Source organism: Cetorhinus maximus, chromosome 6, assembly GCF_964194155.1.
Source record: "Cetorhinus maximus chromosome 6, sCetMax3.hap1.1, whole genome shotgun sequence".
Classification (NCBI taxonomy): domain Eukaryota; kingdom Metazoa; phylum Chordata; class Chondrichthyes; order Lamniformes; family Cetorhinidae; genus Cetorhinus; species Cetorhinus maximus.
In genome coordinates this window covers 139,347,588-139,491,766 of record NC_135884.1, presented here as the reverse complement: position 1 = coordinate 139,491,766, position 144,179 = coordinate 139,347,588, and the positions used below count along the sequence as shown (strand labels likewise).

Sequence of the window (144,179 nt, the reverse complement as noted above, 5' to 3'; positions counted from 1 at the left end):
CTGACAGTATTTATGACACCTCTGTCGTGAATGTTAATTGTTTGCTTAAGACTGAAGAAATAAATGGGGATCGCTAATTAAAAGTGAGCCCATGTTTGGCCATGATTCTCTTTTCATTCTGTCACAGGAAACTCAAGATAATTAAAATGTACTCCCTGCACACATATTTTGGCTTAATCAGTGTTTGCAAAACTAATGCTGATTGATATGATGGCTCATTTGGCCAAAATTCTTAGCACATACACAGTATGCTCATTCACAGGCAGTTTTAAGTTTAGCAACGTGAACTGAAGTGTTTAACTACCATAATGGTGAGCACAGTGCTGGATTCAGCATTTTCAGCCTGTAATCATTGGGTAAAACACACAGATTGTAGCCAGGATACAATTGCGCAAGAGGTCTTGTGGCATGGAACAAGTATGGTGAGACATTATTGCATCGCTGTTAACAACCAGTTGGGTTGTGCTTTTCAGTGGCATTTGCATTCAGTTCTGCATCAAGCACTGTCAGCTCTGCCTGTATCTGGAGCAGACACATTTTTTTTTTGTCTACAAATATATTGCATGCAGCTTCAATGTTATAAAACTCAATTCCTGTAGAAATGTGTGACATTCAGAGAAGGTAATCCTTAACAGGGAATTGTTATAGATTGTTAGAACAAAGAGGGACAATCAGACAGAATTATTATAATAAAAGGGGGCAAGGTGTAGAGTTTTAACAAAGAGCCATTTCAATTATATTTGAATTACATTTAACGCTGGGACCTGCTACCTTCCAGTAGGTGTCCTGCTTGCCTGCTAAAGAAAGAGTAGGTTAATATTGGGCACCCAGAGGGGGGTCAGCGGAGCCATGTGCACACAGGGCATTTTGACTGTCTGAAGCTATGTTATTCCAGATATTGCTGCTAAAGGCATTTTGACAGTATGTTGTCCAGGTTTTGCTGGGTAAGAAGGGAGATTGAAAGCCTCCCTTGCCCTATCTCTCCACATCTGGTCTGAAACCACCCCCTCCAGAGGGGTCTCACTGCAATCACCTTCAGAATCTGAATCCAACCCCGATGTCAAAGTGTAACTTTTATTGTGCTCTGAAATAGAAACCATTTCAGATTGATGCTGAAGATACAGTGTACGCACACCCTGAACAATGTAAAATAAAAGCAGAAAATGAAATTCTCAGCATGTCTGGCAGCAGCTTTGGAGATGGAAACGGAGTTAATATTACAGTTGATGATCTTTCATCAGATAATCTCTTAGCCATGTCGTTTGAATACATTGGTGAAAGATAAGCATTAATGGTTCATGTATTTTTGCAAACGTCGCTGTTAAATCAAAAATGAAGTACTTGACTTATATTATGACTGTGATGTGGTAATCTTTCCCTCCTCTTCATTCTTGAACTTTCTGCAGCCTTTGACATGGTGACCACACCATCCTCTGCCAGTGCCTCTTCTGCGTCATCCTGCTGGGAGCGGCTGCCTTTGCCTGATTCCATCCGTATTTATCTAATCATAGCTAGTGACTCATCTGCACACGTCCCTGGAACATTACCTCTGGATTACCCCAAGGATCTATCCTTGGCCCCTCCTATTTCTCATTTACATGCTATCCTTCAGCAACATCATCCAAAAACGCCACTTGAGGTTCCACTTGTTCACAAAAAGTAGCATTTCCCAAGCCGTATACATGTTGAGGGCCGATTGTAATAAATCGTTGAACTTGAGCAATGTCAAGGAAAATCCTAAGGCGTCTTCATGCGATCTAATAATTGCACCTGTGCTGTCCACGTTTTGTAACATCCAGCAAACATGTCTTAATATCTTCTTACATGGCTCAGTGTCAAATTCTGTTAGTTCATGAAAGCACCTTGGATGTTGCACGATGTTAACGGTGCTATATAAATTCAAGCTGTTGTTTTTGTTGTTTATGTAATGAGTAAATTTGTGGGAAGATGTAAGAGGGATGCATTGCTCATGAAAAGAAACTCTCGAGCCTATCCATTTGATTCATTTTACAAGACATTGAATGCATGCCTGAAAATGCAACACCTCATCGGTTTTAAACAAAGATTTCCCTCAATTTTCCTTCTGCCATTTCAGCAAGAAATTGTACACTCCACAGCAGAACTAACGATTATCGGCCTTTATGGAAAGTAATAAGGCTGTTCAGCCGCATAAGAGGTGATAAGATTAAGATTCTGAGGGGGCTTTACAGGGAAGATACGGAGAGGATGTTTCCTATCGCAGGGGAAGGTAAAACTAAGGGACACAGTTTTCAAATAAGGGAGCTGCCATCCAAGTTGGAGGTGAGGAGGAATTTATTCTCTCAAAGGGTTTGGAATTCTCTTCCTCAGAGAGCAGTGGAGGCTGGGCCATTGAATATATTCAAGGCTGAGTTAGGCAGATTTTCAATTGACAAGGGAATCAAGGGTTATGGAGAGGCAGGCAGGAAAGTTGGGTCAAGGGCACAATCAGACCAGTTATGATCTTATTGAATGGTGGGGCAGGTTCGAGGGGCCGAATGCCCTACTCCTGCTCGTATTTCTTATATTCTTGTATATAAAGAATCAGTACTTTCAGGAAATTTTGAGTTTTATTTGGCATTCATGAAATTGCAATTTCTGAAAGTGTGCATTTGAATAGTAGGTATTCCAGCGATTTTGTTAACAGGAATAAAATTTGGAATAATAAAAAAACTTCGCTGGGGCAGAAAACTTTCTCTTCCGTTGACTTCACTGCCAAAGCTGAATCATCACCAATAGATTGGCAGCAGGCGAACGGAGGATTGTTTACTAAACCAGACTTTCTCGTGACATGTCCAGCAATGCAAGTGAGGTGCTGAAAAAAACACCCTCCAAGGTAGCAGAAATGTGTTCAAGTCTGAACCCACAGTTGTCTTGAAAAAGATCATTGTACTTTATGGCTTTGGGGTAAGGTTGGGAGGGTATATATGGTCATGAACAAGGCACGGCAGTTCTGTGGGATATCTTGGATGGACAAGTGGATCCTTTCCGTTCCGCCATTTGTCAATGTCTTATTAATTACATTGTTAAGATTTAATGGCAATTACATTGTTATAGTGTAATGGCAACAGGTGATGGGTGTTTGTACACCTATAAATGGGGATAGCTGGGACACTGGGGAGTAGTGTTGACTGTGAACTAAGTCAATAAACTCACTCCAGCAAAGAAAGCAGCTATATCCCAGTTTTAACTTTACCAACCGGCGTGGATCCAGTTAACACCACTATCAGTAATCCTGATTTTATACACACCAACCTGTTTAAACAATCTTCACACAATGTCACTTCCAGATTCCTGTTCATCTCCTACTAATGTGGGCGCAATCCACAGGACTTCAACAACATTACCTGGCATAACATTGCTTTGCACACCAGAAAAGTCCAATTTTCATTAAATGACTGTGAGTTATACAACGACAATCTGTCAAATATAATGGCATGCAAGGTGACTTGGAGCACAACAATGTATGACAACACCAGCAAATCCCTGACTGGGCTCTGTCAAATATTATTCCAAGTCTGTCAAAGTGCACAGCCAAATTCTTCCTTCAAACAAAATTGTGGTATTTGCCCACATTTCTGTGGCATAAATAGAAGACCACAGGTTTTTCTGTTTGACACACAGCAGACACCCTGTTTGTGATCGGTTTCACCTGTCTCCGCCTCCCAACAATGTCGCTTGGAGATTTACAGACTGAATTACTTCTACATGGATAAACATGTCATTATTTATGTTATGTGAAAAAAAAACTGGATAGAAACAAATGAAGAATAAAATAAACTGGAGCAACATCCCTCCCAAGTGTGCAAGTGGGCAACTTTTGGGATATTAGCCGAATTTATACCACAGGCAAAGGGGTCCTAAGCTTGCCCTTGCTGGCCGTGGGAGCAGCTAAGCAGGGACTGGCAGACCATTTGTTAAGAGGGGACAACCCTCGCCACCAACTATCTGACGAGTAGCTGAGGAGCAAGAGCGTGAGGGCCATAAGGAGAAAGAGGAAGAGGAAGGGAGAAGGTAACCTAGTTAGTACCTTTCTGGCTGGCCATTCCATAATGGTCTCGTCTAAGTGTGACACCAGTCACTGCAACCCCAATAATTTGACACCTTACCTTCCCCCATCACTGACCATCACAGTGTTCACTTAGCCGCGGTGCAAAAACAAAAACCACCACAATATAAATATTCCAAACCAAATTTATAAACAAAATCATGCTTTATTACAAACAAAGTTATCAAATCATCCTTGTGAATTTCTTTTGTGTCTGTCTTCGTCTATCTTTACTTTCCCAACTGCTCCAACGCAGTGCTACCCCATTTGATGTAATATGGTTGCTGACTTTCAGTAGAGGAGAGTGCAGGTGCCTTGGAGGATGATCTTCAGCGGCTGAGGGCCTTGAAGACTCATTGCAGACTGCACGAACTTAGCATGGGTGGCTGCAGCCTGGTCTGGCTCGCTGGCAGGCAACAGGAAGGGCATTGGTGGAGTGCCAGGGTTGGGAGGGTCAATACTCTCTTCTTGAGAGAGGATAACAGGTGTGTGCTCCATGGATCCACTGCCATAGCCCTTGGATAGCACCTCAGCACTTCTACTTAGCTGTTAGAGGGTAAATTGCTGGACTGCTATGGCACCCCGCAAGGCCCTTTGAATGTTGTAATCCACAGTCAAGATGGCAGAAGCCTGAGCTTGCAATGGCAGCAAATTGACTTTGCACGAAAGTAGTATGAGCTTCCACTGGAGCACTAAGATGGTGGATGGCTGCTGCTTGTGATGCAATGGAAGCTGCAACAGTAGCCATCAGACAGTGCATCATGGATGGATTTACACATGTGTGAAAGGAATTGGCCACACTTCCATGCTGAAAAAGATGGACTCCAAGCTCTGCACACAACCCTATGCCAAGTTGGTGCTGGACTCCACCATGCTCCTTGCCATTGACCGCAGGCTTTCTGGTAGGGCCCCCAGTGCATCACACATTTTATTGTGCATATCCATCATGACCTCCTGCAGGCTGCCCCACTGAAGCTCTTAGATGACTCCTATGCAGCAGAACCCTTGTGTGGCCTCACCATCTGATGAGCTGGCACTTATTCTATCCTGGTCTCCTTCCCTGGCTCCAGCACATTTGTGCCTGGTCTCTCAACATGTGCATATCCCAACTCTATGCAGTCCTCTAAATTACACACAGTGTCCATCTCTGAGCTGGGTGTGTGAAATCGAGTAACAGTGTGTCTTCATCATCACTCTCTTCTCGCTGCCTCCAGCCGGCTGCTGAGGCCCCCGTCGCCTCGACAAGATTCCATCCAAGGAATGGCACTGGCCATTCACAATTTTGGCCCCTTAACGGTGCATCCAACCAACTAACAGCACAGTTAGCACAGGATAGGTGCTGGAATCATAGAAATGAGCAGGCAGCCTGAAATTAGCACACTGCCTGCATTTCAATTAACGGGTGTGGGTTAACTGCACCCCACAAATTCTGCCCTCCTTTCAGTGCAATCCAATTTAGCGCCAACTGTTTCATTGCTGGATATTAGACAGATTTAAATCAAGGGTAATACATAAATACCTCTTTTGATAAGATTTGTTTCCAACCAGGCATTCTGAATTATTGAAGGAATTTACTTTATTACCTCTGGGAAAATTCAATTTGTATCAGATAAAAATTTGTTTTTTAACAGATGACTATAGAATGTGTTCCAAATAATCTTTAATACCCCATATTCAATGTAAAAACAAATGTAAAAGGAATTTAGAAGGTTAGTGATGTTAATATGCTTTACTTTATAAAAATGTTAAACATATCAAGGATTAATTGAACTGTAATTACCTGTTTGTAACAGAGATCAAAAAGAGTTCTTCTATTTGGCTACATTTTAAGTTCTAAAACTGCTGAATTTTGCATAGCACAAACAGGCATTCAGTACCTGGGTTGACACAGTCCTACCCAAGCATATTTATTCAAAGATCAATGACTCCTTAATGACCAAACACCTTTTCTTTCCAGTGATTGCCAAAGGTTTTGAATGGCAGGTTTTGTTATTGTGCTGCTATTGTCCTCGGACTGGCTTCACAATGGAGAGAGGGCAGCTTGCTGGCTACCTGAAATCATGTGTGGCAATGAGCCGTGCACCGCTGACTGACAGCACGAGTCCCATTAGTGTTTGTGGGTCACAGTCGCAGATGGCTTCACGCTTATGGGAGCAATGACCATGGAAGGATGGTCAGGCTCCAGCCAATGGTCACAATGACAGACCAGGCCTAATAAAGAGGCTCAGCATCCGCTGCACTTTCAAACTTCAAAACATTAATCAACAGCAGACGTTTCTACAGACTGGAGTAATCAGCGCCTTTGCAAAGTTTCATGCGTGTCCTGACCATTGCCAGTTTTCAGCCGCAGCACGCTTCTCCGTTTTAGGAATTCTGACAAGAATGCAGATCACAAGCATGTTTTGTTTTGAGGAGGAGGATGGTTTGAATAATTTGAGTGCGAAACCTGGATGCACCTTTCCACCCCCCCCCCACCCCCAATACCTAAAACAAAAATTCATTAAAAAAAAACCAAACTGACAAAGGAAACAGCATTAGGAACCCTATGGATTAATAAAGCAATCAGATTCCTTGATCCGTCCTTCCAATGGGGATCTGCATATGCTTTTCATCAGGCTTGAGGTGCTTCATTTCAAAAATTAAACTTGGCCAAAATCTCCTTCAGGTGCACTCAATGAGCAGCTGGAGAAAGATGAAGAAAAAGATATTAATAGAAAAGCTAACATTTGAATTTTACAATTAAAATCCACCAGTTGTACCTTCAGAGACCTTAAAAATTATCATTTACTTAGAACTATTACATAATTCCAGTGGGTTAGGACAGCCAACTTTTAGTAGATCCTACCATGCTTTTCTTCTTCACAGCTCAGTTTGATAAGGGGTAGAATACATTCACACTGAATGTAAATGCGCTGGATAAACTGTGTAATGATATTGGCCTTAGAGAGGACTTTGCTGCTTCTGGATTTCAGAAGTTCACAGCATGCCGGAGGCACGATTAAAAAAAAACTGCACCTTCGCACACATGTTTATTTTTATTAGCAATGAAGAAGTAATTTATACATTGGTACCCCTCCTATGTATGAATTGCTTCCATATTTTGTGATTGTTACTTTGGTGGAACCCTCTATTAAAACTTGCTCATTCCTTTGAGTATTTTAAAGCCTTATCCGAACTGGTTCAGTTTATCCTACAGATTGAAAGATTCATTGTCTTGGCAACTAGGTCTCGTGGGGAATTAAAAGCACAGATTTATATAACAACAAAGCTGGTTTAGGCACACACCTTAGTGGAGCTTGTACAACATGGTGATAAGGTTTAGCAAAATAGTAATCTTAAAATGTAGGAGCAATGCCTCGTTACTTCTGGAGTCCCGTAGGAAACTACAAAGCTAAACCCTGCAGACACTGGAATTCGGAAATAAAAGCAGGAAACGCTGAAAATGCTCAGCAGGTCAGGTAGCATTGTGGGGAGAGAAACAGAGTTAACGGGCAGAATTTCCAATGGGCTTCAGGACCTCAAATTCGGGAACAAATGGGCATCTGGAGCCTGCACTTGTGGGGATGAAGATCAGCCAAACAATCTTCCTAAGAGATGGCCTCTGAATTGGTGCCTCTGCACTCACTGTCCTATTGAGGACAATTGGTGGGCTCCTGGTGCTGCCGGCCCAATTTAAAGGGCCAGCAGCTCTTAAGACTTGTTATAGACCTCCTGGGAGAGGTGGGTACTGCTGAGGTAGATGAGAGATCACTGGGGCACCAGAAAATGGTGCTCATGGAAGCATGAAATCAAATGAATGAATCAGAGCAGGGAAGTTGGTAGTGATTGTTTCATCTTGAGTTCAGGGTCTAGGTCGAGTTCCTTTAGGGTTTGCTTGCTACCCTAAGAATGCTACCATAGACTGTCATTCGTAAAACCATTATCGTTTGTTACATTTCAAAGCTCTACACAAGACTGTATTTCTGCTTCCTACCAGATCTCAGTTACTTATTCATGTGATGTTGCATTATTGATACATCAGCAGTTGTATCAGTATCAGGTGCTCCTGATGTTAACCCTTTGCTCTACATCTCTCCCTGCCACCACCCCCGCCCCCCCCGAAGTCTTTATCCCAACTATATACATGCTCCTATGTCTTCCTACAAAGTTTCAGGCTTCACAGGATTATTTTCTGTGGTGCCTTGATCAATCTCCCTGATCTGGACTTGATTTTATTTCAAGGTGGAGGACCAACTGCACTCTCTCCTTATTCAATAGGAGTGCCTTCCACCTGGGTGGTTGTAGAGTTTCCACTTTTTTCTGGCTTCTTGTCGCCATCCGGATTTAAATAGTATGTCCAAGGTTCCATTGGTTTCCTTCCCAAAGATATCAATGGTCTGTGGTCTGCTCAATTCTATAAGATCTCAGCTGTGGAGTTCTTTCTATTACAATGATTTCTTTCTGTTGACATTGTATCCACACTTTCTCCCTAGGCTGTAGCGCTTTCAAGTCTCATGCGCTGTGCCTGAAGTTGAAATTACAAGCCTATCTGTCTCTTTGTTTCTTCCTAACTCTCTCATGGTCATACGAGGTAATGTTAGGTTGTAGTGTTTGTTGTAGAACTGGAAGTTTTGTTCGCAGCCATCTTCCCATCAACAGTTCTGCTGGTTAGAAATTGTTTTTTAAGCAGTGAGGTTCTCTATGTAAGAAAGGCTAAGTTAATACCTTTGTTCTTTATCATCAATTCCTTGATTGTTTGAGCTCCTCTTTCTGCTTCTCCATTTGAGTGAGCATATCTAGGCAAACTAGTCACATGCATGATACTACATTCCTGCACAAAGTTCTGGAACAGCTCATTAGCAAACTAAGGACCGTTGTCTGACACCACAATGTCCAGGATGCCACAAAGTGTCACAAAGATTCTTTTTAGTGACATATAATGACTGCCTCCCTCTGTGATGAGGCTATGCCCCTCTAATTTTGAAAATATGATTTTCAAACTTTCAACTGATTGGAAATTTTGCAATTTGCAATTAGACAGAACAAGCTACTTAAAAATGCAAGGCCATCTTTAAGGTGAAGGTGTGAAACAAACAAGTCACCCTCAGGGGAGTGCAAGGATAGAGACATATCCTATAATTCAGAGACCCATCAAAACTCATCACTGTCTAAAATGTAAAGTGCTGATTATTGAAACAATGGCTGCCACAGACAGGGCCACCCAAAATCCCTTGGAAATACACAGTGGGTGAAATACAATGGGCCAGGCTACAGCCACTGCAGAGAGCTTGCTAAAATGTTTGCAGCAGAGGGCACAGGCTGAAAGCTGAGCTCCCTCCTTCTCTTTCTTTTGGAGAAAGTGTATTACCCGGTTCAGAAACCAACTTTACTGGAAATCTATCAATGAACCAAGATCTTGTAATAATCACAACATCTTCTATCTCTGACCACATCCATGAAACCAACGAATCTAAATTGACTGCAACATTTTTTAAAATCCACACCTCTAGGACAACCAAAGGATGCTGAATCATATATTCTTTTAACTTCCCTTACTTCTGATACCTGTGTTAAGTCGTGTGTTTATTTTTTTCTCTCGTGTTTAGTGGTTAATAAATATGCTCTTTCTTTGACTCAAGAAAACCTTGTTTGATTGGTTCCTTATTGCTCACAATTTAAATAGTTAATTACATTTTGATGTGGAAAAGGCATAGCCTCATGAAAAAGAAACTTAAGCCTTTCTTGTGGTCAACTGAGGAGGTTGAATTGAGGGGAACCAGCTCATCCCTTCTTGCCTGGCCATGACACCTCGATGAGCCGTGTACCAGAACATCGTCCATATGGCATATCACCCCTTCTATGACTTCCAGAGTCTGAGATATCATTCTTTGGAATATCTTAGGTGCAGAAGGAATTCTGAATGGTAACCTGTTAAAACAATAGTGACCAATTGGGGTGATAGAAGTAGTTAGCAACCTGGATTCTCTGTGCAGAGGCAATTGCCAAAAGCTGCTTTTAGTATCCAGTTTTGTGAAGAGAATGCAAGGCTTTCATCCACTGATGCCAGCGGGTGGATCTCATGCTCAATTGACTTGTTTAATTGAGTCAAGTCCATACAGGTTCTAATTGAACCATTTGGCTTTGATACTGGGCTGAATTTTGCCGTTGGCGAGCAGGGGGCGGGGCCCGCTCACCGACGTGCAAAATGACGCGGGATGACATCAGGGGGAACCATTGAGGCCATTGACAGGATCATTAAAACAATTAAAGGACCTGCCTGTCCAACCTTAAGGTTGGACGGGCAGGCCAGGAGCCCCAGTGGGGAATAGAAAAAACATGAAACCTCATCCACCCGCGGGATGAGGTTTCAAGTAGGGTTTAAAAAGTGTAATAAAGTTTTTGTGAAATTTATTAACATGTCCCATCTCGTGTGACATTGTCACATGAGGGGGACATGTTAAGGATTTTTTATTTTTATTTTTAATGTTTATACAGCTGTCAGCGATCTCCCTGAGGCTGTACTTTCGTGCGCATGCGTGAAAGAGCGCATTCTCGCATTTGGGGAATTCCCGCTCCACCCGCACAGGAAGAGCATAGCGCTTCCCACCAGGCATCACGCTGGGTGGGCCTTAATTGGCCCGCCCATGTAAAATGGCAGCGGGGCCTGCTTCTCCGGTGGGGATCAGCACCCCGCCCGCCAAAGATTGGGTCGGGCCCGCCCGCCCGGTAGGCAGAAAATTCTGCCCACTGTGACTACTCCAGGACACCATTTCACTGGTATGGTTACTGGAGAGATGACTCCTTGTTGTATCATGTTTTCAATCTCACTCTTGACTTTGTCTAAGTGTGGGCGAGGGGCCTTTCTCATTGAGAACATTTAGACTTAGCATGCACCCTTAGCGTCACATGATATTCTGTCGTTAGCCTTCCTAAGCCTGAAAGTAGGGGTAGAAATTCACTTCTGAATATATTGCTGGACTGCTTATCAGTAATTTCACCAAACTTGTAAATCAGCCTCAACTGCAAGCGCACTTTTCTGCTCAATAATGAAATCTCCTGGTTCTGTATAAAATAGAGAAGTTCAATATTTTTTTATTCTTGTATCTTAATCTCACCAAGTATTGGTCTATTACTTTTAGTGAACTCCCTCCTGGGCCTTGCAACTAGATGGAGGATGGCTGTAACGTGATATTTTAAACCAATTTATTTCATCAGATAATACTGAAACACCTGCCTTAGTATCTAACTGTGGGATGACCATCAACTTCTAATTTGATGCTCCAATAGTTATTTCCTGTTTCATTAACTTCTCCTCAGTAGGTTACTTCTTTTCTCTGTGGCTCCTCACCATCTTGGATTTGACTTGATTTTATTATTTTCTCCTTCTTCCCGTGAGCTATTGATATTTTAGATCGGTAGGCGATTTTGAAATGTCCTAACTTTCCACAGTTTTCCCTCCGCACTGAGAGCATCTCAAGATGGTAGTTGGTATGTTTTATTCCCGATCCTGCAGGCTTTTGCTTCACTGAGCTTTCTCTTTTCTGTCTGACGTATTGAATGGCCTCACTCATTTTTTTCCCAAGGGGCATCAGTTTTCCTATGAACAAACGCTCTGCTTTGCTTCCTAAGATTGGTCGTCATGCTATTTGCACTGCCTTTGTAAGAGTTAAATTTTCCCTCATTTGCAAGAGATCTGATAGGGTTTCAAGGCCCCAACTACTGCATAATTGCATATTAATTCATCTCTGAGGATCCTGAGGTTGCAATTCTCAGCGAGTCTGTAGAGGTCATTTATAAATGAATCCATGCATTCACCCATTTTTTGTTTCCTCTTATTAAATTTCCCTTACTCAATGAGCAATTTTTTTCGAACACTTAAGTCTACCTCGAATGCCTGGAAGACTTCGTCACATGAGCTTTCAGCCTTATCGACTCTGCCTCACTATTACATTGTCTGCAATAGCTCCAGCTGCATAGGGAAAACCCGATCCCTTTGTTCCTTCTTATGCAAACCTGAAGCTATTCATATCTGGAGAATCTCTTCCACCAATTATCCCAGTGTTAAGCCTGTTGCAAGCATTCAGCACTTTGGAAAGATTCTGGGAGTGACAATGTAGACTCCATGTTTTTCTCCTAAGCTCTAGGTCTTTTACTGCTTCAGTAGTTTGGTTTGTAGATTGTGATCTGCACTCACTGCTGTCTGTGAGGACTCCAGTCTGTGTTTTAGCTTGCATCAGCAACACCCAAGATGCTCTGTTCTCAGGTGAGTCTTCAATCTTTTTTCCTCTTGTCCTTTTTCCAAGGGCTTGTAGGTCTTTCAGGTCTGCAATCTTCACTTGGAGTTTTTCTGAGTCTTTTATGCTCTGTCCACTGCACCATGTTATGGGCCCCAGCTATGCCTGTCTCTTTATGGGGTATGTGGAACATTCCTTGTTCCAGTCCTACTCCGGCCCCCTCCCACAACTCTTTCTCCGGTACATCGATGATTACTTCGGTGCTGCTTCATGCTCTTGTCGGGACCTGGAAAAATTTATTAATTTTGCTTCCAATCTCCACCCCTCCATTATCTTCACATGGTCCATCTCTGACACTTCTCTTCCCTTCCTTGACCTCTCTGTCTCAATTTCTGATGATAGACTGTCCACCAATATCCATTACAAGCCTACCGACTCCCACAGCTACCTCGACTACAGCTCCTCACACCCCGCTTCTTGTAAAGACTCCATCCCATTCTCTCAGTTCCTTCGCCTCCGTTGCATCTGTTCTGATGCCGCTGCCTTCAAAAACAGCTCCTCTGACATGTCCTCCTTCTTCCTTAACCGAGGTTTTCCATCCACGGTCGTTGACAGGGCCCTCAACCGTGTCCGGCCCATATCCCGCGCATCCTCCCTCACGCCTTCTCCTCCTTCCCAGAAACATGATAGGGTCCCCCTTGTCCTCACTTATCACCCCACCAGCCTCCGCATTCAAAGGATCATCCTCCGCCAACTCCAGCATGATGCCACCACCAAACACGTCTTCCCTTCACCCCCCCTGACGGCATTCCGTAGGGATCGTTCCCTCCGGGACACCCTGGTCCACTCCTCCATCACCCCCTACTCCTCAACCCCCACTTATGGCACCTCCCCATGCCCACGCAGAAGATGCAACACCTGCCCCTTCACTTCCTCTCTCCTCACCGTCCAAGGGCCCAAACACTCCTTTCAAGTGAAGCAGCATTTCACTTGCATTTCCTCTAACTTAGTCTACTGCATTCGTTGCTCCCAATGCGGTCTCCTCTACATTGGAGAGACCAAACGCAAACTGGGCGACCGTTTTGCGGAACACCTGCGGTCTGTCCGCAAGAAAGACCCAAACCTCCCTGTCGCTTGCCATTTTAACACTCCACCCTGTTCTCTTGCCCACATGTCTGTCCTTGGCTTGCTGCATTGTTCCAGTGAAGCCCAACGCAAACTGGAGGAACAGCACCTCATCTTCCGACTAGGCACTTTACAGCCTTCCGGGCTGAATATTGAATTCAACAACTTTAGATCTTAAACTCCCCCTCCCCCCATCCCCACCCTGTTTCTTCCCCCCCACCACCCCCCCCCCCCCGCTTTTTTTTCAATAATTTATATAGATTCTTCTTTCCCCACCTATTTCCATTATTTTTAAATCTAAAACTAAAACCTTGTTAGCCTTTCCACCCCACCCCCACTAGAGCTGTACTTTGAATATCCTGTCCTCCATTCTTAATTAGCACTTTTCTCAGACAAAACACCTCTTTGACCCTTTTGTCTGTGACATCTTTTGATTATCTGCTCATCTCCACAATCACCACACCCTCAATGTCTCTCTCTCCCCCACCACACACCCCCCCCCCCACCTCCACCTTAAACCAATTTATATTTCTCCCTTCTTCTAACTATGCTTCAGTTCTGCCGAAGGGCCATGAAGGCTCGAAACGTTAACTGAGTTCTTCTCCGCCAATGCTGCCAGACCTGCTGAGTTTTTCCAGGTAATTCTGTTTTTGTTTTGGATTTCCAGCATCTGCAGTAGCTTTTAGCTTTTTGTTTTTAGCACCATGTTATGTATTGTGTTTGGGTTCTAGATGGGGTTTCTTTAGGGTTTGCTTGTTACCCTAAGAATGCTACAATAGACTGTTGTTCATAAAAACCGTTCTTGTTTATTTACAGATCAAAGATCTTCGCTGTACTCTACACGAGGTTGTACTGCTGCTTCCCACCACATCTCAATAATTTAACCCTGTGATGTTGCATTGCAGGTACATTGGTAACAGGTGCTCCTAATTTTACATTCTATAGCAATTTGATGGAAAACACTTCTGATTTTTTAAAAATTCATTCATGGGATGTGGGCGGTGCTGGCCAGGCCAGCATTTATTGCCCATCCCTAATTGTCCTTGAGAAGTTTGACACCATCCAGGATGAGGCAGCCCAATTGATTGGCACCCCATCCACAAACATTCACTCCCTCCACCACTGACTCACAGTGGCAGCAGTGTGTACCATCTACAAGATGCACTGCATAAACTCTCCAAGCCTCCTTAAACAGCACCTTCCAAACTCACGGCCGCTACTGTCTTTTTAACCGTTGAAGTCCATGTGCTGTAGGTACACCCAAATGCTGTTAGGAAGGGAGTTCCAGGATTTCGACCCAGCGATAGTAAAGGAACTGCGATATATTTCCAAGTCAGGATGGTGAGTGGCTTGGAGGGGAACTTCCAGTTGGTGGTGTTCCCATCTATCTGCTGCCCCTGTCCCTCTAGATAGTAGCTGTCATGAGTTTGGAAGGTGCTGTTTAAGGAGGCTTGGAGAGTTTCTGCAGTGCATCTTGTAGATGGTACACACTGCTGCTACTGTGAGTCAGTGGTGGAGGGAGTGAGTGTTTGTGGATGGGGTGCCAATCAATTGGGCTGCTTCATCCTGGATGGTGTCAAGCTTCTTGAGTGTTGTTGTATGCAACAGGCAGCCGATCTGTTCCCAAGCCCGCCACTAGGAAAGTTGGCATCCTGACATGGCTCCCCACTGTTTTCACAGCACACCCCTCCCACCCAACCAGACTACACCCTGCCTCCAAGCCTGCCACCACAGGGCCGGAAAAATGCTGTCCAATGTTTCAGGTTAGTAACATTGGCTTAAACTGGAAAATACTACAGATGTAATAGGTTGTCAGCAAAAGGCAGGAAAAGGGGTTAGGGAGAGATCAAAAGGAAAGATCTGTGATAGGTGGGTGGTAGGAGGGATTAATTGACAAAAGGGATAACAATGCAAGCAAAGGAAACTGGGAATGGCAAGTAAAGAAACAAAATATGGCCTAGAGGATGTGTAAATATTGAAAGTAGAATCATTGCCAACAGCTAACTTCCAAAAAAATGGAGACAGAGGTTATCATCTGAAATAGTTGAACTCATTTTGGGGTCTGGAAAGATGGAAAGTGCTTAATCAAAAGGTGAGGTGCTGTTCCCTGAAATTATATTGAGCTTCATTGGAATAGTGTAGGAGGCTGAGGACAGAACACAACACAAGAATTAGAAGTGACAGTGAGCTATTCAGCTGCTTGAGCCTGCTCTGTTATTCAATAAGATCATGTTTGATCTGATTGTGGCCTCAACTCCACTTTCCTGTCTGCAACTGCCCCCCTAGTAACATTGATTCACTTGTGAATCAAAAATCTATCTAACTCAGCCTTGAATATATTCAATGAGCCAGCCTTCACTTCTCTGTGGGGAATAGAATTCCACAGGCGAACGACCCTCTGAGAGAAAAAATAATCTCCTCATCTCAGTCTTCATGAGCGACCCCTAATTTTTAAATTGTGTTCCCTAGTTCTGGACTCCCCCACAATGGGAAACATCCTCTCAGCATCCACCCTGTCAAGTCCCCTCAGGATGTTCAATGTTTCAATAAGACTGTGGTGGGGCGGAGAACTGAAGTGGCAGGTGACTGGAAGTTTGGGGTCACACTTGCGATCTGATTGGAAGTGGTCACCCATTCTGCGCGTTGTCTCCAATAGCTGGAGGTGGTGACATCATGAGCAGTGACTACATTATATGCAATTAACAGAAGCAAAAGTAAATCATTGTTTAAGCTGAGAGGAGCCTTCGGGGCCTTTGTGGGAAAGGCGGATATAAAAGGGCATGTATGGCAAATCCTGTGCTTGCTTGAGAAGGTGCCCTGGAAAGGTCCCCTGCCCAGTGGGGATGTTGGGGGTGATTTAGGACCAGAGGATGTCATGGAAGGAACAGTTATTTTGGAATGCTGAAAGACGAGGTGATGGGGAAGATGCATTTAATGGTGGCATCACATTGGTGGTGGCAAAAATTCAGAGGACTGTCCATTGAATGCAGAGTCTGGAGGCTGGACAATTGGAAGGTGAGATCAAGGGATACTCTATTATGGTTCTTGGAGTGAGGGGGAGGGGTGTGAGCAAAAGTGCAGGAAATGGAATGGACACAGTCGAGGGTTCTGCAGCCGCAGTAGAGTGGAAACCTTATTGAGGAGAAAGGAAGACATCAGAAGCTAGTATGGAAGGTGGTGTTGTCAGCAGATGCAACAGAGTTGGAGAAACTAGGAGAATGGAATAGAATCTTTACAGGAAATGGGATGGAAGGAATTGTGTTCAAGCTATCTGTGGGAATCAGTGGGCTTACGGTGAATATTGGTTGATAACCTGTCCCCAGAAATGGACACAGAGAAGTCAGGGAGGGGAAGGGAGATTCAGAGATGGGCCACTTGAATGCGAAGGATGGGTGGAAATTTAAAGGAAAGTTGATGAAATTTTCCAATTCAGGACAAGAGCAGGAAACAGCACTGATAGAGTTATCAATGTTCCGGAAAACAAGAGGAAGGAGGGTACATAAGTAGGACTGAAACAAAGAATGTTCCATGCATCCCATGAATAAACAGGCGTAACTAACACCCACACCTATTCACATCACAATGTTAGTCGGAGGGTTCTTAGTTCTGACATCCGAAATGCTAGAAGGCAAACCAATCTAAATGTGAACAAAACACACATAGGTTGTGTGATGATGCTGCTTATATGTATCATATAAGCTTCACTAAAGTCCATGCCTAATGCTGCTTTGTTTTTACACAAACATTTCCTTTTAACACCTCAAAGGACTAAATTGACAATCCTGCAAAAGTTTCTTCAGACTAGGGGAGGCTTAGCAATACTGAAAGGGAGTGAGTAGGCTTCTCCTTGTTTTTCATGAATCTGTCCATGATTACTATCAATGCAGGCCAATGGTAAGGTGAAAGAAAGTACTTTTACTGCAAGTAAAAGAACAGTGTCCCAGTGTGGAATGTACATCTGCTACAGTGCCAGGCAAAACAACTTAGTAGCATTGATAACACGGTAACCTTCAGAAACCAAATCAATACAGAGTTCTTAGTCCTGACAGATCCAAATTTTATCTGTTTAGAAGATCTAGGTCAGAACTGAACAATTCAGCCAAAATATCATTTCAACGAGACGGTCGTGATTCTTGTGGAGGGTTTCTGCTCGACAATTACTCCTTGCTAAACTTTATTAACCCATGGGCTGCTTTTTCCTTTCATTTTCTTTCAGATGAGTTGGACCTTTCAGTCTTAAACTTTTGAACCTTGATAAAGGAAATATCATGCTCCCTGCTCTCCCCACAGAATTTAGCTAATGAGATTTTAAAGGTTCATTCTACCAAGAGCCACAAAACTAAAACCTAGTGCCAATCCAAGATAGCTGTTAGGGTCAGATATGAGTGTCCAGGTATGAGTGTGTACATTGCTATCCCCTTACAAATTCTCCTCTTGTAAAAATGCTACTTTATGAAGCCTTTCATAACAAATCCATGCAGGAAAGTGTATAACTATTTAACAATTTACCGTCAAGGCACAAATATATTTGTCAGACCGAAAAAAATAAGAACATACCGGCAGCACCCGCTCCCAGCTTCATGAGGAAAGTGACCAACCAAACAATGCCCCAAAGATAGCCAAGGTAACCAACTATTTCCCTATGGCTGCTCTGACCCTGATGTGTGCACAGCTATTGTGTTACTATCTACAGTTTGTGCACAAAAACTTGAAGGTGGCAGGACAAGTTAACAAATCAGTAATAAGACATTTGCGATCCTGGGCTAAAGACATAGGCCTGAATTTTTAGGACACATACCCACCAACTCCAGCAGCCCCAATGCCATTTTATGCTCTAACGTGCATTGATTGGCATAAGGCCCTCACTCAGGAGTAAGTCCCGGCTTGGAGAGCTACTGACCAATCAGATTGGCCGGCAGATCTCTAGTCACTCCAGGCACAGCGCAGAGGTGGCCAGAAGAGGCACTGCAGGGAGCTGCCTGGGACTAAGTCCTGGGACCCGGATAACAGGTAAGTGGGAGGGGTCCCAGGGCAGTGAGGGTAGACAATGTCTGGGGAGTTGCAAAGGGAGCAATCAGGGTCTCGAGGGATAGGCTGGGGTGGGATGGAGGACTGGAAGTCACTGGGGCCCAAGGGGAGGGCACCCCCCAGTCAGGAGGGGCCTTCTGATGGAGGCACCCCACCCACTTCTCACCCGAGATCAAACTCAGTTTAATTCCGGCCTTATCCCCTGAGCTGTCATCTGCCCGCTAGCCTAAAAATTGAGGCTGAATGGGAAAATGCCTTTAAGTGGCCATTTACGGGCTTTAGGAAACCTCATCCCACTCATGGATGAGGTTTCCTAAAAAGCGCAAAAGGCTGCTTGGGCTTTTTGCTTGCCCGCCAACCTTAAGGTTAGACGGGCAGTGCTAACAAGGACAATAATTACTTTAATAGGCTGTTTACATTTTGGCGGGCACGCAGCCAACTCCAGGGCACGTCCGGCAAATGAAGTATCGCGGGACTGCACGTTAACATCAGAACGCACGCCCGACGTCATCGCACGTCATTTTATGCGTCAGCATGTCGGGCCCGCCCCCACACGCCGAGAGAAAAATCCTGCCCAAGGTTTTTTGTTAAAAAAATTACGCTTGCAAGTTTCATAAGTGTTTAACTGTTTACATGCTCTAACCATAAAATACACAATCAGACAGGTTTTCTTGAGTTTTAAAAAAGAAAAAAGGATAGTTTTTATTGTACTTAACCAACACAAACAAACACACACACACACACACATGTACACACACACACATTACAGAGTTGGGAGGATAGATTAAGTACTTTAGAATCCAGTAAAATTAAAGGGGTGTACGGCTCTTGAAGGTGGGTCTCTTGGCTGGCTTCAGGCTGAATTCGGTGGTCCTATTGTTTTCACTCGGTAATCCTGGTGATTTTGATGTTGAGGCAGTTTAAAACTAGATGGATGATTTATCTGTTCTTCTAGAGACAGCAATGCTGGATGCAGTTACTTTTAAAAACTCTGCCTGTGACAGTCAAAATCAGCAGACAGGGTTCAAAACTTGCAAGCTGGATAGAAAGAGAGAGAGAGGAAGAGAGAGGGAAGAAACCTAATCAGGATCTTGTTCCTTCAGCGTCTCAGTTGCCTGTCCAGTTCTGCAGAGAAAAGCAGGTGCTTAAAGTGCAAAGAGTTGGCTTTTCGCATGACCTTTTCTCGCCAACTGCCAAGTGGTCCAAATATGGTCATGGTTATTGTATTCCAGTTACCTTGATTAGATCATGGCTGGGAATTTATCTCACAGCCAGGGGTCCCATTGTCCAAGTGATTATGTCTAATTTTTTATCTTCATCCAGTCCTTCTTCTTCTGTATGGCTAGGTTTGGAGCAACAACTATAATTTTGCACCAAGGTGGTCAAGCCAGGATATTATGTAAGGAGTGGTGGTGTGTATCGGTGTAATACCTCCATTGTATTCATGAGTCACGCATTGAGTCGGTGTGTTCCATGATCTGTTCTGGGTGAGCACAGTCACACACAGGAGAGTTTTTAATTTCCCATTTGTGCAGAAGGTATCCGTATCTGCCATGCTTTACATGGATGCAGTTTAGGGATTCCCATGAGCTTCATGGGAGGTCGAAACCAGGGACTTACTGTGTCGGGTCATGTGAAAAACTTTTTCACACAGCGAGCGGTTAGGGTTTGGAACGCATTAACTGGAAATGTGGTGGAGGCAGGTTCAGTTGAGGCATTCAAGAGGGCATTGGATGATTATTTAAATAGAAGCAATGTGCAGGGTTACGGGAAAAAAGCAGGAGATTGGTACTAAGTTAAAATGCTCAGAGAGCCAGTGCAGACACAATGGGCTGAATGGCCTCCTTCTACACCACAACAATTCTGTGATTCTGGGTCTTTCACGAGATGTTTGTTCATGACTTCTTGTGAGGACCATTCTTTTTCCCCAGGCTTCTTCAGGGTTGAAATTGCATTGCCTGAGGGTGTGTGCATGAGTCCAAAAGGGTTTACGTGACTTCAAGTAGAAGGGATATTTTTGAGATCTGGATGGAAGGGGAAGCATTTGTCTTCAGCAATTCACTGAGCTTCACACAGGGTCACTGCATTGTGGAGGATCGGTAGGAGGGTAGGGGGCTATGTGTGCCAGCACGGGTAGCCAGGGTGTTAGGGTTGACTTGAGGGTTCCAGTGATGCATCTCATTGCTGTACTCAGTTGAACATCAACCAGTTGAGTGTGGCTACTTCTGGTCCAACCCAGTCCATCACCCAGTTGAGCACCAAGGTGATTGTCTGAACTCTTTGCTAATGGGATAGAAGATGGCCCCTATTTATCTCCTTCAAGGCAATTGCTCCTGTTGTGGGTTTGCAGACAGGTTGTCTCCATTTCAATAGTTTTGGAATGTAGAAGGTACAGTGATACAAATGTGCAACCATCTTTGACTGTGATTCCAAGACACTGGAATGTGACTTTAGTCTTAAAAAGAACATCAGTTAGGGATTTCCAGACAGTAAATTCAAAAATTATATTTTGATATAAAGCATTTTTTTATGACAGGGTACAGAAGAGATTCACTAAAATGGTTCCAGGGATGAAGGATTAAGCTACGTGGATTGACTGGAGAAGCTGGTGTTGTTCTCCTTGGAGCAAAAAAAGAGATTTAAGAGAGAAAATCCTGAATGGTTTAGCTAGAATAAATAAAGACAAACTGTTTCCAATGAATGAAAGGTTGATGACCACAAGGTGTAAATTTAAAGGGCTATAACTTCCTCAGGGTGGCAATCAGCATTGGATTGCCACTCTGTGCCCAATTACTTATGTCATTTTTTTTCAAAGCCTGTCTCGCCTGACCTTCCAACTCAGGCCAGGCGAGATCCAGGCAGTGCAGCTCGCACCCCCCCCACCAGCATCGAAGTGCAGCTCCATCGAATTTAAGGAGGACATGCCCCCTTTTTTACTGCACTAGCTGCCGTAAACCAGGTAGGTTTAAAGGTCCAATGAAATTTAAAGGTCCTTGGGAGCCAAGGGAGAAGGTAAGTGTCTAAGGTAACTGGAAAGGATTTGGGGATGGGTGGGGGGCAGAGGTCAGCGGGGGATCGGAGGTCGCGTGGGGGGTCGGGGATGTGGGAGTAGTCCCGTGGTGGGGTCAGTCTAGGTTTTGACAATAGTTACCCAGAAGTTAGAAGAGGTTTTAATTCTTCTAACTTTCCCTGAGTAGCTATTGGTGTAACCCCATCCAAAGTTTGCTATTTAAATCGCATTTTCTGATGGGGGTTCCCAGCACAGGGCAATTAAATTGCCCAAAGGAAGTTTGAGCTTCTGGGCAATTGCTCAAACTCTTACCTGCGAAGTTCCAAGTGGGGATCCCCATCTCTGGGGTACCCCCTCCCCAATCTAACACTGGGGAGCTCAGAAATTATGGCCCAAAGTGATTGGTAACAGAACCAGAGGCAGCATGAGGAAAAAATTCTTTCAGTAATGGATGTTTAGGATTTGTTGTGCACTGTCCAATATAGTGATGGACACAAATCCAAAAGTAGTTTTCAAAAAGAAATTGGATAAATACTTGAAGAAGAAAAGAAATGTAATACAAAAACAAAAATACCTGGAAAACTCAGCAGGTCTGGCAGCATCTGTGGAGAGGAGCACAGTTAATGTTTCGAGTCCGTATGACTCTTCAACAGAACTAAGGAAAAATAGAAAAGGGTGAAATATAAGCTGGTTTAAGGGGGAGGGGGACGAGTAGAGCTGGATAGAGGGCCAGTGATAGGTGGAGATAACCAAAAGATGTCACAGACAAAAGGACAAAAAGGTGTTGAAGGTGGTGATATTATCTAAAGGAATGTGCTAATTAAGGGTAGAAAGCAGGACGAGCAAGGTACAGATAGACCTAGTGGGGGTGGGGTGGGGTGAAGGAATCAATAAAGGCTAAAAAGTAGAGATAAAACAATGGATGGAAATACATTTAAAAATAATGGAAATAGGTGGGAAAAGAAAAATCTATATAAATTATTGGAAAAAACAAAAAGGAGGGGGAAAATCGGAAAGGGGGTGGGGATGGAGGAGAGAGTTCATGATCTAAAATTGTTGAACTCAATATTCAGTCCGGAAGGCTGTAAAGTGCCTAGGCGGAAGATGAGGTGCTGTTCCTCCAGTTTGCGTTGAACTTCACTGGAACAATGCAACAGGCCAAGGATGGACATGTGGGTATGAGTGCAGGGTGGAGTGTTGAAATGGCAAGTGACAGGGAGGTCTGGGTAATGCTTGCGGACAGACTGAAGGTGTTCTGCAAAGCGGTCACCCAGTCTGCGTTTGGTCTCTCCAATGTAGAGGAAACCGCATTGGGAGCAACAAATGCAGTAGACTAAGTTGAGGGAAGTGCAAGTGAAATGCTGCTTCACTTGAAAGGAGTATTTGGGCCCTTGGACGGTGAGGAGAGGGGAAGTAAAGGGGCAGGTGTTGCACCTTCTGCGGTTGCATGGGAAGGTGCTGTGGGAGGGGGTTGAGGTGTAGGGGGTGATGGAGGAGTGGACCAGGGTCTCCCGGAGGGAACGATCCCTGCGGAATGCCGCCAGGGGGTTGAAGGGAAGATGTGTTTGGTGGTGGCATCATGCTGGAGTTGGCGGAAATGGTGGAGGATGATCCTTTGAATGCGGAGGCTGGTGGGGTGATAAGTGAAGACAAGGGGAATCCTATCATGTTTCTGGGAGGGAGAAGAAGGTGTGAGGGCGGATAAGAAATGTAATGATCTGGGAAGAGTTGGAGAGTTGGACTAACTGGATTGCTCTTTGAAAGGGCCTATGTCGACTCGATGGGTTGAATGGGCTCCTTCTAAGCCATGTTAATACATGATTCTATGATTATATGTTGTCAATATACCCTCTAGTAGTTGCTGTTTGAAGAAAATGTATTTCATTTATATATTAAAGAGGATTCTCCTTACGCTTTCCATATTCTCCCTGCACTCTCAAAGACATTTAGCTTTGCTGTAAGCACTGTTCTAAAACTTCCAGAACCATTCCATGCCCTCAACTCAACAACAAAAACAGAAAATGCTGGAAAAACTCAGCAGGTCTAACAGCATCTGTGGAGAGAAAAACAGAGTTAACGTTTCGAGTCCATATGACTCTTCTTCAGAGCTAAAGAGAAGTAAAAATGTGATGAAATTTACACTGTTTAAGGGGGGGTAGAGCAGGTGAAGCTGGATAGAAGGCCAGCGATAGGTGGGGGGCAAAGGAGATATTGACAAGGATGTCATGAACAAAAGGACAAAGGGTGTGTTAATAATAGTGGTAAGGGCTAAATGAGGTGCTGATAGTGGCAGTGAGATAAGAAAGCAGATTGTGATAATAGCAGGACAAGGGGAAGCACTCTAAAAAGAACAACATGAACAAGTAACAGATTGCCCTTGTGTGCCCTTCCTCAACTCAGGAAGTTACTCTTCACAAATAACCATAGATAGTCAAGTCTGACAAGTGCTCAGCAATAGACAACATCATAACTATACTCACTCAACATCTGCAGACACCCACTTTCCAGTGGAAATACTGCATAACAATTAGGAGCAGGAGTTATGGCTGATTCCTCTTCTGCCATCCCTAATCTGCGACAGTAAAGAAAATTATAACATCCCAAATCCTGTCCTAGCTGGGATCAGCTGATTTAACACTAATCATGAGCATAAGGAAGCCTTGCTTTGGTAAGATCACACCTGGAGTACCATGGACAATTTTGGCTTCCTTATCTAAGGAAGGATATACTTGCCTTGAAGACAGTGCAGCAAAGGTTCATTATATTGATTCCTGGGATGAGATTGTCATATAATGGGAGGCTGAGTAGATTGTTTCTATATTCTCTGGAATTTAGAAGAATGAGAAGTGATCTCATTGAAGCTTGTGAGATTATGAGGGGTTTGACTGGGTAGATACTGAGAAGCTGATTTCCCTAGTTGGATAATTTAGGTTAAGGAGGCACAGCCTCAAGACAAGAGGGCAATCATTTAAGACCAAGATAAGCAGGAATTTCTTCCCTCAGAGGGTTGTGAATCTTTGGAATTCTCTATCCATGAGGGCTGTGGATGCTCAGTTGTTGAGGCTGTGATAGGCGGATTTTTGGATTCTTGGAAAATCATGGGATATGGGGTTTGAGTGGGAAAGTGGGATTATGGCCAAAGATCAACCATGATCTTATTGGATGGCAGAGCAGGCTTCAGGGACATCTGGGTGACTTTTGCTTTTATTTCTATTCTTAGTATGAAAGCTCTGAATCGCAGCCACATGGGAAGCCACTGATCGTAAGGACAAATAATAAACCTTCCTAGGCCTTTTAATATGGGGGCTTAATTTCGAAAATAGTCTGTTCAATTTTTTAAGAGAAACAATATTAACACTTGTGGAAAAAACTTGCACAGAGAAAAGGAATAGAGAAATCAAAACAGCGATTTGTGCTCCAAGGTGCACCAAAATAGAAAGGCCCCAGGATCATCTTAAATTGGCCGTCATCACCGCATAATTGTCAGCTGAGGCCCACGGGTGGCTCCAGAGGGTAGGGGCAGCGACTAGAGTGAAGGTGAGTTGTGAGTGCAGGATAGCAGCTGTTGCAGTCTTAATGAGAAAGCACTCCTGCTCACCCTGACTCCACCTTATAGTAAGTTAAAAATAACCTACTTGCATCTTCCAGGACAACACTATTTTCAACCTTAAGCCCCCATGTTAAAAGGCCAAGGAAGGATTATTATTTGACCTTACGATCAGTGGCTCCCCATGTGGCTGCGATTCTGAGCTTTCATACTAGGAATAGAAATAAAAGCAAAAGTCACCCAGATGTGCCTGAAGCCTGCTTTGCTGACCCTTTTAGGAGCACTAGTTAATGTCTGCAAAGCCTAAATAAGTGGCCGGAGTTTGCACATTGAACTTTCCAACTAGTGTCAAAACAATTAGCAAGTCAGTCCAAAGATGGGCAGAGGACACTTATTTCAATATTTCAGTTGGGCCCTAATGCCATTCTAAAGAAGACACAGGCAAACGATTTGTGGTCCTTCCCACTGCTAACTTTGTAATTAGAGCATTTGTGTTATGCTTATACAATGGCAGAACTATGTTGAATTTAGGCACCAAAATACTATTTAATTTGGCCTAAAATAATCCCAAACCATTGAACTCAAAAGCTAGATCCAAACCAGTGAAGTCAGTGAGTCAGTGGTACAAGTGGAAACTTACTTTGGTAATGAGGTGTTGTGTTTGACATATGGAACAGAACATTCTACTTCCAAGGTATCACAAACTGACCACATTCATTATGTTCTCTTCGCTATTTATAACTGTGATTATGAGTTCAAACTCCATGCAAGTATTTAGCATATAACTGCATTGCTATCCAGTGCAGTACTAAGAGAGCACTGCAGTCCTATTGGATGAGATATTAAGCTGGTAAGTCTCCCTTTTCAACATTATAAGTCCCTCATAACTTTCCTGAAGAAGAGCAGCATGTTTTTCAGGGGTCCTGGCCAACATTGCTCCACCCAACCCAATTTAACTGGTCAGTCATTGCATTTCTGTTTGTGGGATATTAATACCTCCAATTACTGTTAAGCTAACCTCTATTTCAATCACTGCACTCCTAAAGCAATTCATTCTGTGAAATGCTCTGAGACACTTCAGTAACTGATTGAGTGTTTAATTTTTTCTTGATTCATTTTTGGGATGTGAGTGTCCCTCAAGAAGATGGTGGTGGGCTACCTTCATGAACCCCTGAAGCCCATGTGATGTAGTCTAGCCACAGTGCTTTCTGTAGTGGTTTGATACAACTGAGTGGTTTCCTAGGCCATTTCAGAGGGCAGTTAAGCAACAACCAACTTGCTGTGGATTTGGAGTCACATGCAGATCAGACCAGGTAAGGATTTCTCCCAAGAAGACCATTAGTTTACCACAGGAGTTTTTTTAAAAATATAATAATCTAGTCATTTTACAATCATTAATGAGATTGGCATTTTATTCCAGATTTATTAATTAAGTTAATTGTAATTCCCCAGCTGCCTAGGCAGGATTTGAACTCATGTCATAGGAAGCATTAAACCAGACCCCTAGATTACTAGTTTAGTACCATGACCACTACGATACCATCCCCATGTGGGTATTTCTTTCTCTGAAGCAAGTAAATATAAGTAGATTTCTTTCACTTGTAGTTTCATAAATAGCAAAATTATTGCCCCGGAGGAGAGTGTCGAAACTGATTGGTATAACATTTGACTTATAACAAGCATGGGGGTGGTGGGGTGGGAGGAATCTCATACATTTCGAGCGTCAGTACACAGTTTCAAGTCTTGCAGAGTACAAACAAAGGCACCAACACATATGGATATTGTGCGCAATGAACATGCACTTCTATTATTATTTGGCTTAAATCCTATGCGGCTTATTGTTGAAGGCTGGTTCACAATAAGGATTTTATTACGAATCCACCACAGATTTTGAAATGTGGCAGCACCAGTGGGTATGACCTGGAATGTCATGGGAGTGTGGATGGAAAACATGATTGACAAATCTCCCAGTGCTACATCTGCTGGAATACCCAAAACAGAATAATGGGAATATCTCCAAGGTGCATGGAGCCAGTCCCATGTTGAGTTCAGAATTCTGGTGGTCCGTCTGTGTTTGTTTGAAATTCAGCTCAATAACTCAAATAAGAGCAAAGATTCCCTGGAATGTAAGCCAATGGTGTCCAGACAGTTCTGTCAACGAGTTCAGGAAGCTGGCTGAAAAATATTGGGAAGGGGCCCAGCTGTAAAACAACCTGCAGGGAGCTAATAAGAACAAAGTGTTCCTACTCTTTTTAAGAGAACGAAAATGAATGTTCATGCACATTTTAATAACTTTGTTGTCTTCAACAACAATGGATATTTGTTGCAGATAAGTATGGCATTTACATTATGATGGGATTTGTTTTTCCAAATCCTAAATTCGTAATGTTGGTGCTCATGTTCACTGGGTCAGGGTAAAATGTTTGGGAGTGGTGTTAGCAATGTCAAAGGCACTCATTTTTTTTCCACCCAGTCTTTTTGACAACATTGTAAAACATTACAATCACACAATGCTGGTTAAAACCTAAGCTGTCTGCACTTAAAATCACTTGTATGTAACAATATTGCTGCTGACACACTGACTGACTGACAATCCCTTGATCTTGCTTGTGGTCAAAGTATAGCTCTTTAAAACAATATCAAGAAAATAAAGTGAAGGCATGTGATAGGAGAACACTATTACAGAAACTCACTGCAGGCCAAGTTCAAACTGCAGTCATATGTAATGAATTTTTCAGTTCTCACTAAAGCACACATTTTGTGGGGAAAAATGAATAACATGAATTGACAGCCCTTTCCAGGGAGCCTGGGACTAGGTGTTAGCCTTGGCTCTGTGGTAGAGCTCTTGCTTCTAAGCCAGAAGGTTCTGGGATCAAGCCCCACTTCCTGATAATCTATGCTGACATCTCAGTGGAGCACTGTATTATAGAAGCTGTGGTCTTCTGAATGAAATTTTAAAGCAGGTTCTTCAGGTGGACGTAAAAGGTTCGAAGACACGATTCAAAAAAGTCCTGCTCTGGCCAATATTTATCCTTCAAGCAACACTAATAAAAAACAGGATAACTTCTCCTTTGTTTTATTACTGTTGGTGAGACTAGTTGCATGCAAATTGACCGCTGGATTTGTAACCAAAATGCCGACACTTCAAGAGTGATTCACTGGCTGTAAAGCACTTTGGGAACTCCTAAAGTTCAATTTTTAAATATATATTTGTTCTTGGGATGTGGTCATTACTAGCAAAGCCAGGATTTATTGCCCATCTTTAATTGCCCTTGAGATACAGGGAAGTGTTCTGTCCTATGTTCGGGGTCTAGATGGGGTTCTTAGGTGCTTGTCTATTCTCTCAAAGTAAGCCGTTCAAAGATGGATCTTCTCCTCCCTCTAGATATCTGATCCTCAATCATGAAGTTACTTCATCATTATATCATGTGCTTCTGATGTTAACCCTTTACTCTACATTTGTCGCCAAGTCTTTATCCCACATCATATTTACATCCTCCTGCCTCTCCTCCCAAAGGACTTCTCAGGTTTAGTCTCCTGGGTGACTGTAGAGACCTGTCTTGCTGTTTCTTCTTTATCTGCATCAGGATCTGAGTAGTAAGCCCAAGTGTCCATTGGCTTTCTTTCCAAGGATATTAAGGAACTGCAGCTTCCCCTTATGGGGCCCTGATCTGTCTCAATCCTGTATGATCTTGGTTGTGGAGTTTGCTCGATGATTGTGCCTTCTCTCTGTTGGTTTCAGACCCATAATCTCTCCCTGTTGTAATATGCCTTTAACAGGTATCAGCATGATATCACTAGAAAGGAAATGTGTCATGTGACCCAGCCTTAGTTTCACTTTTGCTTTGAGCAGAACACACACATAGCTCTGATGTCTTCAAGATATATGCCCATGTATAACTGTTCTCAAGTGCCTAGCCTTAACAAATGATCCCACAATATGTTTACCAAACCCTTTATAAGCGATTGGTGCCTTGTGTCTTGTACAGTAAATAAGCCCAAAGTATTATATCATTATAATAATATAACATGGTGATCAGTGATGGTAAAACAGATGGCAGCAACATGTGCTGTGGATAAAGGGGAATCTGTAGACGTACTGTACTTAGATTTCCAGAAGACATTGATAAGGTGCCGCATCAAACGTTATTGCAGAAAACAAAAGCTCACGGTGTAGGGGGTAACATATTAGCATGGATAGAAGATTGGCTGGCTGGCAGAAAACAGAGAGTATGCATTAATGGCTCTTTTCTCGGATTGGCTGGATGTGATGAGTGGAGTCCTGCAGGGGTCTGTGCTGGGGCTCAATTTTTTACAAGTTATACCAATGACTTAGATGAGGGAAGCGAAGCATGGTTAAATTTGCAGATGACACAAAGATAGGTAGGAAAGTATGTTGTGAAGAGGATATAAGGACGTTGCAGATGGATATAAATAGGTTGAGTGAGTGGTCAAAAATCTGGCAGATGGAGTATAATACGGGAAAATGTAAGTTGTTCACTGGCAGGAAGAATCACAAAGCAGAGTATTACTTAAATGGAAAATGACTGCAGAATTCTGAGGTGCAGAGGGATCTAGGCGTTCTAGTGGAAGAGCCACAAAAGTTTAGTACGCTCATACAGCAGGTAATTAAGAAGGCTAATGGAATGCTATCCTTTATTATGAGAGGAATTGAACATAAAAAGTATGGAGGTTATGCTTCAGTTATACAGGGCATTGGTGAGACCACACCTCGAATACTGTGTGCAGTTTCGGTCTCCTTATTTAATGAAGGATGTTAATGCATTGGAGGTGGTTCAGAGGAGGTTGACTAGATTGGTACCTGGAATGAGAGAGTTGTCTTATGAGAAAATGTTGAAAAGACTGGGCTTGTTGCCACTGGAGTTTAGAAGAGTGAGGGGTAACTTGATGAAAGTATATAATATCCTGATGGTATTGACAAGGTGGACACGGAAAGAAGGTTTCCTCTTATGGGTGAGTTCAGAAACCAGGGGGCACTGTTTTAAAATTAGGGGTTGCCCATTTAGGACAGAGATGAGGAGATTTTTTTTCTCTCAGAGGGTTGTGCGGTTTTGGAACTCTCTGCCTCAGAAGGTGGTGGAAATGGGGTCATTGACTACTTTTAAGGCAGAGATAGATAAATTCTTGTTAGGCAAGGGAATCATAGGTTATTGGGGGTAGATGGGAATTTGAAATTCAAAACACAAATAGATCATCCATGACCCTATTGAATGGGGGAGCAGGCTCGAGGGGCCGAATGGCCTACTTCTGCTCCTATTTTGTATGTTCATTTGTAACATTAGGTACAGGTATGACCTGGTGAACAGCCTTAGATGGTGCTACATGGCATGAGAAGACCCTCAGTGTTTTGGTCAGACCTCAACGAAGTGCAGCATTGTAGAGTGTTGAAAACGCAGTGTAGTGACTGTGAAGAAAATCTTTGAAGGCACAATGCTGAGCTAGTGCTCAAGTAAAGAGCTGGTAAGCAGGTGATCCCTCATGGTGAGATTACAGTTCCATGAGTGGGACAGCTCATCAAGAGGACCAGCACCGGGTTAGCTCAGTCGGGAAAGGCGAGTGACCAAGGTGTGAGCCAGATCAATAGCCAGCAAGGGAGAGTCAAACCAGCAAGAAACAAAACAAAAAGACATTCAAATTGGGCAAGGAACCTCCTTCTGATTATCACGATAGCACCTCCTCAGCTGATGAATAAGTACTCCATCTTGGAAAGCACTGGGGTTGGCAAGGGTGCAGAATGTACTCTGGGTGGGGGGACTTCAATGTCCATCACCAAGAATGGCTCGTAAGCACCACCACGGGCTGAGCTGGCCGAGCCTTAAAAGACATAGCTGCTCAACTGTGTCTGCGGCAGGTGGCGAGGGAATCAACAATAGGGAGAAATATACTTGACCTCACTAACCTGCATGCCGCAGATGCATCCATCCATGACAGCATTGGTAGGAGTGACCACCGCACAGTCCTTGTGGAGGCGAAGTCCTGTCTTCACATTGAAGATACCCTCCATCGTATTGTGTGGCATTGCCAGTGTACTAAATAGGATAGATTTTGAATAGATCTAGCAACTCAAGACTGAGTAATCATGAGGCGCTGTGGGCCATTAGCAGCAGCAAAATTGTACCCAACCGCAATCTGTAACCTCATGACCCGGCATATCCCCCACTCTACCATTACCACCAAGCCAGGGGATCAATCCTGGTTCAATGAAGAGTGCAGGAGGACATGCCAGGAGCAGCACCAGGCATACCTAAAAATGAGGTGTCAACCTGGTGAAGCTACAACACAGGACTACTTGTGTGCCAAACAGCATAAGCAGCAAATGATAGACAGAGCTAAATGATTACACAGCTGACGGATCAGATCTAAGCTCTGCAATCCTGCCACATTCAGTCGTGAATGGAGGTGGACAATTAAACAACTCACTGGAGAAGGAGGTTTCACAAATATCCCCATCCTCAATGAGGGAGGAACCCAGCACATCAGTGCAAAAGATAAGGCTGAAACATTCGCAACAAACTTCAGGCAGAAGTGCCGAGTGGATAATCCATCTCAGCCTCCTCTGGAGGTCCCCTGCATCACAGATGCCAGTCTTCAGCCAATTCGATTCACTCCAAGATATCAAGAAACAGTCAAAGGAACTGGATACTGCAAAGGCAATGGGCCCTGACAATATTCTGGCAATAGTACTGAAGATTTGTGCTCCAGAACTTGCCATACCTCTAGCCAAGCTGTTTCAGTACAGCCACAATAATGGCATCCATCCAGCAATGTGAAAAATTGCCCAGGTATGTCCTGTACGCAAAAAAGCAGGACAAATCCAACCAGGCCAAATACAGCCCCAGAAGCCTATTCTCCATCATCAGTAAAGTGATGGAAGGGGTCATCAAAAGTGCTATCAAGCAGCACCTGCTTAGCAGAGTGAGGATCCCTAGCAAGAATCTATGAGAATGGGGGAAAAACACTCCGCTGGTTTGAGTCATACCTAGTACAAAGGAAGATGGTTGTGGTTGTTGGAGGTCAATCATCTTAGTTCCAGGACATCAATGTAGGAGTTTCTCAGGGTAGTGTCCTAGGCCCAAGCATCTTCAGCTGCTTCATCAATGACCTTCCCTCCATCTTAATGTCAGAAGTGGGGATATTTGCTGATGATTGCACAATGTTCAGCACCATATGTGACTCCTCAGATACTGAAGCAGTCCATGTCCAAATTCAGCAAGACCTGGATAATATTCAGGGTTGGTCTGACAAGAGGTAAGTAACATTCGTGCCACACAAGTACCAGGCAGTGACCATCTCCAACAAGGGAGAATCTAACCCATGCCCCTTGACATTTAATGGCATTACCATCACTAAATCGCCCACTATCACATCCTGGGGACTTCAATTGACCAGAAATGGAACTAGACTCATCATATAAATACAGTGGATACAAGAGCAGGTCAGAGGCTAGGAATCCTGCGACAAGTAACTCACCTCCTGACTCCCCAAAGCCTGTACACCATTACAAGGCACAAGCCAGGAGTGTGATGGAATATTCTCCATTTTCCCGAATGAGTACAGGTCCAACAACACTCAGGAAGCTTAACACCATCCAGGACAAAGCAGCCCACTTGACTGACACCTCTTCCACAAATGTTCATTCCCTCCACCACCGACGGCAATGGCAGCAGTGTGTCCCATCTACAAGATGGACTGCAGTAACTCACCAAGGCTCCTTCGAAAGCACTTTCCAAACCCACAACCGCTACCATCTAGAAGGACAAGGGCAGCAGATACATGGGAACACCACCACCTGGAAGTTCCCCTCCAAGCCAGTCAACAGCCTGTCTTGGAAATATATCGCTGTCCCTTCACTGTCGCTGGATCAAAATCCTGGAACTCCCTTCCGAACAGCACTGAAGAGGTGCCTACACCACGTGGACTGCAGCGGTTCAAGAAGGCAGCTCACCACCACCTTCTCAAGGGCAATTAGAGATGGGCAAAAATGCTAGCCTAGCCAGCGATGCCCACATCATGTAAATAATTTTTTAAAAAGACCACTTCGCCAGCAGGTACAGAGAAAAGGGTACATACTGTGATTTCTCAAATGCAGATCTAGCAGACAGAATTGTTGATTTGCTGATCGCATCCACTCCCATGGAAGCATTCCAGAAAGCTCTTTTAGAAAAGCCCAAAATGTGTAGCATCGAAGAGCTACTCAATGATGGACGTATATACGAAGCAATCCTTGCAGGTTGACAAAGCTTACAGGTCCTGAGTAAAACCACAATTGTTGATACACACACTAGAGCCCCCAAACATAGCAAGACATGCAGAAGGTGTGGACTTCCGCATGCACCAAGGAAATGTCCAGTATTTCATCAATTCTGCAAGGCATGTGGCAGAAAAGGGCTATTGGCAGCGGCAGTGCATGAGAGCAAAGGCTAAAAACAGCTACAAAGAGCTGTGCACTGATCCAAACAGGCCATAAACAATGGGTGCCTTCAAGCAATAGAAATGACCATCTAGTATCCTACCAGAAACATATACATGAGATGATTGACAAACCAGAAAATGATGATGATGTGCACAATGAGACAAAAAGCAGTGAACACACGTTTTAAACCACCTATCTTGTGGAAAACATAGATGTTGTCACACCGTTCAAAGTATTTGCCAAGATTCAAATTATCTGTCCTAAGAAAGTTGGTAACTATTGGTTATTGACCAAGATTGACACAGGGGCAAGTGCCAGCATACTACCTCTGTAAATTCCAGAAGACATGTATCCACAGATGTGGATACATATGGCTAAGGCAAAAACTACTGGTTTGAAAATTCCAGCAAACAGCGGTTCACTAATTCCACATACAGGTTCCATATTCCTGGAGTACAAGTACAATCAAACTGCCTGGGTGTCACAGATGTTCTACATTGTGGAAACTAAAAGCCCAGCAATAGCAGGTCTACCAGCATGTCGGGACCTCATGCTAGTAATCCATGGAATCAGTCAGACATCACAAGGCAGGTCAACCTCAGAAACTACTCCTATCACCTCAGTTCACAAGCAAACATTGAAATATCCAGAATATTTCCACAAAATTGACAGTTTCAAGGGAGCTGCCACATTACACTTGCAGGACAATGCAAGTCTGTCAATTGATCCACCACGTATGTGCAGCATCCACATACAAGACAAACTGAAGGTCCAACTAGACAAAATGGAAAAAGACAGAACCATTAGAAGAGTACAAGAGCACAAAGATTGGTACAGTTCAATCACATATGCCATAAAGAAGGACAGATCACTGAGAGTATGCCTCAATCCCACAACATTTAAATGCAGCTTTGAAATGTCGTCCTTACAAAATACCCGCATTGGAAGATTTAAATCCGAGGTTTGCAGGTGCAAAATTCTTCTCGAAGCTTGATGCCCAGGTTCTTCTCAAAGCTTGGTTACTGGTCAATACACTTCTCCCTCAGGGAGAAATCCCAAGAGTTTACTACATTTTGTACCCCATTCGGATGATACTGTTTTAAACAACTTCCTTTCGGGCTATCTGTTAGCCAGGATCTCTTTCAAACTCACATGGACCGCATTGCATGCACTGTATTAGGATGTATCTGCACCACAAAAGATATAGCTGTTGCTGGAAGAACAAAGCAAGAATATGACCATAATCTGCATTTATTGATGTAATGAAGGATTGGTGTTCAACAGTCTGAAATGTAACATCAACGTGCAGCAATCAATTTCTTCAGTTCTATTTATTCCAGTGCTGGCATATGTCCTGATCAAGTAAAATATAGGATACTAAGGCCATCAACTCCTCAAGATAAGGACGATCTTCGAAGGTATCAAGGTTTCTTTAATTTCTTATCCCCATACATTCCCAATTTCTCTCAAAAATCTTCATTGCTAAGGGAATTGTTGAAAAAGGATGTGCATTTCCTGTGACACAAAGACTACCAATACCATTTCAAAGCACTGAAACCATCATTATTAGAAGCATCGGCAATGCAATTTTATCATCCTAGGGAGACAACTATCCTGGAGATGATTCACAGAAAGGGTTGGGAGCATGCATACTACAAAAAGGCAAACTGATTATCCTTGCTTCAAAATCTCTGTTCATAAAACAATCCAACTACTCCAACACCAAGCAGGAAACATTAGCTTTATTGTTTGGAATTATACTTTTTCATATCTATCTATTTGGCAGAAGATTTGTGGTAGAGACCTACCACAAGCCACTGGAGATGATTTGGCGAAAATTATTGACTAGCGCATCGCCAAGGTCATAATGTCTCTTGATAAAAAGATTGTGATGTCTCTTGTTAAAGATTCAAGGTTACGACTGAGATTAAGCACAAGCCAGGTAACTTGATGGTCACACCAGATACACTTAGGAGATTGCCTAACCCAGTGAAAACAGAAGATATATCCTTGTATCTACAAGTTGACTTCATTGATATTGAATTTGAAGGTGTTCTCCAAGTTGGCACAATTTGTGCAATACAAGAAGAAACAAAGAAAGATTCTACATTACAGAGACTCTGGAAAAACACAATCAAAGGATGGCCTGATTCAATTCAGCATGTCCTCGAACATGTGAGATTATTTTGGCCTTACCAGGATGAGCTAGGCATCCCCTAGGGAGTCATTTTTAAAGGCATGCAGGTCATCATACCGGAATCTGTGTGACCTGATATTCTTCAACAACTTCATCATTCACACATGGGCATAGATCAGATGAGAAGACTCGCAAGAGAATGTGTCTATTGACTGGGTGTGAACAATGACATTGAAGTCGTCGTCAAGACGTATGAGGCATGTTAAGAGTATATCCCAAGTCAGCACAAAGTACCATTGATTCCACATGAAGTTCCTACCCATCCTAAGTCCAAAATTACATACAATTTCTTTCACGTCCATGCACTGACTTCATCATCATCGTCCACTACTTTACCAAGTACCCCATTATTTGATAATTGCACAATACATCAAGCATAATTGTTAGGCACACTCTAAGTGCTATTTTCAGTTTATTTGGTGTACCTAGAGAGATGTTTATGGATAACATTCTGCAATTTATTAGTAAGGCATTTCAGGATATGTGTGAGAAGTGGAATATTAATAATTACTTCTTCTCCTCATTACCTTAGATCTAATGGCCTAGCTGAATGAATGATTTGCACTGTAGACAGACCAAGCAAGATCTACACATTGCAATGTTACATATGAGAATAATACCTTTAAGTGCAACTATTCCATCACTGACGAAGCTCATGTTTGGCAGACTAGTGCATATCAATCTACCTACTCTTCCCCATTCTACTCTATCAAAAACTAGAGAACAACATTTAAAACTGCAAGTAAAGATGACCAACATGCACAATAAAAATGCAGGTACAGAATTGTCAAGTTGATAGTTGGGACAAGTTCACATCCAGATCCTACAGAAGGTATGTAGTAGCCAGTAGAGGTGACAAGGGTTTTTTCAGAACCAAGGTCCTATGAAGTCATTATACACAAAGGCACAATGGTGAGGCATAACTGAGGGCAGATCAGATCCATTCCAGCTCAACCATCATACAGCCCTATTGCATCTAGAACAAGATCTCAAATGCAACCAGGAACAACACCCAAGAACAGCAATCTCACAGATCACTGATCAATTAAAGATACCTCCAGGCAAGGTTACCATTACAAGATCTGGGAGCACCAGCAGATTACCTTTGCGCTTTAGAGAATCATAGATTCATCAGTTCTATGCACCAATGTAATGGTAACGAAACATGAACATGTATCATAAATAGTTATACTTGTTTGGAAGAGGGGGAAAGTATCTTTTTTAAAAAAAGGGGATGTTGTAATATGCCTTTATGGGATATCAGCATGACATCATTAGAAGGGAAATGTGTCATATGATTCAGTCTTATTTTCACTTTTGTCTTGAGCAGAGCACACACACAACTCTGATGCCTTCAAGCTGTATAATTGTTCTCATGTGCCTAGCCTTAATAAATGAACCCACAAAGTGTTTACCAAATCCCTTATGAGCAATTGGTGCCTTGTGGCCTGAACACTAAATAAGCCCAAGGTATTATGTCATTATAATAACACGACAATCCCCAAGCTTCAGCATTGGTAACTCATGTGTTCTGTGCCTGTGGTTAAAGTTATGAGCCTGTTTCTTTCTCATTTCTTGCTCACGTTGTTTTACCTCCTCATGGTCGGTCGTTCATGGTGATATTGGATTTAAGTTCCCATGTCAGAGATGAAAGTTTTGTTCTCAATCTCCTTCCCATCAATAACTCTGATAGTGAGGAGCCATTTTGCAGTGATGAGGTTCAGTAACTCAGAAGACTAAGGTCTTCATTCTTCAGCAAATCTTTAATAGTTTGTGAACCTTTCTCAGCTTCTCCATTTGATTGAGGATAATAAAGTGACCTGGTTATGTGAATGAATCTGTAATGCTTTGCAAAATTTTGGAATAACTCATTAGCAAATTGTGACCCATTGACACTACAATGTCTGAAATGCCATGTGTTGTTATAAATTCTCTTCAGCGATTGAATGACTCCTTCCACTGTGATTCTGTGAAATCTGTTTACTTCAATCCTCCTTGAGTAGTAATCAGTGACAGTAAGGAATGTTTTGCCCTTAAAATCAAATAAGTCACTTCCCAGGCACTCCCACAGCATTGATGGAAAAATAGAAGATGATAGTGGTTCTTTATGCTCTTGGCTGTTTATTTCACATGTAAGACACTTAGAAATCATTTCTACTACCTGGCCACCAGGCTGATGGCTGGGCTCTCACACAACATTTAATCTTTAAGTGACCTTGGTAATGCCTTTGAAGAATATCAAAATGAAGAGCTGTCAGTGTGACTATTCATTTATTGAAGCCTAGTAAATCATCAATTACTGTGAGGTGCTTACGCTGTTCAAAATTTTGGTATCATACTGAATTACTGAGATTATAGCCTGGCCATCCTTCCAGACAATGTTCTCTTATCTGGAGACATTCATCCTTTTCCTGGTGTCCTTGTTTTACTTCCTACAACTTTTTTTTGTGGTAACTGCTATGTGTTGATTAATTAGGGATGTATATGCTTCCATCTCCATGATGAAGTATAAATTCTTATATTTGGTTCCTTCTGATGGTATCAGTGATAGTGTGCCTGCTGTCTTTTGATTCTTCCATTGCACATACTCTGTTGTGGAGTCATATCTCATTAATATTAATTTGAATTGCTGGATTCTGGGCAGCATCTTTGCAATTTCTTTCATCATCAGGAGGCAATGGCATAGTGGAATTGTCGCTGGACTAGTAATCCAGAGAACTAGGGTAATGCTTTGGGGACCTGGGTTTGAATACTACCACAGCAGATGGTGGAATTTGAATTCAGTAAAAACCTGGAATTAAAACTCTAATGATGACTATGAAACCATTGCTGATTGTTGTATAAACCCATCTGGTTCACTAATGTCCTTTAGGGAAGGAAATCTGCTGTCTGGCCTACATGTGACTCCAGACCCACAGCAATATGGTTGACTCTTAAATGCCTCTGAACAGGGGCAATTAGGGATGGGCAATAAATGCTGGTCTAGCCAGTGATGCCCACATCCTGTAAATGAATAAAAGAAAAGTGACTAGCGGTTTATGGTCTGTTTCAATTTTGAACTGCAATCCGATGGTGTAGTCTGAGAATTTATTGCATTGTTGCCAATGCATCTTTTTCAATTGTGGCATACCTTTGTTCGGTTTCTGATAATGACCTTGAGGCATAATAAACTGGCCTATGTTTACTCGCTCACTGCGCTGGAAATAAAACTGCCCCAGATCATTTCACCTTGCATCTGCTTCTACTATGGTCAGTAATACTGTGTAGTGATGTGCCAAAATTTCAGAGGAGATTGAAAGTTGTTTAATCGTTTCAAAAGCACTTTGCTGTCCCACATTCTAGCACCACTGTTGACCCTGCCTGCACAGCTGTCTCAAGGGCTCATTGGTAAGAACTTGCCTACTTGGTCACCATCCCAAGGAATCTTTGAAGCTCAGTTATGTTCCTGGGTTGTGGAAATTCACTGATTACTTTTGCTTTTTGTGGATCAACTGTGATTCCAGTAATTTGTACTATATGACCTAGAAACTTGATCATAGGTTTGGCGAATTCACATTTTTCATTTAATGTTAGACCTGCATCCTGTAAGAATCTCAGGGCTGCTCTGAAAGTGCAATCATGCTATTCTCTTGTGGAGCCATGTACAGGTATGTTGTCCATATGGCATATTACTCCTTCCATGCCCTCTAGAGTGTGAGACATTGTTCTCTGGAAAATTTCAGGAGCAGAAACAATGCCAAATGGTAATCTAATAAAACAACAATGACTGGATGGCAATATAAGTATGCTCAGCAATCTAAATTCTTTGACCAGAAGCAGCTGCCAAAATCCAATTTAGTGAATAGAGTATTCTTGGTTTGTTTGGCAAGAATCTCATCTACTGAGGTCATTGGGTGAATCTCACATTCTACTGATTTGTTTAGTTGAGTTAAATCCACAAAGGTTCTTATAGGGCCATTTGGCTTTGGGATTGTGACCATTCCTGAACACCATTTTGTTGGCATGGTGACCAGTGAGGTAACCCCTTATCGTTGCATCTTCTCAATTTCACCCTTGTCTTTATCCAAGAGCGGGTGAGGGTCTTTCCTCAATGCATAGAGGCAAATTAGTTTAGCATCAGCTCATAGGTTGATATAATACCCCTGGCCTGTAAATAATTTTGGAAATTCATTCCTGCATGTACTGCTGTAATGATCATCAGCAACTTCATCCAATTGCTAGATTAGCTTGAATTTTAAGCATGCCGTTCAGCTTACTAGAGAGCGTTTTTTATTTTGAATGACACAGAGAGGTTCGAAGATTTCTCTATCTTTATACTTTATCTTTGCCATGAGTTCGTCTTTGACTTTCAATGTAGTCCTAACAGGACACTGTAATTTGATAAAATGAGGGTTTCAATATAATCTGCTTGAACCATTTTATTTTGTCTGATAAAACAGAAACTCCTGCTCCTGTGTCTAATTTCAACTCTGTGGGGTGTCCATCCACTTCGTGTTTAATACGTTAGTATTTCTTTTTGGCATCATTTAGCTCTCCTAAAAATGTTAATTCCTTTTTCTGTGGTTCTTCCACTTCTTGTACGTGGTTCTGCTTTAATATTTTCTCCCGCTTTTTACAGGTTGTCAGCGTTTCTGAGCGGCAGACAGTTTTACGTGGCCTACTTTTCCACAGATGTGGCACTCTGCTCCTCATGCTTGACAATCTTCTCGCTTGTGTGGTTTATTCCTGACACACCTAAAACATTTCAAGAAGGCGGTTGGTGTGCTTTTGCCTGTTTTGGAGGGCTTAGACTTTGACGCATTTTCCCTCTTATGGCCTACAAACTGAATGGTCTCACTCAATCTCCTCCACAAGATCTCGCCTTCTCTGTGAACAAACACCCAATTTTGTTTTCTAAGCTCAGTTTACCTCACAATTTGTACTGACTTGACTAGTGTTTAATCCCCTTTTGTTTGTAAGAGATCTGATAGTGTTTCATCCAGGACACCTACTATGATGCTGGTGTGAATCAATTCATCCCTTAAGGTTCCATAATCGCAGTTCCCTACCAGCCTGTATAGATTGTTGATGGACAATTTTTTTTAAAAATTCATCCACGGGATGTGGGCTTCGCTGGCTGGGCCAGCATTTATTTCCCATCCCCAGTTGCCCTTGAGAAGGTGGTGGTGAGCTGCCTTCTTAAACCGCTGCAGTCCATGTGGTGTAGGTACACCCACAGTGCAGTTAGGAAGAGAGTTCCAGGAGTTTGACCCAGTGACAGTGAAGGAACAGCGATATATTCCCAAGTCAGGATGGTGAGTGACTTGGAGGGGAACTTCCAAGTGCCACACAACACGATGGAGGGTATCCTCAATGTGAAGACAGACTTCGTCTCCACATGGACTGTGTGGTGGTCACTCCTACCGATACTGTCATGGACAGATGCATCTGCGGCAGGCAGGTTGGTGAGGTCAAGTATGTTTTTCCCTCTTGTTGGTTCCCTCACCACCCGCCGCAGACCCAGTCTAGCAGCTATGTCATTTAGGACTCGGACAGCTCGGTCATTACTGGTGCTACCGAACCACTCTTGGTGATGGACATTTAAATCCCCCACCAAGACTACATTCTGCGCCCTTGCCACCCTAATAGCTCCCTTCAAGTGATGTTCAAAAAGGAGGAGTACTGATTCATCTGAGGGAGGGTGGTACATGGTAATCAACAGGAGGTTTCCTTGCCCATGATTGACCTGATGCCATGAGACCTCATGGGGTCCAGAGTTGATGTTAAGGACTCCCAAGGCAACTCCCTCCTGACTGTATACAACTGTGCTGCCACCTCTGCTAGGCCTGTCCTGCCGGTGGGACAGGACATACCCAGGGATGGTGATGTTTGGGGCATTTTCTGTAAGGTATAATTCTGTGACGATGACTATGTCAGCTGTTGCTTGACTAGTCAGTGAGACAACTCCCAATTTCAGCACTAGTCTCTAGGGGACTTTGCAGTGTCAACAGGGCTGAGACTGCCTATGTCTTTTCCAGTGCCTAGGTCAATGCTGGGTCGTCCATCCGGTTTCATACCTTTTTTGTGACTTTGTAGTGTTGAGTGACTTGCTAGGCCATTTCAGAGTCAACCACGTTGCTGTGGGTCTGGAATCACATGTAGGCCAGACCAGACCAGGTAAGGATGACAGGTTTCCTGTCTGGAAAATTTGTCCTTCCCTAAAGGGCATCAGTGAACCAGATGGGTTTTTAAAGCAATTGACAATGGTTTCATGGTCATCATTAGGCTTTTAATTCCAGATTCTTATTAAATTCAAATTCCACCATCTGCCGTAATTGGATTTGAACCCCGGTCCCCAGAGCATTACCCTTGGTTTCTGGATTATTAATCCAGCAACAATACCACTATGCCATCACCTCCCCCATCCATTCTTTTGCCTGGTCTTTGCTTTCCCTTGTTAAATTTTGTTCTTTCTATCATTAATTTTCTGCAGATGCTGAAATATGAATCAAATGCTTGTAGGACTTCGTCGTAAAAAGTTGAAGTTTCATCCACTCTCTGCCTGCTATTATGTCATCAGAAATAGATCCAACTGCATAAAGTAGTGTACTGACCTGATCTTTTTGATCTTTTTTGTGCCAGCCAGAAGCAGTTCTATATCTCATGTAACTTTTTCTCCAGTTGTCTTAGTGCTGATTCTTTTGTGAGCCTTCAGAATTCCAGAATGGAACGGAGAGTGGTTGTGTGGATTCCATTCTTCTGTCAAGCCCTGGAATAGTTGTTGCTTCACTGGCTCTAATGTTGATTCCGGTCTGTGCTCACTGCTGTCCAGGCTCCAGGTCTTTGTCGCAGTTTGCATCTTCTGCACCTGTGCTGTTCTGACTTCTTGATGGGTGTTGAATCTGATCCTTTCATCCTGTTATCAAGGGTCTCTTGACTTGGCCGGTCTATAGCTGCTTCTTAAAGTTTTCCTGTGTCTTTTACTTGCATCTGCTATCACCATGTTTTGTCACCTGCTCGGGGCCCAGACAGGTTTTTTTGGGGCTTGTCTATTCTTCCAAAGTAAGCTGCTCGAGACTGTTGTTTTGTTTAAAACCATTACTCTTTATTTACAGCTACGGTACACATATTGGGAGTGCTGCACAAAGTTGGAACTTCTCCTCCCTCCAGATCTCTGTTACTCAATTATGTGATGTTATATCATCATTACATCAGCATCATGTACTTCTTTTAACATTTTACTCTACAGGAAGAAATTCCAGGATTTTGAGCCAGAGCCAGTAAATGAATGGCAATATAGTTCCAAGTCAGGATGGTGTGTGACTTGGAGGGGAACTTGCAGTTGGCTGCGTTCCCATACACCTGCAGCCCTCGTTCTTCTTCGTAGTAGAGTTCTCAGGTTTGGAAGGTGCTGTTAAAGGAACCTTGGCAAGTTAGTCCAATTCATCTTGTAAATGGTACACACTGCTGCCACTGCATGCCAGTGGTGGAGGGAGTGTATATTGAAGGTGGTGGATGGGGTGCCAAACAAGTGAGATGCTTTGTTTTGGATGGTGTCAAGCTTATTTAGTGTTGTTGGAGCTGCACTCATTCAGACAAGTAGAAAGTATTCCATCAAATTCCTGATTTGTGCCTTGGAGACAGTGACAGGATTTAGTGAGACAGGAGGTGAGTTACTTGTCACAGAACTTCCAGCTTCTGACCTGCTCTTGTAGCCACAGTATTTATGCAACTGGTCCTGTTAAATTTCTGGTCAAGTTGTTAATAATGGGGAATTCAGCGATGGTAATGCCAATAAATCTCAAGGGTGGGGGGTGGTGGGGGGAGGGTGTTTTAATTTTCTCTTGTTGGAGATCCTGGTGAGTATCTCACCTACTGACCCTTGTGTGGCACAAATGTCACTTGCCACCTATCAGCCCAAATCTGAACATTGTCCAGGTCTTGCTTTATATGGGCATGGACTGCTTCAGTATCATGGAGTCTGAAATAGTGCTGAACATTGTGCAATCATCAGCGAACATCTCCATTTCTGATCGTATGATGATCAGTGAAGCAGCTGAAGATGATTGGACCTAGGACACTACCCTGAGAAGCACCTGCAGTGATGTCCTGTGGCTGGAATAATTGGCTTCCAACAGCCACAACCATCTTGCTTTTTGTTAGAATTTACTCCAGGCAGTGGAAGGTTTTCACCCTGTTTCGCATTGACTTCTGGGGATTTTGCCAGGAATTCTTGATGCCATACTCAGTCAAATGCTGCCTTGGTGTCAAGGGCAGTCACTCTCACCTCACCTCTGGAATTAAGCTTTTTTGTCAATGTTTGGACCATGGTTATAATGAGGTCAAGAGCTTAGTGGCCCAGGCGGAAATCAAACTGAACATTGGTGAGCAGCTGGTCACTGAGTAAATGCCATTTGATGCCACTGACAAGACTACTTTCCATCACCTTGCTGAATATCAAGGGTTGACTGATGGGGTGGTAATTAGCTGGATTTAACTTGTCCTGATTTTTGTGGACAGGATATACCTGGACAATTTTCCGCATTGTCAGGTAAATGCGAACGTTGTAACTGTACTGGAGCAGCTTGACTAAAGGTGTGGCTAGTTCTGGAGCATGAACCTTCAGTGCTACAGCTGGGATGTTGTGAGGGCCCATAGCCTTTGCAGTATTCCATGCCTTCAGCCATTTATTGATGTCACATTGCTGGCTTTATATTCCAGAGGAATTCAATTACCATGTCTGCTGTAGTAATTATCTTGTAAAACAGATAATTAAATATTTTGATGTCTCACTTCAGAAAATTTTTAAGAATAATAGTGTAAAAGTCAACAGGAGATGGGGTCTTGCATGCTCCCCTGGGGTGGAGGGGGCATTTGAGAGTCTGTCCCTTTTCATCCCACTTGGGGGTGGAATGCAAGTTGTACATCTGGCTGGCTGGCAGTCTTCCCATGGTCTTAATGGGATTATAATTTATTAAAAATTCAGCCAGATAAAGAGGCATTAGAAATTGTATCCTTTTCTTAAAAAAAACACATCCTCCTAATGAAGTGGATACTTTATTTTATTTATCCTCCACATGTGGGCATTGCACAAGGTCAACATTAGTTGATCTGAATGAATGGTTTTCTAGGTCTCTTCAGGCGGGAGTTAGAAGTCAACATATTGATGTGGAACTCATTGAGCCATGGAAACTTATAGCTCAGAAGGAGACCATTTGGCCCATTGTGTCTATGCTGGCTCTTTGAAAGAGCAATCGTGCTTAGGACTACATTCTGTTTTTTGTCTGTAACTCTGTAAGTTTCTCATTCTCAACAACCTGTCCAGCTCCCTTTTAATCATGTTTATGGAATCTGCTTCCACCACCTTTTCAGGTTGTGTTCCATATCCTGACAACCCTCTTCATAAAATAATTTCTTCTCATCTCCACTTTAGATCTTTTGCTAACTATTTTGAATCAATGGCATCCAGTGATTGATAAACTTGCCAAAGGGAATAATTTTTCTCTATCTGAAGTCACATGTAGATCAGACAGGGTACGGACAGTAAGTTTCCCTTGCTAAAGTACAGCCATGAACTAGTTGAGTTTTTATGACAATCTGACAGCTTCGTGGTTACTTTTACAGATATCAGTTCTTTTATTTCCAGATTTTTCTTCACAGTATGCTAAACCACAGAATGGTCGTAATAGCTGACTGAAGATGAATAGTGCCAATGCAATTATGGATGACCTGCGGAATGAATTATAATTCAGCCCTTTCAGTGAATGTGCAAGGCATTCCTTCTGCCCACGAAAGTTGGGAATTTCAGCTGAACCGATGTTTCTTTGAGGAATAAATAGCTGGGTTTTTTGAGTTTAAGATTCCATTGCTTAGATAATGCAGAAAGGATTGTATTAAGAATGCCCCTTCACATTCAACGATTTGTCAATTTGAACACCTAAGTCTCTTTGTCTTTCTACACTTTAAAAAAAACCCCAGAACCTTGAGCACAAAGACCTAAACTAACACTGTAACGAGGGAGTGCTGTTCTGTCGAAGGTGCTGTCTTTTGGATCAGACATTAAACTAAAGCCTACCCTTTCAGGTGGATGTAAGAAAACTCATGTCATTATTCAAAGAAGGGGAGCGAAATTCTCCCAGGTGTCCAATATTTATCCTTCAATCAACACCAGGTTCAACAAATGACCTGGTCATTATCACATCACTGCTTGTGGGAACTTACTGTCTGCAAATTGGGAACTGTGTTTTCTGCATTAGAACAGTAACTACATATCAAAAGTACTTCATTAGCTAGGTCTTCAGGTTCTGAAAAGGCCTATATAATTGCAAGTTCTTTTTTAACTCCTCCATAGACAGCCAACAGCATTTCCTATTCCATAGTCTTTCTATCTATTCCCTTGTAGGTTATAATGTCCTTTGTAATGAGATATTCTGTTTGCGCTATACTGGCACAAGAAATTTAACACTCATGACAATTCTATTAGTTCATCACTAGAAACATATTTTTATCAAAGTATTTTTTTATAAGAAGAGCCCTAAATATTGACACATCTACTTTCCTCAGTCATGCAATATGTAATAATGAGGATTACAAAATTCTCTACATCAGCTAATTGCTACCTCTCATTGACCAGAAGGCTTTGTTTTCTGAAATAATATTAAATTACTGCAGTTACATAGACATTGGAGGACATTTGGAGCTAGGAGATTTCCATTATCTTAAGTAAAATTAATCTGGACATTTTCAACCAGTTCCCAGAGAAGGTGAAATCACAGTGTAAACCTGGCCATAATTCTACACTAGTTTGCTCTAAGTAGAGAATCTCAGAGGTCATAAAGAGAATAGATGCGGGAAATGGAAATGTTACAATTGTACAGTATACTGGAGAAAACTCAGAAGTAATGTAGCAAAAGCTTTGTTCTGCATCCAATAGTTGCTATACAAGATTAAAGGGTTATTGCTGCAGACATATGAACACATGAAAATTACAGCAAAAGACTAGCTGGTCCATCAAGTTTGCTCAACATTAATTATGACTGGAATATCATGGTCAGGCACCTCCTACTGTTCCTGCTACTCCTCCCCCCCCCCCCACCCACCACTCCCAACAACACACAACCCTCCCATTCAGCCATATAGTCTCCTAGGAGAAGCAAAAAAAAATTAGCAAACCCCAAAGCCAAGACAGGAAAAAAGACTATGGAAAATTCTTCTCCAACCCTATTGGGTTCTGGGTCCCTTTTCAATAGAAATGGGTCCTCAGGCTAGCTGCACTTTCACAGGCAGCTCAATGAAGCGAAGAGTTCAATCTCAGGCTGCCTGCCTTACCAACCAGTTGCCCTCTGCTTTCTCCCGGGAGAAGGTTGAGCACTCCTACTCTTCAGCTCTACAAAAACATTTTCTTTTTAAGAAAACAGAAAATTAACTCACTTAGTGTTGGCAGTCACTGGGGCCACTGAACAATCTTGAGCAGAGGAGGTCTGGTGCTTGCCCCATACATCGCAACTACTTTCTCAATGGAGTCCGTCACAGATGTTAGGCCCCTACTCTCCATATTTAAAAGGCCTAATTCCCCAAAAATAGGTGCTCATATTTATCTCTCATCCTACATCACCAAATAGAAATGATCTGGTTATTATCAAATTGCTACTTGTGGGACCTTGCTGTGAACACATTCACTTCTGCATTTCCTACATTATCAACAGCTCAAAAATACTTAATCGGCTGTAAAATTATTTGGGATGTCCTGGCACTATGAAAGGTGCTATAGAAACGCAAGTGCATTCTGTTTCTGAAAAATAGAAATATGTTTTGGGACAGTGTGAAAACAATGGAATGAACATTAGGTTAGTTATTATTATGTATATGGCCTTTGAGAATAAACTTAAATTCAGAAAGAAATCTCTGATATTTCAGTGAAAAACATCATTTGCTTGCAAGCATCCTGCTTTGTAGTAATACACTCTGTCAGTCGGTTAAAAAATATGGATGAATGTAAATTTAAAGGGCTGTAGTACAAAGGATTGAGAGAATGGATATGTTCATCCATGAGGTATATGATGATGTAGCACTGACGTCAGATAGTCATGTGCTAGGCACTCTAGTCAGCAAGCAGGCAGCCCTGAGGAGAGATGTGCCTCCCCTGTAACCCACTATGTACACACTGTAAATAGTGTAAATAAGCTAGTTTTTAAGTAAATACCCTGATATGCCTACGGATCTTTCTTGTTAGAATCTAGGCTTAGTACATTCCACAACAACAGACGTTTTTGAAAAGGAGCACTCACAAAAGAAATTGGATAATGTTCACGATATTTGATGTGATAGATATTGCGGATCACAAAACATTATCTTGTTCTTTGTATATAATCTCTGGAATGTTTTCTTTCTACTATTTGTGGTACAAAATTGGTTGGTGAAATAAAGATTTATAGAGTGCCTTTCATGGCTCCAGGATGTTCCAAAATACTTCACCATCAATGAATTGTAGTCACTGTTATGCAGGCAAACACCACAGTAATTTTGCACTGAGCCAAGTCACAAACAGCAAATGAGATAATGGACTGGTAAATCTGTTTTGGTGGTGGCTGAGAGGTAAATGTTGTACAATACACCTGAAGAACTCCCATGCGCTCCTTTGAAAACGCAATGGGATTTTTATTACAAGCAGACAATGGCCTCCATTTAACATCCCATCTCAAAGATGCAGTATCTCCTCAGTGTTCCACTTATCAGTCATGATCATGTGCTCAAGGGGTGAAGTGAGGTTTGACATCATGGTCTTCTAACTTGGGAGGGGAGAGCGCTACTACTGCAATAAAACTGATGCCTAACGTGATTAGCCCAGTAATTTCCAGCACATAAAGAAGAGGCTTAAGGGCAGGTCTTCCTTCAAATAAAATAGTAAGATAGGAGCTTTTGTGAGTCAGGGGTTTGAGATTCAAAACTAGCTTCTCCAGATATAAAAAACTCATCCCTCTAGCAACCGCCTACCACCCACCCACCCCTCTGCCTCCCCTGGTCCCCTCCTCCCTCCACACTGCCATTCTTCTGACTCTGGCTTCTTCTGTTTCCTTTCCTCCCTTCACCAACACCAATGGACGTGCCTTCAAATTCCTAGGCCCTAGCTTCCAGAATTCCCTCCACCTCTTTCTACCCCTTTAGACCCTGTTCAAAATCCATCCCTTCAAACAAGCTTTTGGTCACCACTGTTAATATCTTCTGCTTTACATCAGCATTTTTTTTTTCCCAATATACTTCTGTGAAATATTCTTTTTACTTTAGAGGCCCTATGTAAATGGAAGGTGCCACAAAGCACCAGGGGGCTACAGTAGCTCAGCTTGTGGGCCATGAGTGAGGCGCCTCCACCATCCACAAGATGCACGGGAACACCGACTGCAAGTTCTCTTGCAAGCCACGCGCCATCCCGACTTGGAATCATATCGCCATTCCTTTGGTGTCGCTAGATCAAAATTCTGGAACTCCCTTTCTAACAGCACTCTGTATGTGCCTGCGCCAGATGGACTGCAGCGATTCAAGTAGGCTGCTCACCCCCACCTTCTCAAGGGCTATTAGGGAAGGGCAATAAATCCTGGCCTTGCTAGAGACACTCACATGCTATGAAAGAATAAAAAAAATTGAAGTCTTGGAATGTAACCCTCCATTCATCATAAAGTGGTGTACATAGTACATAACATTTATTGGCTAAGATGTATTATAATTGATAATCTAACTAAAACATTTTTCACAATACTCATTGGTGCATTCTGATTTTTTTTGCTGAAAATTAAACAGAGGATGTGATAAGTATCTCCACTATGAAGACAAGCAGATGAGGGAGTAATGATCAGCACTGTGAGTGAAGAGATCCATCATCTCTTTGCTGACTAGGACACATTCTATTTATAACACATGTTAAAATATATTTTTGGAAGTTTTTTTTTTGTTTTTATGACCCCACAAGCATGGTGATATGAAGAAATATTTCCACAGTCCTCAGACCACACATGTGGTTTTAAGTACCTTCCCCACCTTCCCAATTAGGTTTTATCATTTCAGCTCCACAAAAAGGAATCATGTTCGCCATCGTGCCCTTTAAAGTGCTAGAGGCTTTCTACTGAGATGCAGTAAGCTCAAAATGAAGCAAAATGTAAAATAAAGCAACTTATTGGGCCGAGTCTTTACTTAGATCAGCTGTGACTCACACTCTTCCACTATTTGCTGCCTGCATGTTTTCTTTTCGCAGAGAAAGAGAAATATTCACAGAGAGCGTCAATTTTATAAATCCATGACCTCAGTGACCCCATGTCAAAAAACCAAAACAAACATTGTCTACCTTGTTTCACATAACTAGTCACTAGGGCATGTTTCCCCCTCCCTCCTCCTCCCCCCTCATAGCTGCTCTATGCAGAGTCAAACAAATGCAAAAACAAAGCAACCAGCATTTTCTTTCAGTAATGTTTCCATTCACCTGCCCTGTTTCATTAAGCTGAAAATATGAGTTTGATCTGGGAATTTATTTAAATGTGTTTTGATGTGGATATTCCTAGTAAATGAATAAAGAATGTCTAACAAATGAGCATGTGTTTTTGAGGGAACTGACCCTAATCATATTGAAGTTATATATTAAAAGTGGGAAACTGTACTCATTCAGAGACTGCCAACTATTGGATTTGAAACTAACAGGGCGTAAACACCCCTGATTTAGGAAAGAGTTAAATGCATTATTGAACACTCCATTGAAGATAAATCATCCACAATAAAATACAACACTCAGAGAGACTGCCTATGGGACCAACCCCACAGATTGGGAGGGAGGCGAGGTCATTTTGCAAGGCCATATGCTTTGAATTAGATAATGGACTCCTGAGTGACCCAGAGGGTATGTCTCCTGGATTCACATTTTGCACTGTCACATTACACTTTCCTTCCCTCACAGCTCCAGAAAATAAAGTGCAACCATTTCACAAGCAAAAATACACACAGTTCAAATGATCGGTGAATGTACGGTAGGGTTTCTAGAAATTGCATTACTGGCACATTTTGGTAAAGCACATTATTTTTTTGAAAAAAAAGAAATTAAATGAATACAACAACAAAAACAAAGGGATGAGGAAAGGGTTAACTTGCTCGGGGGAGGGGGGGGGCTGCTGGTTAAACAATGTTGGCTTGTGGAGTGTGCTCAGCTGCCACATGAAAATGATGGTTTAGGCTGTTCTCCCATGTTAATGGCGCTATACAAATGCAAGTTCATTAGCAACAGCATTGTTGTTGTCGATGTCATTATTCTTAACATCTGTTAAGTAAAATATTTCCGAATTTCGCTACGAACCGAAGATACACAACCCAATTGTTTTAAAGAAGGAAACGAAAATGACGCCCGCATGGCACTTGCTGTACATCCTGGTCCAATGACACCTTTTGCTGATGCATTCTATCTTACCTCAGCTATTATAATGCACACATCGAGACAAACAGGACGTTGGGGAGCAATCGATGATCCCCTTTGGGATTCATCGAAAATCGCCAGTCAGACCAAATATTGACCATTGAGGTGTTGGCGAGCAATGAATGCCAACCAGAAACTATGAGATCACGTACTTTCATGGGAGAATTCAACATAAGCATGCAGCAGTAATTAGTTTCAGAAAAGAAAACAACTCCTTCTTCCAACAAAAAAAAAGCTCACTCCTCGTTACATCAAAGTCCTACCCTTACGCGTTGACCATATGGCCCGATTTTACTTTATCAGCGACACAACCTAACAGTAAATCTTCCCACCCCCCTACTTCACCATTTCTACACACAGTGGGGAAAGAATAGCTCCGGCCACTACATGTAGCGACACCATTAACGCATTCACCGTTAGTAACGGTGAGAAGAGGGTATAAGTATACATTTGGAGAGCATTTATGATTTCGCTCAAAATTCTTATTAACCCAGTTTCACACAATTCGTGGCAAAAGCAATAATTCTCTAGTGGTTTGTGGGGTTTATATTTGCCACACTTTGTAACAAAATCAGATATGCACATTGAAGGGAAAGGATATTTCAGACATGAGGGAAGAACTCGAAAGAAAGAATGTGCATCTATATAGCACCATTCACATCTGCGGGATGCCCCGAAATACTTCATTGCCAGTAAACAGCAATGCACTCGCTGCCATCTTGTAAGAAAACATAGCAACTGATTTGCACACAGCAAGTTTTTAAAACGACAAATAACAAGGGATGGTGTTTTAGATGGTGTTGGCTGGCACTTAAATGTGGTTCAGAACACCGAGAGAACTCTCTGATCTTTGAACAGTGCCACAGAGCCTTTCACGTCAAACTGATGGGACCTCAATTCATATCAGATCTAAAAAAGAACCTACAGACAGGATCAAGTTGATGAGTTTCCAGCTGTGGTGAGGGATTGCTGCTTTGCGATTTACACTACAGGCTTGGAATTGGAAAATATACCTTAAATAGTCCTGTGCAGTTTCAAAAAGAATAGAAAATCCTGTCGCAGTATGTGAAAAAAAGAGTTTAAGATGGTATATGGTCAGAAATTGCTGTCTTGCAAGCCAACTTTTCCAATATTGACATAAATGTCTCTGAATTACCGATGCCGTGTGAACAAAAGCTTACTGCTATTTTTCTTAACAGCATTATATAAGCCCTGTTTCAAAAGTAGTCCAAAATTATAATCTTCATATAAACTCTTTTCGCAGTAATGGAGGATTGCACTTAACCCAGGTTCCAAAGAAATTATTATTATAGTACAGCCTTCCTTCCCGAGATCTAACCAAATACTTAGATTGACATCACGCAGAGGCAGTTACTATGGCACATTTTCTAGTCATAGTCATTACATTCTATCTTTCAACACAAATGTTCCTGCCCTGCTCTTCTAGAAGGTATCAATGTCCATGCAAAGAGAAAATTAATAATCCGCGCATTAACGTTTTGTTTCAGCATCCTCTGATAATCCTCCAGCAGATGTGCAAACTAGGTAAACTCGCCAGTGAAAGAAGCTTAGCTGAGCGAGTTCCAAAAATCACAGGAGAAATGAGGAGTGAAAAAAGAAACAATTTATAATCGTGTAGCTGTAGCTAGAGAAAATATCCCCTCCCCTGAAATGGTGGAATCTTCAAATAAACCCAAAACATTTTCTCTGGCATCAGGCGCAGGACCAAAAGAATGATGTCTGATGTGCTTTTTTTTTTACATTTCTGTCTCCTAAAGATGTTGGGGGACTTGCATGAAGTGCACTATGGACATCTTTATGTGAATAGCTATTTTTTTTTTTTAAAAACTATTTTTAAAACAGTGTTCACTGTGCAATTAATCGACAGAAACCAAACACAATTCAGAATGGATATGTAGCCCATGTGAACGCTCTTCGTAAAGTTTAACCACCTGAATCCCTCGATCGTCCCGTTTGTTGCTGCTTCATGTAAGGCGGTTGGGAACTTTCTGACAGACTAAGAGCCCCCAAACACAAGTCAAGGATATTTATGTCAGTTTTGATTTTCGTCTGAGCTTCAGCGACCCGCTCCACTGCCCCTCAGCCCGCGCATCCTTCACTGTTTCCTGAAAAACATTCAATGTGGCATTTGGCTGCTGTGAAGTTATCTTTGAAATTGTCATTCACTTACTGTACAGATTGAATATTTCAAATAATTTGAGCCAAAATATTTTTGAACGGGAATGGTGTATACTTGTTCTTCTGTCCCAAAATGCTGAGCAGCTGGTTTGTTTTCTCCCTCCCTCTCTCTCTCTCTGTTAGGGCTTCAAGTGCACCAGCTCAAACTCATGAGCCGATTTATCAAAAATGAGATTCGATGTGCATTGTGAAAGCGCCTAAGGTGCATTGCTCGGAATGATGTGAAAGTGATGCTGAAAATTCATCGAGGTTTACTAGGTAGGATTTATTTTGCATCATTAAACATATTTTTTTTCAGCCATGGGGGTAAGTTGTCAGCTTTCAATATTCCCTGTCATGTCAACTACTCCTTTGCTGATATTGGTTCATAATTATATTTAGCGTGAACCTATTAGGAAAGTGCCTCTAGTTTGGAATAATGATTGGGATCACAGAGCCAAATGTCCTGACAAGTGATAGGAGACAATGGCCAAAAGAAATTCTAATATAGGAATTCTTCATTGGGTTACCTAAGATTGTGGTTAAATGTTTTCTGTGTAAACATAATAAGTATTTTTTTACTTATACCGCACAATACATTTTTGAGACTTTAAATAGGTCACACGGATGACGGAAATCCCTGTGTTTGCCATTGCTGTCATTCATATACATACATACTGAGAATGTCATACCAGTTAGCCAACTCTCCCCACTGTTAAGTGGGTTGATTGTTTGAGAAATGGTTTGCTGCCATTCTTGATCATTTTTGGGGAAACGTTTTTTTTAAAATGTGGTTTAGTAATTACAGTAATCCAAAAAAGTTGCACCTATAGTCTGAGTCATTTTGTAACTAAACCTGACCAGTCGCTCATTAGAATTCACTTCAGCATATATAAAAGGCAGTGTGTAGAAATCAAGGTGATGAAATTTGTTTTTACAAATTCTGTATTCCGTTTCAATATCATCAGCTATTTTAAACCACCTCTCCCATTGCTTTAAGTTGGAGAATAGTTGGCAGAAAAACACTGCAAAAGATTATCTTGTAATTTTAATAAATCTGTTTCTCTGTTCTTCAAGGCATACGCTTATGTGAAGCAGTGGAGTTTTGTTTAGGGTTTGTGTCCATACATTACAAACCTAGAATGAATGTAGTGGATGTGACAAAAATAAATTGATAAAATGAACGTGAAATTCATTTTATAAGTGTAATTATAGTTGTAGTTTTCCTGGATCTTTGTGCCCATATAAAACGCACTGGTTGTAAATATTTTGTTACAGTTTGATAGTCTGTCTGCATATCCTTTAATTTAGGTTTGTTTCTGATCTTAAAATTTCAGGAAAGGATCACCAAACTTTTATTAGAAAAAGTACTTAGTAAAGAAATATATGCCAATTGGAAAATTGACCATATTATTTTTCTTACTTGTGATAATTGGTATAATTCAAGCTTCATTTCAGAACCTTAACACACAATCTCGGTTGACATTTCAGTGCAATACTAAGCATTATTGGAATTGTCTGAATTCAAATGAAATATTGGGATGATTTTATGCAGCCCATCAAAATGGGAAACATGGCAGCCGGGTCCACTCAATCGTGGGAAAAGCCCCGCATCATTCTCTGGTGGTGGCAAAACCTCCAGATTAAGTTGGAGGGCGGAAGGGACTGACCCAGGATTCTCAGCTGCAGGATGTCAATTAGGCTCATTAGTGAGTCAATTGACACTCATTATCCCGAGCCTTTCACAATTTAGTGCTGACTCAGGGATTAAATGGAGGCCACATGTTTCCCACACCCATGGAAGACCGGCAGCAAACCCCTTCAGGTTTGCTAGTGGCCTCCCAAGGGGTTGGGGGGTGGGGGGTGTGAGGGGGATGATCCCTTACTATCAGGCAAATTCTATGCCCAATTAAAGAACCTGTCATCAGGCAGGGAGATGGCCACTGAAAACTACTGCACTGCCCTTGCCTCCGATCCTCCTCCCCTCCCACTCCCACAATCCTCAAACCCACGACCCCATCCCACCTTCACTTACCTGTGGCCTGCAATCCCTCCATGAGCCTGGGCCTTAGGTGGGTGCAATTCTGCCAGCAGCCACTGGTAGCAATGACGGGCTGCAGCCTCTGATTGGCCAACAGTTGGGTCTTGTGTCACTGGAGTCCTCAGCTTTGGAGTAGGCCCGACAGCAGCCAAAGACATTAGATTCGTACAGGCCTCCCCCACAGAAGTACAGGGGCAAGATCCCCCATTCCTTGATAAAATCGCGGCCATTAAGTATCTGTCATTTATGATTTAAGGGAGCATTGAAAGATCAAAAAAGGGAAATTTTACAGAACCTTGGCCATCATTCTTCCCTCTTCTAACACCACCAAAGAATAGATTAACAAGTCACTGAGCTCATTGCTCTTTGTCCATTCATTTCAATGTCCAAAATGACTGCCACATTTGTCCTCATAACAAGTCATTGAATTTCAAAGTAATTAGTTGCCTATGAATTAGATATGTGCAGTCCATGTTCTAAAAGAAATAGATTTTATTTGGCTATTGAGGCAGAGAATACAACATAATTCAAGGGACACTGAGATAAAAGCAAAACACTGTGGATGCTGGAAATCTGAAACAAAAACAAAAATTGCTGGAAAAACTCAGCAATTCTAACAGCATCTGTGGAGACTCTGTCTTTCTCTTCACAGATGCTGTCAGACCTGCTGAGTTTTTCCAGCAATTTTTGTTTTTGTTTCGTAATTCACAGGACAATTACTTAAATATTTGAAAAAAGGTTAATATAAACTTATATTGGAAAAGGGTTGAGAAACAGGTAGGGGAGACAGCTTCAGCTGAAGAACTAGGACTAACACAGGGAAGTAAATCACCACGTTTTGTACTGTGACTTTTTAAGCACATTTCTGGAGGGACATGATAAGGCAACACATAAATGTAAGAGTTTGGGGATCATTTGTACTTTGGCCAAAGGTGTAAAATGAGTATATCAAACCAGCTGTCTGCTACACATCTCTCCCAATTTTCAGCTGGCTGTTCCAAATCCATCTTTTTAATAAAGCCAGTGATTAATGCTTATTATATATATTACCATTTCCTAACTTATGTTAACTGGACATAGTAAAATTAAATTGAATCACAAAAACACATACAAGTTATGAGCCCAGTTTTAGCTCTTGTGCAAGCGGATGAGTTTTGAGTGAATTAAAATCTTGCCCATTACCAAAAGCAATAGGTACCAGATATTATGTGAATAATGTAAAACATGTTTTAATCAGTTCGGACTAATTGCCGGAATAGGGACTTCAATTTTCAGACACATTATAATTCCATTTCACACTAAAGCCATCTCCCTTACATTGGCAGCTATTTAATTTTTTTTTCAAATCATTCTTTAATTCCAGGTTTGTACTCCCTTTGAAAATGTTTTACACTATTTATTGTAGAGCTGCAGTTCATTAACAGGGGATCCTGCTTTCAAATTTAGCCAAGTATACAGAAATCACAGATAGTTAAACTTGAAAAATCTGACATTGACCTGCAAAAGAAAAATATACTGCAGCTTAAAGACGCAGTTGTTTGAACTAATGAGAAGCGATTATATTTTATTATTTTTTAACATTCCAAAAATAAGCGAATTTACTTCAACCAATTAATCCAATCAGCCAAATAAAACAAGATGTTGATGCAAAGTGAATTTAGGTTGAAATAATACTTTGAATAACAAAGTCACCTCGACTTTCTGTACACAAAGTGCTCACAGAACAAGGGCATCCAAAAATTGTGTGACTGTGGCTAAACATCAATCTATTTGTTTCCTCTTGCTAATGTACTGAAATCATTTTTTCAAAAGATAAAGGGGAAACTGATGGTAATCCTTTACAAAAATATTCTTTTCACATCGTTTTTTTTTGTGATCTCATCATACTGCTGATGAATCATTTCCTTCAGACTGAAATCCATCAGGGATTCTGACAGGGATGAAAGACAGACATCTAGTCAACAGTCAACAGCCTCATCACATGTTGCCTCAAACACTCTGGAGCCACCACATCATTTTCTTCAAACCCCAACAACAACACTGATTGCCATGCAACCTTTTCAGCGTGTTTGTGATCTGTGTGCACTGAACAATGAGGGGAAAGGTCCTGATTATGCCTCAGAAGCAGTTCATTGACATGCACTGGTGTGTGCTAAGAAAGAAAGATGCAGCCATCAGTTTAACAGGAACAGTTTTACTTCACCTACCATGGAAAGAATGCTCAGGAAATGCCAAGGAATCTGAAGGGGAAAAAAATGTGTCTGGCCAAAGAAAGAGCTGCTACAATGGACTTGACAGCCACCTGTGAGGGACAGTGTCAGCTTGCCATAGTTTGCAGTCAATTCCTGGATTCAACACATGTAGCAACAGACATATGTACTTCAAAAAAATAGATTAATTTGAACCCATTTAGCAAAAGCCCATTTAAACAGACATTTATATGGCGATTATGGGCTAATGTGACTATGTACAAGGGCACCACCTAGTGTCAAAGCTAAATGGAACAGTTCATTGATTATAATCATTTAGTTCTTTACAGAACACGAGCACATTTAAAATTTATTGGGCACTCCAGTTAAAAATAGAAAATCATATATTTAATCAGGAATGCTCATCCCAATAGCTGGTAATGGACACATCATTCAAGTACATTAGGTTTAGTTTGAAGTAATGTATGTTAAGTTGGGTTGCCCAGTGATGGAGATAGATATTTTAAAGCACAAATTCTGAACCTGTGCAGAAGTTGAATGACTCTAATACCATCTGAATTTCTCTCATTCAAGGTTTTGATTGTCTGAAAAGACAGTATTAGCTTTTGTTGCCTTTGCTGTATATTCCCATGAAGGAAAAAAAAATCTACACAGCTTCACGTGGCCTGGCAATGATTACGTTAAATAGGAATTAAAATTTCAAAGGCAATTTTAACTTGATTTGCTGGGTGAGAAACGCATAGGATGTTGATTTTACAGCCACTCAATAGTACTCTTCACTAGAGATAAAATCATTTGGAGGGAGCAACCTGTGTTGCACCTGATCTCATCTGTTTGACGTGAGGGCAAAATTGCTGCCTAAATTTCAGTTGTCTCAATCACATGGTGTGTACCTTTATCAAAAAAGAGAGAATTCTGTGAATTTGCAGGAATATTTTCCATACATTTTTCCGTTATTGCCCTGTGCTGTGGCAGCAGCAAATCCAGACATGAACTCTAACCTCAAAGCAGCAAATGGCGTCAGGATCCTCAAATAGCAAATCAATAGTCCTGGTGAGTTCCCTTGGTGGGATGCAGTACTGAATGGAAAAGGGAAGAGAGACGGGGAGAGGAAAATCATCATTAGTTGCAATGTGTGGTGCACTCAGTACTCTGCTCCCTACTGGCTGACCATGCAGGAAGATTAGTTCCAGTGCCTTAATACCTCAAATTTGAAGTTAGCTTTCTTGTGTTTAGATCTCCCCATAGCCTTGTCACACACTAATTTTGTAACATCCCCAGCTTTAAATGCAGCCCAAGAATCTTCATTCCTTTTGTGCATCTCTCCTTCCCTTTGCCCCATCATTAGTGGCCATGGTTGGGTTCCATTTTCTGGAATTGCCACCCCTCTACTTCTATCTCCTGTTTTAAGAACCTCTTTTAAACCAGCTCTTTAACTAAATAGGTGATCATTCCTCCTAAACTCAGCTTCTTTGACCTGAAATCAATTTTTTCCCATTGCTCTATGAAATGCCTTCATATGTTTTTTCACATTAAAGATGCTATATGAATGCATTTTTTTGCTGTGGTAGAGACCATGTGGTTCACTGCTTATCCCCATATTTGTAGAGTGGAGGATGCATTGCCCAAGACTGAGAAGGTCTAAGGAAAGTATCTTGAAGATATTGAACTACACTAAGGTAGAGTTCCACAGGCACTGGGCAGCCTTCATGGTCTACCCAAATTACTATTCTGCACATGTGAGATGACAGTGTGAGAGAAAACAGGCTATTAGACCAAGTGATCACGGCTAAATCAATTCTTTTTCTCACATATTAAAGCTATCAGGAAAGATTAAACGGGCTGGTGCTCTTTCCTTAGAAAAGAGAAGATGAGGGGTGACCTGATTCATTTTCCTTTTATTCTTTCACTGGACACGGGCAGGACTGGCTGGGCCAGCATTTATTGCCCATCTCTAATTGCCCTTGAGAAGGTGGTGGTGAGCTGTCTTCTTGAACCGCTGCAGTCCATATTGGTGTAGGTACACCCGCAGTGCTGTTAGGAAGGGAGTTCCAGAATTTTGACCCAGCATTGAAGGGACGGCGATATATTCCCAAGTCAGGACGGTGATTTACTTGGAGGGGAACCTCCAGGTAGTGGTGTTCCCATGCATCCGTTGCCCTTGTCCTTCAAGGTGGTAGACATCGGGGGCTTGGGAGTTGCTGTCGAAGGAGCCTTGGTGATTATGAGGTAGATAGAGATCTTCAAGATTATGAAAGGGTTTGACAGGAATGACATAGAGAATTTGTTTCCACTTGTAGGTGGGACCAGAACTGGGAGGTATAACTATAAGATAAATAATAACTAATAAATCTAATAGGGAGTTCAGGAGAAACTCTTTTACTCTAATCCTTTGATATCTTTAGACTTGACTATGTCAATGCATTCCAAGCCAGCCTTCCAAGTTCTGCTTTCCGCAAATTTGAAGTCATCCAAATCACTGTTGTCCATACCTTAACTTGCTACAAGTCCCATTCAATTACCCTCTCTCTGCTTGCTGGCCTATGTATATTCCCGGTTAAAATTCTCATCCTCATTTTCAAATCCTTCTATGGTCTCCCCTGATCCCTGGCTGGGATTTTCTGGTCCAGCCCACAGCTGGACATGCCACGGATGGGACTGAAAATTTGGCAAACCAGCAAAAGGTCTGTTCACTTTCTGTGGGCAGTGGGACCTTATCTCTGTAATCTCTTCCAACCCTACAAACCTGCCAGATATTTCCGCTCCTCCAATTCTGGCTTCTCGAGCAGCTCCACTCTAAATTGTTCTTGGTAGTTGTGCCATCAGCTGCCAAGAGCCTAAGCTCTGGCATTTCCTCCCTAATCACCACTCATATTTTTCCTCTCTTTCCTCCTTTAAGATGCTCCTTTTGGACCAAGCTTTTGGTCATCCACCCTTTTGTCTCCTTACATGGCTCACATGCCAAATTTTGTGTAATGCATTCCTGAGCAGTGCCTTTACTACTTTAAAGGCACTATTTAAATACCAGTTGTTAAGAATGTGGAACTCGCTACCACTGGCAATAGTTGAGATGAATGGCATAAATGCAAAGCAAAGCTAAATAAGCACATGAAGGAGAGCGGAATAGAAGGTTAGATTGATGGGGTTAAATGAAGGGTAGGAGGAGGTCTGAATGAAACATAAACACTGGCGTGGGCTTGTTGGGCCAAATGGCCTGTTTCTATACTAAAATATTTTGTAACTTTGTAACTCACACGGAGGCCACACACAGGCTGTTTCCAGCACAGGCATTCTAGCTTTTAAAATGGGGATCAAGGCAAATGTTTTCCACTCACTATCCTGAATGTGCTAGGCCAAATGCAACACCTCCACTGCTACCTTGGCTGAGATCAGCTGGTTTAGCAAGTCATTGTGTCAAAGGATTAAACCTGGAGCCTTCTGCATGACTCAATCCCACTTTAAGTGGGACATTTAGCAACGGAGTTGATGAGGAAGGAGTATTCACTTATAAGCCTGCTTCCTGTCTACTGGACAGAACCAGACAGCTGAGTAATAATGAAGGTGTGGTTTAAGAATACAAGAGTATAACATAAAAAAGCATTGAATTAGCAAAGCTAGTTGAACACATCCTGCTTATTCCTTGAAAAGGCCATGCATAATCTCTTCTGTTAATAAATTGTGCCCGATCTCTTTAATTTCCTGAAGAATGGGGCACAATGGGTTAAATTTTCACCTTGCTGTCCTAGTGTAAACTAGCATTGTGGATTGACTGTCCATTAGAGTAACCATTTGACACTCACTTGAATTGATTTCATCGCAACTGAAAATCAGGTGCTTGCCCTGATGGGTGGTTTGCCTTTAAAGCCAGTTTTACGTTCGGGCAGCAAGTTCAAAATCTACCTCTAATAGTTCTTGAGCCATTGGGACCATGTTGTGAATGCTATGGACAGTAACCGGTTAAGAAGGAAGACAGGTAAATCTTCACCCTAAGTTCTCCTAGCTTCATAACGAAGAATGCATTTCAACGAACCTAATTCATACATCCACAAATTCTCCACCCAGAATGGAAAAACAGTAAAAGCTGGGAAATAAGAATACTGGTCTGAACTGGTCTTGTATACCTTGAAATGGAATACCAGTAAAAACTGGGAAATAAGAATACTGGTTGTAACTGTTTTTTTCCCTTTTGGGTTAATAAAAATAAGGAACTTGCATTTATGTAGCACATTCTCACAGTTCGAAGACATCCCAGGACACTTCACATACAACAAGCCTCTTTGAAATACGGCCTCTGTTATATAGGTAAACATGGCAGCCATTTTGAACACAACCATAAGGGAATGAGATGAATGGACAATTAATCTATTTTTGGTGAAGGGTGAGGAAAGAATGCTGACTATAACAATAGAAAAACTCCCTGTTCTTCTTTCAATTATACAATGGGAACTTGAAGATACATCTAAACCATCAAATGTTATTTCCTTTGGTAGCCTTCCATCTTGTGAGATGATGGTTTGTGTCTTTGTGGTCTACTCTGTGTTAAACATGGCCTGGTGTGGCTCAGGAGCACCTATGTGGCAGTTGCTGCTGCATTTGCTGCAGAATGAAGGCAGTGGGCTGAGAAGTTGCAATACTCGCAAGCTTGTTTTCTCTGGGCCCTCATATCAGCAGCTGAGCTTTTCATTTCTCCTTGCCTCTTCTAATGCCCCTTTAAACAGCCAGTCTCTAGAGATCATGGCTGTCAGTGACATTATCTCCCCGTTGTCTGTGTCAATGTCCACCATCTTCATGTCTTTGTTGTGCAGATATGAACATCCAGCAGGTGATGACCAAATGGCTAGTTCATCATACAAAAGGTCTTTGGGTATATGTCCATCATCCATCCAATGGATGTGGTCAAGTCAGCGCAGACATCATTGACTTACTAATGAGTGTACACCGATGGAATCAATATGTTCCATGAGTTGGTGCCTTGTCCTGAGATACCATGGATATGTCTGAGAGAGTGAAGGTGGAAACTGTTCTGCAGACTTGGTAGACTCGCAGTTTGGCTTTCGTGGTCAGGCTGTTTTTCTACATACTCTTACTCAGCTTGGACGTAACAGCTGCAGCTTTTGCATTGCGCATGTTGATTTCAGCATTAAGTGACAGATTGCTGGTGATTGCGGAGTCTAGATATGTGAAGCTATCAACAACCACCAGCGCTACATTTTAATGCTGTTTGATGGCAATATGACAACATCCTGGGCCATGACCTTTGTCTTCCTGATGCTGATGGTCAAACCAAGCCCTTTACAGGTGTGAGCGAGTCTGTCCATTTGTTGCTGAAGGTGTTCCTCATTATAGAATGCTGATGCGGCATCATCAGTGTAGAGAAACTCTCTGATGAGGACTTGGCACATTTTTGTCTTGGATCTCAGGCGAACAAGGTTGAATAGCTTTCCATCAGTTCTGGTATGGAAGTAGACACACAATGTAGATGAACTGAAGGCATATGACAGCAGCAAAGAGAAGAATAGGTCAAAGAATGTTGGTGCCGAGGCACGATCCTTTTTGAGCCCACTGCAGATCTCGAAAGATTCCAATGTTGCCCCACTTTAGCTGACCTTACCCAACACGTTGTCATGGAAACAGGAGATCTCACTGAGCAACTTTGCCTCTTTTCTTCAGTAACCCATTTTCTCCAGCAGCTTAAATAGACCGCCTCTGCTCACATGGTCAAATTCCTTGGTGAGTGAGATCAATAATCACAATATATGTTGGTCTCCTTTGTTCACAATATTTCTCTTGCAGCTACCAGACTGAAAAGATCATGTTGATGGTGGATCGTCCAATTCTGAGACCACACTGGGATTCGAGATAGATGCGTTCAGCCAAGGTCTGCAGTTTGACAAGGACAATATGGGCAAATACATTTCCGCAATGTTCAGCAAGGATATGATTTGATATTTGTTGCAATCACTGCTGTCACCCTCGTTCTTGTACAGGGTCACAATCTTTGCAGCACATATATGCTGAGGTACTTCCTCCAGCAGTGACACAAAAGTTCATGCAGATGCTGCAGGAGTGCTGGCTTCCCATGCTTGATAAATTCAGGCAATAGAACATCATTACCTGGAACTTTGCCTGTTGCAAGTGAGTCAATTGCTTTGATAAACCCCTCCACTGTGAGTTCAATTTCCAGCTCTTCCATAACAGGCAGTCTTTTCAAGGCATCCCGAGCTTCTTCTTCCTAAAGTACAACTCAAGGGCGCATTTCCACCCATCTCTCCAACTGTTTATTGCAGTCGATGGTGAATCCTCAGTCTTTATTCTCAATTGTAAAGAATCAATATATCATAACTCTATAAAATCCTAAGAAATGTATTGACTATTATAGGAATAGATTTCTCCTTTATAAAGAAAGCTCCAATAGCAGCTTCCTGGGCTGACAACCACAAAACAATGGAGATTGTTGTCTTGGCCAAGGACATGTCTCTAGCACAAGCACTGAAACAAAACAATGCTAATCTTGACAAGGGGATGGGAGGTGACCACATGGCCCATATGTAAACCAACTGCCTGAAGGTTAAACAAGATGCCCTAGCAAGTGATGAGCCACGAGATGACCATGGGCTTCTGACAGAAATAGGAGGGATTACCTTGAATATCTATCCCTTGCCAATGGACAATGGAATAAATGATTGGCAGAAGCCTCCCAGAATTAAGGTATATAAACAGATTCTCGAGAGAAAAAAATCACTTTTGGATGGAAGACAGCTTCTCGAGGTAGATCAATGCTGGCTCCAGCCTTGCTTAGCTCAAGAAGACTTTGGACAGAGGAAAGTCTTTCAAAGTGATCGATGCTGGCTTTGGCCTAACACTTTGGCGAGCTTGAAGACTGAAGAAAACAGAAGAAACTGAAACTTCCAGCTATGGAGATCAGCTTCATCTGTCTGTTTGTCTAACTGGGAACTAGTTAACCATTCTGAGGAGACTGTCACTGTCAGCCATGGAGGTCAACAGCCCCCTGCTTCCCCCATCCATTTGTCCCATCTGGGACCAGTAAACTGTTCTCACCTGTTACTGGCCATATGTCTTTACTGCCTATTTAGATTATGTAGCATATCTAAACTGTTGCTCCTCAAGAAACTTAATAAGCTACCTTAAAATCACCTATGAATTCCCAACTGCCCATTTTGGGTCAATCTGTGACTCCTGAACACTAAAACTTACAAAATTGAGCTGTTTCCAATGCTGATGGACATGTTGCCTTTTTGATCCCAACATACGTGCCTCTAGCTTTCCCTGTGTGGAAAGGTATCTGGATATTCTGGCAAAGTTCTGGCAGGAACTTGACTTGGCTGCGCCATGCAGTCTGCTGGACTTTGAGTAGTTCTTAGTGCATTCAGAATCTGGTCACACAGATCCCACGTGTAATTAATGACAGCAAATCACTTGGTTTCAATGACAGGTTCCATTACAGTGACATCGTGTTTTATATTTTATTCTACTGAATGGTGCTGTTCTTGTAAATCTCTTTTTTTTGCTATTGCTTTCATTCTTGTGAATGGCAGCTCCAATATATATACAGCATGTGTCAGAAACAGGGCAGTTTTCTAAATTGGTCAATATATGTCTTGTTCATTAGAAAATTAACCCCACAAAGCAGATCACAATTCATGTATTTAGTACTTTTCCTGATAATATACTGTTTAACCGCTACTGTTGTATACACTACTTGCTGTGCGTGTTGGTTGTAGAATTGGTTGTGGAAAGACCGGCTCGCCAGTCTCGAACAACCCCCAGCGATGGATATTCTACCGGATGAAAGCCTTCCCCCAGGAGCTAATTGCAACTGGGCAATCTGGAAGTGCCTTAACAGACTTAGGGCCGGTGTAGGTCATTCAAAGGTGTCACTAAGCAAATGGGGATATACAACCAGCCCGACAACTTGTGAATGTGGAACTGAGCCACAGACTATGCAACATCTCCTGCAATGCCTATCGCTAGAGGAACCCTGCACTGTTGCAGATCTTGCTGAATTCAACAACAAGGCGCAAAAATGTGTCCAGTTCTGGCTGGGCCATGTATAGACTGTCCATGGACACGATAAGAAGACCACTACTGTTAATTTATCATTCTAATTGCACATACATCCCACCAGCTGCAGTGCTGCAATGTTGGCTAAACGCAAGTTAATGTTCCAAACAAGCGATCCATAACAAATAATGATTAGGGTATGATATTGTGACTAAAAAAATTGTTTTATGGACGTATTTTTAAAAAATGCATGCCAATGATTGAATAGTAGAGGCTAGTTCTACGAATTAGAAATACCATTAAATGGTTTCCAAACCTCCGTAGAACACTAAAATCTAACTGGAAGAATGATGGGGCATACATTCAACTTCTGCCCCAACATTGCAGATCAGCCACCCTTCATATAAACTACCTGATTTTCCATTTTGTTGCCTTCATTGGACAGTTATAAAAGGCAGCTGATTACGATGTCAGTTTTATACCCAGGAGGCTGGATCTACTCAATGGTCACCTCCAATACCACTGGTTTATCCTGATAGTGAACAATCCCATTACTCACTATATTTAAATAGCTCTTTTAAAAGTTTTAAATGATACAACATAAGGGAGAGGAGAAATTTGTCTTGCTTCCTATTCCTTAAAATTATTGTGTGCTGGAAAATGCAAATGGCCAAGTGTCTGTGCATGTGTGTGTATCCATTTTGTGTGTGTGTGTGTGTGTGTGTGTATGTGTGTTGTGTGTGTGTGACCTTTTGATGGTGAGAGGATTATGCTCAACTGCTTTACTAAGCCATATAATGGTGTTCAATCAAATGGCAGTTTAATTGATGTCTGATAATTAAATCAATTAAGTTGAAAAGCAGGAATTTTCAAAACCATAATCTGAACTATTTTCTAAGGTATTGCTGAAAAAAGTGACGTGTCTAAGCTTTTCATCTTGCACCCATCAGCATTTGCAAGAATACCAATATGAGGGGAAAACAATAATTTATACTGTATGTGAAGAGAGTGCTGATTGGCTGGTAAGTAGCATTGCCATGGAGAATGCACCACTGATGATGACTGACAATTAACTGCCAAGCATTGTTTGAAATTTAAACCAGACAGCTTGACCTGATTGGTCAAGGCATTGCCCAGAGGAATGAGTCAGCAAATGACTATCACTTTATTTTGTTTAGCTGAAATATGGGCAATGTATGTACATGTTCTTTCTGCCTTTGAGGAACAGGGCCCTGTGTATTAATATATGTAGCTTCCAGTACACACAAATGTGCCACACTGTGACCCCAACTGACAATCTTAAATTGGCTGTCAGCGTAATTCTTAGTGCATTGAGGATTATTTAGCAAATATTGTCCAATTGCGGAATCACATCTAATGTTGGACACTGTGTTTTGAGTTCTGCAAGCACAGGCTGGTTGGGTATGGTCTGTACTCTGCCCGTTGTGAACAGTAGCTGGGACATGCTGTTTGATATGATCCACCAGTCTTTGGGACATACGGCCTACATACCCAGCATCACACTGGCACTGAAATTCATATACCACATTTCTCATTTGCGTGATAGGCAGAACATATTTTTGTCTTGACGGCAGCATCCTGTTAGTGGCGAATACCACTCGTGTTGCTATTGCATAGTAGCAGCGTGAAACAGCTAGCTTCACCTGTTGCTCAAATTTTTGAGCAACCTTGCCTATGGTAATCTGAGGTAGACTGGGCACTTTTCAGGGCCAAAAGTGACGGTCTTAGGCCCGTTCATGAGTTTGCGTGATACACAGCACAAGATGATCTGTTCAGGGTAGCCATTATCCTGCAGGATGCCTTTGATGTGCCTTATTTCAGCATCAAGCTTGCATGGTGAGCAAATGGCTCGGGTTCTATTTACAAGGTTGCCGATAAGACCAATCTTATTGCGTGTGGAGCTGTAAGAATCGCAACGGATATATTGAAAAGTGAAGGTAGACTTGCAGTAGATCATGGTAGAGAATCCCTGGCAGGTTTCTCAACTGGCAGGGCTTCTCTACCATGGTCTACTGCAAGCCACTTGCCAACCAATCACTGTTCACAAGAAATATAAATTATTGTTCTCCCCTTATGTTGGTATTTTTGCAAGAGTCCTGATGAGTGCAAGATGAAAAGCTTTGACTTGCATCTCTTTTCAGCAAACTCAAGTTCTGTACTGCCAAATGATTATTTTCTAAGGGCTGATCTGCCTGTACGGGGAAGAGTTTCACCAGATTGTTTCTGGAAGAGCTTGTCCTGATTTTTTTTTTAAACAGTTCAGTCCAGCTGATTGTGCTGACAGACATAATAGCAGGCATGATTGCTGTTTCTGGGAGCTTGCTGTGCATTAATAAAGTAATTATACTTCAAAAGTACTAAACATCAGTCATTGTACAATTTTTAACGTGGTTTTCACACTTCGAACTACAGCTAATAAATGCAGTCCATGTCCAAACGCAGCAAGACCTGGACAATATCCAAGCTTGGGCTGACAAGTGGCAAGTAACATTCGTGTCACACAAATGCCAGGCAATGACCATCTCCTACAAGAGAGGGAGAATCTAACCATCACCCCTTGACATTCAATGGCATTACCATTGCTGAATCCTCCACTATCAACATCCTTGGGATTACCATTAACCAGAAACTGAACTGGACTAGACACATAAATACTGTGGCTACAAGAGCAGGTCAGACGCCAGGAATCCTGTGGCAAGTAACTCCGCAAAGCCCGTCCACCATCTACAAGGCAAAAGTCAGGAATGTGATGGAATACTCTCCACTTGCCTGGATGAGTGCAGCCCCAACAACACTGAAGAAGCTGGACACAATCCAAGGCAAAGCAGCCCACTTGATTGGCACCCCATTCACGTACATTCACTCCCTCCACCACAACGCACAGTAGCAACAGTGTGTATCATCTACAAGGTGCACTGCAGGAACTCACCAAGGCTCCTTAGAAAGCATCTTCCAAACCCATGACTGCTACCATCTAGTAGGACAAGGGCAGCAGACATATTTGGGAACACCACCACTTGGAAGTTCCCTTCCAAGCCACTTACCATCCTGACTTGGAAATATATCGCCGTTCCTTCATAGTCACTGGGTCAAAATCCTGGAACTCCCTCCCTAACAGCCCTGTGGGTGTATCTACGCCACAGGGACTGCAGTGGTTCAAAAAGGCAACTCACCACCACCTTCTCAAGGGCAATTAGGGATGGGCAATAAATGCTGGCCCAGGCAGTGATGCCCACATCCCGTGAATGAATAAAAAAAAGTTTGCCATTTGTCTCAAGAGCTGTTTTGATTTGGTCAGCTCCATTTAACCATTGCAACATTATCCTTTTAAATATCATGGTCAGTGGTAGTACTCTTACCTCTGAGACAAAATATCATGGGTCCAAGTGCCAGCCCAGAGATTTGACACGCAATGTAGACTGGCCTTTTATTGCAATACAGGGGGATGCAGCACTGTCACAGATGCCATCTTTCAAATCAGATGTGAAACCGAGGCCCCATAAACTGTCTTATGAAGGCGTAAAAGATCTTGTGACACTTCTCAAAGAAAAGCAAGGAAGTTTTCCCTGGTGTCCTGGCCAGAATTTCTCCATCTACTGACATCATTAAAAACAGATTATCTGGTCATTATCACATTGCTGCCTGTGGGAGTTGCCCTACCCAGCCTGGCTGCTGCAGCTCCCACATTACAACAATGACAGATTTTAAAAGTATTTAATTAGCTGTAAAGCACATTGAGATTTTCTGAGGTCATGAAAGGTGCCAGATAAATGCTAGCCTTCCTTTTGTGAAAATCATGAAGAAACAAAATCGTACATTGCAGTGGCAATATGCCAAACATGTAGTACTAAATGAGGAGTTAAACTCTGGATGTTAGCATCTTGGAGAGCTAAACCCAGAGGAATACGGAGACAGTGAGGAAAGTGTTTTGTAATAAACGTGTTGAGCCTCTCAATGTTATGAAGAAAGATATTCTGGGTGTACCTGTTGCTTATGATATTAGTGCTGGTGAGATTCTGTTTGATGTCCAAAAATTGCACCAAAGATTGACCTGGCATTATACGACCTTGTTCATCTTCAAGGTCTTTTTCATTCTTTAACAGAACGCGGGTGTCGCTGGGTAGACCAGCATTTTTAATGTCCATCCTTAACTGCCCTTGAAAAGGTGGTGGTGAGCCGCCTTCTTGAACCGCTGCAGTCTGTGTGGTGTAGGTACACCCACAGTGCTGTTAGGGTGGCAGTTCCAGGATTTAAACCCAGCAACAGTGCAGGAATGGCGATATGGTTCCAAGTCAGTATGGTGTGTGGAGATCACGGGTTTGGAAGGTGCTGTTGAAGGAACCTTGGTAAGTTACTGCAGTGCACCTTGTAGATGCTACACACTGCTGCCACTGTGTGTCAATGGTGAATGGAGTGGATATTGAAGGAGGTAGATGGGGTGCCAGTCAAGCGGGCTGCTTTGTCCTGGATGGTGTTGAGCTTTTTGAGTGTTGGAGTTGCACTCATCCAGGCAAGTGGATAGTATTCCATCACAGTCCTGACTTGTGCCTTGTAAATGACCGACAGGCTTTGGGGAGTCAGGAGTGAGTTATTTTCCACAGGATTCACAGTCTTTGACTTGCTCTTGTAGCCACAGTGTTTAGATGGATGGTTCCAGTTCAGTTTCTGGTCAATGGTAACCCCCAGGGTGTTCATAGTGGGGCATTCAATGCCCCACTATCAACATGCCATTGAATGTCAAGAGGCAATAGTTATATTCTCCCTTGTAAGAGATGGTCATTGCCTAGCACTTGTGTGGTGCAAATGTTACTCGTCACTTATCAGCCCAAGCCTAAAAGTTGTCCTGTATATGGGCACAGGCTCTTCAATGTCTGAGGAGTCGTGGATGGTGCTGAACATTGTGCAATAATCAGTGAACATCCCCACTTCTTACTTTACAATGAGGGGGTGGGGGGAGGGGTGGGTGTGTGGAGGTATTCGATATTCCTTCCACATTTAAAATGGATAGTTGGACCCAAGAGGCTCAGAAAGCAAGGAAATGAAGGCATTTTTAACTTCAAGGAATAATCTGTTAGAACAGGTTAAATTGGATAAGTGCAAGGTGCAATGCATCCACACTTATTTGGAACAAGAAAAATAAAGTAAATGATAAAATAATAATAAAAAATGAAAGAGAAAGAGAAAACAGTTAGAGGAAAGAACAGAAATTCGGATTATTTTAATCACATTTTACGTGTTTAATTTTAGCTGTGAAGGGATAGACATAAGATATAATATTTTCTTTCTTTATTCTCTCAAAGGATGTGGGCATCACTGGCAAGGCCAGCATTTGTTGCCAACCCCTACTCACCCTTGAACTGAATGGCTGCTAGGCCAATTCAGGGGACAGTTAAGAGTCAACCACATTGCTCTGGTTCTGGAATCACATGTAGGCCAGACTGGGTAACAATAGCAGATTTCCTTCCTCAAAGGACATTAATGAACCAGCTTCATGATAGCTTCATGGTCACCAATATTGAGACTAGCTTTCAATTCCAGATATTATATTGACTGAATTTAAATTCCACCAGCTGCCATGTGAGATTTGAATCCTGGCCCTTAGACATTAGTCTGCATCTCTAGATTGTTAATCCAGTGACATTACCACAACACCGCCATGTCCCCAAGCAACTGAATAGATTACTCACTGTAATATCAATATCTGTTTCAGCATCACTGCGTGTGGTTAGAAAACTTAAAACATAGGCTAACCCACTGAGAATGGTATTTTGACATTGCACTATATCTCCTTTTCTGGAATAGAACTGCAAATTTTATTTTAAATTTAGATTTTTCATATTACCATTGTCTTTACTTTACGGAATTAGAAACCTTCAAACATTGTGAAAGAAAGATGAGCATTTACATGTTGGTTTTCATGGCCTCATGAGATCCCAAAGCATGTAACAATCAATTAATTACTTTGCAGTGTAATCACTGTTGAGAGTTTGTACACAGAATACTTGCAAAAACATCAATATGATAATTACCATATAATCTATTCATTAGTGATGTTGGTTGAGGGATAAATACTGGTCAGGACAATGGGAGATCTCCCCTTTACTTCTTCAAAATAATGTAAGTTATGCAAAATATTCCATTATAAGTGTGGGTCATAAAAATTTGCATGTATACAGGGCGTTCTGCATTTGTAACATAGCCCAAAGCACATCACATCCAATGAATTTTGAAGGGTAATAACTGTTGTTAAAAAGGAAGGCATAACAATTTCAGCACAGCAACATTCCACAAAGAGCAAATGAGCTGAGTGACCAGTGATTCTGTTTTGGTGGTGCTTGGGGGTCGGGGGGGGAAGCGAATGTTAGCCAAGACACCAAATGAACTCCTTGTTCTTCTTTGAGTAATGCAAGGGACCTTTTATATCCACCTGAACTATAACTGGGTTTCAGTTTAGCATCTCATCCGTAAGATGGCACTTCTGACAATGCCATATCCCTTATATTCTGTAGCAGATTTTGTTCTTTCTCCTTTGTTTCTTCTTCTAATAATGTACCATATGGTTCTTTGCTGTACTTCCTCTCACACTCAGGGGTACATTGGCTCACATCTGAACTATAAAGAACAAAAGCATATAGGTTTCATGGATATCAATGTTAATAGAGTAGAATTTTTTTGATTCAACCTGGGAAAACTTTGGAAAATTGTTTTAACGTTAAGCGTATCTTTTTCCCTGGCAATGCAACATCTAATAGACCCACTTTTACTTTAAGTGGGTTAATGGCTGCAACCTAATAATGCACAAAGAAATTATATATAAATGTGTTAAACAATGCATTGCCAGGGGAAATTAAAGTCTTAAAGATGATAGATAATAGCCTTGTGGTTAGAGTGTATATGGTTACCATCTATGTAGAAAATTGTCAGTAATTACAGGGTTGAATTAATGCAAGTTGTGGGTGTGATCTCTTCCCTGTCTCTTCCTGGTCTTTTCCTTCTCCTCCTCCTCCTGTTGCTCCTCCTCCTAGACCATAAGATGTAGGAGCAGAAGTAAGGCATTTGGCAAATCGAGTCTGCTCCTCTATTCAATGAGATCATGGCTGATCTGATAATCCTCAATTCCACTCTCCTGCCTTTTCCCCATAACCCTTGATTCCCTTACTGATTAAAAAATCTGTCTGTCTATCTCAGCCTTGAATATACATAACGGCCCAGCCTCTAGAGCCCTCTGCGGTAAAGAATTCCACAGATTCACTATCCTCTAAGAGAAGAAATTCCTCCTCATCTGTCTTAAATGGGTGACCCCTTACTCTGAGATCATGCCCCCTGGTCCTAGCCTCTCTCAGAAGGGGAAACAGCCTCTTAGTATCTACCCTGTCAAGCCCCTTAAGAATCTTATATTTCAATAAGGTTGCCTCTCATTCTTATAAACTCCAATGAGTACAGGCCCAACCTACTCAACCTCTCCTCATAAGAAAACCCCTCCATACCCGGAATCAACCTAGTGAACCTTCCCTGGACTGCTTCCAATGCCAGTATATCTTTCCTTAGATAAGGGGACCAAAACTGTTCATTGTATTCTAGGTGTGGTCTAACTAGTGCCTTGTATAGTTTTAGTAAGATTTCCCTACTTTTACACTCCATTCCCTTTGAAATAAAGGCCAACATTTCATTTGTCTTCCCTATTACCTGCTGAACTTGTATGCTAGCTTATTGGGATTCATACACAAGGACCCCCAAATCCCTCTGTGCTGTAGTTTTCTGCTGTGTTTCTCCATTTAAATAATATTCAGCTCCTCTATTCTTCCTGCCAAAGTGCATAACCTCACATTTTCCCACATTATATTCCATCTGCCAAGTTTTTGCCCACTTACTTAACTACTATATCCCTCTGTAGACTCTGTCATCCTCACCATTTGCCTTCCCACCTATTTTTGTGTCATCCACAAACTTGGTGATAGTACAATCACTTCCCTCATCCAAGTCATTAATATATATATTACATAATTGTGGCCCCAGCACTGATCTCTGTTACCAGGTTGCCATCCTGAAAATGCCCCCCTTATCCCAACTCGTCTTCTATTAGTTAGCCAATTGTCTATCCATGCTAATATACTACCCCCAACACCATGGGCTCTTATCTTGTTAAGTAGCCTTATGTGCGGTACCTTATCGAACGCCTTTTGGAAATACAAATATATTACATCTACTTGTTCCCCTTTATCCATCCTCCTCATCCTCTTTTTCCTCCCAAGTAGTCCTTAGAATCTCAGTACCCTCGGAATCACAAGGTTATGGAGGATGCCCCACAATAACACAAACATTGATACTCTCTTGAGTGTATATTGCAGAGATCTCCCTGACTGATCTAAGCAGTGAAACCATTGCTTGTGCAGGCCAATGGCTTGCTCCATGGTGTTGCAAATGGCTCCATGGCTTTCACTAAAAGCTGTCTGGCCTCACATAGTGGGTTGGCGTAACGGGGTCATAAGCAGTGCATGGGGAGGGATAGCCCTTGTCACTGATCAGCCAAACTCTGGTGTGCCTTGGAGCCCCAAAGATGTGCAATTTTGTGGACTGGATGCTGCCAGGATAGTGGTGTTCACCAGGATGAACTCCTTGTTGCGGTCGCACCAACTGCAAACTCAGAGTGGTAGTCCTTGCAATTCCTGCATTGCTCCCCATTAACGTCATAGGCCAGAGAGCCACATCTGTCCAGTTGATAGCATTCTGCATCATCGGGAAGCCAGGTATCCTGGCAAGTCCACGTGCCATTTTATCCTGCTGTTCCCTCCTCAGAGAGGAAAGGATGAAGTCCCCTCTCCTTGTGTGCAATGCCTCTGTGACCTCTCTGATACATCTATGAATGTAAACAAGAGCACCCCCAAAATCCTGGAACTCCCTCCCTAACAGCGCTGTGGGTGTATCTACAGCACATGGACTGTAGCCGTTCAAGAAGGCAGCTCACCACCACCTCCTCAAGGGCAACTAGAGATGGGCAATAAATGCTGACCTAGCCGGCGACTCCCACATCCCATGAACGAATAAAAAAATATTTGCTTGGTAATATATTGAAACCTGTTTAAGACTGATGGGGATGAGGAAAATCTAAGGACGAGGCAATAATTTCAATGACGTTTTCTCCATGCTCGGATCATTTTTTTAATTGAAAGCTTATTTTTGTTAGGAGTTAGGTAGGTCTTTGCAGCAAATGCAGCCAGGATCAGAAATTAAGGATAAGAAGCATAGCTCAGAGGTGCACTTAAAATAGAAAACACATTGAAATTTGAAAAGGAATAATAATGTTTTCACGGACATCAAGATTTTTGATGTCTTTTTCCGCCCAAATCAAAGTTCCACTTGTCAAACTTTCCCTTTCTTAGTTTGAAATGCAGACTTTTCTAAGCTTTTCTTCACTTTCCACTGTTGGGAGATTATCAGCTTTCTTTACTGGATCAAAATTACAGCAGCAAATTCTATTAGATTGCTGTGAGTATAGAAGCCAATCTTTGAAATGTAAACACAATCTGATTCTAATTCCTGTGGTTATCACTTGGTAAAAATATTTAAGTGAAAACAGATTCCCCTATTCTGAACGCACAAAAAATCTAGCCCAAAGCAGAATTTCCAAAAGGCAAGTTACTTAGGCGGCGTTGATAGGTTCATTTGAAGCACTTTTAAAGATAAGTTAAACTGAAGTGAATGGGTGGGGAAATAAAATAAGGACTTGTGAGCAGCATCCTAATACAGCTGAGTGTACATGTGCAGGGTGTGGGTGTGGAATGATGGAAGTAAAAATTATTTATTTCATATTGGAGTCTTCATCGGACACATTACCCAGACAATTGGCGGGCACATTCCACTGAAAACCACTTGACAGCTTTTTTCTGCTAAACCGGCTGAGTTCGATTATTTTGATCAACGACTCACAACAAAAGCTTACAAGTGTAGAGTGCTTTTGACAGGACAAAAGATCACAACAGGACGCTAGGGGAAAGGTGACCAAATATAGAGTTAGTGAGACAGTGAGGCAAATTTTGAACGTCGAGAGAGAAGGATTTTGGAAAATAATTCTAGAGTGAGTGTGAGGTGATTGGACATGGCCAATCGGCATTTCATTGATGGTGTAACAACAACAGTTTGCATTTATATAGCAACTTTAACAGAGAAAGGATCCCAAGGGGCAGAAAGAAATGTTATGATAGGTGACCAAATGATCAAAGAGGTAGGTTATAAGGAGTGTCAAGGAAGAGTGAAAGATAGAGAGATGGAATGATTTAAAGAGGGCATTCCACAGCTTAGGGACAAGGCAACTGAAGGAGTGGCACTAATAGTGAGGCAAAAAAAAGGGATGCACAAGAGGCTAGAATTAGAGGAGCGCTGAATGTTGTTGGGCTAGGACGTTACAGAGATAAGGAGGGCCGAGGCCAGGGAAGGATTTAAAAAAAGGGTGTGAATTTTAAAATTGAGGTATTATTGGACCAAAAGCCAATGTCAGCTAGCGATCCCAGGTAATGGATGAATGGGACCTGAAGCAAGTTAGGAAATGGGCAGCAGAGTTTACGAGTGTATAAAACCAATGTTTACAAAGTTGCTGTTGTACATATCAGAAAAAAAATAATCGGGGTAAGAATTATAACCTCTTGCGTTCATGTAGAATCGCGTAACATGTTTGTACCAAATTCCTCTCTGCATTATTTTAACACAGCTGTAATGCTGCTGAACAGGATAACACATGTCTAAAAGAGCATACAAATGAAAACAGTGCCAATTGTAATTTCTACTGTAAATTCTATTGGCAAAAGAATGAATGGCCCTGAATTTATTTCTGCAATATACTATAGGAGAGTGTAGGATTTGATAGAACACTTACCCTGAAGTAAGTGTAGTATGCCTAAGACTGGCTTTTTAAATTCAGCCACCTCGTTATCATTTTACTTCAATGTTTCCTTCCAACTAGCAAAACCAGTTGTGATGCAAACCTGCGTGATGCAATCTCAACTCTGGTTTCCAGTTAAGCAATGCTTTGCTTTAATAATTCTCATCCTTGTTTTCAAAATCTCCATGGCCTCTCCCCTCCCTATCTCTGTAAGCTCCTCCAGTCCTACAACTGAGATATCTGCACTCCTCGGATTCTGGCTTCTTATGCACCCCCGATTTTAACTGCTGCACCATTGGCAATCCTGCAAAGGCCCTAAGCCTAGAATTCCCTCTCTAAACCTCTCCACCTCCCCACCTCTCTTTCCTCCATTAACATGCCCCTTAAAATCCACCTCCTTAAAGCATCTACTTTAACATCTCCTTATGTGGCTCAGTGTCAAATTATATTCCTGAGAGGTGTTTTGGGGCATTTTAATACATTAAAGGCACTATATAAATGCAGGTTGTAGTTGGTATTCTTAAAGGGACAATCCAAATATGTAGATTGAAGAAGTTAGAAATGGCTGTTAGACTCATGTCAGAATGGAGTCTAGATTGGCAAAGGCTATGTCCCGTTCAGTGAAACAAACATAAGGAGCAGAAGTAGGCCTTTCAGCCCATCGAGTCTGCTCCACCATTCAATGAGATCATGGCTGATCTGATAATCCTCAATTCCACTTTCCTGCCTTTTCCAAATAACCCTTGATTCCTTACTGATTAAAAATCTGTCTACCTAAGCCTTGAATATACTTAGCGACCCAGCCTCTACAGCCCTCTGCGGTAAAGAATTCCACAGATTCACTACACTCTGAGGGAAGAAATTCCTCCTCATCTGTCTTAAATGGGTAACCCCTTACTCTGAGATTATGCCCTCTGGTCCTAGACTCTTCCAGAAGGGGAAACAACCTCTCAACATCTACCCTGTCAAGCCCCCTGGGAATCTTACATGTTTCAATAAGGTCACCTCTCATTCTTCTAAACTCCAATGAGCACAGGCCCAGCCTACACAACCACTCTTCGTAAGGAAATCTCTTCATTCCCAGGAGCAACCTAGTGAACCTTCTCTGGACTGCCTCCAATGCCACTATATCTTTCCTTAGATAAGGGGACCAAAACTGTTCATTGTATTCTAGGTGTGGTCTAACTAGTGCCTTGTATAGTTTTAGTGAGACTTCCCTACTTTTATGCTCCATTCCCATTGAAATAAAGGCCAACATTCCATTTGCTTGCCCTATTACCTGCTGAACTTGTATGCTAGCTTTTTGTGATTCATGCATGAGGACCCCCAATCCCTCTGTGCTGCAGTTTTCTGCAGTCATTCTTCATTTAAATAATATTCAACTCTTTTATTCTTCCTGCCAAAGTGCATAACTTCACATTTTCCCACATTATATTCCATCTGCCAAGCTTTTGCCCACTCACTTAACTTGTCTATATCCCTCTGTCAACCCCTTATGTCATCCTCACCACTTGCCTTCCCACCTATTTTTGTGTCATCCGCAATATTGGCTAAAGTGCATTCACTTCCCTCATCCAAATCATTAATATATATCGCAAATAATAGTGGCCCCAGCACTGATCCCTGGTGGTACTCCACTAGTTACAGGTTGCCATCCTGAAAATGCCCCCCTTATCCCAACTCTGTCTTCTATTAGTTAGCCAATCCTCTATCCATGCTAAGATACTAACCCCAACACCAGTATTATAAGTAGCCTCATAGGCAGAATTTCGCCCCCCCCCATTGTGGGGGGGGATGTTCAAGAGCGGGTGCGTGGAGGCACGCCTCTGATCGGGGGTGCGCCGCCATTTTACATGGGCGGGCCAATTAAGGCCTGCCCAACGTGACATCTGCAAGGAAGCGCTATGCCCTCCCTGTGCGGGCGGGGGTTGGGGGTGGGGGGATTCCCTAAGCCGAGAGTGCACTCTTTCATGCATGCACACAAATGGGAGCACTCATCTCCCTGAGGCTAAGTGCTGCCTCAGGGAGATTGGCACCACATTGAAAGATATTAAAAATAGAAAAAAATATTTCCCTGACATGTCCCCTCATGTGACACTGTCACATGAGTTGGGACATGTCCATCACTTTCAAAGGCACTTTTATTACATTTTTAAAAACCTACATTAAACCTCATCCTGCCCTTAAGGTTGGACGGGCAGATCCACTAATTACTTTAATGATTTTGTATTGGCCATTGACACGTCAGCGGGCGCATAGATGATTCTGCTGAGCCCCTGCCTACCTGAAAATTTAAATGGAGCGGGGTGACATCAGGAGTTCCACCTGATGTCATCCCGTCATTTTACGCGTTGGCAAGCGGGCCCCGACCCCGCTCGCCAACTGGGAGAGCCTGGCCTATGTGCAGTATCTTATCAAATGCCTTTTGGAAATCCAAATATGTTACATCTACTAGTTCCCCTTTATCTACCCTGCTTCTTACCTCCTCAAAGAATTCGAATGAATTGGTCAACCATGATTTCCCCTTCATGAAGCCATGCTGACTCTGCTTGATTATATTTTGTATTTCTAAATGCTCTGCTTTTACATCCTCTATAACAGACCGTAACATCTTCCCAATGACAGATGTTAAGCTAAATGGCCTATGTTACCTGTTTTTGTCTCCCTCCCTTTTTAAATAAGGGTGTTACATTGGCAGTTTTCCAATCCCCTGGACCTTTCCAGAATCTAAGGATTCTTGGAAGATTACTATCACTATCTTTGTAGCTACTTCCTTTAATGTCCTAGGATGCAAACCATCAGGTCCAGGGGACTTATCGGCCTTTGGCTCCTTAGTTTCTCTAGTACTTTTTGCTCTAGTGATAGTTATATTTATTTACTCCCCCCTTCTGTCCCTTGATTATTTAGTATTTTTGGAATGTTATCAGTGTCTTTTACCGTGAAGACTGATGCAAACTATTTATTCACCTCCTCTGCCATTTCCTGGTTCCCCATTATTATTTCCCCAGCCACATTCTCTAAGGGGCCTATGTTCACTTTGGCCTCACTCTTCCTTTTTATATATTTACAGAATCCCTTACTGTCCATTTTTATATTAGTTGCTAGTTTACCCTCAAAGTTTATTTTCTCCCTCTATTTTTTGGTCATCTTTTGTTGGTTTTCAAAACTTACCCAATCCTCTGGCTTACCAATAACCATTGCCGCATTGTATGGTTTTCTTTCCATTTGATATTATCCTTCACTTCCTTGGTTAATCATGTTTGGTTTATCTCCTGCCTAGAATCCTTCTTCCTCACTGGGATATATATTTGTTGTGAGTCATGAGCTATTTTCTTAAATGTCTGCCATTGATCATCAACCATCTTTTCTGCTAAACTCCTTTCTCAGTCCATTCCAGCCAACGCTGCCCTTATTCCTTTGAAATTACCCTTATTTAAGTTTAGCACAGTTGTTTCCGACCCAAGTTTCTCACTCTCAAACTGAATGCTAAATTCTACTATGTTATGGTCAGTGTTTCCTAGGGGACCTTTTACTCTGAGATCATTTATTAAACCTGCCTCATTACACATTACCAGATCCAAAATAGCCGACAGGAAAATTCTGGCCCATGTCTCCATATGGGTCATACCCATTAACCTCTACTTTTGCTGTTAATTCATTTATTTTGTTCTGAATACAACGTGCATTTAAGTAAAGAGCCATTAATTTTGCCTTTTTACCAGTTTTTCCCCCTCTGCTGCAGTTTTTTTGTTTGTACATTCTATCCCGTCCTGTCACACTCTGTATCATTACTTAAATAGCTGCCCTGCAATGCTGCCATATCCTTTTGCTTTGTTAGCCTATGTATCCCCTCTCCAGAACCCTCCATTCCTCTATTTAGTTAAAGCCCACTCTCCAGCCCTATTTATTCGATTCGCTAGAACACTGGTCGCAGCACAGTTCAAGTGAAGCCCGTCTCACCGGAACAGGTCGCTTCTACCACAGCACTGGTGCCAGTGCCCCATGTACTGAAACCCATTCCTTTCATTCCTTTGAGCTATGCACTTAACTCCTTGACTTTATTTACCCTAATCTATGTTTACCCGTGGCTCAGATAGTAATCCCGAGATTATTACCTTGGAGGTTCTGCTTTTTAATTTAGCTCCTAAGTGAGTGTTCAAATTCTTTCAGCAGGATCTCCTTTCTAGTTCTATCAATGTTGTTGGTACCAATGTGGATGACAACAACTGAATCCCTCCCCTCCCACTCCAAGTTCCTCTCCTGCCATGAGGAGGTGTCCTTACCCCTGCACTGGGCAGGCAACACAGACTTCAGGACTCATGGTCGCAGAGAACAGTATCTATTCTCCTAATTATACTGTCCCCTACCACTACTTTCTTCCTATTTCCTCCCCCAACTTGAATGGCTCCCAGTACCACTGTGCCACGGTCAGTTCCCTCAACCTCCCTGCAGTCCCCGCCCTTGTCCACACAGCTTGCTAAAACCTCGTAACTGTTGGACAGTTGCAGGGGCTGAGGCTCCTTGAACGCTACCCCCTGGGTCCTCATACCTGCTTCACCTGCAGTCACACCCTCCTGTCCCTGATCAGAGACCAAATTTGAATTACCTGACCTGAGGGGTGTGACCGCCTCCTGGAGCAATGTGTCCAGGTAGCTTTCCCCCTCCCTGATGGGGCGCAATGTCTACAGCTCAGACTGTTCAACTCAGATTCAAAGTTCCTCGAGCTGCAAACACTTACTACAGATGTGTTCGCTCTGGATCTCTTTGGCGTCCAGCAGCTCCCACATGCTGCAGCAGCAACACATCACCCATCCTGCCATCACTATCGTGTTTTATTTAATTAATTAATTACTCTAGTATCCCTGCTCTTTATACTTGAAGACATCCTGCTCTTTACACTGTATTGTAATTATTTTTTTACTCTAGTATCAATCTTACATTTAAGAAGCTTTTTTTTTAAAGAGAAAAAAAAAATAGAAATCTAAACACAAACTAAAGACCTTACTTTTACTTTAAAGACTAGAAATACTCACCAATCCTACTCACCAATCAGCTGCTTTCCCTGCACTCACATCACGTTGTGGTTCACGATGTCACTCCACTGCTGGTCTCGCTGCAGGTTGGCCTTTCAATCTGTGCCTTTTATCCTCTCCCACTCAAAATATACTTAGGAATAGAATAAACCTTAATCACTTACCAGATACTCACCAATTAACCAGCTTCATCTCCTGCGGCAGAGCAAGAATCAATTTCTGGAGGCTGAAAATGTTCAGGCAAAAAGAAAGCAAGTTGGCTACTTATATAAGCTTCTAACACAAAAGGCCTACCTGAGTCACTTAATGAGGATCCAGTTTCAGCTGGTTCTTAATTAAGTTGCTCTTTCACTGGAACCCTTGAAAAAAAACCTTGCTTCTGAAAAAAAAACCCTGCTTAAGGCTGGCAACTACAGAACTTAAACTGCATTTCAGTTTAATGCCAACTACAAGCTAAATTAGATTTGTACAAAATAAAAATTTATAGACTTTCTTACCCAACAACTGCACGCACTCAGTCCTAGACTAAACTGAGTTTGCTAGCTGAATTTATATGCTATTTAAATCCGTATTATGATGCCTCCTGGGGGTGCTGCAGGGGCTGTAAAGAGGAGAGAGATTCTCTTGCTAGTAATGGGAGGAAGAAGCCTACTGCTGAGACAAAGAGGGTGAGGTTAGAGGTTGAAGAGGATGTCAGCAGCAGGTGCCATACTCCTGGATCCAATGAAGAAAGTGGCTTAATGACCTAAGCAGTTCAGGAAAGATAAGTACAGTTGTACATTCACCTACATCCTGCTGCGCACATCACCTCCGGTCCCTCACTCTGCTTTCTCAAGCCTCTACTATCACATCACTGCTCACACCCACCCACCTTTCAGGTGCATCCAATCTTCTCTGTCTATGCACTTCTTCATATTCCCATCTATCCGAGGTGTCAGCTGTGGCTCAGTTCATAGCACCCTCGCCTTTGAATTAGAGGGTTGTGGGTTCATGTCCCACTCCCGGAAACCAAGAACTGTGATTGTACTCGAATGAGTTGCAATCTGTGACTGTTGATAACTCGAAAGAGTTTCCCATCTATCCATCCACCACTTATTCACCCTCACTCTTGTGCAATGTCATGCCTCCCCTTCATAGTTACCCTCACTAAATGGACTCCATCCATTGGATGAATATATACCATTCATGCTTTGGTCACTTCTTTCCCTCCTTGTATGAGAAGAAAGCACAGATCACCGAGGAGAGCGAGTAAACCAGAGCAGATCATCTGCAAATCACACACCGCGCAACTGCAGTGGAGGAGACACTGGAATTAAATGGCATTTCTGTGTCCCTGCTTTTCAGAAATGGGGAGACAGGAAGATCCCAGCTACCTGGTGACACAGTTAAGTAAAAACTGCCCGTATATCATACAGTGTTGTTGACATTTTTCCAGCAAGTCAAATATGATATTGTTCAGAATGATTACTTGCAACATTTTTACATTTCCAGGGTTAATTGATTCTTTTAGCTTAAACATAGACTTCACAAATACAGCAGCAGTGTGTGGGAGGGGGATCACCAGCAATGATTCCTCAGAGGAGCTGAGTCCTTCAATGTCATCATCTCAGGACTCATTCAGACCAGGCACTAGCTTAGGTACTCACACTTCAGGGGGACTAATAAGACAGATAGTGGATTTTCACTTTGTGATTTACACTTCACACGTGAGTAAGAGCAGACGGTGGAGACTTGGTCTGCAGTGGGCAGTTTGCATCAAAGAGCACAGCCATCTCCGAGTTCTGCTAAGTTGGTCACATGTGCTGTACCTCAGAGGCTATCAGTGAAGAGGACCATTGAGCAGCAGCAGCCAATGTGTGATAGTCTGACAGGCATTCAAACTGATATTGACAGAGAGACTGGAGGAGTTCACCTCAAACATGAGGCGAGGTGATCTTGCTGGCCACTGAAGAACATAGAAATGGCCGTTCAGCACATTGAGCCTGCTCCACCATTCAATACGATCATGGCTGATCATTCACTTCAATGACTTTTTCCCACACTATCCCCATATGCCTTTATGTCATTGGTATTTCAAAATCTGTCAGACTCTGCTATAAACATACTCAATGATTGGGATTCCACAGCCCTCTGGAGTAGAGAATTCCAAAGATTCACAACCTTCTGAGTAAAAAAAATTCTCCTCATCTCGGTCCTAAATAACTTCCCTCTTATTTTGAAAATGTGTCATCTGGTTCTAGGCTCCCCAACTGGGGGAAACATCTCACCTGCATCTACCCTGTCTATCCCTTTAAGCATTTTGTAGGTTTCAATGAGATCACCTCTCATTCTTCGAAACTCTAAAGAATGCAGGCCCAGTTTCCTCAATCTCTCTTCATAAGACAGTTCTGCCATCCCAGGAACAAGTCTGGTGAACCTTCGTTACACTCCCTCTATGGTAATAATATCCTTCTGTTATGGACCAGAGGGGAATTAATTTAAACAGCCCTGGCTTCTCCTCTCACTACCCATCCATAAACAGAAAGGTATTTTTGATTTTTGATTTCCCCCTTTATAAGTGGTGGCTTATTTTCCTCAACCCTTCAGTTTTGGAGTCATCCAACCTTCTATTAGTAACTCCACAGCAAACTCAAAATAAGGTAAAATAAGAGGGTTCATTTATTCTACACACACAAAACGCGGGAAAGGGGTTTCGCAATGTCCACACCTTTTTGCACTCATACAATAAAAGAGGGATAAGGAAAAGAAAGGGGCACAGGGCAACACCACGACAGAAAAATAAGAGCTATTGTTTCATGTGTGTCCAGAGTACAGAATCAAAAGTCCAGTGGCGTATTCCTTCAGAGGTTAGCAGGCTGATCTATTGCAGGGCGATCCAACTTTCCAGAAGTGAGAACTTCCATGGTGGGAGATGGCACGTAGAGGTGAATTAGTCTTGATGGCATAGATACAGATGTTCCAAGGTTCTAGTAGTTCACAGTGTAGATGAGGGCCAGGCCTTTGATCTGGACAAAGCACTTTCTGCAGCTAACTGTTGAATGGTAGAATGGTAGACAGGGGCAGGCTGCTTGCCTGGAGTCCTGCTTCTCTTCTGAGGTCAAACCAGGAGCGATGATAACATTCAAGAGCTGTTTAATTAATCAATTCAAACAGCTCAAGTCTCAGTCATGTGACAGGGTTGTTTTGGGTTGAGCTATTCAGCTAATGAGGTGCCTGGTTGAAACCCATTGTGTTATGGAGCAGGTAATGGTGGGGCCATTAGCACAGCATAGGAGTCACAAATAGCTCTACCTTTTTCCACAGCTGGCTGGTGCAGACCTATTGTCTACAAATCCTTTGTGTTGGCTTGGCTGGAATGTTTATGCAATACAAGTCACATTCCAGGATGATGAGGTGTCCCTTGTCCATTGGAACAGCTTAGAATCTTCCAGAAACCAGCATGTGATCAGCTGCAGCCATTTTTATCAGCCCATCAATTATCCATTTTGAAAAATAGAGAAAAAAATATAAAGTAGCCCAGCTGACTTAGATATATATAAATATTTTCCTTCCTGGCTTTTGGCCAGGACACTTCCTAAGTTAACGGGACCAAAATTGCACACAGTACTCCAGGTACGGTCTAACCAAGGTTCTGTACAATTGAAGCAAGACTTTGCTACTCCTGTACTCAAATCTTTTTGCAATAAAGGCTAATATACCATTAGCCTTCCTAATTGCCTGCTGCACCTGCATGTTAGCTTTCAGTGACTTATTGATGAGGATACCCACTTCCCTTTGTACATCTACACTTTCTAATCTCTTACCATTTAAGAAATACTCTACACATCTGTTCCACCTACTAAAGTGGATGACCTCACAGTTTTCCACATTATATTCCATCTGCCATGTTCTTGCCCACTCACTAAGAATGTCTAAATGCCCTCTAAGCCACTTTGCATCTTCCTCACCACACACTTTCCCACCTAACTTTGTGTCTTTCTTGAACTTGGAAATATTAAGTTTAGTCCCCACATCCAAATCATTGAAATATATATTGTGAACAGCTGGAGCCCAAGTACTGATCCTTGCGGTGCTCCATTAGACACAGGCTTCCAATGTGAAAATAACCCGTTTATTCCTACTCTCTGTTTTCTGTCTGTTAATCAATACTTAATCCGTGCCAGTATATTACCACCTATCCCATGTGCTTTAATCTTGCTAACCAACCTCCTGCGGGGACTTCATCAAAAGTCTTCTGAAAATCCCAGTATACCATGTCCACCGACTCCCCTTTATCAATTCTGTTGGTAACACCCTCAAAAAACTGCAACAAGTTCATGAAACATGCTCTCCCATTCATAAAAGCAGGTTGACTATGTCCAAGTGTCCATTTATCACATCCTATACACTGTGTTCTTCCATGGATAGAGTGGCAGTGCCATGGGCCATCACACACGCCAATCAAATGAGCCCACACATGCCTTCAACACCCACTGTGTAGACTCTGGATTGCAATATGTCTGCCATCTTAAATAGCTTGACAGATACCTTAGCCTTAGTGCTGCAGCACCCCACTGATCTACACCAAAGTGTTCTCAAACTCATGGACAGCAGTGAAATGCAGCTGGGCCATGATAGGGGTATTGGCGTAAGGGGTCATAGAAGTGGGGACTCCACTCAAAACGCTTCAAATTTTCACCCATAGCTCACCCCTCAGCCAGCCCCTGACAAGTTACCTCATTGCTCAACGGTCAAGTCCACCCCTCCGCATCTTGAGCAGTCTTTGGCAGGGCCCTAGTCGGTTCCAAAATCCTGAGGCCATTGGTAATGAGCATCTCAGCAGTCAGAACAGTGACCCGAACAGCTTGTCTCCAGCTTTGTTCTATAGAAACTGGAGTAAAAGGAAGAATAAAGCTTTGGGGTTGCACAAGGGTATGTGCATGAGTGTCTGAGAAAATATTCTTTTGATAAGCTTCTGTTCTTTATTTAGCTCATGGGAATGTTATTATTTTTCACCGCTTTCCCGTCTTGTACATTCTTGAGTATCGAGTGGTAAATGATAACTTGTGTGATGATGAATGGAAGACATGAATTGATGGGCGGATTTTAAAGAAGTACTTGATTGATTGTAGGACTGCTTTCTGTCAGTATGTTAGTGGGTGGAGAGAAGGGAGAAGGATGGCCATTGCATTTTCTGGTGACATGCGTCTACTGTTGTAACCTAAGTGAACCTTGTTTCATGTGGGTGTCCTGGGCATCCTTGGCAGCAATGTCATCAACCTCCTCTTCATCATTCTCCACACCATCTGAATAATCAAAAGAGGATCTGAACTCTTCACTTTGTTCCTCTTGCAGGTCCAAACCTTACTGTTGCAAACCATGACCACCCTGGACATCCTGGCTGGTGCATACTGAAGGGCACCTACAGATCTGTCCAGGCACCTGAATCATATCTACAGCATGCTGATGGCCTGTCCAATCACACATCTGCTGGTGATATGGCATTCATTGTTCATAGTTTCCTCTCTACTGGATCCTTCTCTGGTGATGTTATGACCGGTCCTCGAGTGAGAACCTCCAATTTGTTAACTTCCCAAATGGGACCCCAATCTTGTTATGCCCCCAGGTAAGGAGGAATGAGCTGGCTCCAATTCTTCATTCAACCCCTTTGGTTGGTCACAATGAGGTTAATTTAAAAGGGTTCCCCTACCCCCATGGATACCTTTTCCCAGTCCAAATGTATTTATGTTTTAGAAGGAGACAACTTAACCAGGCTTTCTTGAGTCAAAGAAAGAGTGAGTTTATTAGTTACTAAAAACCCAAGAAAAAATAATAATAATGCAACACACAGATCACAAATGAAAAATTGAGTCCAAATAAAAGTTTTTAAAAATATACAAATCAGTCTTTGGCTTGTCCATGAGGAGTAGTTGGCAAAGCGTGCAGCTTTTAAGTTGGGTGATTCTGGTAGAACTGACTTTGTCAGTTTAGCAGTTAGTTTAGAGACACTTGGTTCTGCAGGTTGGCTGAAGAAGCTGTCCTATTTCCTTTTTGACTGTAGCTTTGCTGACTTGCCTCCAGCAACAGAGAGGGAGAGAGATAGAGACTTTTACCTGCAAGCTGCAGGGATGCCTAGTTGATCTTCTTCTGCTCTAACTCTCACAGCACACACTAGCACACACAGATCAGGTTGGCAGCTAGCTTTTTAACCCATTTCCTTGTTGTTACCTGGAAGGGAAAGAAGAATATATCTTTCAACTAGAGTCCATTTTCTTTCAACTCAGATCATTCCTATATTCTGAGACATAATTTACAGAATGTTTGCTGAGATTTGGCAAGCACTCTCAATTGTCTCCGCAACCACAAGAGATTAAAGTTCAGTCTTTTGCATTTCATCTCTTCCTTTCAAGTGTCTCTGCCTGAAGGAGGCCTTGACGTTTAGGTGCGATATTCCATGTTCTCTTGGGGCTAGCCAGTCCAGTTTAATCCAGATAGGAATTTTCCAGTAAGTGGTTACTTTACATTCTCAGCCATTTTTTGCTCAATGTCTTTGCTTGTATGTCTTAAAAAAGACGTGTGTTCTTTAAAAAGTTCAACATGCCTGTCAGTAACTTGGGGCTGTAATCCACTATCGTGACACTGGTATTCTCTCTGCTGGCTGCCTCTCTGTTGCTCCCCTCTCTGATGTGCAGCTATAAGTCTGTGACCAGGAGACTGTGGGTGCTCCTGCTGCTCATCTTGGTCAACTGAAGTCCAATCTAAGGCAGCACATAATGTGTTCGAGCAAAGCTCTAAGGTTCAGGATGTAACATCTCAGCACAAATGTTGTGAACAAACCCTTTCCCACTACCAGGTAGACTTTTTGGACACAGGTCAATTTGAAATACAAGCCTGTAATTTTTTTCTCACACATATCTATGAACAAATGAAAAATGGAACTCAATCAAAGCTAGAAAGCTAGGAAAGAAGGGCAGACAGATGGATTAACTCACATTCGGGCCTGAATTTTCCTGTTGGCGATTTGGGGGCGGGGCCCGCTCGCCGACGGGAAAATGACGCGGGATGACGTCAGAAGGAACCCCCGATGTCATCCCGGTCCCTTTAAGTTTTCAGGAAGGCGGGTGGACAGCGAAATCAGCTGTCCGCCCGCTGACCTGTCAATGGCCAATTGAGGCCATTGACAGGGTACTTAAAGTAATTAAAGGACCTGCCCGTCCAAGCTTAAGGCTGGCGGGCAGGCCAGGATGCCCAGCGGGCTTCTGATAATACATGAAACCTCATCCACTGGCGGGATGAGGTTTCATGTTCGTGTTTAAAAACTTTAATAATTGTAATGTTATATTTATTAACATATCCCATCTCATGTGACAAATGAGACAGCACTTAGTCTCAGGGAGCAGTGCGCACTTTGACAGCTGGGGAATCCCTCCCCCCGGCACAGGAAGTGCATAGCGCTTCCTATCGGGCAGCCCGCGGGGCAGGCCTTAATTGGCCCGCCCACTCAAAATGGCGGCGGGCCCCGTTTCGGCAGTGGGGGTCGGCTGTCTGCCCGCCGCCGAGCCAGTGGGGCCCGCTCGCCCACCAAGGGCAAAATTCTGCCCTCAGTTACAATGGGCCGAATTATCTGAGGCGTGGCAGTCACTATCAGATTGCCACTCAGCTCCTTTCTTTCACCCTAAGATAGGGTGCCACATTTCTGGGCAGGACTTCCAATCTAGGCTTTTTCAGAGTTGCGGAGCAAACCGGTCTGGCAGTCATCCTTCATAGTGCAGGATCATCGGGGGAAGCTGAGTCCTGCCCTCTTTTTATTGCACTAGTTGTTGCATTCCAGTAAGTAGAGAGTGTAAAGGTCCCAAAGCCACTTTGAGAAGTTTTGGAGAGAAGGTAAGTGTGTAAGGTAAGTGGATGAAGGGGTAGGGTGGCAATTGGGTGGGCGAAGGGGTAGAGTGGCAAGTGGGTGGGTGGGAGGTAGGGTAGCAGATAGGTGGGGTTTCTGGGTGGGGAGTTGGGTGGTGGGGTGATGGGAGACTATGTTAGGGGGTCCAGTGGGAAGTCAGGGAGTCAGTAGTCTTGTTACCCAGGAGTTAGAACTGGTTTCAATCCTTCTAACTTTTGCTGGGTAACTATTCTGCTAAGCGAGTCAAAACCATCCAAAGTCTCCGACTGTAACTCAGAATTTCAGAGAATTCGAGACACAGGGGAGTTGCCCATCGGAATACCTACTTTACGGGCAATTCCAACGTAGTCAGTGCACTGGTGTTTCTGAGGGGTGCTCCTCTCTGGGGTACAACTATCTGGAGATGGGAAGTTCTATGCCCTTGAATCTAGAGTACAAAAAAAGGCCCTCTGATCGAACTGGTCTCTACTGGCATTTATGCACCACATGAGCCTGTTTCAAACTGTCTTCATCTAAGTCCATCAGTGTACCCCTTTATTTATTTCTCTCTCATGTGTTTACCCCTTACATGTATCAGTGCTATTTGCCTCAATTACTCCTTGTGGTAGCAAGCCCCACATCCTCACCGCTCTTTGGGTGAAGTCAGCATTTCCTGAATTCCCTATTGATTTTATTAGTGAAAATCTTATATTGCTGGCCCCTTGTATTCTTCCCAGAATTGGAAACATTTCTCCATGCCTCTCCTATCAAGTACTTCCATAATCTTAAAAACTTCTTTTAGGTCACTCTTCAGCTTTCTCTTTTCTAGAGGAAGGAGCCCCAGTCTGTTCAGTCTTTTCTGATATTTATAACATTTCAGTTCTGGTATCATCCTTGTGAATATTTTTTGCACCTTCTTCAATGCTTCCATATATTTTTATGATAGGGACCAAAACTATGCACAGTACTCCAAGTGTGGTCTAACCAAGGTTCGATACTTCCTTTGTCTTCCAATTCTGTAGTAGCCAAAGGCTGGTCCTCTGCTCATTTCCACAATCTTTGTGGCTTGTCCTTCCCTCTTGAGTTGCTCATAAATGCCTCCCATTTTCATTATCAAGTTGTCTAACATCATGATTCTCTTTCTCCCCCTTGATCTACATCCTTCTAGTTGTCCCTTAATTACCTCCTTCAATAAGTTCTCATGCCTTACAATATGGCCAATTCAACCTTGTTGCCTTTCCTTGATGATATTTCCCCTTCCAATATCCTGAGAATGCCTTAATTGCTCTTATGTTCTCTCCAACTGACCCGCTCCATCCTTCTCCAGAGCCACATTTCACAACTTTCTAGTCTTAGGATATCCACTTTTCTCAAGGTCCACATTTCAGGCCCATACAACAAGGCACTCCAAATCCTCTAGAAATGAACCCTAGTTTTGCTTTGTTTTTCTTTTAAGGTCTTAGTAACCTATGTTGCTACTTCTAGTGATTCGTGCACCTGACATGCATTTGTATATATGGCCATGGCCTCACGATATTCTAAAGTGCTTACAGCTAAGGAAATGCTTTTGAAGTGTAGTCACTGTTATAATGTAGGAAATGTCGATCAGAACTTCTAAAGCTGCAGGCTTCGCCTGGTTTATTAATAATGATCAACATGTGACACAAGCCACTACAATTTGAACACACCCTAACCAGTCTGTCTGTCTGCAGGCAGAGTTAAGGACCACAGCTGGAAGTTCTGTTTGAAAGCCTCGTCAAACTCAGTAAGCCATGAATGGTATTGAGAATGTTGCTTTAATGAATGAAAAGAGCTGTTAATTGAAACTTCAGTCAGCTTCTGCGATGAAATCAATTGTAATTAATAGCATCAACTCAATGAAGTGTTGTTCATTGCATTAAGTCTATTTCATACCCAGTGTGGTTTGTTAGGCATCCGTCAACAAAACAATATCATATGTTGTCATTAGTCCTCGTAGAATAAAACAGGACACCACAATGCATACCTGTCTACATCTATGTATTCACTAAGCAAGATGGAATAAGTAACAAAATATTACATTTTCCTCAGTGTGGCAGAAAAACTACAACAATGAGGACAGAGATTGCCATCCCTGCCCACAGCCCTTGTATTGCGGAGAACTGCTGAGTAAGAATGTACTCAGAAGGATAAACTCTCTTATTTCGCATGAAGAGCTACATAAGTTTAAGGTTTCTTTCAGCTTATCATGTTCCGTGCATCTCTTCTGATGTCTATCATTTCTGAAAAGAAGAAAAGCCAAAGCCCGTTGTAAAGTAGAAGTGGAAGGGATAAAAAGATTACTGAAACAATTCAAGATATTCTTGCAGAAAATGGAAAATTTAATGTTGTCATGTCCCTGGGGTGACTCACAAAGTAGCAGTTTTTGTTTTGCTCTCCTAAAGGGTGATGGATTTGTTTCTACATGGCTGTCCATCATGTAGGAAACCAAACACTTGGCAAAGCCAAAGCAAGCATATTTGAATAAAATAAAGCCTCGGGGCTCAGAACTCCCAATTTGGAGCCAAACCCTTAACTGCTTGATTGTCCAGGCCACCAGAAATGGCTAGGGTTTAACACCTAAGCAAGAAAAAGCTTGTTTAAATCCAATCAAATGTGAACATGCTGCAACAAGGAGGGTGAAACAGGCAGCGTTAATTTGACCAATGGACCATGTTCATTTATGCAGCAAAACTGTGGTTAATTTGAAGAAGAAATGGCAGGTCTGTGGCAAAAGTTAAAAATTCATTAACTAGGCTGCAATGTTTGTGAGAGCATTTATTTTATGGTATTGTTTGAGCTTGAGCAAGAGCCAAGCAAAACATGAGACAAGACAAATGATGATTAATGTTAATGTTACAGAAGATGTTGGAATGAAGGTGGAGTCATTGTGTAATTCATGTATGGAAACACTGTTTAACTGGGTGGGTATCAATAAAAATGTTGAAATACAAAGCAGAGTTGGCACAAAGTACCCTTCAATCTCTGAAACAAACCAATGCAAATGCCCTTTGGGGCATTAGCTTTCAGGCTATTTCTTCTGCCTCCTTTTGCCCCTCAATTGCTGGCCATGTCATCAGTAAAGTAGGCACAAAGCTCTGGAATTCCCTACCCAAATCCTCCCATTATTCCCTCCTTTAAGACCTTTCTTAAAACTTACTCCTTCAACTAAACCTGTAATCACCTCTCCTAACATTTCCTTCTTTGGCTTGGTTTCAATTTTTATTCGAAATGACTTGGAATGTTTCCATAGATTCAGAGTGATCCATAGAATAAGACAGCACAGAAGGAAGCCAATCATTCTTTTTCCCCTCAATTGTTTGAAAGTTACTTCTAAAGCTGCTTCCACCACCCTCTCAGGCAGTGCACTTCAGATCACGATAGTACCTACATTGCGTAAAAATATTTTTCCTCATGTTGCCTCGTGTTCCTTACCTATTCTATCAAAAACTGGTTATGAATTTGAATATCTCTACCAAATCTCCTATTAAACCGCTCTGCTCTAAGGAGACCAACCCCAGATTCTCCAGTCTCTTCACATAACAGAAGTCCTCATCCCTGGTAGGTTCCAGAACTTCCCTTCTGCACCCTCTCTAAGGCCTGGACATTTTTTAAAATGTGTGCCCAGAATTAAACACAAGGCTCCAGCTAAGGTCTAGCCAGTGTTTCATAATGGGTTAGCACAACTTCTTTGTTTCTGTATCTATGTCCCTATTTATCAAACCAAAGGTTCTTAATGTATTTTCAACAGCACATGGAACTTGTCCTGCCATCTTCAAAGATGAGTGTATATACATCCTCAAATCTCTTTGGGCTGAATATTTCAGATGGTGGAGTGTCCCTTCCCGCCATCGAAAGAGCCAGTGGGAACACATCCCCACCGACACTGCCTGCCATGCAGCCATTTCACGATCCAATAAATGTTAATTGGCTGCAGGCAGGACCTCTGCCCCTCACTTGAGAGGAAGTCCCGCCGAAGAGCACTGCCCAGCCATTCTCTAGTCCCTGCAGTGACAGGAGCTGCAGTGGACAGAAGAGGAAATGCTTCAACATGCCAGAGCCTAAGTCCCGGGACCGAAAAGCAATGTAGGTTTTGGGGGGGTCCAGGGTGGGGAGGGCAGGGAAGGCCTGGTTTGGAGAGTAGGTGTTTGAGGTTCCAGCTGAGAGGCTGGGGTTGGGGGGTGGGGGTTGGTGGGAGGAGGTCCAGCAGCCACCAGACTTTGTGTGTTGGGGGGGGTGGTGGGCACCCAATGTCAGAAGGGGGCTTCTGATGAAGGCAAACCCACACCCCCCACAACCCCCCCCTCCCCATTCCTGTCTGAGATCTAAGCCCATTGATTTTTGGGCTTCCCCCATACCCAGTAGATCCTCCCACCAGCCTAAAAGTTGAGGCTAGGTGGGAAGTGGCCCTTAAGTGACCATTCAAGGGCCTCATTTGGGACAAGGGTGGGTGCCTGTCCAAGGACTTTCCTGCCCCAGCATAAAATCACTGCAAAGTCAGGGCGGGCGGGAACCCAGAGGTAATCCCATTCCTTCAATTTCACACTGCCTCGCACCTAAAAACCCACCGGAAGATGAACGTAAAATTCAACCTTTGTTCCTGCACCCACTTTAAAATTGTACTATCTAGTTTTTAATGCCTTTCCTCATCCTTCCTACCAAAGTGTCTTCCTTCACACTCTCTGAATTAAATTTCATCTGTTATGTGACTGCCCTTTCAGCAATCTGCATATGCCCTCCTTAAGTCTGTTGCTATTCTCCTCATTGTTCAGTACATTCTGAGTTCTGTGTCTTCTGCAAACATTGAAATTATGCCCTGTACACGCAAACGCAGGTCATTAGCATACATCAAAGAGAGCAGCATCCTCCCCGCCATTCCTGGGGATCACCACTGCATCGTTCCCTCCTGTCTGAAAAGCAATGGCTCACTAGTACTCCCAGCTTTCATACCACTGTCCCTTTAATCCCATAAGTTTTAATTTTACTAATGAACATACGAACAAGGAGCAAGGTAGGCCATTCAGCCCCTCAAGCCTGTTCCACCATTTAATAAGATCATGGCTGATCTGATAGTAACCTCAACTCTGCATCACACCTATCCCCAATAACCAACACCCGCTTGCTTGTCAAGGATCTATCCATCCCTGCCTTACAAATATTCAAAGACTCTGCTTCCACTGCCTTTTCAGAGTGTTCCAAAGGCTCACGACCCTCTGAGAGAAAAAAATTCACCTCATCTCTGTTTTAAATGGGCGACCCCTTATTTTTAAACAATGACCCCAAGTTCTAGATTCTCCCACAAGAGGAAACATCCTTTCCACATCCACCCTGTCAAGACCCTTCAGGATCTTATATGTTTCAATCAAGATGCCTCTTACTCTTCTAAACTTCAGCAGATACAAGCCTAGCCTGTCTAATCTTTCCTCATAAGACATTCTGCCCATTCCAGGTATTAGTTTGGTAAACCTTCTCTGAACTGTTTCCAACACATTTATATCCTTCCTTAAATAAGGTGACCAATACTGTACACAGTACTCCAGATGTTGTCTCACTAGTGCTCTGTATAACTGAGGTATAGCCTCCCTACTTTTGTATTCAGTTTCTCACGCAATAAATGATAACATTCTATTAGCTTTCCTAATTACTTGCTGTACCTGCATGCTAGCCTTTTACGATTTGTGCACTAAGACACCCAGATCCCTCTGCATCTCAGAGCTCTGCAATCTCTCACCATTTAGATAATATGCTTCTAAGAACATAAGAACATAAGAAATAGGAACAAGAGTAGACCATTTGGCCCCTCGAGCCTGCTCTGTCATTCAATAAGATCATGGCTGATCTTCTAGTGTTTCAATTTCCACATTCCCATCTACCCCGGATAACCTTTGATTCCCTTGCCTCACAAGAAACTATCCACCCCTGCCTTAAAAATATTCAATGACCCCGCCTCCACCACCTTCTGAGGCAGAGAATTCCAAAGTCGCACAGCCCTCAGAGAGAAAAAAATTCTCCTCATCTCTGTCCTAAAAGGACGACCCCTAATTTTAAAACAGGGCCCCCTAGTCCTGGACTCACCCACAAGAGGAAACATCCTTTCAACGTCCACCTTTTCAAGGCCATTCAGGATCTTGCATATTTCAATCAAATCACTCCGCACTCTTCTAAACTCCAGTGGAAACAAGTCTGTCTAACCTTCCTCTTTTGTTCTTCCTGCCAAAATGGACAATTTCTCATTTTCCCACATTATACTCCATTTTCCAGATCTTTGCCCACTCACTTATTCTATCTATATCTTTTTGTAGCCTCCTTATGACTTCTTCACAACTTACTTTCCTACCTATCTTTGTGCCATCTGCAAATTTGGCAACCATCTCATCCATCCCTTCATCCAAGTCATTTATATAAATTGTAAACAGTTGAGATCCCAGCACTGATCCCTGTGGCACACCACTTGTCAAATCCTGCCAACCAGAAAAAGACCCATTTATGCTAACTCTCTGCTGCCTGTTAGCCAGTCAATCTTCTATCCATGCCAATATGTTAATCCCTAGACCATGAGCTTTTATTTTCCACATTAACTTCTGATGTGGCACTTTATCAAATGCCTTCTGGAAATCTAAGTACAGATATCCCCAGCACCTGTTACTTTCTCAAATAACTCCAATAAATTGGTTAAACATGATTTCGCTTTCACAAAAACATGTTGACTCTGCCTGATTACCTTGGCCTGCTTCTAACATTTTCCCTATGATAGATGTTAAGCTCACTGGCTTGTAGTTTCCTGCTTCCTGTCTCCCTCCCTTTTTGAATAATGGAGTTATACATGCTATCTTCCAATCTAATGGGACCTTTCCCGAATCTAGGGAATTTTAGATAATTAAAACTACCTCACTAGCCACTTCTTTTAAGACCCTAGGATTAAGTCCATCAGGACCTGGGCACTTGTCACCTGATAGCTCCAACAATTTGCTCAGTACCACTTCTCTGGTGATTGTAATTTTCCTAAGTTCCTCCGTCCCTTCCATTTCCTGATTTAAAGCTACTTCTGGGATATTACTTGCATCCTCTATGGTGAAGGCTGATGCAAAATACCTGTTCAATTCATCTACCATTTCCTTGTTTTCCATTATCAATTCTCCATACTCACTTTCTATAGGAGCAATGCTCACTTTCTTATTTCGTTGCTTTTCAAAATATTTATAGAAACTCTTACTATCTGTTTTTATATTTCTGGCTAGCTTTCTCTAGTACTTTAATTTTTCCTTCCTTATTAATCTTTTAGTTATCCTTTGCTTTTCCTTATATTCTGTCCAATTTTCTGACCTTCCACCTATCTTTACACAATGATATGCTTTTGTTTTAGGGTTGATACTACCTTTAACCTTTCTAGCTACCACGTCTGGTATGTCTGTCCCTTGGACTTTTTCTTACTCGTTGGAATGTATCTATTCTGTGTATTCTGAAATATCCCCTTAAATGTTTGCCACTGTATCTCTCTTGACCTATCCCTTAACCTAATTTTTCAATGCGCTTTAGCCAGCTCTGCTTTCATGCCTTCATAATTGCCCTTATTTAAGTTTAAAAACATGTCTCTCTCCCTTAAACTGAATGTAAAATTCAATCATGTTATGGTCGATGCTACCTGGGGTGCCTTCACTATGAGATCATTAATTAATCCCAAGATAAAAGCAAAAAACTGCGGATGCTGGAAATCCAAAAGAAAAATTAATTAATCCCATCTCGTTGCACAATACAATAGCTTGTTCTGTAGTTGGCTCCAGAACATGCTGTTCCAAGCAACTATCCTGGAAACATTTTATTATGTGATACTTTATCACATGCCTTTTGAAAATGCATTTACATATCAACCTTCTCATCAACCCTCCCCGTTGTTTTATCAAAGAACTCAATCAAATGTGAAAACCTGCTGACTTTAGTTTATTAGCCTATATTTTACCAAGTGCCCATTAACTTTTTCTTGGATTTTTGTGTCTAAGAAATTAATTTTTCATCACTGATGCTTGGCTGACTGGCTTGTAATTGCCAAGGTTATCCCTTTCCCTCTTTTTTGAGCAGGAGGGTAAGATTTGAAATCATCCAGTCCTCTGCTCTGGCACCTCTCACATACTCAAGGAGGATTAGGAGGATTGCGGCCAGAAAAATTCCACCTTTACCTCCCTCAGTAACCTGAAATACATCCCATCCAGCCCGTGTGACTTTTCTACTTTGAGCAGTGCCTACCTGTTAAGTATATGCACTTAATCTATTTTTATATCCTGAACTTCAAACTCATTTTTATATTTGAAAAACTGACCACAAAAGTCTACCAAAAAAAATGGCCACCTGAGGATCACCTGGCTTTTTTGTGGATTGAAACCAGTTCCCTGTCTCAAAAGGGTACAAAAGGAACCTTCCAGAACGATGTTGAAGCGGGACGAGACGATGGGTGGGGCCGGAAAATCCCACCCAATGTCTTTTCCTGAAACTAATTCACAAGGGGAATTTCTAATTGAACTTAGCTGCAAAGATAACGGCTGTTTCAAACTCTCAAGGTCTGAAAACCGCAGCACTTATAATCAACCTAACCACCCACCTTATTAGGAAAATGACTTTGAACTTGAAAAAAGTCACATGATGATACAGCCATGCTTTCTGTTTGCTTTTAAAAACAGCAGAAGCAGTTCTGAGACAAAGTTTCTTCGGAAAGCTATCGAACAGCTACTAGTCATTCAAGCAGCCAAGGTGACCAAACAGTAATACTTGAAAGTGGGAGAAGGACTCTCCCCAACTTGTTGCAACTTTAAATTTACTTGAGAACCCACCTCCTAGAAATTCGACTACAATAAGCCTCTCACTTATTGAGAGTCCTTTGCTTTACAAGGCTTTCACTTTAGCTAAAGCGTCAACTCACCTGAGAAACAACAGGCCTGCCACAAAAGAGACTGAGACAATCATAAATTATAATTGTATTGTGTTACCTTCATCTGTATCTAATTTTTGTGCGTGTGATAGAGTGTGTGGGTCGACTGAGTAAGACATTGTGCTTTAAACCTCCAGGGCAAATAAGTGATGGTAAATAACCTTCTTTATTTGTTACACTTACAAAAAGCTTGCTGCTGGGATTACTTAAATTGGGACAATCACTCTGAGAGTAAGAAGACATATACCTTTTACATAAAAACATATTGATCATGGGCAATAGGGAGCAACACAAATCTGTCTGTAACAAAATCCTATCCAATTTCACCTACGAGTTCCTTCTTTATTGTTATGTTGGCTGCACCCTCTTCTCTACTGGAGACAGATGCAACATATTCATTTAGTAGCTCAACTATCCCCTCTGCCTCTACAAAATGATCTCCTAGGTTACTAATTAGCCCCATTCTTCTTTTGACTATGACTGGCATTTTCCAGCTCCATTGGCATTGGGCATCATGGTGGGGGGGGGCGGGGGGGTGGGGACAATATAGCAATAAGGCTAAAAATTGATTTCATGCTATTATTAAACCACTTTGCGATTGTCCACTCCACCTGTCAAAGGCAAGCCAAGTTTCCTGCCACCACAAGTCGGGAACCTAATTTCAATACTTCAGCATCTCATTATAAGCCCCACTCGCTGAAATCATCTCCCCACACTGGATCATCTGGGCACTTTGGCGTGATTGTACGCCAATGTGTTTCACAATTCTACATAAGCAACATGCACTTCGCTCGGGACTTTGAGGTTTGTTTGCCTACCTTGCTTCGGCAGCACTCGCAGTCATCAGCGCCAGACTTCACAGGCAGCACCTCATCACTTTTAGGGGGCTCATGGGCAGGTCTCTACCCACCAGACCAGCGCAAGATGGGGGTGGCTTTTCAATGGCTGCAAGGCTCGGGGCTTGCTTGGGGAAGGGGGAGAAGTGGCCTCAGGCAAGTGATGAGGCTGCAGGGTGAGGGCTGTACTGGCGAAGTGAGGTACCCTAGGGTGTGTGTGGGGGCACATGTTGATCAGTGCAAGCTACCTCAAGATTGAGGGCTGAGCAGGCAGTCTCCAGAGGAGAGGAGGCCAGATGGAAATATGATGGTGCGTGTGAGCGAGTGAGTGGTGATGTTCCTTGAGTTGGCAGTGAGTGAGATGGCAGTGAATGTGTGATAGCCTTGTCAGTGTGTCAGTTTAGAGTGATCAGATAGTTGCCTTACCCTGGTGGCAAGGATGAGATTATTCATCCGTTTTCTGCACTGGATGGCCGACCTCTTATGTGTAGCGTTGGCACTGACCACCTCTGCCGCCACCTCCCAAGCCGGAGTGATGAGACTGATGGGCCTCCTACGGCCAGAGCGGGGGTGGAGGACATTGCAGTGGACCTCCACAGCATCCAAAGGCATCCCAGGGATGCATTACTGAATCAGAGGGGGCTGCATTCTTCTTGCCTTTTGGGGCCAGGTCTTCATCGGAGCAGTCCTAGGCTACAAGCATTGGGAAGTGTCCATGTGGCTGCATTTTAAATATGGTGCCCTGTGTGAGGAAGCGGCAAGGTAACGATGTGGCAGGCAAATCAGAGGCCGCGCGCCAGCGAGACTTGCTGCGTAATTAATGAGGGGTGAATGGGATGATACAGCATGAAATTCCGCCATTGCAGCTGGCGGGTAAAACAACATTTTTTCCACTCAGTGCAAATCTGTGACAATTCCGCCCTATCCTTTTTCTGTTTATATGTTTATTAAAGACTTTTGGGTTCCCTTATAACTTAGCTACAAATCTAATCTTATACTTCTCATTTGCCCCTCTAATTCTATATTTTAAGATCTCATCCACACTTCCGGTATTCTGTTGGTTCTCTCCTGTATTATGAAACTCACATTTATCATAAGCCTCCCTTTTCTGCTTCATTATTCATTTTAACCTTTGAGTCATCCAGTGAATTCTAGCTTCGGATGCCCTTCCTTTCCCTCTTGGAGGACGGGCTTTGGGGAGTCAAGAAGTGAGATACTCGCAGCAGGATCCTAGCCTCTGACCTGCTCTTGTAGCTACAGTATTTTTATGGCTGGTCCAGTTCAGTTTCGGTCAATGGTAACCGCCAAGATGTTGATAATGGTGGATTCAGTGATGGTAATACCATTGAATGTCAAGGGGCGATGGTTAGATTCTCTCTCGTTGAAGATGGCCACTGCCTGGCACTTGTGTGGCACGAATGTTACTTGCCACTTGTCAGCCCAAGCCTGGATATTGTCCAGGTCTTGCTGCATTTGGACATGGACTGCTTCAGTACCTGAGGAGTCGCAAATGGTGCTGAACATTGTGCAATCATCAGCGAACATCCCCACTTCTGACCTTATGATGGAAGGAAGGTCATTGATGGAGCAGCTGAAGATAGTTGGGCCTAGGACACCACCCTGAGGAACTCCTGCAGTGATGTCCTGGAACTGAGCTGATTGATCTCCAACAACCACAACCATCTTCCTTTCTTATAGTTATAACTCCAACCAGTTTTTCCCCTGATTCCCACTGACTCCAGTTTTGCTAAGGATCCATGATGCCACACTCGGTCAAATGCTGCCTTGGCATCAAGGGCAGTTTCTTGCACCTCACCTCGGGGGTTCAGCTCTTTTGTCCATGTTTGAAGCAAGGCCGTAATGAGGTCAGGAGCTGAGTGGCTCTGACAGAATCCAAGCTGAGGGTCAATGAGCAGGTTATTGCTAAGTGAGTGCTGCTTGACAGCATTATTGATGACCCCTTCCATCACTTTACTGATGATCGAGAGTGGACTGATGGGATGGTAATTGGTTGGGTTGGATTTGTCCTGCTTTTTGTGTACAGGACATAACTGGGCAATTTTCCACATAGCCGGGTAGATGCCAGTTTTGTAGCTGCACTGGAACAGCTTGGCTAGGGGGCACGGCAATTTATGGAGCACAAGTCTTCAGTACTATTGCCGGGATATTGTCAGGGCCCGTAGCCTTTGCACTATCCAGTGCCCTCAGCTGTTTCTTGATATCACGTTGAGTGAACTGAATTTGCTGAAGACTGGCATCTGTGATGCTGGGGACCATTGGAGGAGGCTGAGATGGATCATCCAGTCAGTACTTCTGGCTGAAGATGGTTGGAAATGCTTCAGCCTTATCTTTTGCACTGATGTGCTGGGCTCCCCCATCATTGAGGATGGGGATATTTGTGGACCCTCCTCCTTCAGTGAGTTGTTCAATTGTCCATCACCATTCACGACTGGATGTGGCAGAACTGTCGAACTTAGATCTAATCCGTTGGTTGTGGAATTGCTTAGCTCTGCCTATCTCTTGCTGCTTATGCTGTTTGGCACGCAAGTAGTCCTGTGTTGTAGCCTCACCAGAATGACACCTCATTTTTAGATATGCATGGTGCTGCTCCTGGCATGACCTTTTGTACTATTCATAGGACCAGGGTTGATCCCCTGGCTTGGTGGTAATGGTAGAGTGGGGGATATGACAGGCCATAATGTTACAGATTGTGGTTGAGTACAGTTCTGCTGTTGGCCCACATGGTTGTCCAGTCTTGAGTTGCTAGGTCTGGTTGAAATCTATCCCATTTAGCATGGTGGTAATGCCACACAACACGATGAAGGGTATCCTCAATGTGAAGACAGGCCTTTATCTCCACAAGGACTGTATGGTGGTCACTCTTACCAATACTGTCATGGACAGATGCATCTGTGGCAGGCAGGTTGGTGAGGAGGAGATCAAGTATGTTTTTCCCTCTAAGATAAAAGCAAAATACTGTGTATGCTGGAAATCTGAAACAAAAACAGTAAATGCTGGAGAGAGAAAAAAACAAAGTTAATGTTTCGAGTCCGTATGACCCTTCTTCAGATCCTTTTTCCGTCTTGTTGGTTCCCTCATCACCTGCCACAGACCCAGTCTAGCAGTTATGTCCTTTAGCACTTGGCCAGCTCGGTCAGTAGTGGTGCTACTGAGCCACTCTTTGTGATGGACATTGAAGTCCCCCATCCAGAATACATTCTTCACCCTTGCCACCTTCAGTGCTTCCTCCAAGTGGTGTTCAATATGGAGGAGCACTGATTCATCAGCTGAGGGTGAGCAGTACATGGTAATCATCAGGAGGTTTTTTTGCCCATGTTTGACCTGATGCCATGAGAATTCATGGGGTCTGGAGTCAAGGTTGAGGACTCCAAAGGCTTATCCCTCACGACTGTATAGACCTTTGCTGCCACCTTTGCTGGGTCTTTCCTGCCGGTGGGACAGGGGGTACCCAGGGGTGGTGATGGTGTTATCTGGGACATGATCTGTAAGGTATGATTCCATGAGTATGACCTATGTCAGGCTGTTGCTTGACTAGTCTGTGAGACGTTCTCCCGATTTTGGCCCCGGCTCCCAGATGTTTTTAAGGAGGGTTTTGGAGGGACAACAGAGCTGAATTTGCTGTTGTAAATTCCGGTACCGAGGTTGATGCCGGATGGTCCGTTCAGTTTCATTCCTTTTTGACGGCTTGATACAACGGAGAGGCATGCTAGACCATTTCAACCACATTGCTGTGGGTCTGGAGTCACATGTAGACCAGACCAGGTAAGGGCAGCAGATTTCCTTCTCAATCAACAATGGTTTCATGGCCATCAACAGAATTTTACTTCCAGATTTTTTATTGAATTTAAGTTTCATCATCTGCCATGGTCGGATTCAAATCCAGGTCCCGAAAGCATTACGCTGGGTCTTTGGCTTACCAGTTCAGTAACCACAACACCGCCTCCTCCGCCTCCGCCTCCCCTTGTGGCTTCTTAACAGGAACCAGGAGGAGCAACAGTGCTCGTCTTGGTCCCACAAGGAAAGTTTAAGTCTCCAATATTAACTCGAATTGGGTGCTGAGTGTGACAGCAGGGTACGGGGATGTTGGGATAGGAATTATGTGCATGAGACCAGGATGAAAATTTGGCAAGTTGGAACATCAGATTTCAACTATATTGCTAATTAAATTTTTCCTTCGGGATTTCCCCTCTGCAAGCTGCGACAGTGGGAATGAAACAGACCCAAATGGCACTGTGTCTAGTCATTTATTTACAAGGCCAATACCAAAATAGAATTTGGATGAGCTAGGAGGTTTTGGAAGGAGACAGAAGGAGAGTTTAGTGAACAAGGATTCAGGATGAACATAGCCAACATGCTCTGGTACAAATATTAACAGCCTGGTGGGTCTAGTTAGATAGTTGGGTTTTTAACCTGGTGTTTCACAATTTGCAAGTACACATGAGCAGACACTGATGAGGGATATAATCCTCTCCAAGAACTACTCAACTGGACACAAATGCTGAATCCAGGGGCAATCATTGAGAAAAAGAATGATAGAGGTACAATAGCAACTTTGCAAGGTTTTGGCAGGCGGGTCATGCGCACTCTCCACAATGCAAAGATAATGGGGCAGACGAGCTCCTACTGTAGTGGCTAGGCATCACAGGTAATTGCGAGAACGTCTTCAATGGAGAGAGTGGCTTCCAGCATGGAGCTTCAAGCACTGCTCTCAACTGAGTCTATGGGGGAGGTGACTAGAGCCATGCAGGAGATGCCTGTCATCTTAACTGGGATGACAGGTGCCTTTTCTGTGAACTTGCAATACATTACTGAGCTTCACCAATCAGCTCTCCAGTTCGGCCATCCAGAAAGAGCCTAAAGCACCTTCCCATCCTTCAACTCACGCTGTCTGCATCCTAGTCAGAGCTCCATTCCATGTGTTGATCGCTGTTTGTGTGATGAATGGCTTCCTGCTATCATTGTTAAATTTGCCTTTCACTGGATTAGCCATCTGCTCCATTACCCTACTGTAATAGATTAATTTGAAGTAGCATTATGGATATATTTTATCCATTGTGTTGATTGTTTTATGTGTCTGTAAAGCCATCTCTCAGTCACTGCCTTTCAAAGGTGAAAAGCACAAGTTGCCCATTTGTCCCCATTCTACTTCTGGCTGGAGAAGTATATGAGGGAATCAATTAGCCTTAAGAACTGGAAATCAATTAATAAAAAATACATATAAAATAATTTTAAAATAACAATGCTAACTTAAAATACTTATCAGCATTTAGTGTACATGAAGTTAGAGAAATTTGCAATGATTTGAAATAACTTTCCGTTTGTGTTCCTGTTTTGTAAATGCACCATGCACATTCCTATGTAATGTATAGTGTAACTTTACATTCTAACTCACCACAAAAGGCTGCTGTTTATTGGATTTCCTGTTCTGGCAGCTACAATGCCTGAAAACAATTAGCTTTCCAAAAATACATTTTTTTTTGCATCCCCCAACAATCCCAGGTTTCATTCTGTTATATGTAAAGTTGAATTTGAACGGCAAGAAAAATCCAGTCAGACAAACCTAACCTGCATTTCTCCTAACTGTTAAAGTTGTGCTTTGATGTTACTATACAGCATTCATATTGTATCTTTCATTCCCAGGCTGTTATACAGCTATGGAGTTGAGTTAATGATTGCACAGCAGCAAGTTGAGCAGTGCAAATATAAGTATGGCTGGAAGAGAAGTTGTCTACGTACAAGTTAACATACAGTGAAAGATTGGTAGTGCGCGGATGGAACTAACACAATTTTATACTATAGCCATGCAACTTACCAATCAATAACCAAGCAGTCTTGCGCATTTTCGTGTCCTTAAATGACTGAATATCTGTGCCTGACCTTCTGTAACCAACTTGCTGCCACAAAAGTTCAAAGTTTAAAACAATGTCTGTCATTAATTTGCAAGGGACCAAAACTATACAAGCGCTATCGATAGCATTCTATCCACCAAAGCCCTGTCCAAATCTCTGGGCTCACAAAATTCAAACGAGATAGACCAGCCAATACAAATATGTGGCCAAATAGGAACTGGGTTGCATGGACTTTGTGAGCCAAATTGCCTTGGTTTGGAGAATGTAGCAGTTGCAGAAATATATGATGGCCCAGATTTTGCGATCAGCAGCAATGGAATAATACTCACTGTTCAATAGGTTTACAGCTGCTCACAAACTTTTCATAGGCTTTCGAGTGGCAATTTACTGTGGTCAGGCCTCTGATACAGTGCAGCACCCCTTCAGGGGATCTGTGGCATGTGCGAGCAGTGTACATAATAGCATAACTGTTCAACCAATCAGACTGAAAAATCCTCTCAGAGCAAAACAATGTATAATTAGGATATTTAACTAATTGCAAAATCGTGTACAGAAATCAAACTGAAGAGAGAGAAATAAAGATGTAATTAAGATAAAGTATACAGCAGAAAGAAAAAGTCAAAAATTGTTATTTTTTAAAATCTCCAAATATAATTAAATTATGAAGGAATGAGACTCCACATCTGTAAAGTTATTTTTAGTGCCATATTGTTTGGCAGTAATTAAGGCTATCATACTGCTAAAAAATCATTTACACCTGAATTCACCAGCCCTAAATTTTTGTGGCATATTTAGTGGGCATCTAGTGGGTAATTATCACAACTTTATACCCTTTGTGCAAAACTTGTGGAAGTTCAGGGCAAATAGGACAGCACTTCCACATTTCCATATTTAAAAGTGCATGTCCAGACTCCCACAATAACAATGAGGTCTTTTAGCCTCACCATATTATAAGTGAAAAATCCACAAGATCTATATATTGATATAAAGGGATTACCAAGTGCTTTAATGTAAAGAGGCTGCACAACGTACGGTCTAATCAACTCACCAAGGCTCCTTTGACAGTAACTTTCAAACCAGTGAGTTCTATCACCTAGAAGGACAAGAGCAGCAGATGCCAGGAAACATCACCACCTGCAAGTTCCCCTCCAAGCCACATACCATCCTTACTTGGAACTATATTGCTGTTCCTTCACAGTCACTGGTCAAAATCCTCGAACTCCCTCCCTAACAGCACTGTAGGTGTACCTACACCACATGGACTGCAGCGGTTCAAGAAGGTGATTCACCACCACCTTCTCAAGGACAGTCAGGAATGGGCAATAAATGCTGGTCTAGAATTTTAAAAATCACGGAGTATGTATTTATCTTTTAGAACAGTTTAGTCAAGGGAGAGATTTGATTCCTACTGATGTAGTCATGCAGCAGGCACTTAATTCCCTTGGGCTAATGTGCTCTAGCTTGTAGTGCCTGATAATGGAGGAATTAGCATATATCAATTTCTACTGCATTTTGAAAATTGATTGGCTCATTTTCTGGGTGATTTATATTTTAATCAGGCATTTTTTTCTGGCAGTTGTTAAAACTGGAAGTGGAAAAAAAACAGAATTGTGGACTTTTTTCTGCTTTTTTTTCTGCCAATTTTCTCTCTTTACCTCCCCACCTGAAGACTTTGATTTTTTGTTCCATGGGCACCTTTCAGCTCTCTCTATGGTTCCCTGTCACAAGGGCCATTAGTCGCATATGAATCTTAACATTACATTTCAACAGGCTATTCAACCCTAGATGCATCGCCTGCAGTCTCAATTACAGATGAAGTTCATGCACTCGCTTCCAGCGTTTGAATTCTGGACTGCTGAAACTGAACTCAAAGCACATTCCTGAAATAAATCTTCGCTCTTATTTGTAACATTCAGTGTTTCCAACCCTCTGGGATTGGCCTGGAGTCTTCAGGAATGGAAGATCAATCTCCAGGACACTGCCGTATACAGCTCTGGATGAGAAAAAAAAAACATCCGAACATTAAAAAATATGTTTCTTCTGATCATTTTCTTTGAACATTTTTCTTTCCCAGGTATAGAAAATATTGAAAATGGGGGTGGGGAGGGGGTGGGGAAGTGCTGTTTGGCTGACAGTCAAACATCATCCAATTGAGTGATGAGTATTTTTGCTTTCCAAATAGCGTCAGGAGGCAATATGTCACAAGGATGGATGTTTTGGCCGACTCATGGCTGAAGCGTGGGGGTAAGTCATGTGATGAAATCTGCAGCAATACATTTAATCACAGTTGGCAACCCTACTAACATTCGCGACCTGTGACCTTTCCATCCCGCGACTTTATTTCTTCCAGTCTTTCTGCCATTTTTTTGCCATTCGGGTTTGAAGCTTCTGCACCTGCCACTCAGGTGGGGACGGGACAGGAAGGAAAGTGAAAGGTGAAGACTTTTCATCAAGGACCAGAAATATGCAGGGCCATGTACACCGTCTAATACAATCCTAATGCCATAATTAGACATTTTAACAGCAGGAAATTGCTAACCACTGTAACACTAAACTACAAAACCCACATGGCCCGGGTGGAACAAAACTACAATTCCCAAAGTGCATTTCAGCTCAAAGGTAAATTAATTGCAAAGCAGTGCCAGACTAAACAGGAAAAGTGCCTTGTGCTAAATTAAAGCAACAATACATTACTGTGTCCACCCCAGTGACTCCAGAGTAACACTTAACCCCTTGAGTACTGAATTTACTGTGTAAACTTGCAAATAGCTTGCATTCCACTTCTCTGTCGCAGCTGGCACACAGTATTGAAATAGAAAACAAAAGCTGTGCAGAATCTCCAGCTAACAAAATAATAAGAACAGAAAACGCTAAAATTTGGCGGCAGGTTCATCAGCAACTGAGTGAGAAAGAAAAGCTCATGTTTCTGAAGTGGCCCTTCTGAAACTAGCAATTCAGCTAACGTTGAGGAGGCAAGTGTTGGTATAAGTCACAACTTTCACGTAGTTCATCGAAATATCAGGGCCGGTAAAGAATGACAATGTAAGCAAGCAATTTAATGCACGCTTCATGGTGAAGGCTGAGAGGTTGAAAATGCTTTCATTTTATCTCCACTTACAAAATTGACCAAGCCCAGGTCAGGGATGACAGACAAGTCAACGATTCCTTCACATTGCCCTGACAGTATGATTTAGCCCCAAGGTTCAGAAATCACCACCCATCCCATTGGACTCTGAGACATTTGCTTATCCTATACTTTCAATCCTGGTGGCCTCATCGAGCGAAATTGTTGAATTTGCACCAATTAGTGTCAAATTTATGAGCAGTTTAGTGCTGTGCACTCGTACCCTTTGGGAATAGTATTGCGACTGCTGGAACTCATTTAATATCGTGCAAGGCAACTAGCAGATTCGCTAAAGCCAATTGTTTGAAAGTAAAACATGGAGTTTTTACATGATTGATTTCGCCAATAACTGGACCTAACACAAACAAAATAAATTCCGCTGCTGGTTCTCAAATTACCAAAGTGCTCACTTAGTAAACTAAAGTTGGAATCTATTGTGTACCCTCACCAGAAGCCATTCACACTGGCCTTCTGGGATTAGGCTGCAGCTTCTCAATGAAATACAAAGACCTTAAAATTACACTGTGGTATTAGTGAATGAGTTTAATGCATTTCAATGCACCATTTAACCTCCTTTTTAATGGAGATAACAATTGCTCTTAACTTGATTACCGCACCCAGTAAGATAGTGGAGAATAAAATTTTGTGCAAACATGATATCATGCTGCAATAGGTTCACACTTGCAAACCAAAATATGTAAAACATCATTCTTCACACCAGGTGTAGAAGTTTAAATGAATAGGATGGCACTTTTGAAGCAAGCTTTATGACATTACTGGAAATCTTTTGCTCACATATGCTAAAATGAAAATTGGTCGTGAGAAAGCCTGAATCATAACGCAAGACCATGTTCTGCTTATATCCCATCCCTGGTTTTGAGCAGGAATAAGGTGATATTAGTCCAATGTTCATGGTGCTAAACCTACAGCTCACTTATGCTTTCATCTAGCCCATCGCAATTTTGGAATAGGTCAATAAATAGGTGAGCAACACACTGAATCAAACAGGAACAAATCATGATTCTATGCTGCCTGTGGGATATGCTGCCTAATTGGCGTTCCACTGGTCAGAGTGTGCACTCCACCCAGTGAAAAGGACCATTCAGTGGCTGAAGCAACAATCCTTAAAGCGGCCGCTGCAAGCCACTCAAAAAAAAGCAGTAGAAACTGCGATGAGACTTTCGCTGGCCAGGAGAAGCATTTATGCCAAAAATCAGTGCTGTCATTCCCAATCTTTCCCCACTCAAGTTTCTATTTCCCCCTAGTCCTTGTCCTTGCAGCAGGCAGCTCGCCACAGTTATTCAAATAAGGACCAAAATAAAAGCAAAGTATGCTAGAAATCGGAAATAAAAACAGAAAATGCTGGAAAAACTCAGGAGGTCTGGCAGCATGTGTGGAGAGGGAAACAAAGTTAACATTTCGAGTTCATATGACTTCTTCGGAGCTAAATAGAGGTAGAAATGTGATGTATTTTATACTGTTTAAGAGGGGGTGGAGCAGGTGGAGCAAAATAGAAGGACAGGGATAGGTGGGAGCTCAGGAGAGATTTGACAAAGATGTCATGGACACAAGACAAAGGAAATGTTAATGGTAGTGTTAGAGATTAAAGCGGGTGCTGATGATGGCATGAAGGTAAAATAGCAGAACGTTTTAATAGCAGAACAAGGGTCAGCGCTCTATGAAACACTACCATTGACACTCCCTTTGTTTTGTATCCATGACATCTTTGTCAAATCTCTCCTGAGCTCCCACCTAACCCCGACCTTCTATTTTGCTCCACCTGCTCCAACCTCTCGTAAACAGTATAAAATCCATCATCTCTCTTTAGCTCTGACGACGAGTCATACAGACTCGAAATGTTAAATCTGTTTCTCTCTCCACAGATGCTGCCAGACCTGTTGAGTTTTTTCAACATTTTCTGTTTTTATTCAAATAAATGCCTGGTTCCACTTCCATCACCCACCATCTGCACAATGTGATGGGATAAGTAAGAGTTGAACATGGGGACAGGTGTAGCCCTTTGAGCTGTTCTGCCATTCAATTAAATCATGGCCAATCCTCAACTCATCCTACCTGCCATTTTATAATGCAGTCAAAACCCATCCATTCAGTTTCTCAAGTAACAGCTTGCTTTTATCATGGATTTCTGGTGCAGAACCCATCTTTCTCCTGTTCCTGATAAAAAGAAAACACCCAAACATGAAGGAGGACTGAGTGGGTGCAGTTGTTGGGTAAGAAAGTCTAAATTTTATTTTGTACAAACCTAATTTAGTTTGTAGTTGGCATTAAACTGAAATCTGCAGTTTAAGTCCTGTAGTTGCCAGCCTTAAGCAGGGTTTTCTCAGCTCTTATTAAGTCCACCAAATAAACTAAATTAACAAAATGAGGGATAAAATAAACGCAGCCCCTAAGTTAGGATCACTGCAAAACCAAAGATAAAATTTAAAGGAAACTTACAGTATCAAACCAAAATGTGAGCAGGGTTTTTTCAAGGGTTCCAGTGAAATAGCAGCTTAATTAAGATCCAACTGAAACTGGATCCTCATTAAGTAACTCAGGTAGGCCTTTTGTTTTAGGAGCATATATAAGATCATAAGACATAGGAGCAGAAATTAGGCCATTCGTTAAGTAGCCAACTTGGTTGCCTTTGCCTAAACTTTTTCAGCCTCCAGCAATTGATTCTTGCTCTGCTGCAGGAGATGAAGCTGGTTAATTGGTGAGTAAGTGATTAAGGTTTATTCTATTCCTAAGGCTCAAAATAGTATATTTCCAACAAGAGGTGAGCGGCAGTGGGTAAGAGGCACGGATCAAGAGGTCTACCTGCAGTGAGACCAGCGGTGGAGTGACATCACAAACTGCAACGTGATGCAAGTGCGGGGAAAGCAGCTGATTGGTGAGTAGGATTGGTGAGTCTTTAAAGTAAAAGTAAGCTCTTTAGTTTGTGTTTAGGACTCTAGTCCTTTTTTCTGTCTTTTTCTTAAAAATAGCTTGTTAAGTATAAGATCGATACTGGTGTAAAAAAATGAATTACAGTAAAGTGTAAAGCATGGGGGATTCTTCAGTGGTAAAGAGCGGGGATACTAGGGTAATTAATTAATGAATTAAATAAAATATGCTAGCGTTGGCAGGATGGGTGATATGTTGCTGCTGAAGCATGTGGGAGCTGCTGGACACCAGGGTGATCCAGAGCAAACACGTCTGTAGCTCGAGGAACTTTGGATCCAAGTTGAGGAGCTGGAACCCGAGCTGCAGACATTGTGCCACATCAGGGAGGGGGCAAGCTACCTGGACATTTTGCTCCAGGAGGTGATTACACTCCTCAGATTAGGTAATTCAAATTTGGCCTGTGATCAGGGGCAGGAGGGTGTGACTGCAGGTGAGGCAGGTATCTGGACCCAGGGAGTAGTGTTCAATGAGCCTCTGCCCCTGCAATTGTCCAACAGTTATGAGGTTCTTGCAAGCTGTGTGGATGAGAGTAGGGACTGCAGGGATGATGAGCGAACTGACCATGGCACTGTGGTACAGGGAGCCATTAAATCCGGGGGAGGAAATAGGAATGTAGTAGTGGTAGGGAACAGTATAATTAGGGGGATAGATACTGTTCTCTGCAGCTGTGAGCGTGAGTCCCGAAGGCCGTGTTGCCTGCCTGGTGCTAGAGTTGAGGACACCCCTTCACGGCTGGAGAGGAACTTGGAGTGTAAGGGGAGGGATCCAGTTGTCATTGTCCACATTGGTACCAACGACATTGATAGAACTAGAAAGGAGGTTCTGCTGAAAGAATTTGAACAGTTAACAGCTAAATTAAAAAGCAGAACCTCCAAGGTAATAATCTCGGGATCATTACCTGAGCCACGGGCAAACTGGCATAGGGCAAATAATGTCAAGGAGTTAAATGCATGGCTCAAAGATTGGTGTGGGAGGAATGGATTTCAGTTCATGGGGCTTTGGTACCAGTTCTACTGGGGTAGAAGGGAGCTGTTCTGGTGGGACGGGCTTCACTTGCACCATGCTGGGGCCACTGTTCTAGTGAATCGAATATCGAGGGCTGTAGGGAGGGCTTTAAGTGAAATAGAAGGGCAGAGGTTTCTGGAGAGGGGATATGTAGGCTTACAAAGCAAAAGGATATGACAGCATTGCAGGGCAGCTATTTAGGTAATGATACCTAGAGTGTGACAGGAAGGGACAGAGTGTACAAACATAAAAAAATGTAGCAAATAGGGTCATAGGGGGAAAAATAGTAAAAAGGCAAAATTGATGGCTCTTTACTTAAATGAATGTCATATTCAGAACAAAATAAATGAATTAACAGCACAAATAGAGGTTAATGGATATGATCTTATAGCTATTACGGAGACATGGTTACAAGGAAATCAAAGCTGGGAACTACATATTCAGGGGTATTTTCGATAGGACAGGCAGGAAAGAAAGGGCGGCAGGGTAGCTTTGTTAGTGTGAGATGGAATAAGTGCTATAGCAAGAAATGATATTGGATCAGAAGATGTAGAATCCATCTGGGTAGAGCTAAGAAATAACAAGGGGAAGAAGACACTGGTGGGAGTAATCTATAGGCCCCTAACAGTTGCTATACTGTAGGGTAGATAATAAATCAGGAGATAATGAGGGCATGTAAAAAAGCTGTATATTAATCATGGGTGACTTTAATCTTCATAGATTGGAAAAATCAAATTGGCAGAGGGAGCCATAAGTAAGATTTCATAGAGTGTATTTGGGACAGTTTCCTAGAACAATATGTTGTGGATCCAACTGGGGATCAGGCTATTTTGGGTCTGGTAATGTGAAATGAGGCAGGTTTAATAAATGATCTCAGAGTAAAACAGTGACCTAGAAAACAGTGACCATAACATGGTAGAATTTAGCGTTCAGTTTGAGAGTGAGAAACTTGGGTCAGAAACAACTGTGCTAAACTTAAATAAGGGTGATTACAAAGGAATGAGGGCAGAGTTGGTTGGAGTGGACTGGGAAAGGAGTTTAGCAGAAAAAACAGTTGATGAACAATGGCAGATGCTTAAGAAAATAGTTCATGACTCACAACAAAGATATATCCCAGTGAGGAAGAAGGCTTCTAGGAAGGGGATAATCCAACCATGGCTAACCATAGTATCAAATTGAAAGTAAAAACATACAATGTGGCAAAAGTCTGTGGTAAGCCAGAGGATTGGAAAAGTTTTAAAAACCAACAAAAGATGACCAAAAAATAATAATAAAGAGGGAGAGAATAAACTTCGAGGGTAAACAATCAAATAATATAAAAATGGATAGTAAGAACTTCTTTAAATATATAAAAAGGAAGAGGGAGGCCACAGTGAACATAGGCCCCTTGGAGAATGAGGCTGGGGAAATAATAGTGGGGAACCAGGAAATGGCAGAGGAGTTGAATAAACACTTTGCATCAGTCTTCACGGTAGAAGACACTAATAGCTTTCCAAAAATACTAAATAATCAAGGGGCAAAAGATATGGGTGGGGTGGGGGGAGGAAGTAAATATAATAACTATCACTAGAGAAAAACACTAGGGAAATTAATGGGGCTAAAGGCCAATAAGTCCCCTGGACCTGATGGGTTGCATCCTAGAATATTAAAGGAAATAGCTACACTTATAGCTTAGATTCTGGAAAAGCCCCAGAGGATTGGAAAACTGCCAATGTAACACCCACATTCAAAAAGAGAGGGAGACAAAAACAGGTAACTATAGGCTAGTTAGCTTAACATCTGTCATTGGGAAAATGTTAGAGTCTATTATAAAGGATGTAATAGCAGAGAATTTAGAAATACATAATACAATCAAGCAGAGTCAGCATGGCTTCATGAAGGGGAAATCATGCCTGACAAATTTATTAGAATTCTTTGAGGAGGTAACAAGCAGGATAGATAAAGGGGGACCAGTAGATGTAATATATTTGGATTTCCAAACAGCATTCAAAAATATACTGCACATAAGGCTACTTAATAAGATGAGTCCATGGTTTTGGGGGTAGTATATTAGGATAGAGGATTGGCTAACTAATAGAAGTTGGGATAAGGGGGCCATTTTCATGATGGCAACCTGTAACTAGTGGAGTGCCACAGGGATCAGTGCTGGGGCCACAATTATTTACTATATGTTAATGACGTGGATGAGGGAAGTGAATGTACTATCGCCAAGTTTGCGGAATACACAAAAATAGGTGGGAGGGCAAGTGGTGAGGATGACACAGAGTCTACAGAGGGGAGGGGATGTCGTAGTGATATTGCCGCTAAACTAGTAATCCAGAGACTCAGATGGTGGAGTTTGAATCCAACAAAAATCTGGAATTAAACATCTAATGATAATGAAGCCATTGTAGATTGTTGTAAAAAACCCATCTGGTTCACTAATGTCCTTTAGGGAAGGAAATCTGTCGCCCTTACCTGGTTGGCCTACACGTGACTCCAGTCCCAGACCAATGTGGGTGACTATGAAATGCCCTCTGAAATGGTCTAGCAAGCCAATCAGTTATATCAAACCGGAAATGACAACACCAACATCAGCCCTGTCAACCCTGCAAAGCCCACCTTATTAACGTCTGGGAGCTGGTGCCAAAATTGGGAGAGCTGTCTCACCGACTAGTCAAGCAATAGCCTGACATAGTCATCCTCACAGAATCATATCTTACAGATAATGTCCCAGGCAGCACCAGGAATGACCACCACACACCCATTGTGGAGATGAAGTCCTGCCTTCACATTGAGGATACCCTCCATCATGTTGTGTGGCACTACCACCGTGCTAAATGGGATAGATTTCGAACAGATATAGCAACTCAAGACTGGGCATCCATGAGGTGCTGTGGGCCATCAGCAGCAGCAGAATTGTACTCAAATACAATCTGTAACCTCATGACCTGGCATATCCTCCACTCTATTATTACCATCAAGTCAGGGGATCAACCCTGGTTCAATGAAGAGTGTAGGAGGGCATGCCAGGAGCAGCACCAGGCATACCTAAAAATGAGGTGTCAAGCTGGTGAAGCTATAACACAGGACTACTTGTGTGCGAAACAGCATAAGCAGGTAGTGATAGTCAAAGCTAAGCAACCCCACAACCAATGGATCAGATTTAAACTCTCTAGTCCTGCCATATCCAGTTGTGAATGGTGGTGGACAATTAAACAACTCACTGGAGGAGGAGGCTCCACAAATATCCTTATCCTCAATGATGGAGGAGCCCAGCACATCAGTGCAAAAGATGAGGCTGAAGCATTTGTTACAATTTTCAACAAGAAGTGCTGAGTGGGTGATCCATCTTGGCCTCCTCCGGAGGTCCCCAGCATCACAGATGCCAGTTTTCAGCCACTTCGATTCACTCCATGTGATATCAGGAAATTACTGAAGGCCCTGGAAAGTGCAAAGGCTATGGGCCCTGGCAATATTCCGGCAATAGTGCTGAAGACTTGTGCTCCAGAACTTGCCGTGCCCCAGCCAAGCTGTTCCAGTACAGCTACAACACTGGCATCTAGCTGGCTATGTGGAAAATTGCCATGATCTTATTGAATGGCAGTGCAGACTCGATGGGCCGAATGGCCTACTTCTGCTCCTACGCCTTATGGTCTTAGTGTGGGGTCTGTATTTGTGACTGAAGTCCTCCCCTCACCATCTTCATTTCATTTAGCTTTTACAGGACTTCTTCCTGCCAGATTTCAATTCTGATGAAGGTTCCACCCTTAAAATGTAAAATAGTTTTCCTTCAGGTGACCTGCTTAGTATATCTAGAATTATCTGTATATTGATCTCCATACCCAATTTATCCCAAAAGCTACTTTGGAATCAAAGGCAAGGGGAATTTTGCTGATTAAAAATCTTTTTGTCAATGACTATGCCAGATTTCCTACATCACGTGGTTGGAGAAGGTGAACGCGGAGAGGGTATTTTCAATTGTGGAAGGATCCAAAACCAGAGGCATAAATTTGCTAATAAATCTAATTGGGAAATAAGGAGAGATTTCTTTACTCAGAGAGCCATTATAGTGTGGAACTCGCTACCACAGGTAGGGTGGGAATTTGGTTCCTGTAGTGCCACTGAATATGACATGATGGAAGCCTCTTGCTGGGGTGCACTGCACCATCTGCCACACAGGCATAGCAGGCCATCTTGAGAAGAGCACTCATGTGGGTGTCCCCTATGTGCACTGGAAGCAACTGATTATTTTTCTTTATTTGCTCATGGGATGTCCAGCATTTATTGCCCATTCCTAATTGCCCTTGTTCAAAGCAGATCTGGAGTCACATGTAGGCCAGACCAGGTAAGGACAGCAGATTTTCCTTTCCTGAAGGGCAATAGTGAACCAGATGGGTTTTCATGACAATTGACAATGACATCAGTAGACTTCTAATTCCACCATCTACTATGGTGGGATTTGAACCTGGGTCCCGAAAGCATTATCATGGGTCTCTAGATTACTAACAATACCACTATGCCAACACCGCCCCAGCACTATCCTGCCATCACACAGCCCTACAAGGTGATGACCATCTAAACATCACTGGTGCAGGGCCCATTTTGCAGCAGAATGCTGAATCTTTGTGAAGTGACCTGCACAATCGTCCAGTGGACCTGCCTGGTCTGATTTTGATAAAGGGTCACTCAAAAGTTTGAGAGGAGGCGCTATTGGCCTATACTCATTGAAGCTTACAAGGATGAGAGGTGAACTTATTGAAACATATAAGATTCCGAGGGGGCTTGACAGGATAGAATGTTTTCCCTCCATGGGGAGAATCTAGAACTAGGGCACAGTTTCAAACTAAAGGGTCTTCCATTTAAGATGGAGATGAGGAGGAATTTCTTCTCTCACAGGGTTATTAGCCTTTGGAATTCTCTCACACAGCGAGCAGTGGGGGTTGGGTCATTGAATATTTTTAAGATTGAGTAAGACATTTCGATTATCGAGTGAGTCAGAGATTACATGAGACTGGCAAGAAAGTGCTGTTAAGGCACAATTAGATCAGCTATGATCTTCTGGAATGGCAAAGCAGATTCAATGTGCTGAATGACCTACTCCTGCTCCTTTTTCTTATGATCTTATGACTTACTTTTGCTTAGACTGAGTTTGTGGAAGTACTGTGGTGTGTTTTTGGAATGAGCTTTTTTCTAGTTGGTGCTTGCACTCAGTGAGGATGAAGGATATCTGACCCAGGTATTAGGGCTGTGGTTGCAGTGCCTCTTGGTCTGCAACATGACAGGACGCAGAGCAGAGGATGAAGGGAAGGGAAGCTCTGCAAAAAGGTAAGAGGAGGAAGGATCGCCATAGAAGGCCCCAAGGCCCAAAGGTTTTCAGACAGCATCTCTCCTACCTTCACCTGACCCAGCAGCAATGCCTGAGATAACTTGGGTTCAACAAAGAGGTGGTCACTGAGTGATGTCACCCCTGCTATCTGACCTGCAGCCTCACACCAGAGCAAGGATAGTGCTGTCAAAGTCTTTGAAGTCATCATCATCCTCAACTTTTATGCCTCAGGTCCTTTCATGCAGGATCAGGAGATGTTGCCAACATTTCCCAATATGCCACCCATTGCAGTACCTGGGAGGTGATGGAGGTCATACACCCAGATTAAGGCAATTCAAGCAGGATGAAAGGGTACATGGCTTGACAAGGATAGTGGGGTTCCCAATGGTGCAGGATGGCATCAAATTCACCCGCATGGCTCTGTGGGCCCCTGTGTCAATCAGGAGAGTTATTAATTGCAGGGCTTGCATTTGATAAATGTGCAGTTGGTATGTGACCACTCCAAAGCCTTCATTTTACTGAATTCCCACTATCCTGGCAGCAGCCATGATGTATTTATCCTGTTTCAGTCGGTCCCACCTACCATCTTCAACCCTCCTTGAAGAACCAATGGCTGGCTGTTTCAGGCAATGTTCTACCCACTTCTATGTGGCTGATGATCCCCTTCCATAATCCCACCACACAAGCTAAGTGGGACTTCAACAAGAGCCACAAGACCATTTGGCACATTGTGGTGCTGGCAATGAGCCTTCTTAAGCAACAGTGCCATGGTCTTGACTGCTTGGGGAGGGAGCAACTGCAGTACAGTCCAGCGACTATCTTGAAGTTTGTGGTGACCTGCTGTGCCCTCCACAGCCTGGTCATTAGGAGGATGCCCCCATAACCGCCACCCACGCCCCTCCCAAAGGATCCAGAGGCCACCTCGTGTGGAGAAGGAGAATGAGGAAGAGGAAGCAGGGATAGCAGGGAGGAGGCATGTTGGGCACCTTACAACCCGACGGGCTGTCAGAGAGTGCATCATGAATTCCACTTCCACTAAAACAGCTGGTCAACATTGGCCCAGCATTCTCCACCATCACAGATCTCAGATACCCCATCAGTGTTCCCTTGGCCACCATCCAAAAGCAAAAGCCAGCAACAAAAATCTTTTACAACACAGTTTCCTTCAATAACATATCCACTTGTACAAACAACATTGAACTATTTACTCTTGCGCATTCCTTAGTGCCTCTTCCTGGCCTAGTGGCTGGTGGGAGGTTGCTGCCTTCCACTGGACGAGGCTGCAGATGGTCTTGCAGGACACCCTTGAGCAGCTCTGGGCTGTGAGGGCCCAGCTTCTGACTTCATCGCCCCAACATGGGCAGCAGCAGTCTGGGCTGGCTGACAGGCAGCTGGCAGAAAGCCAGCAGCAGCGGAAAATCATCCTGAGAGAGAGCAACAAGGTCATACTCCACAGTATTACAGCCCTGACCACGGGGCAGGATACAGTAATCTGAAGAATGTGTTGAAGCGCAGATTGCTGGATGCTGTGAGAGCCTGCATGTCTCTTTGGGCACTGAGACTCACAGCTGGCAGTCAGAGCCTGCCTAACACCAAAGATAGAATCTCATGAGCTCAGTTTAAGCTTTTATTGCAGCGCTCAGACATTTGGGTGGCTTCCACCATTGTTGCAATGGAGGTTGTCGATCAGCCACTCGATGCTCCATCAGTCGGGTCTGTTCGCACTGTCAAAGAGCTGGCCACCACTTCCAAAGATGGGCTCCAAACTCTACACGATGGCCCCTGCCACATTGGAGCAGGACTCCTCCACGACCTTTGGTAGTGACTGGTGCCCCTGTGGCAGGCTTGCCAATGCCCCAAGCACCTCAGTGACTATCATCATCAGTGTTCTCCTGCACGCAGCCCCACCGAAGTTCTCATCTAAGTCCCCTGTAGCAGAACTCATGTGCGACTTCACCCTCCAGTGTTCTGATACATGAGCCACCTCAGCCTGGCTGCAGCTCAGCCATGCCCAGTGACCACCCTATGCAGATCCAGGCTCTATGCTACTCTCTCAGCAACATGCTGTGCCAGTATCTGAGCTGGTGGCTAAGAACATGAGATAAAGTGATGGTGCATCTTCTCACTAGTGTGGGCCTACTTCCTCTCTCTTCCTCTTGGCTGTGTTGAGGTTGGCCAGGTGGCTGATCTTGGCTATTGAAAGGGGATGGGTTGGATAAGGGATTGGGATTGGGAGGAAAGCATGAGCCATGGTCTCACCACTTGCAGCGTTCAATTTGTGGCAGACCTCAGGATGAGGGTGAGTAGGGAATTGAGAAGAGGCACAAGGCTGTAACTCATTGTCATCCTCAATGTTGCTGGCAATCCTGGATGCCATGGATACTTTTGCCTTGAATCCCATGATTCCAAGCACCATCACCTCCATGGGGCTGAGTGGGTGGAGCTGCAGTGGCCCCTCCCCACCCATCAATGCTCTGTTGCTCCCTCCTGTTATGGGCGCTCTTCTCCTGTAAGAGAGAGGAAAGATTGCCAGTGATTGTGTGGCACTGTGTTTTGATAATGTACTTATCTTAGCTGAAGCCATAGGCTGGAATCATTGGAAAATGTGTAAGGATAAGGTGGAGTTTGTGAATCTTAGGCATGGGTCCTGAATGTCATTGAATGCTGTTGGGTGCGTGATGCGGGTGTGGCACATAGAGCCTGTGAGAAGCCTGGTGGTGTGGTGGGTATATGTGATGCGAAGATGCATTCAGTGACCTTGACAATGCACGTGAGGTAATTAAACATCTGTCTGCACTGCTGGAAGCTCCTCGGAGCCAGAGTCCAGGCATTGACCTTACTGGCCACCTGCTCCCACATGCCCTGAGGACCTCCTGATCCCTGCCCCATGGCCTCTCTCCCTCCAGCCAGCTTGTCACTAGTATCTCGGTTAATTTTGGAGTCCTCCTACTGGGCAGATGCACCATTTCCCTTTGTCTTGAATGTTTCTGCTTCAGTTATTTTTCAGTCTTGAGTATTCTAGTGTTGCCTTTAAGAAGGACAGGCTGTCTTTAAGAACTGAAGATTAGCTGGAACATATGCTGGCCTTACATGCTCTTGGGCTCCTATTGTGCATGCAGCCAGCCAGCAACACAGGTCATGCTGGGCTGGACTCCACAATCATGACAATGAGAAGACAGTGCAGAATCGATGCAGAGGCAAGTCATGGATTGTGAAGTGGGCTGAATAGCCTGTTTGTGATGTGTGTTCTATGTAACTCTACAGATAGGAACGTACCTATGGCAGGTGAGCTGGGTGGGAGCAGGCGGGGAGCGGGCGTGGAGCAGATCGCCGCCCGCAATCGACTGCGTGGCGCCATTGTACGCGGGTGGGCCAATTAAGGCCCGACCAGCGTAATGCACAGCCGATAGCGCTGAGCGCTACCTGTGCAGGCTGGGGGTGGGGGGGAGGGACTGTCGGGGCCTGCGGTCTTTAGCGCATGCACGTGAAAGAGCACAACAATCTCCCTGAGGCACAGAGCTGCCTCAGGGAGATTAAGTGGATAATAAAAGTTTTTTTAAAAATAAAGTTAAAAATTCTTTAAACATGTCCCCTCATGTGACAGTGTCACATGAGCTGGGACATGTTTGTGAAGTTGACAAAATTTATTTATTAACTTTATAGAACCTTTAGGAAACCTCATCCCGCCTCTGGATGAGGTTTCCTGGAAAACACGAAGGCCGCTTGGGCTCTTTACCTTAAGGTTGGAGGGGCAAGGTTGTTAACAGAGCAAATTGCTCTCCTAATGGCCTTCGTAGGCCGTTGACAGTACGGTGGGTGCGCAGCTGCCTCCGGCACGCGCCCGCCGAACGCAATATCGAAATGACACGCGATGACGTCAGGACGCACGCCCGACATCATCTCGCGCCATTTTACACGCATGGCATGTCGGGCCCCGCCCCCGCACACTGACGGCAATATTCTGGCCTATGTAATTTTCAGTGATTGCACTTCAAAAAGTACTTGATTGGATTTAAAGTGCTTTAGGATGCTCTCTGAGGATGCGGAAGGGGCTATACAGATGCATTCTTCCTTCCTTTTCTTTATCAAGCTAGATATTTAGCTGTTTGACATCAAACCTTTTTGACATCATGGTCTGCATATGGAAACTAGAGCAAAGTCATCCCCATAGAAAGGAATAGTTTGCTCTTAACAGCTTGCTCCCAATGGAAAAGTGGTGGGGGCAGCAGGGGAAGGGGGCATTTTGCTGTTTAGCAGTAGTTGGTACATCAATAAGGCTATTTGTTACCACCGTTCTTTGACAATGCTGTGGCTGTTATTATGCGACAATTAAATAAGAATTTCTGCAGAGGACATTTTTGCTCCAGTGTTGGAAAATGCTTGAAACAAAATGGAAAGAAATGCGGGGGGGTTTATTTTTTTGATGTTCGCAAAATGTATGTTTTGTAGTGAAGGTAATTCCAGCGTGTTATTCTGGTGCATGGTGTAACATTCAAGCCGACAGCAGTTTATTTATGTTACATGGCAAGAGGGAAGAGATTTAATTTTTTTTCTACACTGGATGTCCCTAATCCTAACATCAGAGTCAGGAAGAAAGTGTGCTCTGTGTTCCCAATGCACAATAATTTAAGAATGTGGGAGTTGGAAGTGACCATTTAACTATTAACTCAGCCATTTAGTGCTTCATTCAGAATCCTTGTCGATCATTTTGCAAGTTTATGGCTCTCTGTCATCCTCTACTCCAAACTTCAGCGTTTTCGTATAAACGATTTGACATGTATTTGAAAAGATAATTTCTTGCCATGATATTGTTTAGATAAGTGCAAGAAGTTCTAAACAGGTTATTATGGCAGTTGTTATGTATATTATCTAGCTGCAGAGCATTTTCTGCTTCACAATGACACAGTATTATGGTGAAATGAGCTGTCACCAGGTCTGGATTTGTGTACTAGACCGCTTGAGGAGGTGTAATCTCCACATCAAAGGCAAGAATGCAAAATGGGTCTTTTTTTCATTACAGCAATGGAGCTGGGGTGATATGATGGAAGTGTTTAAGATTATGAAAGGTCAGATGGTAGCAGACTGTGTCCAGCAGATTGCAGTTCTGAAAAGGTTACAGGGCTGATTCCTGGTATGAGGGGTTTGTTTTATGAGATAGTTTTGGGCCTCTACTCATCGGAGTTTCGAGGCGGTCTTATTGAAACATATAAGATGCTGAGAGGGGCTTCACAGGGTAGCTGCAGAGAGGATGTTTCCCCTCCTGGGAGAATCTTGAACGATGAGATTTGAATCTAGAATGATCCTAGAATCTAAATCGAGAATCTATGGGGCACAGGGGCACATGGGTCTCCCAGTTAAGACAGAGATGAGGAGGAGCTTCTTCCCTCAAAGGTTTCTCTGTCTTTGGAATTAATCTTCCCAGGTAACAGTGGAGGCTGGCTCTTCAAGGCAGAGTTAGTCAGATTTTTAATTGACATGGGAGTCGAGGGTTATGGGATGCAGGCAGGAAAGTGGAGTTGAGGCACAATCAAACCAGCCATGATCTTATTGAATGGCAGAGCAGGCTCAAGGGGACAAATGGCCTACTCCTGCTCCTATTTCTTGCACTATTAATCCCTTCTTGCAGGGTCACAAGTAAAGGGCCATAGATACAAGATTACATGTGAAAGATTTGGAATAGTGATCAGGAGAAACTTTTTACAGAGAGAGTTGTGAGCCTGTTAAATTTACTCCGATGTTATGTCATCCAGGATTAGATTGGATTGATGGATGAATGAAAAGGGACTGGAGAGATATGGGAATAGTGCAGGGAAATGTGATGTGCACCTGTGGAGGGTAAACATCAACACAGACTGGCTGGACCAAACGGTCTGTTTCCGTACTGTGGCTTCCATGTATTGCTATCTCTCACTGCAGCTGTGTGTGGGATCCTTATATGGTGTGAGTTAGAAATTAGACTGAAGCGATTCAAAGACGTGCCGCATGAATCAGTATGAGAAATACACCAGCGTCACATCCTTGATCAAAGATTTGGGGTGGGAATCACTACAGCAAAGAAGGGAGAATAATAAACTGTCCATGTTCTGTGAAATATGGAATGGACTGGGGGGGAATTGACAGACACTAGTACCTGGTGTCCTCTAGAAATGGCAAAACACAAGATAGCCATCCACACAGGCTACAAAAACCATGGGCAGACCTTTTCATATGGTGGGTGGGCTTGGTGGGAGCGGGCGGAGGCAGTTGTGGGGCCAATCGCCGCCCGCGATCGGCTGTGTGCCACCATTTTACGTGGGTGGGCCAATTAAGGCCTGAGCAGCGTAATACATGAGCGGTAGCGCTCAGCGCTACCTGTGCGGGCGGAGGGGGAGGAGGGAGATTCGGGGCCAGCGCTCTTATCACGAAAAAGCCCTTCAATCTCCCTGAGGCACGGAGCTGCCTCAGGGAGATTGAATCAATATTAAAATGATTAAATACAAGATTTAAAAATGTATTTAAACATGTCCCCTCATGTGACTGTGTCACATGAGATGGAACATGCTTTTATATTTATGAATTTTTAAAAATGTATTTAACAAAAGCTTTAGGAAACCTCATCCCGCCCGTGGATGAGGTTTCCTGAAAAACGCGAAGGCCGCTTGGGGCTTTTCGCCTGCCCGCGCCCACCGTAAGATTGGACGGGCAGCGTTAACAATGACAATAATTGCTTTGTTAATGGCCTTTACATTTAGGCAGGCAGCTAGCCGACTCCGGGGCACGCCCATCGAACGACATACCGTGAGACAGCGCGATGACGTCGGGACCATAAGACCAAAAGACATAGGAGCAGAAATTAGGCCATTCAGCCCATTGAGTCTGCTCCGCCATTCAATCATGGCTGATTGAATGGTACTAATCATGGACGCACACCCGACATCATCACGCGTCAGTTTACGTATCGGTGTGTCGGACCCTCCTCCCCCACCCCCCCGCCCCCCCCGCACCCCGACTGAAAAACCCTGCCCCGCTCATTTCCCAAGACAGTGTCAACAAATCCTTCTTCCCAAGGACAATCCCACAGGGGTACAAGCTGCCCAAGGGAACAGCCACAGCCCCAACATTGAAATCTTCAGGACCCGCCTTTCGATTATTTCCATGGAAAAGTTTTCATGACCAGAGCTACCCGATTTGTCGGTGATCCCGACACACAACTGAAGCAGAAGCAGAGGATGAATTGGCTGCCAAATGACCAAAGTATTTAAACTTTGAGTTGAGCAGTCAACACTTTCCTAACATGACAATCTTTTCCCTTCACTTGGGTGCCAGTCAGCAGAGTCCACCTGCACAAACGATAAACATAACCTAGTATCTACTCCATTCAGAAAGCAGGTTATCTCTCCCAAATGATGCCCCGGTGTACAAAACCATCAAATCCTTTTTTTCCTGGGCCCTTCTTGTGACGCATTACATTTTCTGAGTCAAATCTATCGCTACATTTCCCCCACAAGTGAATAATGTATTTCTTACACTGTGTGTTAAAGAAGCATTAGCAGTTGTTAGTGCTGTGTTGAAGAGGAAGGGCGCAATCACGGTTTGGAGGGTTATAAAAATGGTGTTGAATGCTGCCACCCAGTGGTTATATGATGTATATTCTGATAAACCTGTTCAGGTTGGTTTACCATATGGTATGCGAAGCTGGGTTTATATTTTGCCTGAAGTTCTTCTAATGTACTGATAGTTCACTAACAGAATTTTTCTTTAAACTTGCATAACATAATACCAGATCTTTCAGTGTTTTCAATGCATTTAGATTTTGAAACCGATAATATATTTTTAAGGAAAACAGAAAATGCTGGAGATACTCAGCAGCTGAGGGAGCTTCTATGGAGAGAGGAACAGACTTAACATTTCAGGTCCACTACCTTTCATCAGAACTCCATTTTTATGTACGACAAGAAGGTAGAAATTATTGTCAGTAAACCAGTGAAATGCACTTGTCCCAGATGTTTTTGTCCACTATGTTAGTAGGTTTAAGCACCTTTATTAAAACAGCGGAGAGGTTTTTGGGAAAGCATTAGTAAACAGTTCTACAATAAAATCAGCAATGGTAGTATTATTGGGAAATGAAAACCCATGGAGAGTTTGGATAATTTGCAACAATCACTGCCTGCAGTCTTTGTCAGTTTAAGTTGGCTGAAAGGTTCTTTCAGGTCCAAATCCAGAACGAGCTGAGCAGAAATTTTCTCCAACTAAATGTCGGGAAGACTGAAGCCATTGTCTTTGGTCCCCACCAGGAAACCCATTCCTCAGCCTCTGTCTTCACCCCTCTGCCTGACAACTGGCTTAGGCTGAACCAGATTGTTTGCAAACTTGGTGTCATATTTAACCCTGATATTGAGCTCTTGGCCATATATCTATTAGCAACCCATTCCATTAACATTGACTAATGCACTTAACACACTAGCATTCCATGCTGAGGAACATCTTCAGCAGCAAATGGACAGACTCTCTCAAGCTTCTAAAGAGTTTGGTTTGGCCATCAGCATGAGGGAGACAAATATTATGGTCCAGGATGTTGTCATATTGACATCAATCAGCATTGACAATGTGACACTGGAGCTTGTTGATAGCTGCACATATTTAGACTCCACAACCGCCAGCAACCTGCCACTTGATGCTGAAATGAACACACTGCGAAAGCTGCAGCTGTTATGTTCAAGCTGAGTAACAATAGCAGCCTTACTGAGAACATCAAACTGTGGGTTTACCAATTCTGCATTCTCAGTGCACACCTCTACAGTGGGGAGACCTGGACAACATACTCTAGGCAGGAACAGTTTCCACCTTCACTGTCTCGGACGTGTCTGTGGTATCTCTTGATTGGACAAGGTCACCAACTCAGAGGTCCTGGTCCTGCTAATTCCATCAGGATACACTTATTTCTAAGCCAACAACATCTACATTGGGTTGGCCACACTCATTAGATGGATGATGGCTGTATATCCAAAGACCTTCTATTTGGTGGATTTGTCACTGGGCCATGGCCTCCTGGGCCTTCCTACCTCTGCTACAAGGACATCTGCAAGCAAGATATGAAGATGGTGGACATTGACACTGACAACTGAGAGGCAGTCACTGATGGCTGTGGCCTCAGGAGGCTGACTGATTGGAAGGGCATTGGAAGAAGCAAGCTGAAATGAAAAGCTCAGCTGGCTGAGAAGCAGGCCCAGAGAAAACAGAGGCCAGGGAATCCTGCCTTGCCACAGTGGGGTTCTTGAGATACACCAGTGAATTTTTAAGCCAGAGTTGACCACCATGGCACAAACCATCGTCTTATGAGGCTAAAGGCTCGGACCATTCAAACCATGTCCATGCCATCACTAAGACCGTCTATTTCTACCTTGGTAATAACAATCGACTCTGCCCCTGTCTCAGCTCATCCACTGCTGAAGCCTTCACCCAAGCCTTTGCTGCCTCTGGTCTTTACAATTCCAACACACCTGAGCTAGCCTGCCACATTCTACTCGCCACAAACTTGAGGTGATCCAAAACTCTGCCATCATGTCCTGACTCGCACCAAATCCAGTTCACCCATCAACCCTGTGCTTGCTAATCACCATTCTGATCTAAGCAATGTCTTGATTTTAAAATTCTCGTCTTTGTTTTCAAATGCCTCCATGGCTTCAGCCCTCCCTATCTCTGTCACCTCTTCCACACCCACAACCCTCTGAGAAATCTAACTACTCCATCATTGGCAGCCAGGCCTTTAGCTGCCAATGCCCCAAACTCTGGAATTACCTCTCTCTCCAGCTCTCTGCTCTATTTCCTGCTTTAACTTGCTCCTTAAAATCCACCTCTTTGACCAGGCTTTTAGTCATCTGCTTTAATATCATCTTATATAGCTCAGTGTCAAGCATTGCTAAGTAATGCTCCTGTAAAGTGCCATAGGGCATTTTTCCCTAATAAAGGTGCTACATAAAAACAACTTGTTGCTCTTGCTGTTATCTTTGTGGCTACATCAGTATAATCTCACTAAGCTGCATGGAGAGAACAGTGCAGAATGGCGAGCGCTGAGAGACGTTAAGTCAAAAGCAAGCTTCAAGCCTTTTGTTCTCTTGTCAGTCTCTTCACCATTCAAAGGAGGGATACTGCCAATCCAGTATATGCTACGCTAAACCAGCTTGCCGCAAAATGCTGATTTATTTATTTTAGCAGTAAAATACAGCCTGCTAAATCGCCACCAAACGCAGTACATTCAATGAGGAAATGAGCTGTTCTTAAGTAATTCAAGAAATTAATTCATAACCTGAAATGAAAATGCTGACTAAACAGGTGTGCTATTGAAGAAGTTTGTTGTGACAATAATAAAAATGCACTGACTGATCTGACAGGTTTCATGCTGAAAAGGGAATAGCAAGTAGAGTAAAGGTGGAGAAAGGAACAGAGTCCATTCATGTCCCACATTCTAACATTACTTCAGATAAATACTCCTTGTTTTTTTTTTCTTTCCCACTATGGGCATTAAGAATGTCGAACTTAGAGTTTCCTGTTTTTTCAATCCTTTTCGTTCAGAACTCAGAGCTTATTCTTTATTTCAAATACTCTGATCATGAATTAATAGTGGCTGCTCAATCACCCAGAACCTTATGTTTTACTCAAGCATATACTAAAAGGGTAATAATGCCTATTACAGATTGTTTTAGATTGGAGAAGGGAATTGAAAGATGATTAGAGCATTAGGCACATTTGATAATTTTTTATGTCAATCAACCCAAGATCCCCCCCATTCCTGATTAGAATATACCAAATGTTTTGTATCACCATTAATGTGTAGACTCTGGGGATCGCTGCAGTTTTTAATCAACTTTCTACTGGCCACATTAAATTGCTGATCTGTTAATTAATATGGTACCATTCTAGCAAATGTCATGATGCAATACAGGATCTAGAGCTGACAAAGATAGAAAAGACAGACGTATTTTTTTCTTCTCAAAGGCCCCTATGCCAGAATAAAGTTCACCAGAGTGTTTCAGAGTAGTTAGGAGTAGAGCCTTTCACTCTGTCAGTGCTGCTATCATCAGCTAATTAGATAGTTCAATTCACTTAGCCTAGTAACATCATTAATACGAGCACCACAGAAAACAGACAATTGGCGGAATCTTCCGGGCCCTTCAGCAGTATTAAGCTTAGCGAGTGGGGAACCTAATTTGGAGTGAGGCCAAAAATCAGTTTCTTGACGGCGGGATGAACTTTTGCAATTCTGTTCTTGGGATTTTAAAGTGTTATGGCAGATGGATGGTAAATGCTGAGCTGCTCAAATCCCAAAGGGAAACTTGAACAACTGCCACAACTGCTCTGCAACTTGTATATGTTTTGAGATGTGTGCCTTGAATTCAGTAGTAATAAGACCACCGACTCTTACAGGTTTCTTACAAACTAAATTAAACCTTTATTAAATAAAAAAAATGATTATAAGCACATACATAGGTTTACAAATTACTACTATGATAACTCCTAGCTCTCCTAGTTAATCCACCTCCCAGTTACACCTCCGTTAAGGCAACAGTAAACCACATAGGGCAACACCTACTCCCCCGTTGGGGGGGAAGTTCGGGAGCAGGCATGGACGGGTGGGCTTCCGATCGGTGCCCCCAATTGGGGGCGCACCACCATTTTACGTGGCAGGCCAATTAAGGCCTGCCCTGTGTGAACTCTGCCAGGAAGTGCTATGCGCTCCCTGTGCACACTGGGGGGGGATTCCCTCAGCTGGGAGTGCACTCTTTTCTGCATGCGCACGAAAGAACACACAGATCTCCCTGAGGCAAAGTGCTGCCTCTGGGAGGTTGGCTCTGATTTAAAACTTTCAATAAAGGTGATTAAAAAATTTCTCTGCCATGTCCCCTCCTGTGACATTGTCACATGAGTCGGGACCTGTCCATAACTTTTTTATTTAAATATTTAATAAAAATTTAAACCCTCATGAAACCTCATCCTGCCTGTGGATGAGGTTTCATGTTTTTTCCAAAGCCCGCTTGTGCCCCCCCCAGCCTGCCCGTCAACCTTAAGGTTGGATGGGCAGGTCCATCAATCACGTTAAATAGTTTTTTAATGGCCTTAATAGGCCTTTGATAGTTTGGCGGGCGCGCAGCCAAACTGAAAATCTAAATGACGTGGGGTGACATCGGGACACACGCCCAATGCATCCCTGTATCATTTTACGCATTGGCAAGTGGGCCCCGCCCCCATTCGCTGACCAGAAAAACCTGCCCATAGATTTTACAAAGACCCAGGCAAAGTAACAGGATACCCTGAACAGTCGAATTCAAAGTGAGTTTTCTTCACTTCAGTTCGTGTAGACAGCAACTTGGGGCTTAGAGGCTGGAGGCTTTTCACACTTGTTAGATCTTAGAATGTCTTCTTTCCCACACACAACCTCACCTCCTTAATACAGATTTCCCCTTTGACAGCAAATTCCCATTGTTTCACTATGTCTTTGGACTTTACCTTTCTAATAATAAAAATCTATCATAGTGCCATTTTCACCAGTAAATCTTTGGGAAAAGATTGGGTAAAATTATTTGCTCGGAGGGCGAGCACGCGCTTGACCCGACCGAGTGTAAAGTGACACGCGATGATGTCAGGCGAGCATCCCGACGTCATCGCGCACTCGCGCGATATTTCGGCCAGCGAGCGCGCGCCGGAGTCAGCAGCGCGCCCGCCGGCAATTAAAAGGCCTATTGAGGCCATTGGAAAGTGAATTAAAATCAATTTTGCACTGCCCATCCAACCTTACAGCTGGTAGGCAGACAGAAATGCCAAGCGGCCTGTGCACATTTTTGGAAACCTCACCCACAGAGGGGATAAGGTCTCCAAAGGCAAATAAACATAAAATAAAGACCTTAATTTTTCATTCAATAACATGTCCATGCTCATGCGACAGAGTCACATGAGGGGACACGTTTCATGACTTGTTTATTTTTTAAACTATTCTTTGTCATATACCTTCATCTACCTGAGGCAGCTCCCTGCTTCAGGGAGGTTATGTAGCTCGCACTCGCGCGCAGGTGCAAAGGTCGCGGCCGCCTGGCTTGCACTCCTCCCCCCCCCGCCCGCACAGGCAGCGCTGAGCGTTGCTTTAATTGAACCGCCAGCATGAAATGACCTCTCGGGCCCGATCGCGGGCGGCGGGCGGCTTCCCGACCACCCCCGCCGTTCCCCCACACCAAGGGCAAAATTCTGCCCACTGTTTCTTAACGTCTCCTGGCTAGGTGTAACATTTCACCCCCTCTTTTGAATTCAGGCTACTCTGGGTTAACTAAAAAATGCAAATGTTCCCTTTACACCTCACATTCTAAAACGTCACCCATGTTTACCTATTCAGCATTTCAAACCTGACCCCTCTTCTTATATCAAAGCCTTCAGACCAGCTGTCTATAATTTAATTAAAACATGCGCACAGACCCCATTATTACTCTACGCTACTATAAATTCTTATAACATTACGAAAATCGTTATATCTTCCTGACAAAAGGTGGATCGAGATTCCTGACGAACAATGTCAGGAAGCCCTTTTGTGGTGCATCAGCAAGTCATGCATGCTCATTAAAAGGTCACCTCACCAGAATTCAGTTCTACTGCCAAATTAAGTGTCCCCTTCCCTCCCAACCCCAGCCCCAGGCAAGAAATAAGAACTGGATTAGAAATTAGAAATTTATGACAAATTTATGCACCTCATGACGTTGACTCCTTCCGTGACTTTGAACTGAGTAGATGCTGCTTTGGCCTTCTTAGGGACCACTCAAATGTCAGCCTCTTGATTGAGATCAAGTGCAGGTAGTCCAACCTGCGTGAAGGCTGGACACAGGAGGCAGGCTGAGGGCAGAAGAGTAGAAGGGTGGAGCGGAGGCTAGACATGGGAAGCTAGCTAAGTGGGGGAAGGGTGGGAGCCTGTCCGGGGAAGGAAGACAGACTGGCAGGGCAGGCTGGGAGGTTATCCAGGGAGGGTGACAGACTGGCTGGGAGAGGGAGGGAGGCAGTGAGGGAATGTGAGGATGCAGGGGCTTGGGATGGAGGGTCCAATGTGGGCATCCAGCCTGTGAAGTCAGTAAGGGGCTTGCAAGGAGGCAGGCAACTAGGCCGGAATGAGACGGAGACCAAGTAAGTAGCAAATTAGACTCACGTGGTAAATTCTCATAATACTTTTCAGGTTTAACTATAGATTAAGAATCAAGGTCTGGCATAAGTAAGCTAGGCTAGCTTGATAAGTAGGGAACTGCCTGGAGTGGCAGTTATCTGTCAATCACCTGAGAGCAGTTGGCTCAATTGTTGTTAATTACTGTAGCTGGAAGCTAAATTAGCTAGTGACTCATTAGACTGCACAGTCAATAAGGGGAGTGTGAGGAGACCATGGCTATGCCGGAGTGAGATGGAGACAAGTGGGTAGCAAATTACGTTCATTTGGGAACTCGGTTCATGAGGAAAGAGGTGTGGTATACATAGGAATTGTTCTAAATGGGGAACAGGAGCAGCTGAGCAGAAATGGATCTTGGTGTAAACCTCACCTTCAGAACGGAGTTTGAAAAAAAAAATCGTGCATTGACATCATAGGAAAACCGTAAGTTCGTTGGGTGGTAAGAAACTGCTGTTAGGGAGTGTTTTTAAATAGCTATAAAGTAGAAAAGCATATTATTTTTAAAGAAGTAGCTACTTGGATTTGAGTAAGAAACACTAGGAATAAGGGCCAGTAACGTAAAGGAATATAAGTAAATCAAAATAAAATAAAGTTAACGTAGGTGAAGTAAAGGCTGGGAAGTAAAGTGAAGCTTGGTTGTGTGGAATGCGTATCCTATAATATGTGGGAACTGGTGACCTATGCGACCACATGTGCAGGAAGTTCTGCCAGCTGCAGAAACTTGAACTCCAGGTTTCGGAGCTTGAGAGGCAGCTGGACTGCAGCAGATCCACGAGGCTGAGAGACTACGTGGATAGCATGTTCAGAGAGGGGGTCACACCGCAGGTTAGGAGCATGGAGGCAGAAAGGGAATGGGTGACCGCTAGGCAATCCAAGAGAACCAGGCAGGTAGTACAGGAGTTTCCTGGGGTCCCACTCACTAATTTGTTTTCTGCTTTGGATACTGGTGAGGGCGTTGGTTCCCAGGAGGAGTGCAGCCAGAGCCACGTTTGTTGTGGCAATAACATAGACCTGGCTCAAGGAACGGCAGGACTGGGTGTTAAAAACTCCTGGGTACAATGTGTTCAGGAAAGATAGGGCAGGAAGGAAAGGAGGAGGGATGTCAGTATTGGCTAAGGAGAGCGGTGCAGTGCTGGAGAAAGAGGATGTCCCAGAGGGTTCAAGGACAAAATCAATTTGGCTAGAGCTAAGGAACAAAAAGGGTGCAATTACATTGCATGGTGTGGACTATAGACAACCAACTAGTGGGAAGGATTTAGAGGAACAAATCTGCAAGGAAATTACAGAGGTGCAAACATTATAGGGGACTTTAATTACCTAAATACAAACCGATATTGTGGTAGTGTAAAGGGTGGAGAGGGGCAAGAGTTCCTAGAGTGTATTCAGGAGAATTTTCTACAGCAGTATGTGTCCAGTACAACAACAAAGGAGGCAATGCTAGACCTGGTTCTTGGAAATGAGGTGGGCCAAGTAGATCAAGTGCCAGTGGGGGAACATTTAGGAGACAGTGATCATTATATCATAAGGTTTAGGATGATGGTAGAAAAGGACAAAGGGCAATCCGGAGTAAGAATAATAAACTGGGGGAGAGCCGACTTCAATGGGGCAAGAATGGAGCTGGGCCAGATAGACTGGACTGGAACCATAGGTTGGCGGAAAAACTGTAGCATAACGATGGGCGACCTTCAAAGAAGAAATGATTCAGGCACAGTCAAGGTATATTCCCACAGAAGGGAAACATAGGGCAAAGAAATCCAGAGCTCCCTGGACCTAAAAAGAGGTATAAATTAAGGTAAAGAAGATAAAGTGTGCTTATGACACGTGTCAGGTAGGAAATACAGTTGTGAATCAGCTGAATACAGAAGGTTCGGAGGAGAGATGAAGGAGCAAATAAAAGAGGCGAAGGGGATTATGAGAAAAAATTAACAGCCAGCATAAAGAGAAATCCCAAAGTCTTCCATCGGCATGTAAATAGTAAGAGGGTGGTAAAAGGAGGATTAGGGCTGATTAGGGACCAGAAAAGGGGATTTACACATGGGGCAGAATCTTCGGCTTGGCGAGCGGGGACAGGCCCTGCTTGCCGACGCATAAAATGACGCGTGGTGATGTCGGGCATGCGTTCCGATGTCACCGCGCGTCATTCAGATCTTCAGTTCGGCCAGCGCACAGCCGACACCACTGCGCACCCGCTGAACTGTCAAAGGCCTATTAAGGCCATTTAAAAACTAATTAAAATAATTAAATGTGCAGCCCGTCCAACCTTAAGTTTGAGGGGCAGGCGAAGAGCCCAGGCGGCCTTCGCATTTATCATGAAACCTCATCCACGGGCGGGATGAGGTTTCGTGAAGTTTTTTAAAGTTTAATAAAAATTTGTAATAAAGTTTATTGACATGTCCCAGCTCATGTGACATTTTCATATCAGGGGACATGTCTTAAAAAAAATTTTTTTCTTTATTAAAATTTTCCAAAATCAAACTAACCTCCCTGAGGCAGCTCCGTGCCTCAGGGAGATTTCTGCGCTCTTTCGCGCGCATGCACAAAAGAGCGCAGGCCCCAACTCAGCCTCCTCCCCCCACCCGCACAGGGGGCGTGCAGCACTTCTGGGTGTGCGTCACACTGGGCAGGCCTTAATCAGGCGCCCATGTAAAATGGCGGCACGCAGCCGATCACGGGCAGCGATCGGCTACTCGCCCACCCGCTCCTGTCCAACTTCCCCCCGATGGGGTGAAAATTCTCCCTATGGAGGCAGGGGGCATGGGTGAGGGTTAAATGAATATTTTGCACTTGTCTTTACCATGGAAGCAGATGCTACCTAGGCCTCAGTGACAGAGGAAACTCTGTCACTAGAAGGGTTCAAAATTGATAAGGAGGAGGTGCTGAATAGACTGTCGGTGCTTAAAGTTGACAAGGCACCGAGATCAGATGAGATGCATCCAAGGATATTGAAGGAAGCAAGTATGGAATTACGGGGGCACTGGCCATGATCTTCCAGTCTTCCCTAAACTCAGGGGAGGTGCCAGAGGACTGGAGAATTGCAAACATTATGCCCTTGTTCTAAAAAGGCTGTAGGCGTAAGCCCAGCAATTACAGACCAGTCGGTTTAACTTCGGTGGGGAGGGGGAGAGCTTCAAAAACAATTATCCAGGATAGAATTAACAGTCACGTGGAAAAATGTGGGTTGATTAGGAAGAGCCAGCATTGATTTCTTAAGGAAGAATCATGTTTAACCAACTTGCTGGAGTTCTTTGAAGGGTTAACAGAGGGTTGCTGAGGGTAATGCTGTAGATGTGGTGTACATGGACTTCCAAAAGGCATTCGGTATAGTGCAGCTTTGGTATCTGATTCAAATAGATATGCAGGTTTGTTATTATTTGTTAACCCTGAAACAAAACTACAAAAATAATAACAAGAACATAAAGGATTATAAATATGGGGCAGACCTTCTGCTTTAGACACAATCAGTGATCCAAACTCAAGTTTTACCCAAAAATCCATTCATTTTGAGATGTCTTTTTTTCTCATGTTTCCTCTCAAATCATTTTCATATCACCAAATGCATAATCTGCCCTGAATTGGACAGTGTTTAAAATATAAGCTTTTGAAATATAAAAAACTACTTGAAAAAAAACTCTCTGATATATTTTAGAGCGATAATTTGACTGATACAGTTGAAAATAGGGACAATTGCAAAAAACAAGCATTTTAATCAGATTGTCCTGTCCACTCTGGTGAATAACCCAATTCAAAATGACTGAAAATTACCTTTAAAAAAATATACAGAACCATTTGCTGGTTATATTGAGGCTTTTTTTTTTCAAGATTACATTCAAAAGCTTTTAAAATGTTTCTAACAACTGAGCCTAAAAGAAAGTGTTTAATTTTTAAAGGCTCCTTGAAGGCCTGTGAACAAATGCAATTTGCAGAAACTCTCAACAGTGATTAATTAGGGTTGCCAACTGTGATTAAACCCTGGAGATTTCATCACATGACCTGCCCATACACTCCAGCCAGTAGTCGGCCAACACATCCATCCTTGTGGCACACTGCCTTCCTACGCCAATTGGAAAGCAATAAGACTCATTTCCCAATCAGATGATGCTTGACTGTCAGCCAAACAACCTATTTTTATATCTGGTGAAGACAAATGTTCAAAGAAAATGACAAAATAAAAAACCCTTTTTAATGTCCATAAGATTTTTCTCCAGGGTCACACACACAGGAGTGCCCTGGAAATTGATCTTCAATTCCTGGAGACTCCAGGCTGATCCTGGAGGGTTGGCAACTCTATGGTTAATTCATCCTGGGGGCCAGTTTTGTGAGCAGGGCAAGTTTTTTTTAAATTCATACAGAACATCATAGAAACTGGATTTGCACTGGATGGGATTTTCATTTAAAATTCCACAATCTTTTGCAACAGTTTTGCCGATTTCGGATTAATTAGAACCAGATGCCAGGCCATGATTTGCACGATAAAGAATCGTATAGATTCCAGTCCTGTTGAATTATGTTGGGAGCACAAATTGGAGGTCAGTGTTGGGCTGCAGCATTTTCCCTCCATTAGTGACTCCTGTGGGGCTCCTTGATAACCTCTCCCAAATTTCCAATACAATGCTTCTGGGCCATGGAGTTCTGTGCGAACATAACTCAATAAAACCTACCCTGTGGGGTATATTTTCTTCCACTCCGCAAGGTTCACAATACAATTGGATGAGTATCAAGTTGCGGGGAATGGAGGGGGTGTCGAATATCCAGATGATAGCTGTTCTAAAATAGGCGTTTTTGGAACTGCAAAAATCAGGGAAGTGGATTGTACGAACATTTTGAAAAATAATATTTGCTACAATCTTATCTGAGTATCTGCTGTCTGCCTGCATTGAACTGACTTCAATCAACAAAATACAATTGTTGTGCACAAATTTTACTATTTTTGTCTATTGGTGCGAGGAATCCTCTTGAGCAAAACAAGAGGACAGGAAATAAAGCTCTGTCCCACCTTTGTGTGTCTGCGATGAAGGCTTTCCAGATAAACTTATTGCAAAATAAACCAGATTTATTTGCCTCAGTGTATTGTGCTTGCATTGTTGAACTCACAAATCTTCCACCAGTGGATTACAGTAATTATACTTGAAACTGAATATTGTAATTTCTCAGAGGCTATGTGATCTGATGATTGTTTCTAACATTTACAAAATTATTGTAATCTCAGTATGTCTACCGGTTGATGTAATGTTAGCAAAGGGTGCCAGTTAGCTAATAGACTATTTCTTTCCTAATCAAATCAGAAGCTCCAGTTAACAGGCTGTTTTACACTCAAATGGATAAAATTCATTCTCTACCAGGCTACTAGAGAGAGCATTAATGGAAAGAAGGCATTCAATCTCTCAGCTAAGGGGACAGTGCAGTATAAAATAAGAAATCATTGGAAAAATAACCATACAAATTGCCAACAATTTCAGCACAATTACATTCATGCTTATCTTCAAATTAGCTCTCCTGAGAATTTGATTGCTTTTCCATCTATACTCTCAAAAGTCTTGTGTTTGTGACAATGTATAGCTCAAGGTGGGGCATGGCCGCAGGCTGTTTGCGTGTTGCTGAGTGATAATAGTATCGCGTGGTTAGTCTGAACCACATGTGATGATGCACATGTGGGGAAAGAATTACAGAAAAACTTACAAAGCAGGCAAATTGATCAGCACTCTCCTGTCCGTCTGTGCCCTAATCTCAATCAGTCGGCTCTCTGCTCATTGTGCAGCTTGCCTATGTTAACTTTCTTTGTACAAGGAACAGCAGACAATTGGAACTACAAAATGACATGGAAGCATATCATTTGTCTGGTGGTGCAGCCAGCCCTTGCCCTTGGTTCAGAGGCCATTATTAAGGACTGCCTTCACTCTGGTCTTCAGACCTTTTTGAAGCCCTGGAGCTATTTTCTACAACCCACTGCAGCCCTGTCTGTCTCGACATGGTTACAATGGCAATCAAATAATTTACTAGATGGAGGTGTCAGGGCATCTATTAAATAAAAATAAGAGACCATTTTCTTTCAAGTATTTAATTGATGTTCTGTACTTGGTAAGGAAAACTGTATTTAAACAGCCTCTTCCTATGCTAGAGGTGTCATCAGTATGAGACCATTACCTGCTGCTACAGGTGCCAATGGACCTGAACTATATTGAAAGTGAAACTTCTTTGCATCGACGAAAACTGCATAGTATAATGAACATATAAAAATGATTTCATAACAACTAGGCTGCTGTCAACCTCAAAAATAACCTGTTCACTGCAGCATTAAAATGTGCACCCGAAGTGGGTGCTGTAAGTACCTAATAATAATAATTCTAAAAGGCCAACTCCGGATTAATTAGCATTGCAATGCTTATCCACTTTAAATGCTAGATGAGAGACTGTTTTCCTGAAATTGCCGTACACAACAGGAAGGTGTCCTGCTGTTCAGACTATAATTTTCTGTCCCATAAAATCAGAAGCAAAATAAAATCAAAATGCCCAATTAGATTATCCAGAGTGATTTGAGCTATGGCCAAATTATGGTTGGCAGTAATTCCGTGTAGTGTCGAATAAATCAAAACCTAGACGCCTAAAATAAATTGATAAGATTAGCGTATTGCGCTGAGAGTGAAATAGTGAGACATATATCAACTGTTGTAAAAGATTAATGGCCTCTGTTTTTTCAGAAAAAAACATTATTACGGGACAATAAATTGACCTACCAGCATCAAAGATAATTACTGTAGCTTACAATTCCATTATGTTCCCTTATAGAGAAGGCAATATTGATTTCAACATTAATGAACAATGGCTTGATTGAGTGCTAAACGCTTATATTAAAATTCAAACTATGCTTGCTAATCCTCCCTAGAAAAGCAGAAACACCAACCTCATTAAAGATGGAGCATCAGCCAAGGTAAATGTATTGTGAACTTGGTCATAGATGTAAAACAGTAACAATTTCCACAGATCAAAATTTTGCTTGTGTTGCCCCCTGAGTAATATCTTGTGACATTTTATTATGTTAAAAATGCTATATAAACGCAGGTTATTGTTGTGGTCAATTCTGATGTCAGGATGTTGCTGGTTGGGATCGGTTATAGTGTTGCCATTGAAGGCCTAGAGTTTGTGATTGGATCTTTTCTTGTTAAAGATCGTTGCTACCTATCGCTTAAGAGGTTTAAACATTACCTGCCACTTGTCACCCCAAGACCCAATGTTGTCCAGGTCATGTCGTACAGCTGGCGTAAGCTAATTTATTATTAACGAAGCTGCAAATGGATTCACAGCAGAATTGCTGGCAAACATGTCCTCTCCTGGCAAACATGTCCACTTTTGAACTTATAATGGAGAAAGGTTCAATGCAGGATGTTGTTTGATGCAGAGTATTATCGCCTGAGAGACTCCTGCAGTGATGCCCTGTGGGGTGTAACAACTGAAATCTAAAATCAGTGACCATTTTCCTCTGTGTCATGTAAGACTCCAGCCACTAGAAGGATTTTTCCTTTACCCCCATGACCTTGGTTTTGCATCATGCCATATTTTATTGAACGTTACCTTGATGTCAAGGGACGTTACTCTTACCTCTCCTCCGGCATTCAACTCTTCACGCCTGGATCAAAGCTATAGTGAGTTCTGGAGCTGATTGGTTCTATTGAAACCTGAACTGATTGTTAGAGGGCAGGCTACAGTATTGGAAAGCAGGGGTTTATTGATCACACAGTTAATGCAAGCACTGTGGCGAGGGTGAGCCTAAGGACCAAGATATGAGAAGCAAAGGTTTTGAATAATCTTAAACCTATGGAGGGTAGAGATGGGAGTCCATCCAAGACAGCATTGGAATAATCAAGTATGGAGATGGACTGCAACAGGGTGGACAACAGGCAACACTATGGAGGTGGAAGTTTAGAAGAATGAGAGCGATCTCATTGAAATATAAAAGGGGCTTTACAGGGCAGGCACTGAGAGATTATTTCCACTGGTTGGGAAATCTAAAACTAGGGGCATGGTCTCAAGATAAGCGGCTGATCATTTAGGACTGAGATGAGGAGAAATTTCTTCACTTAAAAGATTATGAAACTTTGGAATTCTCTACCCCAGAGTGTTGTGGATGCTCCATCATTGAATATATTTAAAGCTGAGATAGGCAAATTCTTGGTCTCTCAGGGAATCAAGGGATATGGGAGCAGGTGGGAAAGTGAGGTTGAAGCCCATGGTCAGCCATGGTCATATTAAATGGTGGAGCAAGCGTGGCAGGGCCACATGGCCTACTCCTGCTCTCTTTCTTGAGTTTTTGTGAAGTAGCCAACCTTTGTGATGCAGAATCTAGAACTTATTTTCTGAACTTTTCCAATAAAATGAGGTTCACAATCGTGGGCACTTGCCTGCAGCAGCCAGGGTGACTGAATGGGGCCAGCAGGTCAGGTGAGAATCTAGTTGTTACTCACTAGTGCAAATTATGGTGTCTTTCCATGTGTGGAAATAGAAACTGTACAACTGTGAAGCCCAGTGAACCTCCAGTGGATCCTTGGCTATTACACTTCAGCATCCATTAAAATTAATGGATGGAAAATTGTACAGACCGTAAATATGATATGCAATCCTGTCAAGCATATTTCTGTGATGGGAGAGATAACTCCTGAAATGTACCCAAACTCTTTCCCCGTGCAGATGTGCTAAATAGAAGTTTCAGAATAACACTTGGGAAAACTAGAGGAAAGATATGCTTACTGATGCAGAAGAAAGTTTGATTGCTGATGAGGCACTGACCAGGAGGCCAGAAAGATTTGCACTCGCTATGCCAAAAATGCAAGGAAGCAAAACAAGCCGAAGATAAAAGGCAGGTCAATGTCAAGAAGATTGGGAGAGATCAACTGCTGGTGAGATTCTGGATTTTCGCTAACAGTATTATTTCTTGTATAATGTAAAGAATGTATGAACACACAAACCACTTCAAAAATTAGCTTATCTTCTCTCCTTCAGACGCTGAAACACCAGTTGTGTGTTTCCTGCATATTCTGTTTTCATTTCAGAGTTCAGCTTCAGAAGTCTTTCTGTTAATCTCATAACATCACAAGAATTAGCGCACCTTTACATCTGAGATTCAGCATTGTCGGGTAACGTGGATGACTTCCATAAGGTTTCTCCTGCCCTATCCTCCCAACATCAGCATAGATAACCAGCGAGGGCTTGATATTAACTCTGCGCAAGTAAGTGGGCTTTGAGTGAGTTAAAATTGAGCCTGGTGTCCCACAGTTATGTGCAGATGAGTAGCAGTTTTATGCTTCCAGCTAACTCATTTACTTTTATTTCTACAACTTTTTCTTATACCTCCAGAGGTATTGGTATGTCAGTGGACAAGAAAATATGGTCACGCACTGTACAGCAAAGCAGGATCAGGCAATGTTTCAGAGGTGTACAGTGTGCAAGTACATTGCTCAGAAATTAATATTAATGCATTCTCTATGCAAAGCTTTCATTGCAGGCAATAGTTTTAACCAATAATTTCTCTCCAACCTATGAATGCTTCTTCTTCTTGGCTAGTGGTTGGATGGTCAAAGCTGTAAAACCTAATCCACATGTGCCAACATCAGCTTTGATGGTTGTAAGGGAAATTTGAAATGGGCCATAAAATCCTCTTCCCTACTGACACACTGGTCTGGATCTTGTAGTGTCAAGTGTCCTGATGGCAGGATCAGAAGTGCACGGGGCTTCCTCTCGTGGACAGGATGGCTGGCCACCTGCATTCATGTGATATTCATGGACGAGGTGCCCAGCCAATCATGTGGCGGGGTTAGGAATGAAATTGACTTCATGGGCTTGAAGGTCCAGGTGCCATATTTAAAGGGCTCCCAGTCAGGCATTCATTCCCTGTAATCCAGCAGCATCAGTCTGGCCATGGGAATGGACACGGTGTGACTACAGCAGCTGCTAGAATGTTTTGATATTCCCCCGACCCCCCTGCCCGGGTATCATCAAATTCTGCTACCACCTGGTCATCTTTCCCCTCACCCCGGATAACCTAAACTGCTGCTACAATCTGCTCACCTGTGCCCCATGTGCCCTCGTAGGTCCGCCATGGCCCACCTTCCCTCCCTCGGCCAGCCAATCCCCAATCCTCCTCGCACAGTCAGCACCCTGCCTCTCTCCCACCCTCCCTGTCAGCCATGCCCCCGGCCACCATAGGTCAGCCTTGTCCCAATCCCCTTGCGCAGCCACCATCCAATCTCAAGGCATCGATGCCTCCTCTCCCATGGACTAACAAAGCTCTCCATGAAATCTCCCCGTGTTTCTTATTTGCTGCAGAGTTAATTGGAAAGGTTCCATTTAAACTGGTGAATTGGTGTCTCAATGAGTATACACGACATGCTAATGCATTACCAATAGGTTCCTGCTGTTTGCCACCTTATTTCCTTAATATATAACCTTATTTCTTACTTTCATCCTGTCACGGGGAAGCTGACTTCTCGCCTCCCACACGATTAAGTGCGCTCGCCTTCCATCTTTCCTGCTGCCACACCAGGTAACAGTGCAAGATTCCAGCCTCATGGATCGTAACTATGGCCTTCTTCTTCTTGTCATTTCACTACACCTTCTCTCGCCGCTGTTCCACGCAGGCTCTAGCTCAAGAGTTGAAAACACTTGGATCTTCAGAGCTGAATGACTCTGGTAGTAAAGGGCATTCTAGGCGATGTCCCATCATTTGGGGTGCTCTCCATAGCCACAGCCGACAGAATTAGTTTGGCTGTATCCCCACTTTTACATAAGGACTTTGCAGCGACTAACACCAGTCATGAGGCTATTGAGACAAGGCTAAATAGGCCATGTTTCTCTGGTTCCTGATGGGAGGGATTCCTCTGGCTCATTAGACAACTTGTGTGCCTTCATCTGTAGATGTGTTGACCAATCAGCAAGGGGGCGGCTGTGAAGGTTACAGTCTAGGGGCTGGATAGTACGTAAAAAGCTGCCCCTCAACTTGATCCTCATTGATGCTGGCAGTTTCTGGAAGAGAGGATGGCAAGGGTCACTGGTCTGCTTTGTCCATTCTACTTTTGATGTAACTTGCCTCCGTATGGCAGATGAAGCAATGCCAAAAAGCAGGTACATATTTAGTAGGTTTCAGACAGCCAGTAATAGATCCACAAGCTGCATTGAGGATGGGATCCAACTCATTGGCATGGGGAGACCATTCCCTAGACTGGGCAGGCATATTCTGTTGCTAAGTAGCGCAGAGCAAGGGTATGCCCTTGGTTCATTACCCCAAATAGAGTTGGCCATATCCTTAAAATGTCATCTTCACTTTTAATTTGAAGTCTAAAATGCGGTCTAACATCACTCCAAGGTTCTGATGAAGAGTCACATGGACTCGAAACGTTGACTCTGTCTTCCTCTCCACAGATGCTGTCAGACCTGCTGAGTTTTTCCAGCAATTATTGTTTTTGTATCACTCCAAGGTATACTGGTTTAAAGTTGTGCGATTATGTTTTCCCATACCAAAGTATGTTCGCACTTTTCATCTCTATTCTAAGATACAAAGAACTGATCTGTGTCTTTTTGGGGTTGGCCCACATAAGATTAGTTAGTGCGTCACCAGGGACTTCTCTACTTTATTGAAGAAATTGGTCCTGAGATGCTATGCACAGTAATCACCATAGAGCAAATTTCTGATTTGTGGATGAATGGGCTGGTTGTTGTTTAAATATTGCCATGCCTAGCACAGGCATGTCATATTATGAACTTTCAGTCAGTACTTTAAAAATTGGACACAAACAAGGTCTTAAGATGGTTGCCACAAATCATGTGAATTGAACTACAGACAGTATCAAGACTCTGGCAAAACCTAATTAAATGTAAACATAGGTGAAGGTACCTCACAGCCATCTGTGGAATTCACACATCTCATTGTTTAAGGATGGGCCAACACCTAAAGATTATAGCGTTTCCAGACTGTTTGTCTCCATTTTTCATACTTGACAAAAGGAAGATTGAATCTCAATGGTTACTATCAACTTCCCATTGTATCACGATGACCCCCCCCACCCCATCCAAACCGGACAGGTAGGCCTCAGAAGTGCTAGGCCAGCAGTCATGTAATCAAAGCTGGTTTCAGGGACTGCACCCTTATTACCCCAGAATCCAGCAGATCCATCAGAACCATCAGCATCCATCAGTTTGTGAACCAGACTCTGAAACTAGTTGCAAGGCATCAGCAGTCATAGTACTTAACCTCTTCCAGTTTCAAAGTTCACCTGAGCACCAACCTCCTAGATATTCAATTACAAGAAATCCCACAACCTGCTATGAATCCTTCGCTTTACAAGACCCTCACTTCAACTTTGAATCATCAGCTCCATTCAAGAAACCACAGGCCTCTCACATGGGAGACTGGAAATTGTAAATCAAAGACTGAATTAACTGTAATATGTGAAGGTGCACTATATTTATCTGTATCCAATCCCTGCGCATGCGTGCATGTGCGTGATATTATGTCAGTTTAGAGTAAGTGTGTGAGAATAAACAACCTTATTTAGTTTAAACTCATGAAAGCTTGCTACTGAACTATTTAATTGGAACATACATTCCAAGGGTGAGAAAAGATATACCGCTTTTCATACAAAACATTCTGATTATGGGCAGCAAGAGAGCAAATGCATTCTGTCAGTGACAATATTGAACAGAAAGGGTATGAGG

General features: G+C 42.9%; 1 protein-coding gene across 1 annotated transcript; it reads left to right on the top strand.

Annotated features, from left to right (window-relative positions):
• The first annotated feature begins 53,357 nt into the window (after nt 1-53,357).
• LOC144681396 (uncharacterized) lies at nt 53,358-143,945 on the top strand. Its single transcript, XM_078542988.1, has 5 exons — nt 53,358-53,504; nt 86,763-87,033; nt 138,361-138,405; nt 140,160-140,368; nt 143,725-143,945. The coding sequence occupies exons 1-4, from the start codon at nt 53,477-53,479 to the stop codon at nt 140,170-140,172; spliced, it is 357 nt and encodes a 118-aa protein (XP_078399114.1). The 5' UTR covers nt 53,358-53,476; the 3' UTR covers nt 140,173-140,368; nt 143,725-143,945.
• The last annotated feature ends 234 nt before the right edge of the window (nt 143,946-144,179 follow it).

Coding starts and splice junctions, on each gene's coding strand:
- LOC144681396 (XM_078542988.1), top strand. CDS start 53,477: ATGCTGAAAATTCATCGAGGTTTACTAG. Junction 53,505..86,762: donor AATTCATCGAGGTTTACTAG/GTAGGATTTATT, acceptor TTCCTCTTGCAG/GTCCAAACCTTACTGTTGCA. Junction 87,034..138,360: donor CAATCTTGTTATGCCCCCAG/GTAAGGAGGAAT, acceptor AATCCTCCCTAG/AAAAGCAGAAACACCAACCT.